The sequence below is a fragment of the Podarcis muralis genome, chromosome 16 (genome assembly GCF_964188315.1).
Source record: "Podarcis muralis chromosome 16, rPodMur119.hap1.1, whole genome shotgun sequence".
NCBI lineage: Eukaryota > Metazoa > Chordata > Lepidosauria > Squamata > Lacertidae > Podarcis > Podarcis muralis.
In genome coordinates, this window is record NC_135670.1 from 28844414 (window position 1) to 28987096 (window position 142683).

General features: G+C 46.1%; 4 protein-coding genes and 1 long non-coding RNA gene across 7 annotated transcripts; 3 read left to right on the forward strand and 2 right to left on the reverse strand.

The window, feature by feature from the left end:
- The first annotated feature begins 5582 nt into the window (after positions 1-5582).
- UBE2L3 (ubiquitin conjugating enzyme E2 L3) lies at positions 5583-30447 on the forward strand. Its single transcript, XM_028709261.2, has 4 exons — positions 5583-5708; positions 21871-21966; positions 25771-25957; positions 26860-30447. The coding sequence occupies exons 1-4, from the start codon at positions 5682-5684 to the stop codon at positions 27012-27014; spliced, it is 465 nt and encodes a 154-aa protein (XP_028565094.1). The 5' UTR covers positions 5583-5681; the 3' UTR covers positions 27015-30447.
- Positions 30448-31841: 1394 nt separating this feature from the next.
- YDJC (YdjC chitooligosaccharide deacetylase homolog) lies at positions 31842-53232 on the reverse strand. Of its 3 annotated transcripts, none has more exons than XM_028709204.2 (6): positions 53115-53232; positions 48713-48891; positions 43470-43629; positions 41563-41662; positions 36075-36252; positions 31842-34487 (listed from the first exon to the last, which is right to left on the reverse strand). In XM_028709204.2, the coding sequence occupies exons 2-6, from the start codon at positions 48874-48876 to the stop codon at positions 34133-34135; spliced, it is 957 nt and encodes a 318-aa protein (XP_028565037.2). In that variant the 5' UTR covers positions 48877-48891; positions 53115-53232; the 3' UTR covers positions 31842-34132. The 3 variants fall into 3 exon arrangements, with proteins under 3 accessions (XP_028565037.2, XP_028565038.2, XP_028565039.2); XM_028709205.2 differs by lacking the exon at positions 53115-53232 and adding an exon at positions 52488-52787; XM_028709206.2 differs by lacking the exon at positions 53115-53232 and adding an exon at positions 50108-50591.
- Positions 53233-62183: 8951 nt separating this feature from the next.
- Positions 62184-71615, forward strand: CCDC116 (coiled-coil domain containing 116). Its single transcript, XM_077920326.1, has 4 exons — positions 62184-62310; positions 64039-64581; positions 67799-68719; positions 70704-71615. The coding sequence occupies exons 1-4, from the start codon at positions 62251-62253 to the stop codon at positions 71577-71579; spliced, it is 2400 nt and encodes a 799-aa protein (XP_077776452.1). The 5' UTR covers positions 62184-62250; the 3' UTR covers positions 71580-71615.
- A 6127-nt stretch (positions 71616-77742) lies between these two features.
- On the forward strand, positions 77743-83741 carry SDF2L1 (stromal cell derived factor 2 like 1). The gene is made up of 3 exons (XM_028709209.2): positions 77743-78053; positions 81293-81489; positions 83153-83741. The coding sequence occupies exons 1-3, from the start codon at positions 77846-77848 to the stop codon at positions 83429-83431; spliced, it is 684 nt and encodes a 227-aa protein (XP_028565042.2). The 5' UTR covers positions 77743-77845; the 3' UTR covers positions 83432-83741.
- Positions 83742-91311: 7570 nt separating this feature from the next.
- On the reverse strand, positions 91312-128797 carry LOC144325777 (uncharacterized). The gene is made up of 2 exons (XR_013390957.1): positions 125507-128797; positions 91312-92833 (listed from the first exon to the last, which is right to left on the reverse strand). It is a non-coding gene; the product is annotated as an uncharacterized LOC144325777 (long non-coding RNA).
- Between the last annotated feature and the right edge of the window lie 13886 nt (positions 128798-142683).

A 142683-nucleotide genomic window follows, 5' to 3' on the forward strand; every position in this document is an offset into this window, starting at 1 on the left:
ACACCAGTGCAAGTAGATAAATAGGTACCCCTGCGACGGGAAGGTAAAACGGCGTTTCCGTGCACTCTGGTTTCCGTTACAGTGTTCTGTTGTACCAGAAGTGGTTTAGTTATGATGGCCACATGACCCAGAAAACTGTCTGCGGCCTGAAAGCAGGATGAGCGCCGCAACCCCATAGTTGCCTTCAGCTGGACTTAGCTGTCTAGGGGTCATTTACTTTTTTTATTTTTTAAGCAAGTAAAGGTCACCTAGTGAACATCATAGCTGGTCAGGAGCCCAAGCCCAATTTGCCAGCTCCCTATTAGTCCACCCTAATGAAGTGGTTCATTATTAAGCTACGTACAGTGGTACCTCGGGTTACAAACACTTCGGGTTACAAACTCTGCTAACCCGGAAGTAGTACCTTGGGCTGAGAACTTTGCCCCAGGATGTGAATGGAAATTGCGCAGCGGCAGCAGGAGGCCCCATTAGCGAAAGCACGCCTCAGGTTAAGAATGGTTTCGGGTTAAGAATGGACCTCTGGAACGAATTAAGTTTGTAACCCGAGGTACCACTGTACTGCTACATCTGAGGTACACCTGTGCTTCTTTCTACTGCAAAGAGAGGGAGCCTGCGGCCCTCCAGGTATGCTGGACTATGTTTCCCATCATCCCTCACCACTGGCCATGATGACTGGCCCTAATGGGATCTGAATTCCATCAATATCTGGAAAGCCAAAGGCTCCACAGCCCTGATTCTATTGAATCATCACAGCTGCCTGCACTTTTGAACTTCCCTTGGTGACATGACTATGGGCGCCGTCACTTCGATATTGATCACTCTACCGTGGGCTTAACTGTTTTCCCCTCAGAGGAGCTTTGAAGCTCACACAAAGAGGAGTCACAAAGGGGTGGGTGGTTGTGATGTTCGTGTGAAGGAGCCAGAATCGCTTTCACCACCTTCCATTCCAAGGGCTGCTGAGGTACACATCGTAAGAACGTTAGGATGCTGTCCTGAGTCAGGCCACTGGTCGACCTGGTTCAGTATTGCCCACACTGACTGGCAGCAGCTCTCCAAGGTCTCGGGCAGTTGCCATTTCCCCAGCTCTACCACGTGATGCTAGGGGTTAACCGTCTGCGTGCAAAGTGGACCGTCTGCCACTGAGCTAGGACCCTTCTACCCAGAAGACTGCAGCCTCAACTCCCCCCTCTTCCTCAGAAAAGCTTTGGAATCCTCAAGAAGTCACAAAGGTTGGTGTTTGCTGGCGTTGTATATTGATGGGGAACCAGAAGCATGTTCCGCAGCTTATGTGTGTGTGTGTTGGTGTGTACCCAGAAGCATATTCACCACTGTATGGGTATTTGCATATGAAGAGGAGTTTGGATTTGATATCCCGCTTTATCACTACCCTAAGGTGTCTCAAAGCGGCCGACATTCTCCTTTCCCTTCCTCCCCCACAACAAACACTCTGTGAGGTGAGTGGGGCTGAGAGACTTCAGAGAAGTGCGACTAGCCCAAGGTCACCCAGCAGCTGCATGTGGAGGAGCGAAGACGCGAACCCGGTTCACCAGATTACGAGTCCACTGCTCTTAACCACTACACCACACTGGCTCTCTATATTGGTTGCTAACTTCACCACTCTCTCTCTCTGTGTGTGCATATCTTTTATATGTACATTCATACCTCATGTTATGTCTGCTTCATGTTATGTTCTTTCAGGTTACGTCCCGCAGCGACCCGGAAGTACCGGAAAGGGTTACTTCCGGGTTTCGCCGCTCGCGCATGAGCAGGAGCGGTGAATCACAACTCGCCCGTGTGCAGATGCGCTGCTGCGGGTTGCGTTCCTTTCATGTTGCGAACGGGCCTCCTTAACAGATCCCGTTCGCAACCAGAGGTACCACTGTATATGGTAAGCCCACAGCTTCTGTGCATTTAACTTATGTGCATACAGCTTTACACATGGCAAAAAAATGGGGGGGAAATAAAAAAGGTGGTAAGCATCCAGGAAAAAAAGACTTTAGCACATGCCATCGGCTCCAATATGTTTTGACTGTACATGATTTTGGCTTTAGGTGCGATTCCAGAACGTAACCCCCACATAAGTTGTGGGCTTACTGTATTTATGTGTGTGTACCCAAGGGGATCTTCACCAGCTTATACACCTGTGTGCATGTATGTGTACATTTATTACGGTGTACCCAGATGTATCTTCATCACTGTAGATGTGTCTGTATATAAATATGTGCATATTAGGGTGTACCCAGACGCATCTTCACCACTTCAGATGTATGTACATGTGCGCTCTGGTGTACCCAAGAGCATCTTCATTATGTGTGTGTACTACAGGGGTGCCAACTTGAATAAAATATGGGGGGGGGGTGTAATCTGAGCCCTGCATAATTGATCAAAAGACGCAGCACACACACACCATGTGAATGGCAACACTGCCAACTTTGGGGGTGCCTGGCCCCCTCACATATTTTATTGGGGTTGGCTCCTTTACAGTCGTACCTCGGTCCTCGAACGCCCCAGAACTCGTACGTTTCCGCTCCCGGACAATCGAAAACCGGAAGTGAGTGTTCCGGTTTTCAAACGTTCTTTTGAAGCCAAACGTCCGATGGGGCTTCTGATTGGCTGCAGGACCTTCCTGCAGCCAATCAGAAGCCGCGCTTTGGAAGTCGAACGTTTCGGAAGTCGAATGGACTTTCAGAACGGATTCCGTTTGACTTCCGAAGTACAACTGTATTTATTTGCTCAATAAAATGTCTACACTGCTTGATTGTTAAAAAAAGGAACTCCTCAAAAGCGGTCTACAAAAACGGCAAAACCGAGAGGGGGGGGAAATAGATAAATATTGCAGCCATGCTTTGAAACATACAGAAAGTTTTGGGAATTATAGGGACAGAACTACCCAAACTGTATAGGAATCTATTCATGTATGATACTACAGCGGCAAGAATGTTACTTGCCCAAAAATGAAAGAAGTCCCAGTGAAAGAAGAACAGATACCAAAACTTATGGAATATGCAGAAATGGCGAAACTTACCGTAAGAAAAAGAAACCGATATAACTTTTTTTATGAATAGAAGAATGGAAACGGTTTACTGAATATTTACAAACTGTAAACAGATAAGAACATTGGCAGGATTATTGCAATAACCTACAGTTTTATAGGTTAAAGAAGAAGAGGTGGCAAGAATACACAGAGGAACTATACCAGAAAGAAATTGATGTCTCGTATACCCCAGGTAGTGTGGTTGCTGACCTTGAGCCAGACATCCTGGAAAGTGAAGTCAAATGGGCCTTAGAAAGCATCGCTAATAACAAGGCCAGTGGAAGTGATGATATTCCATCTGAATTATTTAAAATTTTAAAAGATGATGCTGTTAAGGTGCTACACTCAATATGCCAGCAAATTTGGAAAACTCAGCAGTGGCCAGAAGATTGGAGAAGATCAGTCTACATCCCAATCCCAAAGAAGGGAAGTGCCAAAGAATGCTCCAACTACCGCACAATTGCACTTATTTCACACGCTAGCAAGGTTATGCTTAAAATTCTACAAGGCAGGCTTAAGCAGTATGTGGACCGAAAACTCCCAGAAGTGCAAGCTGGATTTAGAAGAGGCAGAGGAACCAGAGACCAAATTGCAAACATGCGCTGGATTATGGAGAAAGCTAGAGAGTTCCAGAAAGACATCTACTTCTGCTTCATTGACTATGCAAAAGCCTTTGACTGTGTTGACCACAGCAAACTATGGCAAGTTCTTAAAGAAATGGGAGTGCCTGATCACCTCATCTGTCTGCTGAGAAATCTCTATGTGGGACAAGAAGCTACAGTTAGAACTGGATATGGAACAACTGATTGGTTCAAAATTGGGAAAGGAGTACGACAAGGCTGTATATTGTCCCCCTGCTTATTTAACTTATATGCAGAATTCATCATGCGAAAGGCTGGGCTGGATGAATCCCAAGCCGGAATTAAGATCGCCGGAAGAAATATCAACAACCTCAGATATGCAGATGACACAACCTTGATGGCAGAAAGTGAGGAGGAATTAAAGAACCTTTTAATGAGGGTGAAAGAGGAGAGCGCAAAATATGGTCTGAAGCTCAACATCAAAAAAACGAAGATCATGGCCACTGGTCCCATCACCTCCTGGCAAATAGAAGGGGAAGAAATGGAGGCAGTGAGAGATTTTATTTTCTTGGGCTCCATGATCACTGCAGATGGTGACAGCAGTCACGAAATTAAAAGACGCCTGCTCCTTGGGAGAAAGGCGATGGCAAATCTAGACAACATCTTAAAAAGTAGAGACATCACCTTACCAACAAAGGTCTAGTTAAAGCCATGGTTTTCCCAGTAGTGATGTATGGAAGTGAGAGCTGGACCATCAAGAAGGCTGATCGCCGAAGAATTGATGCTTTTGAATTATGGTGCTGGAGGAGACTCTTGAGAGTCCCATGGACTGCAAGAAGATCAAACGCATCCATTCTTAAGGAAATCAGACCTGAGTGCTCACTGGAAGGACAGATCGTGAAGTTGAGGCTCCAATACTTTGGCCACCTCATGAGAAGAGAAGACTCCCTGGAAAAGACCCTGATGTTGGGAAAGATGGAGGGCACAAGGAGAAGGGGACGACAGAGGATGAGATGGTTGGATAGTGTTCTCGAAGCTACAAACATGAGCCTGACCAAACTGCGGGAGGCGGTGGAAGACAGGAGTGCCTGGCGTGCTCTGGTCCATGGGGTCACGAAGAGTCGGACACGACTAAACGACTAAACAACAACAACACAGTTTTATAAGAGCGTATATTTAAAGTAGATGGATCCCTGAGCAAATTAAGTTAATTTGGAATATGCAGGGAAATATATAAAAAATAATAATTAAGGAGCTGCTGGTAGGCGGGGAGGGGGGAGGAGGAGGAGTTCCGAAAGGTTAAAACGACTGTAAAATTTTACTTCCGTGTGTGTGATGTCAAATGATATGTTGTTAGTTAGTGTTTAGTTGTTACGAGGGTATGGTATTGGTTTGTGTTGTTTTTTATGCAGTATGTTTTTTATGTAGTACAGTGGTACCTCAGGTTAAGTACTTAATTCGTTCCGGAGGTCCGTTCTTAACCTGAAACTGTTCTTAACCTGAAGCACCACTTTAGCTAATGGAGCCTCCTGTTGCCGCCGTGCCGCTGGAGCACGATTTCTGTTCTTATCCTGAAGCAAAGTTCTTAACCTGAAGCACTATTCCTGGGTTAGCGGAGTCTGTAACCTGAAGCGTCTGTAACCTGAGGTACCACTGTATGTAAATTGTTCTGCAATAAAGCTTTAATAAATTTTGTTTAAAAAGACTGTAAAATTAGGGAAACGTATAAAATGGGAAATCGCGAATAAGATAATGATGATGAAGAAGAAACAGACATAAAGTTGAAATTCCCCAAACTGGAAATTCCAAAATCATGTCCCTGCGTTATCTATCGGCAGGAGGTGCCTGCCCCATAATAACCCTCTCACGGAGCGCGGGGGGGGGGCGACTCCCCCCACCCCAAACGACGCCTCCCCTCCCCCCCCTCCCGCGCGCCTCCTCCTCCTCCTCCCCCTCCCTCCTTCCCGCCCGGCGCGTGTCAACTCCAGGAAGCGCAGGGTCTATGTAGCCGCCTCGTCCGCAGCCGCCGCCGCCATGCATTGTGGGGCAGCGGCAGCAGATCCAAGATGGCGGCCAGCAGGAGGCTGATGAAGGTAACATCCGAGAGCTCGCCCGCCGGGCAGGGCCGGGGCGGGGTGGGGAGCGGCGGGAGGCTCTTCGCGGGCCGGGCGGCGGAGGAGAGCGGTCCCTTCCCGGCTCCCGAAGCCCCCGCTCCCCCGCTTTCCCCCCCCCCCCCGGCTCGGGCCGCCGGAGCCGCTTCCGCTTCGCTCTCCCCTCTCTCTTTTTTCGCCTCCTCCGCCGGCGCCTGAGGGAAGCGTAGGCCTCGGCTCCCGAGAGCGCCTCGGGAAGGGGCTGGAGGCCGGCGGCGGCGGCGGCGGGAGCGGAGGCTTCTTCTCCTCCGCCTCTTCCCTCCTCACACCGGCGGCCGCGGCCCGAGAAGGGGCTCCCGCGGTGACTAAGCAAAGGGCGGGATGGCGGCGGCGGCGGCGCCCTCCTCCTCGCTCCGGGCAACCCGCGTCCATTGGGGCGTCTCCGGGCTCGGGGGGCCCCTCCGTCCAAGCCAGCCCACCCCACTCGCCGGGCCGGGGAGGAGGGAAGGCGGCGAGCCCAGACCCCGCTTCGGATTCGGGGCGGAGTGTCGCCGGGAGTGGGAGGAGGTGGGTGGTGGCTTCCGACGCTACAAAAGAGGAGACTCTTTCGAAGTCGGTCCTTTGTGGGAACTGTGGAGGGGGAAAAAATAAAGAATAAATCGTTATTTTTGCTCCAGTAGGCCGTGTGGGGTGGATCTCTCTTTTCCTTTTTAAAAGAATAATGGGAATTCTCCCACGTTTCTCGCCATCCCCCTCTCTTGAGTAAGCTGAAAACGGGTTCAAAAGTCACTTCAGGTGGGGATGGCTTTGCTGCCTCCTTCCTTTTTTGTTCCTTTTCCCGCGGCCTTCCTTCAAAAAGCCTTCAGATCTTCCAAAGTTACTTCTTCAGGCACGGGATCAAAGCGGTGGCTTTTTATTCGGTTCTGGGGTTATGTAAGGAAGGAGATCTCTCCCCCCCCCCCCCAACCGGCAAGGATGGGCAACAAAAGAGGATGGGTGGGAGCTTTGGAAAGCATGTGCCACAATAACGGCTTGGCGTATACTTGGGAGTAAGTGTGACTACGTTCAGTGAGTTTGCAGCCCAGATCGGTTAGGCTTTTTAAGATGACACATATCCTGTGAATTAGTTTCGTTTTGCCCCGACAACGGATTAACACTGTACTAGTCCAGACGAGGCTATGTTGTTCCCCTGGAGTGATACAGTCATATCTAGGATGAGAGAGTGACGTTTGATCCACAGCCTTCATAAACACAGATTAAAAACTGTTCTGCATATGCATCATCAGTTTTTGCGTCACTATTAACGCATTCCTTTCACTAACTCGTATCGTTTACACCCAGATACGGCTTTTGCAGCTGTTGTAGCATGACAGGTTGTATTGTAATTGCGCTGCAATATTTGACGAAAAAGGTGCCCCTGATGAATTTATCACAAGTTCGTCAAATTCCCATTAGTGGCAAGCTTCATCATAGAAGAGGCATTTCTCATTTTGTTTTTCACAAGAGGGAATGCCTCTTCTAAGATACCTGTCATGAATAACAGTTGGTTTTGTTTTGCTTAAGAGATTCTTAATCATAAACCTGAAGGAGCGTATCCACCCCCTCACTCAGCGCAGACACTGAGGTCCAGCGCTGAGGGCCTTCTGGCGGTTCCCTCACTGCAAGAAATGAGGTTACAGGGAAACAGGCAGAGGGCCTTCTCAGTAATGGTGCCTACCCTGTGGAAGCCCTCCCACCAGATGTCAAAGAAATAAACAACTATCTGACATTTAGAAGACATCTGAAGGCAGCCCTGTTTAGGGAAGTTTTTAATGACTGATGTTTTAATGTATTTTTAATATATTGTTGGAAGCCGCCCAGAGTGGCTGGGAAAACCCAGCCAGATGGGCAGGGTATAAATAATAAGTTGTTGTTGTTGATCTTGTACTGTGCATATGTAATTAGTTATATGGCATTTAGTCAATGAACTATGTTTATAATTGGGTACAGGCATAGTAAGGTAGCTTTCTAATTTATTTGGTGAGTAAAGTTTACTGTCCAGAACTTGAGAAATGTGTGGACAATTGAATAAATTATGTCATTGAAATTGTTTTAATTTTTCTTAGGTGCTGACTGGGAACAGATTTCACTTGGGAAGCTCTTACAACTGTATATAAATCCTAACAGTTTTACCATTTGTGTAGAGTCAGTTTTTACTGTCAGCATGGCTTTAAGCTTATGTGTAAAGCAAAAGTTGGGGTGGGTTCTTGTTTCAAGAAATAACCTGTTCTTTTAATTTTTTAAAAAATACTTAAATCCACTCTCTCTGTATTGATATGCAGAGATAATAGTCTTGTACTTTTAGAAGAAGAGTGAACCGCCCTGAGGTATACGTGCCTAGGGTAGTATACAAGTTCAACAAATAATTATGATAAGAGCAACTATTTTTCCTTGTCGTCCCACCCGCACCACCCATCTGTCCTTAAACCAGTCATTTGCATGTTTTTGACTAATAGTATGCAGTTCCTAAAAAGTTTAAGAGGCAAATATATGAATAGTGACCAATCTGCACAGGAGAGAGTGCAGGACTTTCAGTGTATTTTCTGAACCCGTACCTATGCTGGTAGGATTTACACACGGAATTATAATATTGGTGTTTTAGACCTGTAGAGATTGTAACTAGAGCTGTAGTTCTCAAGCCGTTTGCTGCATATGGTAAATAAGTAATTTTGGACAAAATATAACATGCAGCTCTCCAGCATATGATGTTGGTCCTGATGCTGTCTACCAGGATGGGCAAATTCTTTCCCTAGGACTGCTTGCAGCCTTCGGCCTAAGTGTAGGTGTGTGATGAATCTGGAAAGAGATGTGGAAACTGGGGTGGGGATATGCTTAAATGGAGCAATGAAAGTAGGGGGGGGTGTCTCTCTTGTCAGTGATTATTTCAGGCCTCTTGCAAAAGAGATCTATCTCCTCTTAACCCCCTACCTGGTAGCACACTAGATGGAGAGGGAAAGGAGGAGGGAGAGAAGGGTGTGGCAGAAAGCTGGAATAACATAGGCCTTGCTCAAAACTGGTTGTGGCCCTTCACACTCCTGACAGGTGGCCCTCAGTGGATTACCCCTAAGGGAACATGGCCTTTGACAGAAAAAAGAAATAGAAGGTTCCCTACCCTTGCTGTAAGCCTGAGCTACTGATGTTAATGATATAGATGTCCAGAATGCTGCCAGCATGTATATACGTTTGTGTGTTAATCTTCGCTCACCGCCCATACATATCTGTTTGCTATAGCAAAGGTGGTGGTGTAATCAGCATTTCCTTCTGAAGAAGGCCAAGAAAGGACATTATTCGTTATTGAAAAGGAAAGTGAAACTTTCATACTTATATCTGAAATGCTCCCCTCCAGGGTCTGTTTTTTGCTTAGTCTACTTCTCAGTTTAATAATATTTGCTGAATGAAGCACAGATTAAAAACGTAGTTTTAACCTAAGTTGCTTTTAATCTATATACTCTATTAGAAGTTATTAGTAAATTGCCAATTATATTCCTCACTGGTTCTAAAGCTTAAACATGGCTCATTTAATGTTGATTTCAGTGAGAGCTTCACAGAATAATAAGTATCAGGTACCGTATTTTGTATCTGAGCCATGAACCACTTTGTCCATAAGGAACCCCTCCTTTATGTTTATTTAATTCTACTTGTATTTACCACTACTAGTCTGATATTAGGTTTTGATCTAAAATAATGTTTCCATAATATGAGATAGCATCATGGCAGCGTAAAGCAGTAGAAATTCTGGGGACTGTGTGTTCTTTTATTGACTGGCTTCTGTAATTTGTCATTCCCTCTATTTTTAACTTGGTGGGCTACAGGTTCCACAACCCTGAATTAGATCTGGGCATATAGATGAGAATTGGGATTTTACAAAAGTAAATGTTGAATCTGAAAGAAAAGACTATTTTAATATTGTAATAAACTTCCTGTCTGTTTAAAGGGGTTATCTTATATACACTCTTTTATATAGTATTTTGAAACAGACAGTTACTGATGAACTACTAAGAACTATCTACAGAAACTGAAATAACTGGAATTTATTGGAAAGCAGAGATTCTCAGGCCTTGTCATAGCAAACCTTTCCCCATGGTAAAATATTTTTAAGATAATTTAAATAGGGTGATTACATATTCAGACAGTTAGGTGGTTGACAGAAGTAAGTAAATGGAATATAAACATTAAGAATTACCTTTTAGAGCATTTCCAGAATATATTTTAGTAGAAGGGGTGGGGAATCTGTGGCACCCCAGATGTTGTTGGACCTCCAGCTTCCATCATTCTTTGCCACTGGCCATTCTGGCTGCAGTTAATGCTGCCTGGGTAATACTCCTGCTTTAAACAGTGAGTGGACATCTGAAACCTGGTTTTACATGGAATCTAGAGCTCTTTACTCAAGTTTGTACTTGTGTTTAGAAGTTAATTCATTTTCTGAACACTAAAGGGAAGTGGAGTCATCATTTCCCACCCTACCCTAGAGTAAGCTCATCCATTGCTATTTCAATGGCTGCATGGCAGGTGATTGTCTTAAGTGCAGCTTGTATCTGTTGGAAGTGGTCTGTAACTGGTGGTAAGCCAGACACACTTCTGAAGTTTTGAATGTTTTTATTGTCTTCCATAAACACGGTTTTAACAATGAGTCCGTAAGTGACTGTGGAGGCCAGTTCTGGATCCACACGTCCTTCCACAGTGGGGACATTGGTTTCCGGGCGGGAGTTGATCACAGTGTGGATTTGCCAAGCGTGCCTTCCTCTTAGCACATTTCTCCCATGTGTCCCGAGTTTGAGTGTCTTCAAAGGCCATGACACCTTTGGTAAAGGCTGTTCTCCAACTGGAGCACTTGCAGGCCATTGTTTTCCAGTTGTCAGTGTTTATACTACATTTTTAAAGATTTGCCTTTGGTCAAAGGTCTGGAAACAATGCCTTATGAGGAACGGCTAAGGGAGCTGGGCATGTTTAGCCTGGAGAAGAGGTTAAGGGGTGATATGATAGCCATGTTCAAATATATAAAAGGATGTCATATAGAGGAGGGAGAAAGGTTGTTTTCTGCTGCTCCAGAGAAGCGGACACGGAGCAATGGATCCAAACTACAAGAAAGAAGATTCCACCTAAACATTAGGAAGAACTTCCTGATAGTAAGAGCTGTTCAACAGTGGAATTTGCTGCCAAGGAGTGTGGTGGAGTCTCCTTCTTTGGAGGTCTTTAAGCAGAGGCTTGACAACCATATGTCAGGAGTGCTCTGATGGTGTTTCCTGCTTGGCAGGGGGTTGGACTCAATGGCCCTTGTGGTCTATTCCGACTCTATGATTCTATGATTGCCAAAGAAGAAAAAGAGTGTTTATTTTTCTTGGAGGTGTTGCTCATGCCAAACTAGGCTGCCACTCAGCAGCAATTCCCGTACCATAGGTTTTTTATGTTTGTTTTTTGCCGATGAGGCTGTTCTGCTCAGTGTTCAAAATTAGCCAGGCACCAGGTGCATTTTGCACCTAGCTATCAGACTCTTCTGACCAAGTAAAGATGCCTGGAGGTGCATGCCTGGGGATGATTGGATCTGGACTATTTTCACATACTAATACCACATCCTGTATAATCATATCAGTTATATTTAAGCTGCACAATTGAAATCAATTTCTGGAACCAAAAGGCATTTTCTGCGCAGCCTGAGTAGGAGCAGTCACCAATAAGAAAAAGAGGAAGGAATAGGCCAAAATATATGTGAACTGTCCCTGGATCAAGGGACTTTTCTTCTTCAAGTTCTCAAAGCTCTTAAGCTAGCTCAAGGTTGTCATCTGAACTAGCCAGATGTTTAACTGAGAATCAATCACACTCAGTCCATCATTTGAAAAATAAGACTTTAGAGCTCTCTTGCCCCCAAATGGCAGCTAGACATCCCATTTTGGCGACTGTAACTTTGGTTTCAGGAGCCATTTGGCGCCTAGCTTATATACCTGAGTTTCCAACACTGGTTCTGTGAGGTAATAGCTACTTTTCACATGCGGATTGGGCAACCATTTTTGCCACAACTTTCTTTAAATGCTTTAATACTCCCCCCCACTCCCACCTTAGCTCTGAAGGCAATGTACTTACGCTCACTCTTGGTGTGCTGTTGCACCCTGATTTAAAATAAACTAAAAATGATAGGATATCTTGACTATTATCTGAGGACTAGATGGCATGTGATTGCTTTTGACTAACAAAAGTGTAGTTGGGTTATGCACTCCCTGATCTGTCTGTATGAACTCTAATTCTCATACAATATATGTAGTGTTTTACAAATAATATTTCCTTTTCTTGTATTATGGATTTAACTAGTAATTTATATCTCCATACCAAGAGAGAGTAATTGAAATCTATACCATAGAATTTTGATGACTTGAATCTAGAGCATGGGTTCAGATAGAGGCTAGCTAAAGCTATGACAAAATACTGGCCTTTCTGTTTTCAAGGCGGCTGCCCCTTTGGTTGATTCTGTTCTAGTACAGAGTATGACCAAATGTGGCCTCCGGTGTCCCAGTCAAACAGCTGCCATAGCAGCCCCAAACTCCTGTTGCTAATACAACACAGTAATCCTTTACATTTGGGGGCAAATGGGCCAGCACGGTTCAGCTTTGTCATATGTCATTTTACCAGGATGTAAATAAAAAAATGGTATCTTCTCCCAGAAATGACAGAGGTAGGATAATGCATATAGAAAATTTATTTGTTAATACTTCAGTGTAAGTAAGCAGGGAAAGCAGCAATATGTCTAATGCTGTTTTACTAAACATTTCTTCAAACTATTTATTTATTTAGTATGCAATCATTTCCCCATAAAAATCGTTTGAAGTGCACCTTAGACTATCTGCACAAGAGTGTGGTGGTGTTGCTACAAGATCCTTGTTCAGTAAACATAAGTTGCCCGTGTAAAAGGGCTGGTAGTGGCCTTGTTCCATTCCTTAAAAAGCTGTACTGTGCTGAAGGTCATGGGCAAGTCCCAGCATAGCAGTGTCGTTTGGCCACTGTTTCGCTATTGGTAGAGTCCTTCTGTCCAATTCTGCGAGCCACTGTCTCAGTGCTGTGTGTACTGATACCATATTGTGTCATTAGCATATTAAAATCTATACATTGTCCTAGTTCGGACATGCAGCAAGCCCCCACATGGCGGTGTGGGGCTGCTGCAGGGCTGCTGCAGAGCTCATAAGAAGGTACTCTTTGCGTTTTCTGTGCATAAACGCCCAAATACCTTTAAAGTGCTGCCACCATCATGGGAGTTGAGATGACCCATCCAGAGCACTTCCATGAGAACCCAGTGGCCTTGCGTGAGGGCTGCCACATGTTAGACCCATGCCACAAAAAGGAATTTTTGTTTCTGTTTCTCATGGAAATGAAATGGACCACTTTCTGTTGGTGGAAGATACAAATTTATAGAAGATTCTTGGCTATATGAAACCATGTATATCACCAGTTAAGGTTGGTGAAATGAAAGGAACTGCCCCATGTTTACAGCAAATCATTTTGTGGCATTAAAATGACACCAGCTCCTTGGGGAAATAAGTTTTTAAAAAAAGTTTTTAAAAAACCCAAATTGTGATTTTCACTTTTTAAATTTGGAGTGTTCAGAAACATTGAAATGTTAACACAGTTGTCTTCAAATTTCTGCCTGAAAGGCAAGGAAATAGCAAGCAGGTTGATTTTAAAAAGTTTTTGCTTGAACAGCTACATAGTCAAACATTTACTCAGCTGAACTCCTGCATAAACTAACAGCAGCAAACACTCCCATGAAACTAACTTGGAGCATTTGTATTCAGATCTTTTGTAAATGAGCTGTTGACTCATCAAGCTATTTATGTTTTAGCTAGTAACTTTTTCCTGTTTTAAAAAAATCTGATATGTGTGTGTTTCGTTCGATACTCTTATGTGGTGGCACTGCACCAAGCAACTGGGCACAAGCTCACTAATATAAATATATAATAGTATGTTTAATTGTTTTTTAACAATTCCCCCCATGTTTTTATCTGTTCTTATTTTTATATGCAAGCAGCCTTGTGTTCCTGTCAGGGAAAAAGGCAGGAGACATATATGTCGTGTAGACCATAACACTGGGACACGTTTGGGTAAAAATAATGAGTTTAAAACTTAGTAGATTAGATTGAGAGTGGTGGTCCGTATATTCTTTTCTAACTTTATTTTCAGCTAAATTCTCACTGCCAGATACTCCACTGAACACATTATTTGAAAGCAAATAATAGAATTGTATGTAATAATAATAATAATAATAATAATTAATAATAATAATTTATTATTTATACCCCGCCCATCTGGCTGGGTTTCCCCAGCCACTCTGGGTGCCTTCCAACAGAAGTTTCAACAGGTCATTGTTTGCTGTGACCCCCCCCCCTAGTTCATTGTTTTAGCCTATCCTTAACGTTAGCTAATGTGCTATTTTTAAATATGCATGCCAGCACGAATTAACATTCAAATTTATGCAAAGTTAGATGGGCGTAGTAATATATGTCTGTCTCATTTGAAAATGCATTTGCATGGCTACTGCCACTGGGGGGCTCTGGAGTTAACAGTGACGTCATTGTTCTGAATACTCTCATCAATATCAGACAGTATCCTGACATATTATAGTTCCAAGATAGCTATATTGGAATTATATGCCTAGTTAGGAAGCTGCCTAATACCAAGTCAGAACCACTGATCCATCTAGCTTAGTGTTGTCTACACTGACTGGCAGTGGCTCTCCAGGGCTTCAGACAGGGAGTCCATACAATATTCAGAACAGGGAATAGAATTCCTCCCCTCCCCACCAATAAAATAGATGAAAGGATCTTTTCTCAAATTTTAATTGCGATAACTTGAGACTTAACTCCTTTTTGTGGAGAGGGAGAGGATATTCTGAATCACTTCTTATTGGGAGTGGCAACATATGGCCTCCAAGCTGCAAGCAGCTTCCAGTCATTTCCTTGTCTCTTCGTGGAATCTCACTTTTTTTCTCTTTCTTTATTTTTTTGTTTGATGAAAGAGTCTCGTTAGAGTGAAGGCTGAGATTATGATTGATTTGTGTATTTAAGGTTTAGAAGCAAGAGTGCAAAGTTAGAGCTTCTAGTGTACCACCTTTCCTCATCTTGCCTGCCAAAATCGAAATGTGCGCTCTCATTTTGAATATTTGAGCATAGTAATACTTGTTGGTGGGTGGAGATTCATTCTTTGAGATATGCTGCAGGATTTGTCTCCTGAAAAGGAAATGATGGGCAAAGTGCAGAGTGAAAGGTACATGAGTGATTTCAGCAAAGGAGGTTGAAGTGCTTTAATGGTAAAGATTACAAGCAATACTATATGCTGGATTCCCGTCATGTTGTCACTCAGCATTGCTGAACTTCTGCTTCTCTTTTAAAATTGCCCAATTTCCTCAAAAGGGACTGCTCTAATGTTAGCATCCATTGCTAGCTAGCTGCTTCCTTCTGATTCGTGACATATTTTCCACATGAAACTTCCAGAAGAGCATGTTGCCAAAGGCGGAATCTTGCCAACATTGCAGGTGGTGTAGTAATGGTTAACAAACAGAAATAAATGTGGTGGTATGTTGTTATTTGTTTTAAAAGCCACCAACTATTGAAAATTCAGTATGGAGCCAGAGAGACAATAATATGTGATCCATGTTGCCATTATTCAGAAGTCGGGGAGCTTTGAAATGAAATGAAATAATGAATTTCAAAATGGAGGTTAAGCAAATAAAAATGGGTTACCGGACGAAACTTAGCAGAGGCCTGGGTTCCACACCACCAATTTATCACATGTGGGTAGGTGGGAATCACTGGTGGTGTGGAGGTGCCAACTTCTAAACAAAACAAAACTTTGCTATGGAATCCCTGTACCACCTTTCCTCATCTTGCCTGCCAAAATCCCTTCACCATTCCCAGATCTTTGGATCTGAGCATCTTCCCCAGACCTTTCTATCCCCATCATGTGAACTCCTCTTTGAACACCCTCTTACGTGCCAAAGTAGCTGTTTGCCCAAATCCTGACTGCTGCCCCAGATTTCACTGCTATATTCCAATCTCATTCTTCATTGTCATTGCCACCGATTCTATGCTCCTTTCTGTTTCACAGAAATGCGAGCAAATGGGACACTTTATACAGTTATTGTGGCTTGTGCTACTAATTTGTATCAGAAAGGGGAAAGGGTGGTGCCCTGGTGGCCATTAGTAGCTCAGCCCCTTTTATGCTACTGAAGGCATTGCTTCCCATCTCAGAAGATGGTTCAGTAAGATGTGGGAAGTCTGCTGTCTGCCTTTGGGATACCATAGGTGAGCTCCCGTTGCACTGTCCCAGCTCCTGCCAACCTAGCAGTTCGAAAGCATGCCAGTGCAAGTAGATAAATAGGTACCACTCCAGCGGGAAGGTAAACGGCGTTTCCGTGCACTCTGGTTTCTGTCATGGTGTTCCGTTGCGCCGGCCATATGACCCGGAAAACTATGCAGACAAACGCCAGCTCCCTCAGCCTGAAAGTGAGATGAGCGCCGCAACCCCATAGTCACCTTTGACTGGACTTAACCGTCCAGGTGTCCTTTACCTTTTTTTACCTTTAATCTTCCCCAATATGACCACCCTGGCTTGGGTTAAATAGGAGTTTTAATCCAAAACACCTGGAGAGCATCAGGTTGTGGAAGGCCAGGCCTACAGATTGCTTTCTGGCAACCAGGAGTCCCCCTTTCCTGTTCATTTTCAGTGTGAGCCTTGCCCATATATGTTTTTAAATATATATGCATGCACAGCCCAAGTGCTGAGTGAGTTTTTAGTAGCCACGTGTGAACAACTGAGCAGATACCATATCTGAAGACCCTCCTGATTTTCTTTACAAACAGCTGGGCTGCCTTTTTCAGTGCTCTTATGTGTCTTATTGAGACCCTCTTATGGTCTGCACTAGTTTGTTTACTGGCAGGCTGGAGGCCTTGCAATGTTACATATCTTGACAGTTCTTCAGACAAAACTCTGTACGTAGTCATAACTGTATTGATAGGCTATCAAAACACATAATTGTTAAATGTGTGCCCTATAATGTTTCGTTCACATTAAATAGTATGGAACCACGTCTCCTTAAATATAATTTTTTGTTAGCTTTTTCTAATTGTTCCAGTTAGGAAGACTTTTAAATACATTTTGATTCAGAATGGCTAATTGGTTTAGGATTAGGGAGGTGGAGACTATTTGTATTTGAGTTTCAGCTGTGAGAAGCTACTCTCTTAAAGTAACCACTTAAAACTGAACCAGTTGCTTTTTCTTACAAAGAACTGTGGGGAAAACATCTTTGTTGATCATTGCATGGCACAATAGATTGTGTGCTTACTTTATAGCTTGTTACTAAGGGCCAGGGGCTGGGCAGACTGCCGCAGGTGTCATCCACTGACAGATCTGGGTGACTCTGACTCATTTTTTGTGCTTAATAGCAGTCTGATCTCTTCAGTTGGTTCTTTCAGTACTGTAAACTAGGACTGGCCAGCCTGTGGTCTCGCAAACGTTGAAGGTTTTCAACTCCCATCAATCCCAGCCTGTGGCCAGGGATAATGAGAGTTGTAGTCAAACATCTGGCAGGCTTTAGGTTCCCTAAGCCTGCTGTAAGCATTTGACCATTTCATGGGCCTTTACCTCCAGTCTCATAGAGAACACTGCTGAGTAACGATTACCAGACCTTTCTTCTGGTTGAGATTTTGTACTTCCTTGTGGGGCAAGAGTCGGGTAGAAAAGGGCAGTTGTATAAGAAAGGAGACAGGCAGACCAAAACAGAAAGGAAACCTGAAAGGGAGCAGATCCTTTGAGTATTCCAGCTAGCATCTGTCTGCAAAAGCCTACCATATTTTTATGATTGCAGCAATCAGTTAGTCTTTATTTAGAAGTATATCATCAGCAAATAGGCTCGTTTGAAGAAATCCGTGATTATAATCTGGCATTTTTTCCTTGGCGATTTGAATTCACCTTGATACTAACAGAGTAGCTAGTTTCTATACTAAGGGAAGTGATTAAAGGAGAGACTCAACAAAAACCTGTTGCCTAAGTTTCACATTCCATTGGCTGTTTCCTGCTTGTTTCATGTTTATTTCCATAGGTGTACAATAAGCTCTTTGCAGAGTGCCATGTCAGATTGGACTGAGCTTTGCACAGCTTTAGCAGTTTACTGAGACATTTTAAAAATAACTATACATTGAGCCTTACAATGAACTTCCATCAGGGTACCTTTTCATTTCATGGGAATGCAGCAAAAGTTGCAGTTATTTTTTTGTTATTGTGTGGGTACATCATGACAGTAGACACCAGTGGTAAATCCAGGTGGATCAGGCTTTTTGGGGTTTTTTAGTCGTGGTCACTCACCTTATATCTGCTAGTGATTGGCTTTGTTATAAACACATCAGGGAGAACCATAGCTCACTAGCAGAGCCTAATGCTTGCATGTAAAGGTTTTTGGTTCAATCCTTGCCATCTTCAAGGATTTCCCTTTGCCTAAAACCTGATAGAGCTGTTGCAAGTTTGAGTAAGCTAGTCCTTCTGAACCTGGTACCTTCCAGCTATTTTGGACTACAATTCCTGTCAGCACCTGCCTGCATAGCCAATAATCGGGGATGATGGGAATTGTAGTCTAACATGCCTGGAGGACATCAGGTTGAGGAGGCTGGAGTAGACAATAATAGGCTAGATGGTATATAGTCTGGGAACTAGAGTTTAAAAATGGGATGATTTCTATCTTTCCCCCCTCATAACCCTTGTCCCTTGTAAAATTACATCACAATGTCCAGTAGTAATTAGTAGCTATCACTGAAAAACATTTTAATTATGTAAAATTAGAAGCCAAAAGTACATAGTATCTATTTTAGGTCTGTGGGTGATAAGGGTAAAGGGACCCCTGACCATTAGGTCCAGTCATGACCGACTCTGGGGTTGCAGCACTCATCTCGCTTTATTGGCCAAGGGAGCCGGCGTACAGCTTCCGGGTCATGTGGCCAGCATGACTAAGCCGCTTCTGGCGAACCAGAGCAGCACACGGAAACGCCGTTTACCTTCCCGCCGGAGCGGTACCTATTTATCTACTTGCACTTCTGACATGCTTTCGAACTGCTAGGTTGGCAGGAGCAGGGACTGAGCAACGGGAGCTCACCCCGTCGCAGGGATTCAAACCGCCAACCTTCTGATCGGCAAGTCCTAGGCTCTGTGGTTTAACCCACAGCGCCACCCGCGTCCCTCTATGGGTGATACCTAAGTACTAAATAATCAGATTAGGCCCCGAATAAAGCAGCTTGGTTATATCATTTACACCAAGCTACAGAGACTGAGAGATCCCCTGTCTTTAGTTCCACCAGGTTACCTGAACTGTTTCCTCGTCATTTCTGTAACAGCAGAAATGTGAAGCATTGGCACCTGAGTATGTGTGTGTTTTCTTCCAATCTCCTCCTCCTTTCTCTTGTGTGTCACGCTCTTCAGTTTGTAAGTCTGAAGGCGAGGACTGTGTTACTACTGATCATTGTAAGCTGCTCCGAGAGCCTTTTCAGTTAAAAGAGTGTGGTAAAATGCATTAAATGAAAACAAAGGGTTCTCACGACTTTCAGGTAGGCTATTGCTAGAGAGGCCTGGCCAGTTTTCAAGGGAAATAAATTCTCCTTGACTACACAAACAGTGTCTCCTTAGGGAAGGGGAAGTCAGTGGACCACATGCTTTTGCTTCTGTAGAATCAGTCTGAATCCTTTCTGCTTGGGATCTCATTTTGTCCTTCCCATTTTATTGATGTGAGGGCTTCTTGCGTGGATGAGTGCTGCCCGGTGAATAGTTTATTTTGGGAAGGCTTGTTGTGATGAAGTTTGAGAATCTTTTTCAGTGCTCTTCGTCCCCTTTGTTCATATAAGTTTGGATAGCATGTCTTTCCATAATGCCAGTTGACACTTCCATTATGCCAATCTATATTTATATACAATTATTGTTTGCTGGCATCTTTGGGTTTTGACAGTATAGCCAGTGTTTGCCTTTTCTTTGCTGTTCCTATGTGTTCTACTTGGGATCAGTGGAGAAACATCATACCAGGTCTGTTTACCTTTAGCTTTCAGCAAGTTTACAAGAAGTAAAGTATTATTGCTATGGCAGTAGCAATAGCTGTGACCTACCATAGTTAAAGGGCGGGTGGCGCTGCGGTCTAAACCACAGAGCCTAGGGCTTGACGATCAGAAGGTTGGCGGTTCGAATCCCTGCGTCAGGGTGAGCTCCTGTTGCTCAGTCCCAGCTCCTGCCAACCTAGCAGTTCGAAAGCACATCAGAGTGCAAGTACATAAATAGGTACCACTCTGGCGGGAAGGTAAACGGCGATTCGGTGTGCTGCTCTGGTTCGCCAGAAGCAGCTTAGTAATGCTGGCCACATGACCCAGAAGCTGTATGTCGGCTCCCTCGGCCAGTAAAGCGAGATGAGTACTGCAACTCCAGAGTCGTCCGCGACTGGACCTAACGGTCAGGGGTCCCTTTACCTTACCATAGCTAAGTTTGCACCTGTCTCTTCGTGATGAAACTTCCCAGTCAGTGTACCTGCTACTAGATTATGGCACGGCACCATAAGTAAGGCACCCTGGGGCAACTTAAGTACGACGGCATTTCAAAATTTCTTCAACCCAGTTCAGAGGACCCGTGCTCTCAAGCTGTGTTAGAAACTGAGATATGAAAGCTAGGAGTTAAATGGCACCTTAAACCTAGGTTATGGGCGCAACAACAGAATGTCTAGGTGCGCTTTTTTATAAAGAATACAAAGCTGAAAATGAATGAACTGCAGCTAAAATCTTATGTTCATTTCCCACATGGTCTAGTCCTCGCCTGAAGACTGCAGAAAACAAAGTCATGCTTCCCTTGCCCCCCTCCCTGATATTCTTAAGAGGGTCTCTTCAGAGAGTGGCTGGAAGTGAGGAGGCAGAAAAAGGCCCTCCTTTCCTTCCACTGTGCAGTTTTAATTGGAAATCTTAAGTGCAGTACTGAGCCCAGAGCTCAGAAACTGCTCGCACTAATGAAATTCCCTGTCGCAAAATGCACCTACAGCAATGGGAGTTTTGGACGCTGTTCTCAAGATCCGAACATGCAGGGAATAACATTGGAGAATGTAATAGCAGTGCTGCTTCATCAGAATGTTGGCATTGCTGAGTAACACTCTTGTGCAATACCTCTCGATTAAACATTTTTTGAAAAACAAATGCAAATGAAAGTTGCCTCCCTCCCCAAACCATAAACTTCCCTGTTGCCCAGCAGGGCTGAATGAGGTGCTCTCTGGGGTATTGTTGGAGGACGCCAGGATGATATTCCTAGGGGACTTCAATATCCACACAGAAGATACTGAGCCAGCTAGAGACTTCATGGTCTCCATGACAATTATGGGTCTCTCTAAAGTGCTCATTGGTCCAACATATCAGGCAGGACATGCCTTTGATGTAGTCTTTTTCCCAAGTGATATGAGGAATGGGCTGCCCTCTGAGACTGATGGAGCCTGATGTGTTCTCTGGGGCTTTTATTTTTCTCTTGGTGTGTTTAAATCATGATTTATTTATTTTTTTACTTTTTGAACAAACACTGTCCCCCTTTTCTTTACAAATAAATAAATAAATCCAAAAGTGGGTTACAATTGCAATAGGTTAAATTAATTATTTAATAACTGCATTGGTTTAAAACAGTCAAACCTGCTCAATAGGTAATCTTCATCTCTTGGTTTTGGCCTTAGGCAATATACTGTATTGCAGTATGCTGATATAATTCTGACATATGCTTCGTTCTTCTATGGGTTACTGCATTTGGGGTATGTGAAGCACTTTCAAGTCTCAGTAATTTTAGTGGGAGTACCTGCTGTAGTCTTTCTGATTGAAAATAGTGGGACTGAAAGTACATTATTTTTATCAGTAGTGGTATTTATTTTATTTTATATCTGACAGAAATTAGAGAAATGTAAACAAAACCTACTCTCAGCATAGCCATGAAATGTAACCTGCCCAAAGTAAGAAGAGTGATGTTCAGCAGTTGATTCATTTTTCAATCCCCATCCACTTAATACAAAAGGAAAAAAGTAATGTGTGTTTTCCTAAACTGTTAACTGTTTTCTGGCTTTTCTCTCTAACATTCTTTTTTTGTTATTCTTGATTTGTAGGAGCTTGAAGAAATCCGCAAATGTGGAATGAAGAACTTCCGTAATATCCAAGTTGATGAAGCTAACTTATTGACTTGGCAAGGGCTTATTGTTCCTGTGAGTGTGAAAGCAGCTTCTCTTGGTTCCAAAAGTGCTACTGAGGTCGTTTGTACCTGGTGATAATAATAAATAATAATAATTTTATTATTTACACCCCGCCCAGCTAGCTGGGTTTCCCCAGCCACTCTAGGCAGCTCTCAGCATATATAAGAACATAGTAAAACATCAAACATTAAAAACTTCCCGATACAGGACTGCCTTCAGGTGTCTTATAATAAAAGTCAGATAGTTGTTTATTTCCTTGACATCTGAAGGGAGGGTGTTCCACAGGGAGGGTGCCACTACCAAGAAGGCCCTCTGCCTGATTCCCTGTAACCTCACTTCTCGCAGTGGGGGAACCAGCAGAGGACCTTTGGAGGAGGGCTGAACGATGTGGGAGGAGACGCTCCTTCAGGTATACTGGACCAAGGCTGTTTGGGCTTTAAAGGTCAGCACCATCACTTTGAATTGTGCTTGGAAACGTTCTGGGAGCCAATGAAGATCCTTTAGGACTTGTGTTATATGGTCCTGGCAGCCACTTCCAGTCACCAGTCTAGCTGCCACGTTCTCGATTAGTTGTAGTTTCCGGGTCGCCTTCAAAGGTAGCCCCACATAGTCAGTAGTCAAAGCAGGAGATAATCAGAGGATGCACCACTCGTGACAGTCTACTGGCAGGTAGGGTCTCAACTGGCATACTAGGTGAAGCTGGTAGACCGCTGCCCTGGAAACAGAATTGACCTGCACCTCCATGGACAGCTGTGAGTCCAAAATGACTCCCAGGCTGTGCACCTGATCCTTCAAGGGCACAGTTACTCCATTCATGACCAGGGAGTCCCCCACACCTTCCCGCCCCCTGTGCCCCTGAAACAGTACTTCTATCTTGTCAGGAGTCAGCCTCAATCTGTTAGCTGCCATCCATCCATCCATCCATCCATCCTCCAACCACCTCCAGACACTCGCACAGGACCTTCACTTGTTCAGATTTGAAGGAGAGGTAGAACTGGGTATCATCCGCATACTGGTGAACGCCCAGTCCAAACCCCCTGATCTCTCCCAGCAGCTTCATATAGATGTTAAAAAGCATGGGAGAGGACCGATCTCTGAGGCACCCCACAAGTGAGAGCCCAGGGGTCTGAACACTCCCCCGCAACACCACTGTCTGGACGCAGCCCAGGAGGAAGGAGAGTGCTCCCAGCTCCCAACTCCTCTAGACAGTCGAGAAGGATGTCGTGATCAATGGTGCCTGAGGCTGCTGAGAGATCCAGCAGAACCCGAAAACAGCTTTTACCTCAGTCCCTGGCCCACCAGAGATCATTGACCAGCGCAACCGCAGTTTCAAGTCCCATGATGAGGCTTGAATCCCGATTGGAAGGGATCCACATGGTCCACATCCTCCAGGTGTGCCTGGAGTTGTTCAGCAACCACCCACTCAGTCACCTTGCCCAAGAATGGATGATTTGAGACTGGGTGATAGTTGGCCATATTGGCCAGGTCCAAATATTTTTTTAAAAGAAGCGGTTTAATAACCTGTCCACATCCTCGAAGGTAACAGATTGGAATTGATCCCACGCAACTTGACCAGACAGGACTCTAGCACTTTCCCGCCCTGGCCTCACTACCACAGCGGAACCTACCTCTTCCCGAATCTGAGTGACTTTATCTGGAAAAAACTTTGCAGAATCATTGCAGGAGATCTTGGGTTCTTCACCAGACCCCAATGATGAAGGTGGTTTTGTTAGATTGCGGACCACCTAAAGAAGTCTCCTGCTGTTTCCTGCAGATGCAAAAGAGGCGGCGAAGAAGGTCCTCTTCGCCATTGCGTTCACCACTTAGTAGGCTCAACGTTGAGCTCTAACCCGTGTTCGGTCCAATTGGATAGTTGCTTAATGAAAGCAACAACAAATGACTGTTCCCACTTAAAATTAGGCTGCCAAAATGAAGAAAGCTAACCAGGAAAGGACATGTGGGGATGGGCGGTGAGCTCAATCTCATCCTGCTGCTAAAAACACCCCTAAGCTTTGTGTATCTTCGGAGGCACCCTGTTCTTCTGCCTGCCCATCTTTTGCATTGATAAACTTGATGTCTAGCCGCTCCTGCCTTAGAGGCAGAATGGCTAGAATTTTAAAGGTTACTGAATCTATGAGCACACAGTTGGTATGGATCCAAAAGAGTGGGGATTTTCCAAGATGTTTTCCTTTGTGCAGTAAGCCTCCCTCCATCCCTTGGTTTCAGTTGTGATTTGCCATGGTGCGTTCTCAGTCAGCAACACAAGCACCTAAGCCTCTTGCGTGGTGCAAGGCTTTCTGAGTTCTGGCCATTGGATTCGCCTCCCTGAAGAGAAGAGATGTTCCTGCGTAATTTTTAATCCCTCCCCTCCCATTTTTAAATGATCTCAAACTGCGTTTGCCTTCTGGTTCCTTGCAGACACTGTTTCCATGGATTCATTAGTTCATTTGTTCTTTTAACTGGTGTTGCTCTTGAATGCAGGTTTCCTTACTGAATTTTAAACTTCAGCTTTAGGGAAAGTTTGGTTTTCAACACAATGTTTCAGACCAGTGAGGTGCAAAAATGGAAGCCGGCTTTTGTGTCTATTGAGTGCCACGCGGCCTAGGCACCCAGCTCTTTCCCTGATGCTTTTATTTCCTGGTAGAGAGAACGCTGTTATTGCAGCAGCGTCAGGGAATGAGGCAGAGAGCATGAGCTAGTAGTGATCAACAGGGAGAGAAGCAGGAGGGGAGAGGAGTAGAAAGAGCCAGGAGGCATATAGTGAGTGAGCCAGAGGGACAGCATGGTGTGGGTGTACTATGAGCAGGGAGAAGGCTTGAAGTGAAGGAGGGTAGGATGCACTAGAGGGATACTCATTACACAAACCACACATCATAGAATGGAAGCATGTGGAATTGTGCCCTTCGTTGTTGTTTTTTAACTGCAAGGGTATTCTATACACAAGTCGGATTTATGGGGTGCTGCTCCAGAATTGGTCCTGTTCCCACTCACCGCAGAACTAGCCTTTGAAGGAAAGGGTATTTGGGCTGTTCTGTAGCGGCACCCCAGAAATCTGATCTATGGAATATCCTTCTTGAAGCCTTGACAGGGAGTGACTACCTTTTAGACACCAAACAAAAGCTGTTCCAATCCCCAGGTCATTCAGTGGATAATTGGCGGCTCCTCGTTGCTGCTGTTGGATTTTTGCTGTTCTTTGTTTATCCCTCCCATCCTTGCTGCTATTATATTTTTATTATGTATTTGTATGTTATTGAAAATGAGGTTTTATCATGGTAAGGCAGTGGGGGAAATAAATGTGTCCTTGGGTGGGGAGAAGAGAGCTTCAGGGATAGCCAGGAAGGCAAGTCTAAAAGTGGGTCAAGCTACACGTGACGGAATAGAGGGGCATGGAAATTCTCCATTCCCACACTTAAACTTTCCTTGGAGGGAGGCAGCGGTGGTGGTGTTTTTCCAGCGACAGCAAGTTGCTTTGAAAAGCCCTTCTCTTGACTCCCCAGGCCTGCAGTTCTGTTGCTGGTTTGTTTTAGCAAGCCACAGCTTTTAGAGTTCAATACAAATCTCCCAAGTTCCAGTTCATTCTGCAAAACACTGTCCTGCATGTTGCTTCTAGTAGCTGACTTCATCACTAGCCTCCTCTTTATCAGCCTGTGGCATCTTTTCTGTGATACATAACACAACTCCTGGTATATTGATTTTGAATCATTCATATATTAATGTTTTTATGAATGAAAACATTATAGCCACCCTTTTTGTGGGTGATTCCTCTGAAATCTATCCATCCCATATTGAACTGTTCTTAATATCTTCTCATTCCAGGACAATCCTCCGTACGACAAGGGTGCGTTCAGAATCGAAATCAACTTTCCAGCAGAGTATCCATTCAAACCTCCCAAGATTACATTTAAAACAAAGATCTATCACCCTAACATCGATGAAAAGGGGCAGGTTTGTTTGCCAGTAATTAGTGCTGAAAACTGGAAGCCAGCCACCAAAACTGATCAAGGTAAGACTTCCAGCAGATGGCCATGGTTTCTCTCAGACTAATTTATATTTTTAGTGGGAATTTAAGTAAAAGGTAACTGTAAAAGGTTTTGTTTAATGAGGGCTTTAGTTCTTATCTTCAGGGGGTGGGATGCAGCCACCACAAGGGATGGCATACAACATCTGACCGTAAACCCTCATAAAACATTGGCTGTACCATGGTTAGACTTTGACAGCAGCCGTTCTGTAATAATAATAATTTATTATTTATACCCCGCCCATCTGGCTGGGTTTCCCCAGCCACTCTGGGCGGCTTCCAACAGAACACTAAAATACAATAACCTATTCAACATTAAAAGCTTCCCTAAACAGGGCTGCCTTCCGATGTCTTCTAAAAGTTTGATAGTTATTTTTCTCTTTGACATCTAATAATAATGTACATTTATTATAATGTACAAACTCTTTATTGAAAGCTGGGAGAAATAAAAAAGGAACTGCAAAGTAAACCTGGGGAAAGGACACTATCGCTGCACAGTCATGAGCTTAATTCCCTATTTTCTCATAAGTTGGTCAGAAATACAAGCAGACGTTGGACCCTTTTGGATGCAATAACACCAGCTTGCCAAACCATTGCTGAGCAAGCCCAGAATGATTGTCGGGTTCACACCCTCCTCCCTTCGTGTCCCAGCTTCAACCCATCAGCGTTTAGGGTTGCAGTTTGAAAGTTCAATTTCTCATGGGTTTTAATAGCTTTCTTTATGTGGTATTGGTAGCACCTTTAGCGGGAGGCCATGGGCGATTGAAAACCTCTGCTTTTTTAAAAGTAAAAAAACCAATAGGCTTGGGTGTACTGAAATACTCTTTCCCCCCCCAACCTGGCTCTCGCACATCAATACTGACATCTTCCGTGCTTTCTTTCGGCAGTAATCCAGTCCCTCATAGCACTGGTGAACGACCCCCAGCCCGAGCACCCACTTCGGGCCGACCTAGCCGAAGAATACTCTAAGGACCGTAAAAAATTCTGTAAGAACGCTGAAGAGTTTACAAAGAAATATGGTGAAAAGCGACCAGTGGACTAAAAAAAAAAAAACCCTGACAGAGTTGATGTCAGCCATGTGTGATAGAAGATCTGGAGCAGTGCATTTCAGACACACCACAAAGCAGGACTCTATGGGAAATTGACAAGTGCCACCTCTCGGTGTTAACTTGTGGCTGTTACTAACTTTCTACAGTTTCTTAATCAAAAGTGGGCTAGGTAACCTGTAAAGAAAGGATTAAAAATTTAAGATGTTCTAGTTCTGCTTTCTTTGTTTAAAATCACTGCTTCAATATACTTTTAAAGGATGCTGTTTCTCTTTTTTTTTTTCCTTGTCAGAATTTATCAAAAATATCGTAGACTTATAATCTGCCCTTAAAAGTTCAAAAGGTTGTGGCTGTTATTTCTTATTTTCCTTACAATTCCTTCCTCCCACATTTAAGTTTTCCCTCTTATCCTTCCCTACCCCCACCCCAAAAAAAACCCCACCCCAAAGAAACAAAACCCCACCATTGCACTGATGTCTTAGCAAAATTATCTCATTGTCCTGGCAAAAGAAAAGAAAAGAAAGAGTCGAATGTTTGGCAGTTTTGCTTCCTTTATCCCTCTTTAAAATGTTGCACTGTGCTTTGTGGAACTTGGTCTCAAGTTTCTCTTAACTCCAGTTTGTAACGTAATAAAATCTACCACATGTACTCCGTAAAATAATCAGAACCGAGCCTAGATCTCGTGTAAATTCGGCTGATGTGACTACAATAATGTTTATTAAATGGGGAACTCCAAGTTTTGTATGCATGAGTGAATTACAGTATGACTTAAGTCCTGTTTCTGAGAAATTTTTGATACAGGATTTTCTGTAGCGAAAAGGAATAGTGGGATGTGATGATTTATTTTTTTTAAAGATTTATTTTACACTTTTATTCTTAGCATCTATGCAGACTATTAGAAGATTTAATTATTCGGAACAGCATTGCAATGGGGAAATTTGCAAATTAGGGACCAAGAGGTATCAAAATGGAGGGGAGGAAAACAAAGTTCCCCCAGCCAACCTCCGCTTTTTCGGGAGGGTTACAGAAGTAAAACGTCATGCAGTGTTAATTTCAGAAAACAAATTGCTAGTCATTGAACACAGTTTCCATCTAATTACCCCTCTCCTGTGGAATTTACCTTCCCGTAATGATGGATTGTCTGATTGTTACTGGAAACACAAGAAATTTCTGTTCCCCAGTAAGTGGCCAGGGCATACTGCCATTCATAAAATTCTTATGCGAAATTCGCCGTTCTAAAATTGAGCTGTAATCATTTTCAGGGGTCAGCCAAACTTAAATGTATTTCTTTCTCTTTTTTTTTAATCCCAGGCATTTCTTCTCAAGTAAGGTGAAGTTCTACCCCTTTATAACTTGAAACAACACCCTTCCGGTTTCATTTTTAGTGTTTTAAAGTTTAGGATACCGTAAGATGCGATCTAGCCATGTGACCAAAAGTGGCTTCTGAGCTGCTGAGCTTTAAACGCCTGGTTCGAGTGAGCATTTGGACCCCGATCCCTGTGGAAACTTAGTAGAGCGCAAGTAGAACATATCATATTCTATTTTGCAGGAACTTGCATTAGTAAACCTTTCCATGCCCAGGTGGGTAATTGTAAGGAGTTTGGAAGTAGGGCTTTGCCTTTGCTACATTTTAGGGCTAATGTACGTCAGGGGAGCAGTAGAGTAACCTTTTGGATTTTTAATGTTTTGTGTATACCCCTCTCTCCCCTCCTTCCCCCCTCCCAACTTTTGATTTCAAACCGTAAAAGATTGACAGCCAAGTACCTCTCTGTTGAAAAGTAAAAAAAACAACAAAAAAAGTTTTTTCTTTTATAAGTTGGGCTATGAAGCATCTCTGTTTTAAGTGTTCTTAGACAAAATTCTTTGGTAGGCGATTAAAGTAAAACAAAAAAACAAAAAAAACTACCTTTTACTTAATGGACACTTGCATTTCCTTAAGTGTGTGTGTTCAGGCTTGGTGACCAGCACTGTCTATTTACCAAAATTTCCACAATTTTTTTGTGTCTTCATTTGCAGAAAGTTGGTACTGACTTTGTTTCATTCACGCTCACGCAGATTCAAAATAAACAAAAAAAAAATATGCCAAATTTCACCTGTCCAGCTGAAGTGTATGTAAATCCTGCATCGCCAGCGCTTCTCACTTGAGCCCCGTTGGGTTTTCACCGCCAGTCGCATCCGTTAGCATGGTTAGCCCCCTAGTTCCGTACACGCACAGCTCTCATGTTATCCGTCACTCTTGTTAACGTTGCTAGTGAGAATATATAGCTTTTCAATTGTAAACTTCTCAGGTCAAAACTGCCTATATGTGAACTGGTGCTCTCTGAAAAGGGCCTGTATTGTTCAAGGAGCCACTGTTGAGAATCCCCACCTTTGTGCTGCTCTGGTGTTGCTTCCTATTACCACCTAGGAATGGAGGCATGCCTGTTTTAAACCTCTCGTCTTGAGATCAGGCAATGTATAACAGTTCTTGGTTTGAGAGGCTAGTTCGCATGCTAGAAATGGATCTGTCCTGAGAGATGCATCGGTGCAGAGAATGTTAACACACGACACAGAACCTCTGCAGGCGCAGACATTGTCTTACGACAGCAGTTTCTGTAGTCACGGCGATGCACATTTTACTTTAGGTCCCCCAGTTACGGAAACTGTTTCTGCAATTGCATTCAGCGCCTTGCTCTCTCAGGCAAGGCTTCCCACTCTCCCCTAGAACAGCTGGGCCGCATCTGATGGAAGAAAATTCAAAACACGCGAGAACCGGAAGGCTTCAGATCCTGCTGCTGCTACTTTAGTTACAAGATTATCCCGCTTGCCTTCAGCTGTGCCTCTCAAAAGATCCCACAGACTCCTGCCAATCAGCAAGGAAGAGTTTTTGTAGGTCCATAAAGCGGGTGGTCAGGTGGGCTTCTTGCAAAGGGGTGTCCCATTTAAACTAGTTTTCCTAAGAGGAGGGCCTCAGTGGCCAAGGCCAATTCTTGCAGCACTGCACCCAATCCAGAGATTCTTCTCTTCCCACTCAACCCCAGTCCCTGAAAGCCGATAAATGGTCTTCTTACTCCTGGATATTAAGAGGTTCACTTCTATGCATAATGACAGGAGTTAGAGGGAAGCGGGAGCCTGCAAATCCAAGGCCCATTTCTTTTACACACAGTTGTGGGGTGGGGGTTGCATTGGCCAACAAGACTGCCCCCCCATACACCGTAGAGCAGTGTAATTTGAGGCATGCATGAAAGAAGAGTACTATGGCGATGCAATGTCAACTCAGGCGTTCACACTTTTTTCTTCTGGTTCTGTCTGGTTCTTCAAACAAAGCTGAATTCTAAACTTGTCGTTTTGAGATCCAAGTCTACACCACCTTTTCTTGTATTGGTCTAGGCTTTCTTGCAATTCCATTCTGCTACCCTGAATAAAAATGCTCTCAAAGGCTTTGTGGCATGGCTTACTTCCCTTGCATTTATTATTATTATTACTATTATTATTATTAACGTAGGCTTTTCGGTCTTGGTGTTAGGTTTGTTAAAACTTTTCCACCAAGCAAGCATTAAGCTAAAGTCCTTCTATTTCCTCCCCTCCCTGTGCAACAATTCAATGTTAATATCCTTTCAAAGGTGTATGAAGAGAGGATGGGGAGAATAATCTGTGTCTGTCTGGGTTAAATTCTAATGCCCTCTATCCTGTTGTCATGCGAGGTTTCGTTTTGTAACATGAATACGTAAATGCCACAAATATTCCTGTAGCACCTTTTAAGACCATTACAGACAAATGTTCATGGGCAAGAAGATAGCAAATCATCAGCTGTAGCTCAGTGACTGAGCACCTTCTTCTAAATAATGATTATTATTTGCATGTAGATAGTTTCAGGAGACTTTCTAAAACCCTGGAGAGGTACTGCCAGCAGGTGTAGGCAATATTGAGCTAGATGGACCAACTGTCTGAATCAATAAAAACAGCTTCACATGCTTCTAGATGTGGGAAGAGTTACCGGTAATCTCAGTTCATCCACAGAGGCATGATTGAAAAAGAAAAGGGAAATATCTTTGTAAACTGGGTTATTCTGGGGCTTTTGATGACTATTGCGCTCACAACAAGCAAAAACTGGCTACCTGTTCCCTAACATGAATTCTATTTATTTTTCTCAGAGGAGCTTGAAACAGTGTAGACGGGTCTCTTCCCCTTCCTTCTCACAGCATCTTTGTGATGCAGGGAGGGATAGAGACCCAGAAAGCTTTCTAATTAGGCCAACAGAAGCAGCTCACCTGAGCTAGCCAAAGGATCTTGGGCTTCCTGCACCTCTGTGATGTCAGGGTAGTTCAGCCAATCACCAGAGGCTTCATCAGCACTAAGGCCCCTAGATTTGCTGCAGTTAGTGAAGATGCATGTAAGGGAAAGCAATAATGAGGAAGACAAGAGCTTGTAAATTCAAGCTGTAATTCAAAAGTATATTACCTCCAGTATCAAAGGCAGTATGTCTGAATAATCCCTGTTCCTGAGGACGCAAGGACAGAGCATGACTGCACCCAGGTACTGCTTGTGGACTTTCTGGAGGCATGTTGGAGGCTTGACAGGACTTTGGCCTGATTCAGCGGGGCTCTTGATGTTCTCACGACAATACTGAGCTAGGTAGACCAGCTGTCTGACTTGGCGTAAGGCAGCTTCCTTTGTCCCAGCAGTGAGATTTACTTCTGAGTGGGCATACGTAGGATTGCAGTGTACAATCCTTAGGGCTCTTATGGAAAACCTGTTATCAACTTAGTAGATTCGGTGAGTCTTGGGTTGTTTCTGTTCTTTGCCCCCACTTCCACCCCAACAATAATCCACAACTGGGAATGTTGAAAAAGAATAAGGAAATACGAATTTATTGCGACCCTGATGGTGGAACTGCAATGGCAACCTCAGCAGAACAACGTGACATGCCTGGTCCGAAGCAATTTTAATGGGTCGAAACTATCATTGTGCCTGTTGCCGGCATCTGTCTGTCTCGAGAGACAATGGAGTGAGCCTCTGGGGGGCGAAGTCAAACACCTATGCTGGCAGTACTGGAGTGACCACTGCAGAGTGCAAGCCTGGTCGGTGTGTATGGAGGTCCTGGGCTGCCCAGATGACAAAACCCGCCCTCTTCTTGGCCTCGTCAATGTGGTCCAAAGGAAAGCAGAGCAATATGCTTGGCTGGGCTGCAAGAGTTGTCAGAAAGAGGCGTTCCAAGACACCATCCAACCCTCTCAGGGGCTCTACACTGAATTTGTGTAGGGTTTACTCCGTAGCCTTTTCTTCCTAGATGGGCTACCTTCCCATCTGTCCCTCACTTCCCTCCACAGCATGAGCAGAAACCACTTTCTTGACCTTTGGACCCATTACTGGTTTAATCCATTCGGTCCGCCAGAGCCAGTCTTCGCATGCAGGGGGAAGTCACCTGGTTTAGCCAGTTGAAGCTGTTCCTGGGGTGTGGCTGCTGTCACATGCTGATAGCTTCCAGGAGCCACGGGTGAGAGCTAGGTGTAGGGTGGGGCCCAAAGGTGGACAAACCATGACGTGTCCCCCACCAGAGGCACTATCCTTCCCCTGGCACACCATAAACCCCGTGATTGTGCTTAAGAGGTGGCTATTGGGATACATAAGTGGGAAGTGAGACGGGAGGAGATCAGGGGTGTTTCACTGGGAGCCAGACATGACTGACCACACCCTTTCTCCCACTTCCTGTACGGCTGGTTGTCAGCTGATACTAGGGGATCCCACCCGTCCGCATACCCAAGGCAGCCTTTTGGTTCTGTCTGGTCCCAAGGATAACTCCAAGGAACAGAACCATATCAAGCCAAGGGTTGATCTGATGGCCACCTCAAAGCCAGAACAGACTGGATGCAGATGTTCAGTGACTATAGCATGGACAGTCCTCTTTAAAAAGAGGGAGTTAATATTTTGTTTCCACATCGCCTGCATGTGCTGAAACCTTCGTTTAATTTGTGGGTAAGCCCAGTTGGCCTCCAAAACGATTGGCACAGGGCCACTTGTTTTAAAATCATATGCAACAATGGACCCCTATGGTCTAGGTCTGTGCAAAGAATGACTTATCTTTATGTCAGCTCCTAACACAACCCTAGATCTGGGGACCCCACCGCTCCCCAAGATGGAACCCTTCGGGAATATTTCTGCCATTGTGCCAGTAAATCGATTTGTACATTTCATATTCTGTCCGCTATTCTCATGGTGCAAGCGGTGTTTTTCATACAAACCGGCTGACAGCATTCTACGCCAACCCAACTGCCCACAACATTCGGCAGCCTGCAAATTTGTTCAAACAGCCAGATTTCCAAACTTGTGACAGCGAAGCTAGCATTTAACATCGGGACTCTATGGTCTCCTTGCCTCTCCAGAAAAAGCGAAATAAATTGTCTGAACTAAGGACACAGATGCCAATTCTCCACAATTTATGTACGTGGTCCAGTTCAGCTTTTATTGGCGAGGCAGGTGGCTGACCTTAGTGAAGAGTGTTTATTTACGCTTTGTGCTGAGTTCACACACTCCCTGCTTCGAATCCCCTGGATAATGGACCAATATCTTTAGACCAGGCACGTCCAACTTCCAGAAGACCGTGATCTACTCCCACTATAAAAAAACTGGCAGTGATCTACCCATTGAATTGACCACAGTTGTTGAGCTTTATGGGGGGAGGGGGGGCATCGATCAGGATACCGTGATCAACAAGGGACACCCTGCGATTGGACATGCCGGCTGTAGACTAATAGCATGTTGAATTGGCAGATCCAAATATGTATTTTTCTATATCAGAGTTCAAACCAGAAACCCAACCCACAACGACAGACCCATATAGTTTCCTATGCAATCTTTCCTGCTCCAAAACCATCTGCTCTATAGATCCTACCCTGCTGGTCCTGTTACTGTCCAAGCTTTCCCTCCCTAGGGATACAACTTCGGCTCCCCAGTGCTATGAAAATGGGGCACCACCTCTGTCCTGAGCTGCAAAGGCTGGAAGCTCTCCTTGCAAAGGGAGCCTCTGTGCCACACCGTGCGGTCTACTGGGGGGGTGGGGTGTTGGTTCTTAACTCTGCACCTCACTCAGCATCACGCTTAGCCTGGCCCAGCCCAGCCAGCAACAACCGCAGCATCACATCCCAAGGTCTTTAAATGCGCAGAGCTGGATGTTCCTTGTCCTGTAGTGGCTCTGCAACTCTGCTTTCCTGAGCGTCTCAAGTTCGTGCAAGCGTTCCCAGGACTGCGAGAAATCGTCGGGTCCCTCGCCGCAGCCCCCAACTGGCGGGACGCTGGGGTATCCTGGATGCGTCATCAGCTCAATGGTTACACTTCTGGTTTCTTGATCTGAGCGTGACGGCGAGTCAGGAGGAATGGAGGAATCTTCTTCCGGCAGGTAAGCCGCTGTAGCGTTATCAATGGCCCCCAGGATGTTGGCGATGGACATGTTTTTGCCCATGGTGCTGAGGCCTATATATATATCTGGCCACCTGCGAAAGGAGGAAGATGAGCGTTTAATCGCACAAGCAGTGCTGAAGGAGCAAGCATTTTCCACCCCCTGGTTTTTTTGCCCAATCACGAAATGCAATCTATTTGGAGCGAAATATTGTAATTTTGAGATTGCCGTGGTGCCAGACCCTTCCTGCTCTGTAACGTGCTGTGAGGCATAAAGATCACAGTTGGTAGGAGAAGGGAAGGGGAATTCATCTTTGAGCTGTCAGTTGATTAATGGAATCTTGGTTAATTAATCACATCAGTTTTACTTGGCTGATTAGTAGCTCACTGATCATGGCTGCCAGACTCCAGTCTCCTGGGATGGCATTGCTGAGGCTGCAGTATACATGGGAGACGGAAAGGTGGAGAACCTGGTGCCTTCCAGATGTTCTGGCCTACAATTCCCATACTAAGGTAAAGGTAAAGGTACCCCTGCCCGTACGGGCCAGTCTTGACAGACTCTAGGGTTGTGCGCCCATCTCACTCTAGAGGCCGGGGGCCAGCGCTGTCCAGAGACACTTCCGGTTCACGTGGCCAGCGTGATATCGCTGCTCTGGCGAGCCAGAGCCGCACACGGAAACGCCGTTTACCTTCCCGCTAGTAAGCAGTCCCTATTTATCTACTTGCACCCGGGGGTGCTTTCGAACTGCTAGGTTGGCAGGCGCTGGGACCGAGCAACGGGAGCGCACCCCGCCGCGGGGATTCGAACTGCCGACCTTTCGATCGGCAAGCCCTAGGCGCTGAGGCTTTTACCCACAGCGCCACCCGCGTCCCTGGCAATTCCCATACTATATACATCATCATTATTATTGTTGTTGTTATTTTATACAATTAATTGCACATTTATTCAGAATCCAATTAAAACAATTTCATTTAATTAATTCAACAAAACAGATAGACATGATCTAGTGATACCAGCTTTTTTCTTTTCTTTTTAACACCTCCAGGGCCCACCCCAGCCCGCTCTGCCCCCTTGCCTATTAGCGCCACCCATTGGTAATCTCACCCACCTCAAGGGTGTGGGCACTGCCCAATGTTTTAGAGGAAGAACGCTTTTGTTGTTGCAGAATCTTAGAGAAAGGGAATACCTCTTTGGGGATGATGTTTGCCATTTGCAATATTTGCAAGAATTTATATTTTGGGGGGTGGGGTGGGGGGAAATCAGTTGTGCAATTAGTCTCTGAACCCTTTCACCCAAACAGAAGGCTTTCTCTATAAGACACACCAAGCCTTCTAGAGGCACTAGGACTATTCTGCTTAAGAAATCTTGGGTTTCAGACACATGACTCTTCTTCCCCAGTCTTCCACTGGATCGCTTTAGTAATAGTTATCATTCGAGTTGTTTTAACTTGCTGGCCAGTGACTCTCTTGTCTCCCTACTCTTATTCTGGCTTGTTTTGAAAAATGATTGTATCTTGCTTTTATAATAATTGTATTTTAGCCATTTTTTAAAATGCTGGACTATGGCCGTAATAAATGGAAACTCTCTTTAAGGCACTTGGTGAGCTGGAAACTACGGGAACCGAGAAGAAAGCCAAGCACTGGTGAAAACCAGAGTTGTTTCCAAAGTGCAGGTTGCTCACCTTATTCTGTGTTTCCTAAACACACCCACTGTGTTTAGGGAGTCCTTTTCCACGCCCAGGTAAAAGGCCATTAAGTGTGGGTCTATCCAATCGCAGCGGGGAAGGTCTGGCTCGATGGGGACTCGAGTATAGGTGATCCCGTAATCCTCCAGCACCTGTGCAAATACGTTTCTGATCTCTGGAAGAGAAAAGGTTACTAGAAAGTCCCTCTCCAAGGAAGTAAAGGTAAAGGGACCCCTGACCATTAGGTCCAGTCGTGGCCGACTCTGGGGTTGCGGCGCTCATCTCGCTTTATTGGCCGAGGGAGCTGGCGTACAACTTCCGGGTCATGTGGCCAGCATGACTAAGCCGCTTAACTTCCCACCATTTAACAAAAATGCCATTTAACTTCCCGCCGGAGCAGTACCTACTTATCTACTTGCACTGCCGTGCTTTCAAACTGCTAGGTTGGCAGGAGCAGGGACCGAGCAATGGGAGCTCACCCCGTTGCGGGGATTCAAACCGCCGACCTTCTGATCGGCAAACATTTGAATACATAAATCTGGCAAGACTCACAGCATTCATAAGGGGACAATCGAAATTATTAAAAGAATGGGGTTGTGCTAAAGAGTATATGAAAAAACATTGTTCTGGAGTAAGTATATTGGTATGTAATGAATGATGCTTTACAGAGTTAAAGGGGGGGGGGGAATGGTGTTTTAAAAAAAAAAAGTACAAAGATGGATGTAATCTAACCAGACACGACAATATAGTAAGAGTAAAATTTCTGAGGTCTTAGAACAAAGGAAGGAAGTCAATATGTGTATATGTACGTAATGATATGGTTTTTTTCTGTAGATGTGTGCTTTTTCATTTTTGTTTAGTGTTGTTTTGTTTCCTTTGCTTTTTTCTGTTTTGTTTTGTTTTTGTATATTGCGTTCTTTTTTGTTTGTATAGTATTATTTTGGATTCAATGTTTGTAATTTTTGTTATGATTATGCATTGGGGGGAAAAAAGACTTGGAAACATTTGATGCCTGCCCACCCCCCGGCAGACCCCTTCTCAAAGCATCAGGGTCCGAGAGTCCTTCCTCCTCCTTCCCAAAGCCTAGTTAGCACTTCCCCAGTTTAGGGAAGGAAGTGGGTGCTTCCTTCCCAAAGCCCTGCTAGCACCCCACAAGAACTGCGGGGTGTGTGAAATTTTGGCCTCACTCCCCTCCCTGTATGAAGGCAGTGTGTGGTATGAGAAGTTGGGCCATCTCAAAGGACCACGGCTGCGCGGATTCTGTTAGCTCAGAAATGGAAAGACTGTACACTCCGACCAAAGAAGAGCATCAGACAAAACTGATGAACTATATGCTGAGATGGCAAAACTTACAGGAAGAATCAGAAACCAGGAAGAGGAGGTCTTTAATGAAGAATGGAGAAAGTTTATACAGTGGTACCTCGGGTTAAGAACTTAATTTGTTCCGGAGGTCCTTTCTTAACCTGAAACTGTTCTTAACCTGAGGTACCACTTTAGCTAGTGGGGCCTCCTGCTGCTGCTGCCACACAATTTCTGTTCTCATCCTGAAGCAAAGTTCTTAACCCGAGGTACTATTTCTGGGTTAGCGGAGTCTGTAACCTGAAGCATCTGTAACCTGAAGCGTATGTAACCCGAGGTACCACTGTAATTGATTTGAAAAACTATTGTAAACAATCACATACACTGGTAGGACTGACAGAAAACTTGTAGTGAAAATCTGAACTATGGACTGGCAAAGGATTTATAAGAATAGAGTTATGAAATGGATGCAGAGGGGGAAATCATTAAGATCCACAATGGGAAGGGAGGGAAGTCAAAGGGGGTTATATGCCTATGTTTTTCATTCGTTTGGTTATGTAAAATAGAAAATGAAAAAATAAAATTTATATTAAAAAAGAAAAGTTGGGCCACCCTCAGTTAGAGTGTCGGTCTAAGACCTGGGAGACCAGAATTCAAATCCCCACTCAGCCATGAAGCTCACTGGGCGACCCTGGGCCACAATCTCTGCCTCTCAGCCTAACCTACCTCGCCAGGTTGTTGTGGCAGATTAAATGAGGATGGGGAGAACCACGTATACCACTGTGAGCTCCCTGGAGAAGAAGCGGGGGGGCTATAAATGCAATAAGATAAAGGTAAAGGTACCCCTGCCCGTATGGGCCAGTCGTGTCCGACTCTAGGGTTGTGCGCCCATCTCACTTAAGAGGTCGGGGGCCAGCGCTGTCCGGGGACACTTCCGGGTCACGTGGCCAGCGTGACAAAGCTGCTCTGGCGAGCCAGCACCAGCGCAGCACACGGAACGCCGTTTACCTTCCCGCTATAAAGCGGTACCTATTTATCTACTTGCACTTAAGAGTGCTTTCGAACTGCTAGGTGGGCAGGAGCAGGGACCGAAAGACGGGAGCTCACCCCGACGCGGCGATTCGAACCGCCGACCATACAATCAGCAAGTCCTAGGCACTGAGGTTTTACCCACAGCGTAAATATATAAAATGGCACTTTAACTCTGGGGACTGAATTACTCTCTTTCTCTTAGTTTAAGCCTTTACAAGCTGCAAGGTCTCAGTGTTTGGGATTGAAGCATCATTTTGTTTTGTTTTATATAAGTTTTATTAATTTTTCTGTTTTCCAATTTAAAATACAGTGGTACCTCGGGTTGCATATGCTTCAGGTTACATACGCTTCAGGTTACAGACTCCGCTAACCCAGAAATATTACCTCGGGTTAACAACTTTGCTTCAGGATGAGAACAGAAATCGTGCTCTGGCGGCGTGGCAGCAGCAGGAGGCCCCATTAGCTAAAGTGGTGCTTCAGGTTAAGAACAGTTTCAGGTTAAGAACGGACCTCTGGAACGAGTTAAGTACTTAACCCGAGGTACCACTGTACTAATTTTTACATCCTTAAGATATCAAAGGCTTCCCCTTCTTCTCTTACCATGGTTCGTTTTACATTCCATAAATCCCTGCATATTTTACAAAAACTATACCATTCAGTATTCCATTATCGCATCCATCACAACTTATTTACACTGCTGAATTCATCTTAATGCTGCCAGCGCTTTCAGCTGTGCACAATTATTTCCCATATATCCAATAAACATTTCCCAGTCTTCAATGTTATGTTCTTCTTGTACTCTTATTCTATATCATTTTGTACCATGGCAGAACAGCTTGTAATATCCTGAAGGCAGCACCCTGGGTGTGGAGGTGGATAGGACAGGAATACAGAGAACCACTGCGGGTGAACTGCGGACTGAATGGGAACAGAAAGAGCTCCTTTGGGGATGGGTGTGAGTGAGATGGAACTGGAACCAGATCCATTCTTAAACCTGCGGCACTGCAGGGTACTGCGAGAGACAAGGCTGAGACCTCCCTGCTCTCCAATTGTGACTGGAGCACTTGCTCTTTGAGCTGGCGAAGCAACAAAATAGACTCCCAATAGATTCTCGCAACAACAGCAGCGAGAATGTTGGTGGCCAGTTACTGGAAAGGACATAATATCCCAACCAAAAGGGAATGGTTAAGTACCGTATTTTCCGCTCTATAAGACGCACCAGACCACAAGACGCACTTAGTTTTTGGAGGAGGAAAACAGTAAAAAAAATATTCTGAATCTCAGAAGCCAGAACAGCAAGAGGGATCGCTGCGCAGTGAAAGCAGCAATCCCTCTTGCTGTTCTAGCTTCTGGGATAGCTGCGCAGCCTGCATTCGCTCCATAAGATGCACACACATTTCCCCTTACTTTTTAGGAGGGAAAAAGTGAGTCTTATAGAGCAAAAAATACGGTAAATTATGCGAGTATCTGGAGTTAGCCAAATTGACGGACGTAATAAGGCATAAATCTAAAACTATGGTACAGAAACAATGGGAATGCTTAAATGAATATTTACACAAACAGGGCTCAAAAATACGAAAGTTTGGTTGTGCTCAGACTAACCTTGTGAAGAATATAGAGAATACAAAGAATTGATGGATTGCACTTGAAGAACAGATGTTAAGGTGAACTAGATAACCAAGAGACGTGTGGCGAATGTGGTGGAAGTCTGTTATAATATTTTAACTAGGATTTATATACTGAAAATGTTTCAAATATGAATTTGGTATTTTGGTTATGGAAAGTATTTTTTCTCTTCTTTCTTTTCATCTTATCTTTCATCTCTTTTCTAATCTGCATTTTGAAAAATGCGTAGATAAATGTTTTTATGTATTGTTTCTATTTCTTTTTTTCTTTTATTTTCTTGTAATATTCAATAAAATTTAATAAAGACGTATTTAAAAAAGGGGGGGAGAAATAGACTCCCACCAGGCTTAAGGCAACCTTAGCAGGGCAGGTAACCTGACCCGAGGCAGCTGCCTGCAAACTGTGAGCTCAAGCCCCGGGGAGGTGTGGGAGAAAGGGGTGGCTTCCAGTCCTTCAGTGTCAGAGAGCCCCCATCATCTAAGCCATGGGGGGGGGGGGAGGCTATGTCCTTAGGGCTAGAGAGGGAACCAGCCTTGAGTCCAGAAGCCTGTCTGTGTGGTCCTTGGCACTCTCTCCCCAGGGCTTGTCTCCTTTCCAATCCCAAGCGCCCTCTCCCCAGACCACAGCCTTTCTTCCCTGTTTCTGCCTGACTAGGGATGTAGTTGGCGCTGTGGTCTAAACCACAGAGCCTCTTGGGCTTGCTGATGAGAAGGTTGGCGGTTCGAATCCGCACAACAGGGTGAGCTCCCGTTGCTCTGTCCCAGCTCCTGCCAACCTGGTAGTTCGAAAGCACACCAGTGCAAGTAGATAAATAGGTACCGCTGCGGCGGGAAGGTAAACGGCCTTTCTGTGCGCTCTGGTTTCCGTCGCGGTGCTCCATTGCACCACAAGCGGTTTAGTCCTGCTGGCCACATGACCCAGAAAGCTGTCTGCGGACAACCGCCGGCTCCCTCGGACTGAAAGGGAGATGAGCGCCGCAACGCCATACAGTGGTACCTCGGGTTAAGAACTTAATTCGCTCTGGAAGTCCGCTCTTAACCTGAAAATGTTCTTAACCCGAGGTACCACTTTAGCTAATGGGGCCTCCCGCTGCCACTGCACGATTTCTGTTCTCATCCTGAAGCAAAGTTCTTAACCCGAGGTACTATTTCTGGGTTAGCGGAGTGTGTAACCTGAAGAGTCTGTAACCTTAAGCGTCTGTAACCCGAGGTATCACTGTGGTCACCTTTGACTGCACCATAGCTGTCAACGTTTCCCATTTTTTTCAGGGAAATTCCCTTATTCCGAATAGGATTCCTCACAAGAAAAGGGAAAAGTTTTACAGCTATGGACTGCACTTAACTTTCCAGGAGTCTTTTACCTTTTTTTACCTCTGCCTGACTGGAATGTGTCCTGGAACTCGGACTAGGCCTCTTGCTCCCCTCAATGGAGAGGAGAGGGTGCGTGTGGCAAGATAAAAATCTGGACATGCGGCCCTGCAGAGTGGAAAAGGTGTTTCATCCTTGCCTAAGGTGTGGATTTGCCTTACCTGGGAGGACGTGAACATGCTGGTGTCCATCCATGTGTTGAGGCAGGTGACCTGTGAGCTCACGGAACAAGTCAACCTGCGCAGTTAGTTCGTGTTTCACCTGGGAATGTAAAAGGAAAGGAAGGCAGGTGAGGAGAGTTGCCGTCTATATGAAAAAGACGCCCTTCATTTAGAAAAAATAGAAAAAAAAATGTGAAGAAGCAGGGCCAGATGGAGATGTTCAGAGGCTCTAAGCACTGGAAATTTACATAAATTAATAACTTATTTTTCTTATACGCCACGCATCTGAGTGGGTTGCCGCAGCCACTCCGGGCAACTTCCTGCAAAAGTACAGGAACAACGACAGCAAACGTTAAAACTTTCACCAAACAGAAAAACACCTACAGAAAAATTATATAATTATTCTTTCAGATTTTCCAGGAAGGCATTCCACAGGTAGGGCGCCAGTACCAAGAAGGCCCTCTGCCTGGTTCCCTGTAACTTCACTTCTCGCAAGGAGGGAACTGCCTACGAAATACTACATAATTATTTAACTCTTTCAGATCTGCCCGGAAAGCATTCCACAGAGTGGGTGCCACTACCAAGAAGGCCCTCTGTCTGGTTCCCTGTAACTTCACTTCTCGCAAGGAGGGAACTGCCTACGAAATACTACATAATTATTTAACTCTTTCAGATCTGCCCGGAAAGCATTCCACAGAGTGGGTGCCACTACCAAGAAGGCCCTCTGCCTGGTTCCCTGTAACTTCACTTCTCGCAAGGAGGGAACTGCCTACGAAATACTACATAATTATTTAACTCTTTCAGATCTGCCCGGAAAGCATTCCACAGAGTGGGTGCCACTACCAAGAAGGCCCTCTGTCTGGTTCCCTGTAATTTCATTTTCACGGTGAGAGAACCACCAGAAGGCCCTCAGTGGTGGACCTGAGGGTCTGGGCTGAACGATGGGGGTGGAGACGCTACTTCAGGTATAGAGGGCCCCCACCCCGTAAGTAATTCAAAATAAGAACAATACTAAATAAATCTTATTTGAGATGACACAAAACTTCCATGTACGCTGAAATGTGCATGCATGCGCATGGTCCACCTATCTCACCATGGTTCGACACCAAGGATCTCCCAAACCTGGCCCAACAGACCTCCCCACTGTCCTGTGAAGGTGTTTTGGGGTAGCCTTGCCCACCTGCCCCTACACCTGATGTCAGACATAATGTCAGGTGTGGGCAGGTAAGGTCAAAGAAAGCTTAAAGTGGGCTTTAGTTATTAACTTTCTGCCTAAGTTTATTGGTGGTCTTCGAAGGTAATAAAAGCATTTTGGGAAATTATATATAATGAGATAAAAAAAAGTTTAAATTAACTTTTGCAACAACAAAAACCCAACAGAGGATTTTTTATCAGGAATTATAGGTGCAGATACTCCAAGGGAGCAGAAAAGACTTTTTATGTATGCCATGACAGCCGCCCGGATGTTATTAGCCCAGAGATGGAAAGAAGATAAAGTCCCTACCAGGGAAGAATGGCAAATCAAATTGTTGGACTATGCCGAAAGGGCAAAACTGAGCAGGAAGCTCAAGAAGACCAGAACTTTAACAAAGAATTGGCGGGGGGGATATAATTTATCTTGGAGACCACTGTAAGCAGATGAAAACACTAGCAGGATTACAATAACACTTGTAATGTAGCAATGGAGACAATGGGATGATATAAAATATGGATTATTGGAAAAGACGCAGTAGAAAAGAATAGAATCTGCAAATGTGGAAACGTATGGTGGTATTGTTATAATTTTATACTTGCAAAATCGAATAAAAACTATTTCAAATAATAATAATCATAAGCACCACATGGTTTCTCCCACAGTCGATACCACCAGGGCTAGCAAGCAAAGCCCTGTGTGCGTGTCTTCCTACCTCAGACATGTTCAGGAGACCATCGGCTAACGCTCTCCGGATCCCCATCTTTCCGTGGAAAAACCCTTCTTCGTTGAGCAATGTGGACTTCGCTTTCAACGCCGGACAAACAGGAGAGCCCTCAGAAAGGTTGGCATGGAGCCCTATTGGAATGTGATACCTAGGGAGGATATATTTCAAAACTGCCAGTTAATTTCCAGCTCTCACTAACACACCACGTTCCTGTGACTGATGGGTTTGCAGGGAGAGACTGTATTGTATCTTTCAGCGCAGAAGCTTGTTGGTTCCTAAACATCCTTGCGAGATGGGTAAGAAATACCTCTGTTTTCTTCAGAGCTACACTTAACACTACAGACAGTGCTTTCCTACACTTAAAAATGAGGTTGATCCAGCAAAAAAACAAAAAAAAACCCCAGTGTTTTGGGTATTTTGGACTTCTCAACATTTTCACAGGAAGGCATTGTTTAGTACAGTGGCACCTCGGGTTAAGTATTTAATTCGTTCTGGAGGTCCGTTCTTAACCTGAAACTGTTCTTAACTGAAGCACCACTTTAGCTAATGGGGCCTCCTGCTGCCGCTGTGCCGCCGGAGCCCAATTTCTGTTCTTATCCTGAAGCAAAGTTCTTAACCTGAAGCATTATTTCTGGGTTAGCGGAGTGTGTAACCTGAAGCATATGTAACCTGAAGCGTATGTAACCCGAGGTACCACTGTACTAGAGGTGTGATGTTGGAAAAACTTCGATATGAACTTCTTGACCCTGGAGAAATCTCTGATACCTGTGGCTGTTTGTGTACTTTTGAACTACAGTGGTACCTCAGGTTAAGTACTTAATTCGTTCCGGAGGTCCGTACTTAACCTGAAACTATTCTTAACCTAAAGCACCACTTTAGCTAATGGGGCCTCCTGCTGCCGCCGGCGCATGATTTCTGTTCTCATCCTGAAGCAAAGTTCTTAACCTGAAGCACTATTTCTGGGTGAAGCGTATGTAACCTGAGGTACCACTGTATAAACCTGTAGTGTTGGGGATTAAAAGCAGGACAACAACAAAAATTCGATTACGTGAGGCTTTGTGGTGCAGAATGTGCCCTTGGAATCCAGTTGTGCTTTCTCGATTGCCTGGATGGAGAACAGAGAGGGTCCTGTGAGTGTGAAGAAATCAGCCCACTGCACAAAGGTAAAAAGGTATTGCTCCACCCACTTTTGCCTTTGGCTCCACCCAGCACCGGCCCTGGGAAGGTCGTCTAGGATGGAATGCGGATCTCAGACTGCAAAAAAAAAAGCCCTTCACGGCCTAGGACCCTCGTACCTACGGGACTGCCTCTCCTGGTATGCCCCACGGAGAGCCTCAAGGTCCATAAATAGCAACACCCTAGTGGTCCCGGCCCTAAGGAAGTTGGATTAGCTTCAACCAGAGCCAGGGCCTTTTCAACACTGGCTCCGGTCTGATGGAACTCTCTGCCTCATCAGGATCTGATTTCTTTCCGCAGGGCCTATAAGACAGAGTTGTTCCACCTGGCCTTTGGCTTGGAGCCAATTTGATTCCCTCCCCCTCTTTCTTTTTCCCTTTCTCCTCCTGTGATGAGGCTGCATTTTAACGTTTCAATATTTTAATGTTGTATTTTAATCTTGTTTTTAAGTTGTATTCATTCAATTTGTTTTTATTATTGCTTGTTAGCCGCCCTGAGCCCAGCCTTGGCTGGGGAGGGCGGGGTATAAATAATAATAATAATATATATAACACCGGTCTTGAAGGACCTACATTGGCTCCCAGTACGTTTCCGAGCACAATTCAAAGTGTTGGTGCTGACCTTTAAAGCCCTAAACGGCCTCGGTCCAGTATACCTGAAGGAGCATCTCCACCCCCATCATTCTGCCCAGACGCTGAGGTCCAGCGCTGAGGGCCTTCTGGCGGTTCCCTCATTGCAAGAAGCAAAGCTACAGGGAACCAGGCAGAGGGCCTTCTTGGTAGTGGCGCCCGCCCTGTGGAACGCCCTTCCAGCAGATGTCAAAGCGATAAACAACTACCTGACATTCAGAAGGCATCTTAAGGCAGCCCTGTTCAGGGAAGTTTTTAACGTGTGATATTTTACTGTATTTGTGGTTTTTATGGTGGCCGCCCAGAGTGGCTGGGGAGGCCCAGCCAGATGGGCGGGGTATAAATAATATATTATTATTATTATTATTATTATTATTATTATTATTATTATTATTATTATTAGCTTCCCAACCTTGGCAACCACCTGGCCCAGTTCATTTTTTTTATTTTGCAGGATCTGCTTAGGGGCCAAATCGGGCGCTTAGCCGCCCCTGGTTTAAAGGACAGCTCAAGATAAAGGCAGGTTATCAGAAGAGGCCTTGCCCTTGGAGAAAAAACAACAGAGTATTTATTTCAAACCAGCCCAGGCTTCTAATTTATGTAATAGGCCCGGGGATGAAGGAAACCCTCCGTAGGTGGCCGATAACCCAGGAATATTTATAGCAGCAAACGCCCACGCAGGGACAATCCTTTTAGTCAGCAGAGACTGTTAAAAGGATTAAGGTGCTGGCTTTCAACGACTATATTTATCAGAGGAGTAAGCAAAAAAAGTGTGACCCAGATCTGAGCTGCTCTCCTAAACCGAGGCTACGGGACCTATAGGTGCCGACGTAACAAGGTTAAGCTCGCATCCGCGGTGCGATATCTCGCATGCGTAAGTGCTGGCAGGAATTGTTAATTACTCACGCATAACCTAATTAAGTGTCCAAGGCAGGATCTGCATATGTTCTCTGGCTCCCTGCATTAGAGTCTCAAGGTAGAAAAAGCCAAGAGAGGGGGCCGGCGTGCTAGGAAGGAAAACCAGCTTCTTAGAGTGGCTGAGATAGTGCACAAAAGCTGCCGCCACTCCGAAGGCTCTGACCTGGATTCGAAGAAGCCGTTTCAGACTGGAGTCACGCGGCCTCGTGGGCCGGACTCAGCAGGGCTTGTAATCAGAAACGGGGCCAGGTGTTTTCTATATTTACAAAAAGTGTGCCGGTAAAGGCCGTCGGCTCCGCAGGCTGCTTTCAAAAAGAGGAGAGCATCGAAAAGGCCGTGGGTGGCACTTAAGGTTTCCCCTGCCATGATCTCCAGCCCTAAAATAGCAGAGCTTTATTAGCTGTTGTTACAGTGGTACCTCGGGTTACATACGCTTCAGGTTACATACGCTTCAGGTTACAGACTCCGCTAACCCAGAAATATTGCTTCAGGTTAAGAACTTTGCTTCAAGATGAGAACAGAAATTGTGCTCCGGCGTCATGGCAGCAGCAGGAGGCCCCATTAGCTAAAGTGGTGCTTCAGGTTAAGAACAGTTTCAGGTTAAGTACGGACCTCCGGAACAAATTAAGTACTTAACCCGAGGTACCACTGTATTTGTCATTATTACCCTTGTTATTCTTACTATTATTTTGGCCTTGCACATTTGCGTCTCAAGGCGGTGTACAATAAAAGCAGCTTAAAAATCAGTTTAAAAACAATACAAAAAAACCAACACGCGCGCGCACACACATACACACAAAGGTACCCATGGCAGAGACCTATTCCTTCAACTGGAAAAGCATGTCAGAACATAGCTTCAAGGTGTAGACTGTGAGCGCCTGTCGTATCTCAAAAGGGATGTTATTTCACAGATCAGGAGTAGCCGCACTAAAAGCACTGCACTTAGTTGTGCAGAACAGGCTCCTGAGACCTTTGAAACTTGCATGTGAAGCTCTCTCTGTAGACTGCAGAGTCGTACTGTGCATATAAGCGACAAGGCAGGGATAGGAATCTGCCTTATCCCGAGCCAGACCAATGATCCATCTAGCCCAGTGTTGTCTGCACTGGCTGGCAGCTGAACTCTAGGTGTTGCCTTTAAGGTGGATCTACCTTATTATTTTCTGTGCACATACACCGGCAACTGATTTGGACTACTCCAATATCACCTTTCGAGGTGACTTAAGTTGTGTTTTCCCTGAAGCTCCATTGCAAGTGGCAGATCTTGCACAACATTCTCTCGAAACGGAAGCCCCTTGTGTTCTCGGTGTTCCTAAACGCTTCGCTTTGGAGCATACGGAACAACTCCTCAATGCTCTTCTTCACTCTGATAGGCGCCAGTCAGCACAAAGGGGGAGAAGGCTTCTTTCTCAGTGGTTAAAAAGCTCCTTCCCATGTTCCCATGTTCACGTGGCACAACTCTGAAGCCTTTTCACTCACCTTGGATCTACGGAAGCTGTCCAATCATAGTTCTTAAGGCAAATTTTCTCTGTACCACCCTGTGTCCCAAATGCATCATTGCACCTTAGAGGCTAATCTTCCCTCGGTAGAATTACGGATCTGGCGTAGGACACTTAACTATTGGCTTCGCCTAAACTCAAATCCCCCTGGTCTAATGTCCCCAGTGCTGTAAGATTGTCACAAGAGCGCCTGGACTAAAACTGTCTGTCAAAAACTTCACTCTTGTGATTTATCACCGCAACAGCTACTCCCTTTGGGTTTTAGTAAAGCAAACGGTCTAATTTGTCAGCGCCTAAATGATATCGAGCGTCAGAACAACTTGGCCACAATAAGGAAATTTTGCCCATGATATGACTATTTTGCACCTTCCCATTTCGACTCTCTGGCACCCTCTCTGCATCACCTAGCAATTCCAAAATATAGGCGCACTTTTACTCTCTCGAGATTGAATGTATTGCCCTCGGCTGTACTTGAGGGACGATTCCTACAGATTCCACACAAAAAACGCTTATGTCCCTGTGGAGATGGCAGTACCAGATTGATGGCTTGCACTCTTTATAATGACTTGAGGAATGACATTATCACCCCTCTTATATTGTCCATTCTGGGTCGCCCAGCCACTGCCACAGTGTCCTTTCTCTTGGCAGATCAAGATGAGCAGGTGACAGCAAAGGTTGCAAGGTTTTTAGCTGGGGCAATCAGAATAAGGTCCACTACTTGACTATCGATTCAAAACCCTAAAACGTATTTTATATAATTGGCTTTTTATTTCTATTCTTTGTATATCGTATTGCTGTTTTACTGCTGTGACTGATGGCTGATGCAAATAAAGATTCATTCATTCTGAAGCCTTTTAACTGGGGATGCCAGGATTTGAGCCCAGGACCTGCTCTGCACAAAGCATGGTCTCCACCACCGAGCCAGCGGTCATGCTCGATTTCATGGGTGGCAGGGCTTTGTGAAACAGGCACCTGCGTGAGAGCAAGAGACAGAAAGCAAGGGTGCTCTCACCTCCTCGCCAGTTGTGCCGCATCAGACGCAGCGCTGCCGTTCACCAGGAGGGACACGTTGGACACGCCGCCGGAGAGAAAAGACTCCACGATGCCTTGGTTTCTTCTTGGGCAGTAGCCAAAGTCATCTCCGGTGACTATGAGCTTCACTGCGGCTCTGGGCATCCTTAGGAGTCAGCCCTGGAAGTGGGGGCAGGGGGAGAGAGTGCAAGAGGAAGTCTTGAATAAATCGCACAAGAATCAAGCCCGCCAGAGCGCCCTCAGGAAATGTAAGGACAGGTCTGGAGCGGATCAAAGCATGAGTCAGCATTGGCTACAGCTGTTGCCACAGCACAGAAGTGAACAGTCTAGGTGCCGGTTCCATAATTGCTAGTCTCACCTACGTTGCAGAAAGCACGTTTATTTTGCTATTCGAGGAAGGAAGAAAGGAAGGGCGCGTCTGTATGCAAAGTTACTCAACAGGATTAGCCTGGCCTCGCTTTCTCACACACAGCCCTCCCTCCAGATTAAAAGGTCAACAGGTTTAAAAATTCCTGCAACGGGGTGAAAGCGATGCGGCAGGAGCAAAGAGTTAGGTGCTTCCTGCTAAAAACTGACACCTTCACTGGGTGTGGGTGATCATTGCGGAGGGGCAGAGTTACGCCAAATCCCACTTACACCTGGGATAAAGCAGAGGCATTCCTCTGCCCAGCTCCAACAGACAGTGTGCTGTAGTGATTGCAGTGTCAGACTAGGACCTGGGAGACCAGAGTTCGAATCCTCACACGGCCACGAAGCTCACTGGGTAATCTCGGACCAGTCTCTCTCTCTCTCTCCCCCTAGCTTACCTTACGGGATTGTCAGAAGCATAAAACCCCAGCATGCATTCTGCAGCATTCGAACCATAATACAGTAAGGCGCAATATAAGAAAGGAAAGAAGCAATAGAAAAAGACAACTAAAAGCCAATAGCTGCCTGGAGAGCTCAGGACAACAGCATACGATCATCGGGGTCCCTTCCAACTCTTTAAATTCTATGATTCTGTCAAGGTTAAATTTGGACACTCTGCGTACAAGGGCTTCGCAGGAGTGGGCGAATGGGTCCTGCCAAACGAAACCAACGTGAAGCTGGATGGTTGGGGCTTGAGAAGGAGGTCACGTCCCACGATAAAAAAAAATGCACTGGGACTGAAGCTGCCTTAAAACTTCAGCAGTGGAGCAAAGGTTTCCCTTTTGCAGTATTGACTTCTCTTTCCCCTCTCCGGCTTTCAGAATGGCTTAGAGCCCCTGTGCCGCTCCTTCTTTCCCAAAGTAGGAAAGTCCGGCATTGCGGTGTGTTTGCCCAGCGTCTAGGGCGAATACAAAGAAGGCACTGAGACTCCTCCGTTCCATTTGCGGAAGGAATGAGCTGTACTTACGGGCATCCTGTTGAATCTGCTGAGCAGCAGAGATGAAGGAGACTGGTTTGTCAGGACCGGCGTGGTTTAACCGCTCAAGAGTGTGTTGCCTAAGATAGAAGGAGACTGTCGGAAGCATAGTCTCGACTTCTGGAGGCGGGGATAGGCGTGGCCTGAGCAAATCTAGGCGCTTCTTTGCACAGTCATCTGGGCTCTATAAGGAAGTAGCTAGAGAAGACTTTGCCTTAGCCTTCATGGCCAGCTGGGGCTGATGGGAGATGTAGTCCAAAACATCTGGCTTCTAAGCAAGGTTTTCAAAAGGGCTCACAAATAAAAAGGAAATGGGTTAATTGACTGCTGGGGCAGTTCAGTTGGTAAAGCAGGGGACTCTTAATCTCAGGGTCAGGAGTTCGAGTCCTATGCTGGGTAGAAGATTACTGCATTGCAGTGGGTTGGACTAGATGACCCTCATGGTACCTTCCAACTCTACAATTGTACCATAGTAAGAGCTTTGTAAGAGTAAGTAGGGACGCGGGTGGCGCTGTGGGTTAAATCACAGAGCCTAGGACTTGCCGATCAGAAGGTCGGCGGTACAAATCCCTGCGACAGGGTGAGCTCCCATTGCTCAGTCCCTGCTCCTGCCAACCTAGCAGTTCGAAAGCACGTCAAAGTGCAAGTAGATCAATAGGTACCGCTCCAGCGGGAAGGTACACGGCGTTTCCGTGCGCTGCTCTGGTTCACCAGAAGTGGCTTAGTCATGCTGGCCACATGACCCGGAAGCTGTACGCTGGCTCCCTCGGCCAATAAAGCGAGATGAGCGCTGCAACCCCAGAGTCGGCCACGACTGGACCTAGTGGTCAGGGGTCCCCTTTACCTTTACCTAATAGGAGCACATCCCCCCCAACAGAGGTCATCATACAGGGCAACCCAAGCAGTTTCTGTGCCAAAACTGGGCCTAAACCCTGACTGATGCATGCAAAAGGTTCAAGGTGCAACCTCTAACGGCATCTTCAGGTTGAGAAAGGACCCTGCCTGAAGTCCTGGAGAGCTGCTGCCAGTCCGTGTAAGCAGTGCTAAGCTAGATGTACCCAACAAGTCTGAGTCAGTGTAAGGCAGTTTCCTATTTTTCTTACAGCAGGCAAAAAAAATTTTTAAAAAAATTGTTTCCAGGCACAATTCAAGGTTTAAAGCCCTAAATCAGGGGGCTGGAAGCGAAGACAGCCCCCGCACTTTTTGAAACACACCGTTTCAGAAAATGAATTCGTAGCATAACGAACACACTGAGACAAACTGAGTGACTGGAATGAATAGGATGCCATTCAAACCTAGAATGAAAGTGATCACTAATGTGGTTTTTTAAGGTGACTTTTCCCTAAGAAGCTCATGCGCTTACGTCAAGAGCTCTTTGGCCATGCTAAAATTAGTATGCTAACTGTTTTCAGCGCTGTCACTTCCCCACCCCCAACAAACACCATGCCTTAAAATATGTCCTATCTCAATAAAAAAAAAAACTTTCCAAGTAAAAGCTTTGAATTTGCTTGACTAATAACACTTGAAGCTCCTTAAATGGGCTTTGTTGATTTGAAATATTCAGCTCCAATTCTTTTCGCTACTGGAAAAGATTCTGAGATTTACACAGCACATAAAATTCACATGGTGTTAATTTAATTGAACTTTTTGTAAGTTTTATTTACTACATGCAAGTCTAACATCCTAAATCAGGTCTTAATTGATTTAGTTGCAGGGGGGAGGGGGCGATTCTGGAAAATGAACCACCATCAATTTTCTCTCTCTTTCTCTGTCTGCAAATTGAGGATAATGCTTTTTTTACCTCTGAGAAACTGGGCTTGGATCCACAAATGTTTTGCTGTAATATAATCATTTAGTCTTTAAGGTATTAACAAAAAACTTATTTTACTGTACCAGAAATCGAAAACAGCTAACACCGTCTGCGATTTATTCGCTGGGGTGATTCCAGGCCAGCACACCCAATTTCCTTATCATCATTATCAAAAGACGTTTCATATATTTGTATAGAGCTTTAATTCTATCAAGGTTTAATTGTTTTTTAACCGTTGATAGTGGTTCTTATTGCCTCCTGTGAGCTGCCTTGAGTCCCGTGGGAGGCCGAAAGGCATTGTATAAATGAACATATGATTAAAAATAACAGCCACCAGAAGGTCCGAGGGCAGTTCCCAGCAATACAAAATAAACCAATTGCAATCTCACAACTGATGTGCAATGCCTATGTATACACATAGATCTATAGATCTACAGCGCTGAAGTGTCAGAGCATGATCATTACCTCTCCCAAGTGATAGTAAACAAGGAAAAAGATCGACCTCCCTATTTCACTTCCACTGCTGGCCCCGATTCTCTCAGGCACTCCTCCTAAGCTCACCGGCCTCTCCACCCGCAAGTCTTTCCGCAGCATTCCTCTGCCCCCCAACGCAGGGCGCCATCGCAGATCGAGGAGATCCCAGCCTCTTCCTTTGCCCCCAAGGCGACCCGCTTCTCCTTCACGCCTCCAGGCGCCTGATCCATATTTTGCAACGCTCAGCCAGGGAACCCTTTTATGTCCCCGGCGCGAATTGCTCCCATCCCAGCCTAATGCAACGGTGCGATCCTGCGCGCTCCAGAGAGAGGGAAGCCCCAATGTTTGCAGCGGGTATTTTTTTGCAGCACCTCAGAAGGGATCCTGCAAGAAAGCGCAGCTATTTGGCTAGCCCGCCCCCCCCCCCCCCGCAGCGACCCCCCGCAAGAAGGGAAGGATCTGCAAGCGTGTATGTGTGTGCCCCCTAGATATATCTATATATCTATTTTTGCAAAGGTCCAAGGAAGGGCAAGGGAGATGGGCCCGCTGGTCTCCCGTCCCCCCCCCGGCCTGGAGATCCGAATCTCCCACGCAGCGGACCCCACAGGGGACTGCAAAGCTAGGGCGAGGACCCCCCCCCCCAACGCCCCACCACACTCCTAGTCGCCGCCCACGTGTCCCAGGCTAGCAGGAAGGGAGATCTCTTGCACTCACCCATGGTGGAACAATTGCAGCAACAGCAGCATCCATGATCCGCTTCCAGCAGCAGGAAGCTATTTGCAACCTGGGAGGGGGAAAGAATCGGCTTGGTCGGAGCGGGGCGGCAGCGCCCCCTGACGGCACAAAGGGCGAACGCGTTGGGATTTAAGGTGGATTTTTTTCCCCTCTGGGGGGAGAGGCAGGCAGCTGGAATTAGTTTAAGGACCCCATCTCCAGCGCCCGTTCGGAGCACATGGCTCCCTCCCCATCTCCACCCCCCCCCAAATAAATCCTGGGAACTGTAGTTCGCCCCTGCCAACGTGCTACAGCTCCCAGCACCCTTAGCTAACTAACCCAAATATTTGCTTCCAGTGTGGCGTAAGAGCCAACTCCTAGGGGCTGAGGTCCTTTCGCCCCCCCCCTAAAATATTTGAGGGTGCTACCCCCCCCCCTAAGTTGATGGGAATTGCCATTCAAATTGTATAGTTAAAGCTATGGTTTTCCCAGTAGTGATGTGCGGAAGTGAGAGCTGGACCATAAAGAAGGCTGATCGCCGAAGAATTGATGCTTTTGAATTATGGTGCTGGAGGAGACTCTGGAGAGTCCCATGGACTGCAAGAAGATCAAACCTCTCCATTCTGAAGGAAATCAGCCCTGAGTGCTCCCTGGAAGGACAGATCGTGAAGCTGAGGCTCCAATACTTTGGCCACCTCATGAGAAGAGAAGACTCCCTGGAAAAGACCCCGATGTTGGGAAAGATGGAGGGCACAAGGAGAAGGGGACGACAGAGGACGAGATGGTTGGACAGTGTTCTCGAAGCTACAAACATGAGTCTGACCAAACTGCGGGAGGCAGTGGAAGACAGGAGTGCCTGGCGTGCTCTGGTCCATGGGGTCATGAAGAGTCGGACGCGACTAAACGACTAAACAACAACAACAACCATTCAAATGGTGTGTGTTCCACATCATGTGATTGGTTATGCGGTGATTACCTGCCCCCCCATATTTTATTCAAGTCGGCACCCCTGCAGTGTGGTGTAGTGGTTAGAGTGTTGGAGGCCAAGGTTCTAGTCCCCATGAAGCTGGCTGGGTGACCTTGGGCCAGGAGGAGGTGAGATATAAATGTACAAGATACAATACAAGTTTCCAGGAGTTCTAGAGCTGCTCCTTTCTTCGCTGTTATCAGAGCCAAAGAATTCCCAAGGTTCTTTGTTAGAAGTCATGTACACTAGGTAAAGGTAAAGGGACCCCTGACCATTAGGACCAGTCGCTGACGACTCTGGGGTTGTGGCGCTCATCTCGCTTTATTGGCCGAGGGAGCTGGCGTACAGCTTCCGGGTCATGTGGCCAGCATGACTAAGCCGCTTCTGGCGAGCCAGAGCAGCGCACGGAAACGCCGTTTACCTTCCCGCCGGAGCGGTACCTATTTATCTACTTGCACTTTGACGTGCTTTTGAACTGCTAGGTTGGCAGGAGCAGGGACTGAGCAACGGGCGCTCACCCCGTCACGGGGATTCGAACCACCGACCTTCTAATCTGCAAGTCCTAGGCTCTGTGGTTTAACTCACTGCGCCACCTGCGTCCCCATAACATCACTGTTATCAGAGCCAAAGAATTCCCAAGGTTCTTCTTCAGAAGTCATGTGCTCTGCCTGTACTTTAAATGTGTGGTGTGGATTTGCCTATTAGTTTATATTTTTATCTTCCTGGTGTAGCTGAGGAAGGGAGCATAGCTCAGCGGTTGACAGACAATAGTGAGCTGGGTGCAGCTGTGGTTTGACTCCATATAAGGCAGCTTCTTATGTTGAATTAACCCCATCTTTAGTCTTCATAACAACCTTGCAAGGCAGGCGAAAGGCAGAGACCAGCCCAGGACCACCTCCATCCCAAATTGCCTGACCTCCTCTGCCCTCTCCATCCAGAGACACAGAACGCGTCTGCACTACACATTTAAAGCGGTATCGTACCACTTTAAAACAGTCAAGGCTTCCCCTAAAGAACCTGGGAAACACAGTTTGTTTAGGGCACTGACACTTTCTTGGAGAACCTTATTCCTGCACTGAGCTACAGTTATCAGAGGGGTTTAACAATCAGTCCTTCTTCCCAGGGAAAAAGTGCCATCTGTCTCCCTAGAACAGGTGTGCCCTACAGACACATGTGGCCCTCAGCTTACTTTTATGTGGCCCCCACCCCAAATTTTTGTTGTCATTTATTTATTGATTTGTTTCATGTTGGGACCACCTGACAAGGTGCTCTGCCCAGCTGCATAGAAGAAAAACTTTCCACACATGATAATATGAAATGGCACAAGTTCAGAACAATTAAGATTCCATACCAACTTGGGAGAATGTTTATGGTCCGATCCAACAAGCTTCTGCCTAGAGATACTGGGTATTCAATCTGCAGAAGAGTATTCTACAAAGGTGAGTTGTTGAAGAGGGTGTATGAGGAATATTTGTTAGATAAAATGTCAGTTTGGCCACTTGGTGGGCTAGGACAGATGTTGCGCTTGCATGTTCACCTGAGAGGGTACCAGCGCGATGGCTCAGGTTTACACTCTGAGAATTGGTGCCCAGGAGGTGAGGAAATTAATAGGCAAGATGTTAAATTGTTTTTATATGCAACAACAGTGGCAAGAGTATTGTTAGCCCAGAAATGGAAGCAAGAAGAAATTCCGACAGAAGAAGAATGGCAGACAAAATTAATAGACTACGCAGAATTAGATAAAATGACAGGAAGGATTCGAAATCTGCGGAACCAGAGATTCACAGAAGATTGGAAGAAATATACAAACTATTTGAAGAGCAATTGTAATCAACAAATTACACTAGTAGGACTACAGGAAGTTTTGTAAGGAGAAATATATGAAATATTGCAAAGTAGAGAAAGAATAGAGATATTAGTTATGAGATTTAAATGTACTAGTGAAAGTAAGAAATGTATATTAAGTGATTAGATTGGAAAATTTTCAGATGTGATTGATGGAAGTAAAAAAAACTGGTATAAGATATGAAAGTATGTTTAATTATTGTTGAAAATAATATGTTGAAAACTAATAAAAATTTATATATAAAAAAAGAGAATCGGTGCCCAGGACTCATGCAATGGAGGGCTTCTTTGTAGTGTCTTCTCAAGGATTCTCCATCTTGCTGAACACAGCAATCGCTCCCTTTTCCCCAATTTTTAAAAGTCATCCGCTGAAAGTAAATAGTTAAGGCTTTCTGGGAAGAGCAATCTAGTCTTCCTTTGTCTGCCAGCTGGGTGGGGACATGGGCAAAAAAAAGGGTAAAGGCAAAGGATTCAGAGCTATGGGGTTCAGAGCTCATCTCACTTCAGACTGAGAGAGCCGGCGTTTGTCCACAGACAGCTTTCCGGGTCATGTAGCCAGCAGGATTAAACCGCTTCTGGCACAATGGGACACTGTGATGGAAACCAGAGCACACGGAAACACCGTTTACCTTCCCGTCACTGTGGTACCTATTTATCTACTTGCACTGGCATGCTTTTGAATTGCTAAGTTGGCAGGAGCTGGGAAAGAGCAATGAGAGCTCAGCCTGTCACAGGGATTCGAACCGCCGAACTTCCGATCGGCAAACCCAAGAGGCCACAGCGCCACCAGAGCCACGTGAAAGGGAGCATCAGAGAGAAAATGGGACAGAAGAAGGTTGGGCTGAGAGGCAGTGGCTAACTGCCCCAAGGTGTCCCCTATGAATTTCATGGCTGAGTGGGGATTTGAACACCGTACTGCTCAGCTCAACACCTAGATTTGCATTGTTCTCATATCGTCCTGTAGATGGCAGCAGCCACACATCAGGCTACCTGTGGTTCTGAGGACAGGAGTGGAGACCTGAACTGCTCTCTCTGGTCCTCTCCCTCCACCAAAGGGCCTCTGGAGGGTTTCATCCTGCACGCACACCTCAGGAAGAATGCCACGGCAAAGGGAGCTTCAACTATCAGCCAGAAAAGGAGCAATGGTCTGGATGTTGCCTTCTCCCCTCCCTATCAGAATTGCCTTTTTTGCCAATGGTGAGGACAACCTGTGACCATCAAGTCTCATCACCCTTGAGATGAGAGTTGAGAGTCCAGTGACACCTGTGAGGGCTGTGCTTCTCTCTTGCCAATAAATATAATAAAATTAGAACAGAGCCTACCTCTATAAATACATCTGGCAGAAAACTCCTATCTACCTGTAAACAGACATCTCTTGCAGAAAAATGGCAAGGGCGTTGGGGAGGGGCATGGCCAGTGGTCAGGAATGATGGGGACTGGACTCCAGCAACATTTGCTTATTTATTTATTTATGTTTATTTTATATAAAAGGTAAAGGACTCCAGGACGATTAAGTCCAGTCAAAGGTGACTATGGGGTTGCAGCGCTCATCTCACTTTCAGGCTGAGGGAGCAGGCGTTTGTCCACAGACAGCTTTCCGGGTCATGTGGCCAGCAGGACTAAACCGCTTCTGGCACAACGGAACATCGTGACGGAAACCAGAGCGCACGGAAACACCGTTTACCTTCCCACTGCAGTGGTACCTATTTATCTACTTGTACTGACGTGCTTTCGAACTGCTAGGTTAGCAGAAGTTGGGACAGAGCAACAGGAGCTCACCCTGTCACAGGGATTCAAACTGCAGATCTTCCGATCGGCAAGCTCAAGAGGCCCAGTGGTTCAGACCACAGCACCACCTGCGTCCCTTGGTTATTTTATATACCACTTTTCAATCAAAGTGGTCACCAATCTCCCCGCTATTCTCTCCCACGACCAAACACATTATCAGCTTCCTAGAGTTTCCCCTTCCTACTCCATGTGCTCTGAATACATCCAAATCCAGGATTGTGATGTGGCAGGACAACTCCTCCAATGGGGGCTGTGTGATGACAGCCTTGCATTTGTATGTATATAGGAAGATAAGCACCGTTGCAATAAAAGGAAAAGACAAGTTGTTCGTTTTACAAGAATCTTTTGCCACTTCATCTCCCCACTGGGCAAGGTGGGGAGCATTCAGACGCTGGGGGAGGGACCACTATGGGAGCTGGAAGGGGGCAATTCCACAAACTTCTCCTCCCCACTTCCAACTCTGCTATTGTCTCTGAATGGTCGCTGTGAGACACAGGGGCTGCATTAGACTGGCCTTTGACTAGATCCAGAGGGGCTCCTCCAACATTCTTATGTAATTAGGGCTGCAAGAACATAGCAGGCTGCTTTATGCCACTGGTTCAGTATTGTCTGCACGCACTGGCAGCAGTTATCCAGGGTTTCAGCCAGGGGCCTTTTCCAGTCCTATCCATAGCTGTCAACCGTCCCTTATTTGGCGAGAAAGTCCCTTATCCAGCGCTGTGTCCTGCTGCTGTCCCTTATTGATGATGTCCCTTAAATTTCAAAGGAAGCAGCTCCTCTCCCTCCCTCCCTGCTGGCCAGGGGGGAGGGAGGCTCCAACTGTGTTGCTTGGCTGTGTTGCTCACCCAATAAGGAGTCTAAGAATGACTGGGGGGGTGGAACTTGCATGCCTTGTGCCGATCAAATCGGCCGCGTTGCCTGGGGAGTCGCCTTTGCTCAGCGCTTCCCAGCGGAGAGGTGACGGTGGTTTTCCTTGCTGCATCCCCTTTGCTGGGTTGCTGTGCTGTGGGAACCATCACTTGAGGCTTCGTTTGGCTGCTGGCTGGGCTTTCTGCCTTTGGCTCGCAGGGGCTCAGAAGTTGCTGGGAAAATCCCTTATTTTGGCTGCTGATCCCTTATTTTGGCTGCTGGTCCCTTATTTTCAAATCTGTAAGTTGACAGCTATGGTCCTATCAGAAGTTGCTGGAGACCTTCGACATGCAAACAGATGCTCTACTGCTGAGCTACCACCTCTTCTCTCCGTGGCAGCATTGGTCCATTTAGTTCAGCATTGTCTCCACTGACTGGCAGCTATGGCCCTTCCCCACAACCGAGTCACTAAGTGATGCTGGGAAGACAACCGTCTTCCCCCAAGCCAGCCATGCTTTCTGCTTGCGCAGCTCCTCTCCCTCCCAGCCCTGTTCAAAATCTGCCATTCTTATCAGCTGGAATGTTGTCTTTGACGTGCCAAGACGCAGCAGACAAGGAATCTTTTGTAAAACACACACACACACATACCAGAACTCTTTTTCTTTTTATGAAGGGGAATAAATCCAGGCCATACACAAAGGAATATGCAGCCAAGCGACATTCTTCCTGCAGTTTTTGCCTTACAGATAGTTGTGTGGTGTGTTGGGACGGGCACGAAATTCAGGTTTCTCTAGTCGAGGTAGGGTCCCAAGCCTGCAGAAAACGTATTTGTGCATCGGCGTGCGAGAGAAAAGCAAACTGTAGCCGATGAATGCTTGCATTTTTCATCCCTCGGGGGCTGCAAACTCCTCAGGGCAAACCACTGGAGGCTGCATGCCAGTGGGCAAAAGTGGGTGGAGCAATGGATATTCAGTGACACCTGGGAGCCTCTTCCACCAAGCACACAGCCCCAGCTTCCAGTCTGGTAAGGTAAGAAAGTGCCTCCTACCAGGTCTCCACTGATTTCTCCCTCCAGCCCAGGCTGACAGTGGCTGCCTAGGATCTTGGGATGAAAGTTCCCCATTGCCTCCTACCTGATCAATTTTTAAAAAACTGGAGATGCTGAGGATTGATCCTGCGACCTCCTGCCTGCGAAGCAGGCTCTCTGCCACAGAGCTATGGCTTTTCAAATGGAAAAGTGGAAGCTGGTTTGGATTTTAGATATGCCTGCTCCAAGCAAGATGCCTAAATCCTGCCCTGTCTTTTAGGAGAACATCTGATCCAGGCTCGTAATTCCTTCTCTCCTGACCATTTAATAATAGCTGCAGCTGGGTCATACACAGTTCTATTTTTCTAGAAAAAGAGGTGCCGGAACTCACCACGAGAACCTCCCTTGTTCTCTTAAATTGGCCATGGTGCCCACCTGAGAGGTGCCAGAACTGAGTTCCAGCTGAAAAAAGCCCATGTCTGGAGGATACGAAGAGTGTCTTTCAGAAACATGCAACATATAGCTCTGGCTGTGATTTCCCTCAGATTGTGCTTTCAGAGAAAGCCTTCCAAGTCTGGATTTCTTACACCAACAAACTAGCTCAGGGTTGGAGAACCTCAAGTCCAGGGCATAAATGCATCACTCTAAGCCTCTCCCTATCAGGTACCTGATGTTCTCATCAGACCACACCTCCTCTCCAGGCCACACCCCCTCTTCCCAGACCACACCCCTCACCAGATCTATTTTGGATCCTCCTTTGGCTGGTTGGAGTGGGTCCTTGATCTCTGCTCATTAGTCTCACTTATCTGGATGGAGGGCTGAGAGGGGCGTGTCTGTGTGTTTGTAGAAACCAGCCCACTGTGGAAAGATAAGATTGGTGTTCATTGCTCCGCCCCCACCTTTTGCCTCCGGCCACGCCCACCCTTCACACCTGGCCCTCTGGGCATTGCTTAGAAGGGAATGTGGCCCCTGATCTGGAAAGGGCTCCCCACCTTTGCGCTAGTTGAACTCGCGCTTTGAGAGCTGGGCTATGCGATAGGAATGTTCTATGCAAATGAATGGAATCGCACGGGCAAACAGACAGGATCCGTTACCTAACAATGACAGAGAAAGGTTCTCTGAGAGGCATAAGCAGTTCTTTGGCTTCCGTGTGAACATTTGAGGCAAGAGAATTCCTCACGTTGGCAAAACCCCTCGATGCTAGGTAGCCCGCTGGGCAGGATCCTCAACGAGGAATTTGGAGAGGTAAAGAAACCTCGGCCTCACCTCTCATAATCTGGGATTTTTCACCCTTAATGAACACAATTGTGAGTAGCAGTTTTTGTTTTTTTAAAAAAAGGCTGGCACATCGCATATGGGACATACTTGGATATGGAAGGGTTTGGTTGTCATACGTGCATTAGAACTGGGATTTATCTACCGTATTTTTTGCTGTGTAAGACTCACTTTTTCCCTCCTAAAAAGTAAGGGGAAATGTGTGTGCGTCTTATGGAGCGAATGCAGGCTGCGCAGCTATCCCAGAAGCCAGAACAGCAAGAGGGATCGCTGCTTTCGCTGCGCAGCAATCCCTCTTGCTGTTCTGGCTTCTGGGATTCAGAATATTTTTTCCCTTGTTTTCCTCCTCCAAAAATTAGGTGCGTCTTATGGTCTGGTGCATCTTATAGAGCGAAAAATACGGTATATTAATTGCCTCTGCTTTCAGAGTTTCTAGCCCTCATGAAACCAAGTGCAGTGGCACCAATCTGGAATACTGCTGCTACTGAAATCTAACAGGCGACTACAATTTCGATATTTCACCTCCTGCTTAAAACTATTTGGTTCCACTGAGTGTTTTTATAGAATTGATTGAGCATAGCTCAATTCGTTCTGTTTTTATGGCTATGTAATTTTACAACGTTTTAACAGTTTTACTGTATGGCGTCATGATGTTTTGAAAGTGCGGGCAGTTTATAAGTATGTATATATTTATATCGATATGAAACCCTCGGTCCCTTGCCAGGTCCACATCTTTCCTCTTTCACTACCAAACTCCGATATCATTCACACACAAAATATTCTCCCTCTATGAAAATGTTGATGAGCGCTTTCCTTCCTAGACCTTTCATCAGGAATTCACTTTTGAAGGAAGCATCCAAATCGATGGATGCGATTCATTCTGTAGCTCCCCCACTTTGACACCCCTCTTTGTAAAATAATAGTAACGGTAAAGGTAAAGGGACCCCTGACCATTAGGTCCAGTCATGGCCGACTCTGGGGTTGCGGCGCTCATCTCACTTTATTGGCCGAGGGAGCTGGTGTACAGCTTCCGGGTCATGTGGCCAGCAGGACTAAGCCGCTTCTGGCGAACCAGAGCAGTGCACGGAAACGCCGTTTACCTTCCCGCTGGAGTGGTACCTATTTATCTACTTGCACTTTGAGGTGCTTTCGAACTGCTAGGTTGGCAGGAGCAGGGACTGAGCAAGGGGAGCTCACCCCGTCGAGGGATTCGAACCGCCGACCTTCTGATCAGCAAGTCCTAGGCTCTGTGGTTTAACCCACAGCGCCACCCGCGTCTCGTAAAATAATAACAACACTCCTATTTTTGTGTGTTTGTTTGTGCAGGAAGAGGAGACAGAAGGTGTGAAAAGAGAGGCGGGGACAGCCGCTGTCCTTTCAGCACCATGGTGAGTCGTAGATATTCCGGCTATCTGGCAGATGATGAGAGCCTCAGGGGACCTCAGGTAAGGCCCAAAGGGAGACAGAAATGGGCCATCCCATTCGAGGAAGGGGAGTCACGCAAGCTGAGCCAGTGTAGTGTAGTGGTTAGAGTGTTGGACTGTGACCTGGGAGCCCAGGGTTCGAATCCCTACTCAGCCATAAAGCTCACTGGCTGACCTTGGGCCAGTCACTGACTCTCAGCCTAACCTACCTCACAGGGTTGTTGTAGGGGTTAAATGAGGAAGGGGAGAACCGAATATGGCAGTCACCTTGAGCTTCATGGAGTAAAAAGTGGCGTAATAAACGCACCAAGTGCCCTCTGGTGCTGCCCTACTTTGACATTGGACTTGTCAATCTTAGGTGGCAGGAGGGGGTGGCAGGACTGAAAATGGTGGGCAGTAGCAGAGCCAGCTGCCGTCCAGGATACCTCAAGGACTGCCTGATCCCTTATATTCCTGCCGAATCATAGAGGTCTTCAGGGGAGTCACTGTTAGTTGTTCCCCATGCCTCAGATGTACAGCTCATTACCACTAGAAGGCACAAGTTGAGAATTGTGGGTCTGGTTTTAAGGAAACCAGTTTTATCTGAACCTACCTGAATTTTGGGGACATGGGTGGCGCTGTGGGTTAAACCACAGAGCCTAGGACTTGCCGATCAGAAGGTCGGCGGTTCGAATCCCCGCAACGGGGTGAGCTCCCATTGCTCAGTCCCTGCTCCTGCCAACCTAGCAGTTCGAAAGCACATCAAAGTGCAAGCAGATAAATAAGTACCGCTCCGGCGGGAAGGTAAACGGCGTTTCCGTGTGCTGCTCTGGTTCGCCAGAAGCGGCTTAGTCACGCTGGCCACATGACCCGGAAGCTGTATGCCGGCTCCCTCAGCCAATAAAGCGAGATTAGCGCCGCAACCCCAGTGTCGGTCACGACTGGACCTAATGGTCAGGGGTCCCTTTACCTTTACCTTTACCTGAATTTTGCAATGCGGTTCTTTAAAGAATATTCATCTATGAACGAGAAAACATGCACAGAATGCATACATTTGTGAAAATAGCACACACAGATGCATTAGCTTTTAAGGAAATTGCTTGCAAAAATGTGTATATTAGTCAAAACTGCATGCAAACCTGTGTTCATCAGGAGAAATTTGCACTCTGCTGATATATTTTCATGGGTTTTTTAAAAAGGCAAATTGCTGCAGAAATGCGGAGAGCTGAAATTAAGACTGAAAAATGAGAAAACTAGAGAACCAAAATCGACAGCTTTGTTGACCTCTTACTGGGGCTAAGCACCACTCAGCTGTCAGTAATGTTTGCTTCTGATGGCATTGGTTCAACTTGTAAAACCCATTGAACTTCAACAAAAGCCAACTGAAATGTAAACATTGGCTTTCAATGAAAAATTCAAATAATTGCAAAAGGAAGTGTTACCATTTAAATTGCTAGCATGAAGTAGGGACCACCAACAAAGGAAAGGAAAGCAGTGACTAGCCTCTACCTGCTTGTTTCCTCTGACTAATCTGCCACAAAATAACTTGAAAGCCTTATTATCACCTCCTCCACTCACCAGAGCTGCCAATTACCCAGGCCAAAGCTGTCATAATTCCTGCTCTGAAAAAAGTCCCAGAACTACACACCCCTGTGTTTTCCCCTCCACTATATCACTGCCTACATTGCTGGCGTTACATGCATTTTTGATACAGTCCCAGTAACTTCAGACCCGATTCCCCTTTTCACCCTGGTTTTTCCTTGTCTACAGCTGAGACAAGGAGATCCCTCTGACTGGAGGAACATCCTGAGGCCACCTTCCCGCTGCCAATTCCGGGACCAGTTCGCCGCCACCACAGCTTCTGAGTTCAGAGCTTTCAGCCCAGGCAAAGGGAAACGAAAGCAGCGCTCCAGCAGTCACGGCGAAAGCAGCCACCTCGCCAACGAATTCTCGGAGTTTGTGGATTTCTTAGCTGACGAGGAGGTCCTGGAAAGCCTTCAGAACATCGTCGAGGATGCCGTGCGGAAGCTGCGGCGAGTGACGACCGAGGATGGAGACCCGATATTTGATATCGAAGAAGAATCTGGCTCCAGCATGGACAGCAGGTCGTGGTCCTTCTCCTGCAGCTCGCAGTCTAGGTACCACACCACCTCGGCCACTTCCAGCTCTGAAGACGACTGGGAAGCATGTCTCACGAGCAGAAGGGAGCCTAGGCTCGAAGGGGAAATGTCCCTCCTGGATAAATATGCCGCCAGGCTCCCGAGGCTAAATGAGAGGCCCAGGGAGGGAGTTTCCGGAGGATTCCACGCAGAGGTATTTGGAGGACTTTCTTGACGGATCGGACCTCCCGCGCCGCGCTGAGAGTTCCCCGCTCTGATCCAGCCAATGTAATCCATGCACGGAAATAAACTTCTGCACAAAATGTCTGGATCCGCTACAGAAAAGCCTGCTGTGTGTGTGTGGGGAGGTGTTTATGGGTGTGGAAGAGGTGTACTATATCCAGCAATTCTATAATGCATGTGCAAGGACATAGGATAGTTGTGCATTGTTCCACAGCAGGACCCAGCAGTAGAAAGGGAGCCTTCTCTTTGCAGTTTTTCCAGCCACATGCCTGGTGGCCAACTCCATCCTCCTCCTCCTGAAGCCATGACTTTGAGCCTTTTTCAGATCACTGAATGCTCATTTCATTTACTGAGTCAGGTTGCAGACAATATCCTGCACAGAAGCTTCTGTTTTCCCCTTTGCAATCTCCTACTGTTCTCATAGTGGTGCAGGTTCTTAGCCCTCAAGGCGCTGTGTGTTTTTCCTGGGGTGTGTGTGTGATGTGATTCTTTCAAAGCTAGTGGCGGCGTGGCAATTGGAAAGGCTCTCTATAAAACTTGAGTGTCGCAGGGACCTACTGGACAATGCCTGTGACGCAGCTAATGGCAGATGAAAATCGCAGTTGCACTCCAGGCTTGAATTATGTTGTGACCCTAATGCAGGGGTGGGGAACCTCCGGCCTGTGGGCCATATCTGGCCCATCAAATTGCCCAATTTTGCCTGTCAAGTTTTCTCCAAATCATGCTCACCTACCCAGCAGCTGACATCACCGGTGTTGTCAGCTGATGGGCAGGAGGACAGCGTTTAATCTTACATTGGCTGCAGAACCAGGAACGAACAGGATCATGCAGCCTAGCCAGCAGGATTTAATCCCCATTCATCAACTGATGAATGAAGATTAAAGCCCTTGAGTGGGTGGTGGGGTTGCAGTGGGGAGAAGCCACTTAAAAGAGAAGCTGCTTTAAGGCATTCCCCGCACTCCCAACAGCAGCGCAGAGACTGCCTTAAAGCAGTTACCTTTGCAAGTGTCCCCATGTTCCCCATTTAAAGCGCCAACAATAAGGGGTTAAAAGGAGAAGCATGGGCAAAGCCACACAGGGGAGTTTAACTGGTGGGTATGCCTCCTCCAATAGGGACACGGGTGGCGCTGTGGGTTAAACCACAGACCCTAGGACTTGCCGATCAGAAGGTCGGCGGTTCGAATCCCTCGACGGGGTGAGCTCCTGTTGCTCAGTCCCTGCTCCTGCCAACCTAGCAGTTCGAAAACACGTCAAAGTGCAAGTAGATAAATAGGTACCGCTCCAGCGGGAAGGTAAACGGCATTTCCGTGCGCTGCTCTGGTTTGCCAGAAGCGGCTTAGTCATGCTGGCCACATGACCCGGAAGCTGTACGCCAGCTCCCTCGGCCAATAAAGCGAGATGAGCGTTGCAACCCCAGAGTCGGCCACGACTGGACCTAATGGTCAGGGGTCCCTTTACCTTTATCCCTCCTCCAAAAAAAATAACTGTCAAATCTGGCCCATGAGGCCAATCCTGATAATGATCTGTCCTGTGGACCCTAAAATGTTCCTCCCCGCTGCTCTAATGCTATAGAGCTCATCCATCAGCAATGAATGAACAATGCCCACATCTATATTAAGGAACCCTTCCACCTGCGGAAAGGCTCCTCGATTCTAATTCCATTGTGCAGGGACAGCATAGCAGGCATCCACAACTGGATGCACAGACTGAAAGAGGGGTACAGGCTCCTCCAGACGGGTGTTTTATTGTGAGTGTATTCTGCAACATACAACAATAACAGTGAATTAGTGCCATATTGATTCTGCTTCAGTTTGTTCCGCGATGTTTCCCAGTGCCACTATATTGTTGCTGTCCGGGCTATAGCACAAGAAAAGTGGGACAAAAATAAACCAGGACATTTGTGCTATAAAACTTTCCGGGATTTCAGCAGGGAGTTATGGGATGTGCACTGATTGAAAAGGAAGCAGTGTGGCTCTCCCACAACTTTTTGCAGGGGTGAATATGACTGAAAGCGGGAACACATGTGACCTCCCTGATAATTCCGTGTGCACAAATCCTCGTGAATGCACAATAAAAAAATGACATCTGGAGGGGCCCGTGGAAGGGGAGGGTGAAGAATAGTCATTCCAAGATGAGAATCACACTTTTCACGAATGGTATCTATTGTGTGATCACTTATTAATGTGCAGCGATTATCACAGGTCTCCTATAACAACCTTTCTTTACTTTCTTTCTTTTTACTATTCTGCTGTTTGCCCCTTTCTGGAGGGCAAACCAGCAGGAATGGTTTGATGTGATAAAAAAAGGAAAATGAAAAAGTCGGGAAATAGCTCAGAGTACCCAAAGACACAGGAGAATGTGGAAATTGTCCAGAGAGTCATTCCGATTGATTGATTGATTGATCTGGGTTGCTAAATCTTTGTAGGGGTAGACCAGGAGTAGACAACCTGAGACCCTCCAGATGTTGCTGGACTCCCATCAGTCCCAGCCAGCATGATCCATGGTCACGGATGATGGGACTTGTAGTCCATCAGCATTTGGAGGGCAAGAGGTTGCCTTCCCTTGATTCAGGGACAAAAGTCTCTACTTAGGATGCAAATCCTAAACAAGATGGGAACATTGGCCTGTGCCTTTGGTAGCTCTGTGAAAGAGCACCAGCTTTCTATGCAGAAAGGTTCAACCCCTGCTGGGGAAGAACCCTGTCTGTAACCTAGAGAGCTGCTGCCAGCCAGTGATTACAATAATGAGTTAGATAGGTGTGACTTTGCATGAAGCAGCTAAGAGAGAGGAAGAGCAAGTGTGCATTTGGACAGTGGTTGTCCAAAACCCCAGGGAGCTGCTTCCATTCACTATACACCAGTGCCTTTCCATCTTGGGCCTTGAGATATTGTTGGACTAAAACACCCACCATCCCCAGCCAGCTTAGGCAATGGGTAAGGATTTAGTACAACAACATCTGGGAGCCTAAGGCTGAAGAGCATTGGTGTGGCCAGTATTGAGCTAGGTGCACCAGTCGTTTGGTTCAGCGTAAGGTGGTTTTTTACGTTCCTCCGTTGTCTTATCTGGGAGTTATGAAATGATCTGTTCCCAGCTTCCACCTAGAATATCCAGACCGAACACATCCCCTTGTTACTTGTTTTGATGCTGTTATAATATACTTTCTTTTCTCTTCCTTTACTCGCTTGCAGACATTTTCAGAACGATCAGGGGACAGTTATTATTTCCGGCAAGAACACTTCCACATTTGGGCCAAACTGGCAGAGTCTTTCACTAAGCTACACCCCCCACACAGAGATTATTTTGCAAAGTTCAGGAAACAGATCCCAAAGCAGACGATGTCCGTAGAGTCCCTGCACAAGGAGATCACCAGTGTTCTGAAACGGCCCACGCCCAGCAGCATCCCCTTGTACTATCCAGGAAACGAACCTTTCTCGGCCCTAGATTTCTTGGAAGAAAACAAAATCCTCGCGGCTCTTCAATGCATAATAAACCAAGCGGTCCTCAAAGTCCTGGAGTTGACAATGGCGGATGGAATGTCCTTTGTGGGCGCTTATGACGAGCAAGGCCACCCTCTGCTGCCGTGGGCCTCTTCAATGGGGGAGAGCGAGGAAGGCGAGGAAGAAGGCGAGGAAGGCGAGGAAGGAGAGGAGCTGAGGAGCGGCTCAGCCGACTCCGAGAGCGGAGAGGACACGTCAGAAGAGGGTGACTCCAAATCCGAAGAGGGGAAGGAGGGAGGAGGGGGAAAGAAGAAGAAGAAAAAGAAGAAGGGGAAGAAGAAGAAAGACAAGGGGAAGGAGAAGGAGAAGGACAAGGAGAAGGACAAGGAGAGAGAGAAGAGGAAGAAAGCAAAGGGGGAATCCATAACCCCATCCCCGGAAGAGAAAGGCAAGCCAAAATATACACCACCAGTCCTTCCGAAATCTAAGCGGAAATCTATGGGGCCTGAGGAAGCTCAGCGCAAACCCAAATACGTGCCGCCTCCGCTGCCGAAAACGAAGCCAAGGCCGCCGCCAGAGGAGCCCCCACCCAAACCGAAATACGTTCCGCCCCCTCTTCCGAAACCAAGACAGAAAAAAGACTCTACCCAAGGAGTTGCTGAGTCCAAACAGGTACGTAAATTTCTAAAGAAAGGGAGGCTGCGGCCTACCTGGGGAGTATGACAAGGGTCTGGCAGGCCTTACCCACTAATAGAGATTGGGGGGGGGGGGGAGAGAAGGTTTGAATCCGTCCACACTTAAACTTGCTTAATTTGCACTTTCCAAAACAATAGGTGAACACAGCCATCCTTTGAAATTTGCACTTCTTCTGAATTTTGCAATGCTGTTTTCCAGCCGAGCGATGTATTGAAAAATAAAGTGTGAATGAAAATGCAGGTGTTAGCAACAAGAATAATGAAAATGCATTGGCAAAAATAAGAGTACAGTACCTGTTTTTGCTAATAAATAGTTAACTCCAACATGTTGAGGTGATTTGCTGGTGGCTTGCAAATGTCAGTAGAGTAACTAATGTTAATTGACTCAACCATCCCTCTCTAGCATCTGCCCAGATGAGCAAGAAGCATTATCAGAGTTCAAGGATAATAACAATAACAATAACAGTAATAACAATAATAACAACAATAAATGCAAATGTATACTGCTCATCTGACTGGGTTGCTTCCAACAATTAAAACATCAAACACAGTAAAGTATCAGGTATTATAAACTTTCCTATACAGGGCTGATTTCCAGTATCTTCTAAAAGTTGTATAGTTATTTATCTCCTTGACTTCTGATGGGACGGTGTTCCACAGGGCGGGCGCCACTACCGAGAAGGCCCTCTGCCTGGTTCCCTGTAACCTCACTTCTCTCAGGGAGGGAACCACCAGAAGGCCCTTGGAGCTGGACCTCAGTGTCCTGGTAGAACGATGGGGGTGGAGACGCTTCTTCAGGTATACTGGGCCAAGGTCGTTTAGGGCTTTAAAGGTCGGCACCAACACATTGCATTGTGCTCAGAAATGTACTGGAATACATACTAGCCAGGAAAAAATGACCAAGGAGGGTGTAAAGCAGGGGTGGCCTAGGGCGACAGCCTTAGGGCCCCATCCAGTCCCTGGGCCCCATCCCTACAGTAAACTATGAGCCAAGCCTTACTTTATCCTTTAAAAAATTCTAAGCCTTATATCATATGGCAGAGGTTTTCTACCTTTTTTGGTCCATGGCTCCCTTAACAAACTACATTCTTTCTGGGGCACCCCTGTGGGGCTCAGGAGCCCAGTTATGCCACCCCTCGACCTCAGAGCTGATAGCCTCTCACCCTTTTTTGAACACCCTCCATTGTGGAGTGTTCCCTCAGTCTCCTCTCTTCTCCCCTCACCTTGGGAATCCTCTGGGCTGCTGCCCCTGGTCTCGGAGCTGCCCCCCTGCCCCAGAGAGAGATGCCCTCTCACACTGCCCCACAGGGGCCTGGGAAGCACCCCCTGGCCAGACCCAGAGGCACCATTTGCCTGGGGAGTTTGTAGCCAGGGCTGCTGCAACAAACAGCTGTGCAAGCCTTTGGGCGGCAGAGATGTGAGAGGGCATCAGAGGTGGGAGAGGAAAAAGGGACAGAGGCTATTGTTGCCAGTGGCACCCCTGACCATCATTCAAGGCACCCCAGGGTGCCACGGCGCACTGGTTGAAAACCACTGTCCTATGGCATTGTTAGGGACACGGGTGGCGCTCTGGGTTAAACCACATAGCCTAGGACTTGCCGATCGGAAGGTCGGCGGTTCGAATCCCCGCGACGGGGTGAGCTCCTGTTGCTCGGTCCCTGCTCCTGCCAACCTAGCAGTTCGAAAGCACGTCAAAGTGCAAGTAGATAAATAGGTACCGCTCTGGTGGGAAGGTAAACGGCGTTTCCGTGCGCTGCTCTGGTTTGCCAGAAATGACTTAGTCATGCTGGCCACATGACCCAGAAGCTGTACACTGGCTCCCTCGGCCAATAAAGCGAGATGAGCGCCGCAACCCCAGAGTCGGCCACTACTGGACCTAATGGTCAGGGGTCCCTTTACCCTTATGGCATTGTTAAGTAGCTCTTTCAACACTTTCTGTCTTCCCTTTCCACTCTTCCAAGCCTGCTGTCTCAAGGCGTATCATCAGCCCCAGCGACATCAAGCGTGCCCGCCTGCAAGGCAAGCCCCTCCCAAAGCAAGCCATCATTGATTTCCTGATTGAAAACGCAGCCAAGCTCATCTTGTACAAGTACAACTACGAAACCCTTCTTTCCGAGAAACTGGGCTTCATCTCGGTTCCTGTAACCAAGGTCCTGCTGGAGATCATGTTCGGCTACAAGAGAGTTAAGGGCAGTGGCATACGGCTGTCGTCTCAAATCGACTGGTCAAAAGTCCACGACGAGATCTACGCGCCGCGCAAACCGAGGCCCAAGACCCCGAAGCAGAAAGACAAGAAGAAAGGCAAGAAAAAGAGAGTCCTTTGGGACCTGCAGAAAAAATCAGGGGAGAAGAAGAGCGTCCTGTTCAAATCCGATATGCCTACTGGCAAAGTTGTGGTGATGAAAAGCGCCGTGGAGAAGGAAGTGAAATCAGGCATACTGCAAAAAATAGAGTCCACTAGCCAGCAAGAGGGCAGCCAAGAAACAGATATTTTTGATATAGTTGATTTTGGTGAGGGCGAATCTGAGGAGTTATCTGTAGAGGGCGAAGGACTTCCAGACCAATTCGTATCACGGAGATCTATCACTTCTGAAGACAGCAAAACCTTGCTTGAAGCTCCAGATTCTGAAGACCAGTCGCCACTCGATGTGACGCCAAAGGCATCGTCTTCTCAAAAATTAAACGTAGACCCTGACGGGGCCAGAGGGTCAGGGACTGTTTTGCCCGAAGTAGGAGCTCCGAGTCAGAACTCTGGAGAACTTTTGAAGAAACACTCGTCGTCTCGAAGGTCTAGCCTCAGCGAGGAAGGTAGCAAAACTCATCTGCCTAAAATCTAAAACTGGTATAATAGCAATAAAGCATATAGGTTTGTATACCCTCGTGGTTTTGTAATTTATATGTACTGTATATGCCCACCTACGGAATCTGTGGAACGTCTCCGACAAGAAGTCCATTAGCTGACGAGAGAGAATAATACCGTATTTTTTGCTCTATAAGATGCAGCAGACCACAAGACACACCTAGTTTTTGGAGGAGGAAAACAAGAAAAAAAATATTCTGAATCTCAGAAGCCAGAACAGCAAGAGGGATTGCTGCGCAGTGAAAGCAGCAACCCCTCTTGCTGTTCTGGCTTCTGTGATAGCTGCACAGCCTGCATTCGCTCCATAAGACGCACACACAGTTCCCCTTACTTTTTAGGAGGGAAGAAGGGAGTCTTATCCAGCAAAAAATACGGTATTTGCAGATTGTTATTTTACAACCTCTTTTAGCTTCCATTGTGGTGCATGACATTTCAGAACAGTTCAAAACCTAAAGCAAGGGAGGTTGACCCAGTAAGGCAACTGGGACACTGCCCCATTAACCTCTGCCCTCATCCAACCCCTAGCTGCCTGCCTTCTTACTTACAAGTAGTCCACTGACTATGAGCCTCCTCCTCAGTCTCAGTTTTGACCTTGTAGAACTTGGTAGGGAAGAAGATGGGGGTAAAACTAGAATGAGTTGTCCGTGCTCCACCTGCTGCTGGTCTGCCTGCTTTCTGTGCTTTCTGCTCTCTGCCAGTCCACCACTGAAGATCAACAGTTGCCAAATATTTTATATTGCTTTAGGTAGAAATTCCATAGATGTCCGTAATTTATGTGCCTAAGGTTGAATCCAGCTCAGTGAGGCCTTGCTGAAAAAAAATAGACTCAAGTTGGTACTCAGCATGGGTTTCTTCCATATGTTGTTGGGCTATAACTCCCATAATTCCTAACCATTCATCATGCTGGTTGGGGCTGATGGGATTTGTAGTCCAACAACATCTAGAGGGGACCACACTGGCTTCTCTGCTCTAGAATCACCAAATGCAAAACCAAACCAGACCTTTGAAGATAAAGCTGGCTTGGTTTTCAATTGCTTCGCTATGTTTTATGGGATAAAGTTGCCATTTAGGACATGGCTGAGATAGCACAATACCTCGCTAGGGGACAGATTTAGTCCCATTTCATGGGTGTCCCTAAGCACACCCATTTACTTTCTCCCTTATAATCAGGCATAGGCAAACTCGGCCCTCCAGATGTTTTGGGACTACAACTCCCATCATCCCTAACTAACAGGACCAGTGGTCAGGGATGGTGGGAGTTGTAGTCCCAAAACATCTGGAGGGCCGGGTTTGCCTATGCCTGCTTATGATGAACTAGCAGTTCCGTACTTGCTATTGCTTGGGAATTCTAATAAACCAAAAGAGTGGTGCAGTTGTGAAAGCTTAAGTCCAGTATCTTGATTCAAAATGGTATCCAACTGTATCCAAACATAGACAGAAACCCACTCCTTGATCTCAGGAACAATCAATCAAAATTTGGTTACCACATCCTAAGAGCTGTCCAAGTGTACGGTGACAGAATTTTCCAAAATGTATAGCTGATACAGAGGGCCCCGGGTTCAATGCTTGACTTCTCGGATACGAAGGCTTAGGTCATGGGTAGGCAAAATAAGGCCTGGGGGCTGGATCCGGCCCAATCGCCTTCTAAATCCGGCCCATGGATGGTCCGGGAATCAGCGTGTTTTTACATGAGTAGAATGTGTTATTTTATTTAAAATGCATCTCTGGGTTATTTGTGGGGCATAGGAATTCATTCATTATTTTTTTTCAAAATATAGTCCGCCCCCCCCCCACAAGGTCTGAGGGACAGTGGACCGGCCCCCTGCTGAAAATTTTTGCTGACCCCTGGCTTAGGTTGACCAAGAGATGTGAAAGACCAGTACTCGAGAGCCACCGCCCAGTCACATGTTCTTTATCTTTGGGCCCACAGATTTTGCTGGACTACAACTCCCATCATCACCAGTTGTCTCATCCAGTGGTCAGGGATGATGGGAGCTGTGGTCCCACACAGAGAGGACTGGGGAGAGGGGCATATTTGGCATCTCTGTCACTGCACTGGAGATTAGTTGACTTTTTGCAAAAGTCAAAATTGTAGCAGCAGAAAGGAACCCGGCAGCAAGGGATGCAATGTTTGATCTTTGAGCTGTTATCTGAATGTCTTTATTTATCACTAAGCTCTGGCCTGCTGTGGTTCCACGAAACCATCTTTTGCTTCAAGTTCGCAAGAAAAAGAAAAAGGAAATAATAATAAAAAGCTTCCTTCAAGCCAGCTATGCGTCTCTGCTCCTTCTCCCATCCAGCAGCGTAGTCTGGAATGGAGCTCTCCATCTCAGTCCCAGTACACCCGCCACTGTGGGAAAGTGGCGATGAATTATCAGGGCAGTAAAGAAAAGACAGGCCGGATAATATTTCAACGCCAACCAAGTTCTTTGACAGCAGCTATTCTAAAGGCAATTACAACTTGTCGTTTTAGCTTTGCGTGTGTGTGCGTGTTGTTGTTGTTTTAAAAAATACGGCTGAAATGCATTGTGAAGGAGCACAACACAAACTGTACTAAAAGCCTTGGGGGGTTGGTGACCTCCCAGAAAGATAAACAGGTGCCAGCTAAAGCCCCATAGGATTGATTTTCTATGGCTAAGCTGGCATCCCGAGACATCTGTTTTGCCCTGTTTCAGAAAAACAGCATGAGCCATTGTCGGCCTTAACAGGAAGGAGCTGCCGTTTCTCATGAAATACAAATGCATTATGCGAAGTGTCAGGCTGCAGCAGATTGCTTCCTTTCTTTCTTCCTCTCCTCGCTTCCCTCCCCCCCCCCCCAATTCGGTTTTTTGCTTGGTCTTTCCAGGCAGTAAGGAAATCTACACGGTTAGTGCAAAAAGGGTGCGCAAACTGACGCTCCCTCCTAGCATCCCAACCACCGATTTAAGTACGTAATTCTTCTTCGGAAAAGTGTGTCGTCCCCGGGAGAAAAGACATGCTCCGACAAATTAATTTCAATGCGCCAGAATACTCGGAAAGGAGTAATCCCTCACTTGAGAGGTGGCTCCTTCACTCTCAGTTTGGGGCTGGGGGCTAGGAGAGGGCCTTCTCTGTGGCAGCCCCTAAGCTGTCAAACGCCTTCCCCACAGAGCTGTATTGTACAGTTATCTGCGGACGCTGAAGAAGCACCACTTTCCCTTAGCTTTCGTATATATTTTGACAACCACTTATTTCTGTGATGTAAGCTTTTTAAAAGCTGTTTTTGACATTGTGCTTTAATGGTGTAACCCACACTGGGAACTTAGGGTGAGAATAATTTAATAATAATAATTTATTATTTATACCCCGCCCATCTGGCTGAGTTTCCCCAGCCACTCTGGGCGGCTCCCAATCAAGTGTTAAAAACAGTACAGCATTAAATATTAAAAACTTCCCTAAACAGGGCTGCCTTCAGATGTCATAATTAGTGGCGTAGCGTGGGGGGTGCAGGGGGGGCTGCCCGCACCGGGCGCAACATCTGGGGTTAGGGCAAATCCACAGGTTAGGGAGCGCAAATCCACGGGTTAGGGGGTGCAAATTACTTGCCTTGCCCCGGGTGCTGACAACCCACGCTACGCCACTGGTCATAATAATAATGATGATAATAATAATAATAATAATAATAATAATAATAATAATACTGCAAGGGTTGGCTGGACCTCAGGCCTGGGGACCAAAGGGCTTAACTGGCCACAGTCTCCTCACGTGTGTTTGCCTGGTTGGTATGTGTCCCTGAACTAATTTTAGTCTTCAGGTGCTCGGCTGGGACCTATAAAAAGTAGCTTTTAATGTGCCTGCCCCTTTTCAAAGGGCTGGTTTTGACTTATATAAAGCCTTAAACGGCATATGACCACCATACCTCAAGGACCACCAGTCTCCATATGAACCTACCCAGACCCTGAGACCATCCTCTGATGCCCTCCCTTGTGAGCCTCCTCCACAAGAAGTCCAGAGGGTGGCAACACGATAACGGGCCTTTTCTGTAGTGGCTCCCTATCTGTGGAATGCTCCCCCCAGGGAGGCTCCCCTGGCGCCTTCATTGTATACCTTTAGGCGCCAGGAAAAAACGTTCCTCTTCAACCAGGCCTTTGGCTGATGGACATCCAACACCCTTTTAAAATGTGTTGGGGAGGAGGGGATTACAGTGGTACCTCGGGTTACATACGCTTCAGGTTACATACACTTCAGGTTACAGACTCCGCTAACCCAGAAATAGTGCTTCAGGTTAAGAACTTTGCTTCAGGATGAGAACAGAAATCATGCTCCAGCGGCACAGCAGCAGCAGGAGGCCCCATTAGCTAAAGTGGTGCTTCAGGTTAAGAACAGTTTCAGCTTAAGTACCGACCTCCGGAACGAATTAAGTACTTAACCCGAGGTACCACTGTATTGGGTTGTTCTTGTTCTTATTTTTATTTTTGTATTTATTTTTATTATGTATTTTGTTTTTTATATTGTGATTTTATTATGTATTTTTATTTTTATTATATATTTTGTTTTTTATATTGTGATTTTATGGTGGGAACTGCCCTGAGACCCACGGGTATAGGACGGTATACAAATTTAAGAAAGAATAATATTTTATTCCCCCATGGAACAGTATTGCTGTCGAGATAAAGCACGTGTGCATTGTCTGCACTTTCTGGAAGGAGCTGGAGATGCTTTTGTTCTGACAGGCTTTCCCAGGATGGATAAATGAGTTGTTATAGAAAAAATAGAGGGTCTGGCTTTTGCTGCCCAACTCCCCAAAGGACTCAGTCCCCTAAGTCCATGATCGGTGAGAGATGAATAGATGGAGGCAAGTTGCATAGAAAGCAAGGAATATCTTTATTTTTCTCTTGCAACAGAGTGCCCTCCCCTCCTAGCAAGGAGTTAAGAGAGACCCCGAACAATAGAGCGTGAGCCCCTATAAAGACTTTGGAAATTGCGCACCCTGTAACCCAAGACCACCCCCCAAAACATCATACCTACATCACAGAAGGAGGTGATCTCCAGCAGAAATTTGAGAGTGTTGCTTCTCTCCTGTCTGCCTGGATACCTGATAATGCCTTACTTAATTGCATTTTCTGGGTAGATTTAGTTCCTGAATCTCTTACAGATATTGATAGTGTGCTCAGCTTAACAGATACTTGCCAGACTGTATTTGTAGGGAGGTGCAGAGGCCCCTACAGTCCAAAGACAATTGGAAAGCTTTTCCCATTTCCTTCCTCCTTGCAGAGAAATATTTGAGGTCAATTTGGGAGAGTCAAAATGGCTTGCTCTCCCGTACTATTTCAGACACATGGTTTATATACTTATGTGTATGTGCTTGCCTTGTACATTTATGAATATTTATTCTATATTTGAGACCTTAGAATTCTTATAACAGGGTCTTCGCCACATGGACCCACTTGTTAGGGTTTTAAGTCCTGCTTTAAATATATTTGTTGTTTGCGTGTGTTTAACTGTTGCTATTTATATGTAAATCGCCTTGAGGTGGTGGTTTAGAAGGCGATTAAATACATCAATGATAATAATGCCACCATACAAATATATAGCTAATAATATGTAACATATGGGTCCCCAAAGGCAATGTTTGGAGGTCCCAGCTCTTAAAAGATTGACGATTACTGCTCCACAGTAATATTTTATTTTATTTTTTGAAAAATATAACCCTGACAAGGCAGTTAAATAATTGCATGTAGGCTGGCCAATTTTTCAAAAATGCCTAAGTTTATAATGTAAAGCGTCTTTCCTCCCAGCGGAACACTTTTCTGAAGGAAAGGACATAAAATCTGAAACGGGCAAAGCGCTTTCTCTCAGAAGAAGCGGGAAATGACTCCTCGACCTGCAGTTTGGGGGCTGAATTGTTTGGGGAGAGGACGGGGCTCGAACCCGTGTCTCAGCGGAGTCAGCCCCTGAGTTGGCCTCCTCAGCATCTCGCCTTTCGAATTTCACTTCGGTCCCGCCCCTTTCTTGGGAAGGAGGGGTGGAGTTGGGGGAAAAGGCGAGGAGGGGGAGGCGCGTTCCTCCGCCACGCCGCAACACCCGATTGGCCGCTCCGCCGCCGCGCGCCAATGAGCATCTCCTTCGTCGCCTTCGCGAGCCGGCGGCAGGACGGGGGAGCGCGTGGGCGGCGTTGGCAGCCGCTGATTGGTCCGCGCCGGTCGCCGGTGGCGGAAACGGTTCCTGAGGCGACAGTTCGCCGTTTACCTCAGCCGCCGTCGCGGTGCTGAGGGACTCGGCGGGATGCGGCGACCGGGTGGCCGCGGCGGTTTCCCGCCCCTGGCTTCCCGCTCCTGGCCGTTGTCGCCGCTCTCTCTGCTCCTCCTCGTGTGCGGCTCGGGCCTGGCGACGGGAGCCGAGGAGGGCGCTGTCACTTGCGGCTCGGTGCTGAAGCTGCTCAACACCCGGCACAACGTGCGGCTGCACTCGCACGAGGTCAAGTACGGATCCGGTGAGGAGACGACAAGACGCGCGGGGCGGGAGGCGAGCCGAGGCAGAGGAAGGGAGGGCGGCGGCCGGAATCTGTGCAGAGCCGGGGAAAGAGGAAAGAGCCGCGCGGCTGCCGGGAGGAAATGAAACCCCTCTCGGCCCCAGGGGGAGGCTGTGGGGCGGGTTAGACACCCAAGGGCCCGTCAGAGCCCGGCATCGTTTTCCCAGCTAGTGGCCTTCAGAGGAAGGATGCCATTGGAAGGATGTACAGTGGTATCTCGGGTTACATACGCTTCAGGTTACAGACTCCACTAACCCAGAAATAATACCTCGGGTTAAGAACTTTGCTTCAGGATGAGAACAGAAATCGCACAGCGGCAGCAGGAGGCCCCATTAGCTAAAGTGGTGCTTCAGGTTAAGAACAGTTTCAGGTTAAGAACGGATCTCCAGAACAAATTAAGTACTTAACCTAAGGTACCACTGTACCTCGGGTTAAAGACTTAATTCGTTCCAGCGGTCCGTTCTTAACCTGAGGTACCACTTTAGCTAATGGGGCCTCCCGTTGCCACCACGCTATTTCTGTTCTCATCCTGAAGCAAAATTCTTAACCCGAGGTGCTATTTCTGGGTTAGCGGAGTCTGTAACCTGAAGCGTCTGTAACCCGAGGTACCACTGTAGTGGCATTGGTGCTGGGGGGCCTGAGCACCAGTGCCAGATTTACGTATAAGCTAAACAAGCTATAGCTTAGGGCCCCGTTCTCTTCGGGGGCCCCAAAAAAATTAAAAGGAAAAGAAAAACTGGATGTACATTTCCAAAATATAGGATAAAAAAATATTTAAAAACCTACATACAGCAATAGTGTTTTGTGTTGTGTAGGCTCCTATGGTGTAAGTAATGGGCCCCGCCTGCTAGCCTGCTCCCTAAAATATCACTGGTTTGCTCATTTCTATATATAAGGTGCCTACATTCTGCATATTTTGTTATGTGCAAATGGCTTTAGATATCTATTAGGTCCATAATTACCATATAGCATATATTCAACACAAAAAACAGCGACAATTTGTTGTTGACAAAGGACAGCTGGACATATAAAGGGTCCCATTACCTTCAATAGCTTAGGGTCTCATCAAACCTAAATCCAGTCCTGCTGAGCGCCCACAAAATTCCCCATGAAGGGGCTGGGCAGCCACAAATTTGAGTGCCAGGGCCATGCACGCTGCATGGCGCCCATAGCCCAGGGCACCCACAGCCAAGCTGGCACTCCTGAGTATTGATGTTGATAATGTTTAGTCCTCCTCATCAGCCTAAACAGGTTCCCAGAGCATGGGCGTAGGAGGTGCACCCCCCCCCCCCCCGCATCAAGTAAGTAATTAAAAATACCAATTTTTAGTAGAAATGCAATTTTGACTAAAAGTAGAAATTGTAGAAAGATTTTTATGGGTTTTTCTGAGCCCTTGGGGTCAAAAGAAAGCAGTTTAAAGCAGCTGACATTTCATTCTGAATCTTCTTGGCAGAGGATAATTAATGACAGGTGGGTGTTCTGCACCCCCCAACATAAATCATGGTCATGTCCCAGAGCAACTTGGGAGATGCCCGTGATAAAACAGCCCTCTCCCCTCAGGCTTTTACAGTCAGAAAATGAGTAAACCATAAGAGAAAAAGGCATCAGGAGGGAGGAGGAAAAAACATACCCGGGTGCGACAGGCCCTGAAAAGGCTCCCAGAGTGGTTTAGGAGGTGTTGGTGATAAAACAGGCAGTGCCCACAGACTTCTCAGTGGCAAAAGGCAGAACCCCAAAAGGAAAAAGGGATCAAGAGGGAGGAGGAGGAGGAGGAAGTGAACGTGGCCATGGTGTTTTACGAAAGAACAGGTATGGCAGGTATGCCCTGTCCCAAGGGTGTCTGAAGTGTACAACAGACACAGGGAAACAAGTTAGGGAAAGGAGAAATGGAGGTGTGGGGAGAAAATGTGGCCATTTCAATAATGCACACTTTGATTTGGTTACCACGATACAGGGGTAGCTAGTGTGGTGCCCTCCAGTTGCTGCTGGACTACAACTCCCATCAGCCCCAGCCAGGGTCACAGTTGTAGTCCAGCAGCACCTGGAGGGCACCATGTTGGCTACCCCTGTAGTAAGATATAGGGACATGGTGAATGAGGGAATGTTCATTACAGAGGGAACAAGGTATGGGAAGAAGGGACGAGGTGAGGTAGTGGATAGAGATGAGAATGGGAAAGTGGGTCCTATTGTGTTCAAAATAGGTGTCTTAGGCAAAACAGAACAGGATGCCTAAAGGTCTTAATAATCTGACATCCTGTTTCCTACGCTGCTCCCAGCCAGATACCTTTGCATGAAGCTTAGCAACATGCGGGGCAATAAAGTAATGGATATCTTCACTGAGAAACTGCTTCTGAACAGGGAGCTTCAATTTTTGCCTATTATGGCTAATAGCTAGTTACTGACCTGCCTACAGGAGATATCTATCTATCTATCTATCTATCTATCTATCTATCTATCTATCTATCTCAAGGACATATGATATGAAGAGTCCCCCTGGATCAGGTGAGGAGATGTATCTTGTTCAGCTTTCTGTTTTCAACAGTAGCCATACAGATGTTGCTAGGGGGAACTCACCAGCATTAGTAGGTCCTTTGTTTGTGTACACATGCATGTTTGTATCCAGCACCCTGGTATAGACGTTTCTGTATTCTTTTCTAAATTTACATCCTGTATTATTACCAAAGCCTCAAGGCAGCTAGTTCCAGTACATACAAAGTAAATAATAAAATATCTGTACATGGAAATGGAATTTAGCTGTCATGGTTAATTGCTCCCATTGGACATAGAAAGTTTAGAAACATTAATTAAATTTATTATTTTTATCCTGCTTTTCTGTCTGAGGACACAAGCTGCACAAAAACATAACTGAAGCATACACAACAATCATAAAAAGAAATAAATTGCAGCATATAAAAGCCAAATTCAAAATAGTAAGTTAAAATCCAAATAAAACTTAATAATGGCAGGGGGGAAGGAACCTTGCAAACCAAAGGCATGCTGAAGCAAAAAGAGAAGGGGCCTCTCTGTAAAAGAGGGGGGATGTTCTGCTTTTTTGTTTGTTTTTTGAAGAGAGCAGTGTTCTCAGGAAAGAAAGAACAAGCAGGTGGAGCAACCTCACTTGGCCCAGTTTTATGACAAAGTCTTATTACCTGCCTCTGTATCTGCACACAATGACTATATAGCAATTGTTTTGTTTATAGGAAGTGGTCAACAGTCAGTAACTGGAGTTGAAGTTTCTGATGATGCTAACAGCTATTGGCGGATCAGAGGCAAAACTGATGGGTCCTGCCAGCGAGGAATGCCTGTAAAGTGTGGGCAAACAGTACGCCTTACCCATGTCAATACAGGGAAAAACTTGCACACCCACCACTTCCCATCACCACTCTCCAATAATCAGGTAAAACCAGAGCTTGTCCTTCATACTTGTTTACTTATTTTAAGTGTCTCAAAAAATATAAGCAAATCAAAATGGAGTTTACTCTTAAATTGAATTGGAAAGTTATGAAGGCATGAAATATCTATATATTTAGGAACAGTTTAAAATATCAGTTGTGCTTTTCCATATGTAGTATACAATTTTATTATAAAGATATGCCGTTCAATTCTATGCAAGTTTACTCAGAAATAAGTCCCAATGCAGAATTGCTTAGGTCTCTTGCTATGTGTTATATCCTCCTCTACTTAATTTCTCTCTTGATGCAGAAGAGAATGTGATTTGCAGAGGGGTGGCCCAGATAACACTTCTTAAGTATGCAGAAAGTGGTTGTTGCTGTGGCTTAGGTTGTATTCATAGTGGTGGACTATTCGTAACATGCCCCTATTTCACACTGGTATATGTTAAAGGTTAGTTCTTAGATGTATAACAGAAGATAACCTTGTCCCAGTCTGTAGTCTGTAGTTCTTCCATTGTAGTTGCTATTTACTTGCTGTGGAACATGAATACATAGAGCAGAGAGAAAATCTGAGTGGCTTCTCTGCAGCACTGTACAAAAAAATCTCCCATGACTCTAGAATCTGTGATGTGTTTAATGAAATGTCATTTAGTATTCATATAGTAATTTAAAATGTTCAAAATGCTTCAAATAAGTTAAGATCTCTTATCTGACCTTTACTATAATGTTTTGCAGCTGGTTAAAACCAAAACAAGTAAAATAGTTTATAGAGGAATTAGAACCAGTAAAATAGTTCAAGAAAGAAACAGAATACTATAGATTATAGTGGGTCCTACAAAACAAATACCTTAAATATCAAAAGGCAGGGCAAATACTAATACCCCTTACCCAGTATTATTATCTCTGTGTTACAGTAGATACTGAAGGATTGTGGCTGGGTTAAAGATACCTACCAGGTCCAAGTCAAATGCAAGATGTTAACTGTGGGCTTTGCACTTCTATCCTTCATAGTTGTTTTGTTCTTATTTGATCATAAGCAACTCACTGATAATGTACTTCATTTCCCACTTCCAATTTCTGACTGTTTCAGTAACACTTGGTTTTGGCATTTAGATTCTAAAAAACAGAGTACATTTCAGGTGTCAGGAAGCTTTAGCCCTCCAGATGTTGCTGAACTACAACTCCAATCAACCCCAGCAAGCATGGTCAGTGACCAGGGATGATGGGAGTTGTAGTTCAGCAATATCTGGAGCAGGCATAGGCAAACTCGACCCACCATATGTTTTGGGACTACAACTCCCATCATCGCTGACCACTGGTCCTGTTAGCTAGGGATGATGGGAGTTGTAGTTCCAAAACATGGACGGCCAAGTTTGCTTATGCCTGACCTGGAGGGTCAAGTGTCCCCTATACTCTTATATTTGTTTGAAGCCAATTCTAATCCTACTCAGAGCAGACCCGTGGAAATTAATAAAAATGACCAATTTAATCCCATGAATTTTAGTGGGTCAACCTTGAGTAGAATACAATACGTTGCATTATTATTTTGAAGTGGGTACCGGATCATTTTATCATTTCCATATACTGTTGTCATTCTGCTTGTGTGATGTCACACACACAACACACACACACAAACAATATCTACCCCCACCCTTTTTGTTCTTATAGGAAGTTAGCGCCTTTGGTGATGATGGAGAAGGAGATGACTTAGATGTGTGGACAGTGCAATGCAGTGGGACATACTGGGAGCGAGACGACGCAGTACGTTTCAAGCACATAGGAACGGATGTGTTCCTTACAGTAACAGGCGAACAGTATGGCCATCCAATCAGGGGACAGCGGGAAGTCCATGGCATACATTCTCCTAATCATCACAACTACTGGAAGGCTATGGAAGGTGTTTTCATTAAGCCCAGCTTGGACTCTACAAAGCACGATGAGCTCTGAATGTGTGGTCGACATTTTATGTTAGAGTCCACCAAAGTATATGAGCTGGTTCCTTTCTTTAAACACCACCCTCATTTTCCAATATTGTTAAGACACTGGAATATATTTGCAGGTCAATGTTTTCATGAGTAACTGCAATTTTGGTGAATTCAGACTGAAAAGAAGCTAGATTTGCTGTTTGGGCCCCAATCTATTTTCAAAAGTCATTTCCTTTTTCTTATCTCATTCCTTCTTTCCCTTAACTAAGAAAATAGTCACTTGCTGTGTAAACAATCTAATCCAAAGTGCAATAAAACTTAAATTTTTGTAATTCTCAAGTTTTACGTAAACTCATTAAAAATATATGTATGGAAACCTTGCTTTTAGCAATAACCAGAAGGTGTGGGGGGTGTATGTGTGCTATAATGTAAGTCTAGGAAGAGATAAAAAGTTTTGTAGATAAAATACTTTATAATCCTGCCAAATATCTGTAGTTCAGTTCTATTCTTTTTAGCTCCCATTATGCATCATTTGCTGCTAGCGTTCATTTGTATCTTTTGGGAAATATGTAGATGAGTATTTTGGAGTAAAGGAATTTTTTAAAAGTAGTTACATTTCACTAGTGAAGGGAAGGGGAAATTTGCTATGTGGGAGACCATCCTAAGATGGTTTCATACTGTTGACTAAATACACTTCTTTGTACAGTTTGGGTCAGTTTCATTTAATACCTAGTACCTTTCCCCTCTCCATTTTGTATACTTAACATTAAACAGGAGCCTAGCTAAAGGAAAGCCAAATATACTTTATGAGCACATACACAATCTGGAACCCAGTGACTTCTCCTTCACAAAGTCGCAGTTGCAACCTATTACACAAAGTGATTGATATTTATATATATTGAAAAGGCAGGTCCTTGCACAACTAGTCTTTATTCTGACTAGGGGTGGGTCATTAGGTTACTCTGCTACCCCAACATTGCCCCCATTTATATGTGAGCTGAGTCATGTGGCTGCACTGCACTCATACCCATTTTTTCCCCAGGAGGCACAAGTATCACTGGGTAGAATTGATGTTCTTAGGTTGTGCTCTTGACAAGGACAACAGAAGCTGTGATGGACAGCACCTGCATGAGCCTGGATGGATTCTGAGATGAGCATTCCTTTTGGATAGGGTGGCCAGAGGCTGGAGGCCTTATTGAGAGCCAGTGCCTCACTTTCTGAAGGGCAGTGGATGACCACACTTATAGAGTGCAGTGCATATGTGTTCCATCAGAAGTTACTAAGTAAAATAGAAGCAGCTTTTGACCACTTGTGAGGCTGGGAGTGCTGATGGCGTGGAACTCTAGGTTTATTATGCAATGTGAAAAAGTCCAAATGGGAACTCTGTGTTCCTATGTCAGAAGGCAGTGTTTTCCTTGCCCTGGATTTTCCCTAACTCTTGGTAGAGAGCAAGGTTGATGAAATGTTCTTGGCATTGCCAACATTTTTTCTTTTTTGTCCAGCACCATCCCAAAAATTTCTGAAAAGTCCCTCAATTCCCTTTTCACTACCATGCATGTCACTGAAAGAAACAGAAGCATTTTTACTTCCAGGATTGCCTTGCTAGTAGGCACCATCAAGCAAGTTATACAAGCCTGCCATGTGGGAGTGTTTTCTAGCCCCCCCCCCCCATATGCTTCAACTAGCTAGGCCAATGGGCCCATACCCCAGGAGGGCTTTCAACTGGAAGGTCTGATTTCTGAGCTGGTTGACCTTCAGTAAAGGACCACTGGGGTAACTGATCTGTCAAAGGGGAAGGTCCAACGATGGGCACCAAGAGACAACAGAAAGGTAAGTCTCACCAACAGGTAGAGATCACAATCACCATCACTAGACTCCACAGGGAGGGGGACCGTAGATTGCTGTTACAGTGTTGGCTTTGTATATAGAAGATCCCAGGTTCATATCCCTAGCATCACCAGTTAAAGAAGATCAGGTAGCAGATAATGGGAAAGACCTCCCTGTGGGATCCCACAGAGCCACTGCCAGTCAGAGTAGACAATACTAGGCTTGGTGGATAATTAAACCTGGTATAAAGTACTTTACTGTAGGATTAGCAGTGGGCATTGCTAAAATCAGCCTTTTTCCTTAGCAGAGGATGGGATTATCTTAAGGCTAGGTCTAGTTTTCCGTCCAAAGATACATACTCTCCCTATAGTTTATTTTTCTACCTTAACACAGACTTCTTAATACAACACTAATTGCATACAGCACCAGGGGATTTCACTCTGTTTTATTAGTGACATCATTTATCCCATTTCAATGTGCTGTAGTATGGCCAGCAACAGCTAGGGATTTTCTGAGTTTCTGTTGCCCCTTCATGAACCTATAAAGAAATTTCTCTTGTAATAGCCTGTTGTAATCATTTTGCTTTTTTATTATTCTGAGATGGATATGAACTGTTCTCTGTGTTCCCACTTAAGAAGGATCCAACTGGACTAAGGGGGTCATTTGAGGCACAGCCTTTCACTCTGCTGCTTCCTGGCTCTCCAGACAACATTAGCTGCATCGGAGTGTTTCATGGACTCATAACTTCCAGGTCAGTAGCCAGTATGCTGAATCAAGTCACTTGGAATTGAAGTTATGGCCGTAATACGGATTTATATAAATTTTAAGCCATTCATTGATGACTTAAAAGTAAAGTGCTGGTCAATTGATGAAAACGTCTTTAATCAATTGACAGCCACACCAGATACCAATTGCTACAATTTTAAACCACATTGTACTGAAATGTGTTGCTTTGCTTCATCTACTATAGATTTGGAAGGTCTTGTTTGCTTTGCAATTTGGACTCGTCTTAGGGTATTATAACTGAATTTGACCTGATGGTTCTTGTGATAGAGGAGCAGTTTTCATCTCCGGAGGCTGTTTTGAATCAAGATGGTAGACTGAACCTTTCAAAATTGCATTGAATTTTTTGGTTTCGTAGAATTCTCCAATGACACTGGGCAAAAGGCTGTTGTCCTCTATATGAATTCCCAATAATTTATCTGTATACCTGTTTCAGTTGCTTCCTTGAAAGAAGACTGTACTGCCCTTCTACCTTGATATGAATGGACTTGCATCACTGCCTCTAAGTGGTTCTGCAATGGTAGTATATAATACGTTCTGCATATTGATACTTCAGTTAACTCCTTTTTCTGCCAGGATTCCCTGCATTTGCCTTTCTGATCTTGTAGAAATTGCCAAAGGCTTTGTTGCTAGAGGAAGTAGATATTGGTTTACAAAGGCACTCCAAAAAATACCAACTGATTGATCTCTTAATACACACCATTGTTTTAATGAACACTCTAATCAGTAATAATCACATTTAAAAATAATCATCTCAATCTAACATGAGGGAGAAGTGTGTGTGTGTGAGAGGGGGGGGGGGACCTTATTTCCAGCTAGGGCCAGTGGTTGTTATACATTGCCAGTTGCCTGCAACTAGTTGGATATCCATTTCACCCTGATCCAACTGAAAATACATGAAAAGCAGCTGGGACTGCATATGCAGAAGCAACTGAACAGTTAGTCAGCATTAGGGATGGGGAAGAAGTTTCTCCTACTCCAGTCATCTATTCAAAATGAGTTTTGGAAAAATATATCTATATAATGTTCCCTTGCCTGCAATGATGCTGCTGGCTTGGCCTCATTGCTGGCTGTGTTACCTCAGCGGAAACTGCTCCTGTCCTTCAGCAATGAAATCAACAGCTGCAGCCGCAGGCGGGAGCACGTTTAACAGCTGGACTGCAGAGCTCTTTACAGCGGCAGCAGCGTCTTGCTTGGTGTCTGGTTTACTGGGCTGGCACGCTTGCTGAAGATTTTTGGTCGGGTTCCTTGCTAGCAGCTGCAGAATTAGCCAGCAAATGCTGTCAGGTGTAAAGGCTTCCAAGGTTTCCCGATTGATGCTCTTATAAAAGTCTTGTCTAGTTCTTACCATTCACCCTCTCCAATACCGTGAGGTATGAGCGTCATGTGTCCCCCACCCCCCACCCCAGTATTTTTATTACATAACCCTCAAGTGTCCTGATTTTCCTGGGACAGTCCCGGAATTACAGAAGCCACCTCGGTTTCTGATGTGATGCTGGAATGTCTCGGTTTTCCTTTTTCCTTCCCTCCACATCTCGGAGAACAATTAAAAGTGGTGTGTGTGTGTGTAGGTGCAAAAAGAGAGTTGTATTTATACTGAAAATAAAATACCTGCACCAAATGAAGGTAATGATGAAGCTGGCATATGAAGGCATTCCTATAATGTTGAAGGAAAAGGTCACCGATCCACTTTAAATTCTTTAATTGCAATGCTTTAGTGGCCAGCCATGTCTTAGGAAACACACAGAGTGTGTATTCCTTTATTGTAGATGTTATTTTTTTATTCCTTTATTGTAGATGTCTACAGTGGTACCTCGGGTTAAGTACAGAATTCATTCCGGAGGTCTGTTCTTAACCTGAAACTGTTCTTAACCTGAAGCACCATTTTAGCTTTTGGGGCCTTCTGCTGCCGCTGTGCCACCGCTACGCGATTTCTGTCCTCATCCTGAAGCAAAGTTCTTAACCCGAGGTACTATTTCTGGGTTAGGGGAGTCTGTAACCTGAAGCGTCTGTAACCCGAGGTACCACTGTGCTCATAAGTAAGTCTCACTATATTCAATTGAGCTTGGTCTCAGGTAACTGGATATAAACTTACACTGCAATCTTAAGCATTTTTACTCAGAAATAAGTCTCACTGAGTTCAATAGGATTTACTCTCTGGTATGTTCCTGGTAAATCTCTGTTTCCAACATTATCATTATATTCCACCTTTCTCTTTGACGTAACGCAGCTTAGAGCCAAAAATTTACTTCATTCCATTCATCTTCTGAAGGTGTTGTACACGATCCCATCCCTCACACATTATTTCTTTACAACAGTCTTGCAAGGTAGGTTAGGGGAAGAGGTTGTAATTGGCTCAAGGTGACAGATATAGGTGTGTACATGAAGTCCGTGTGTTCGGTGAGATCAAACACAGGAGAAGCTTCCTGATGGAGAATAGGATATCCCTATTTTCATTTGAAAAATGTTGGCGGGTATGTTATAATATCACTTTATAATCCAGTCATAAGAATCATAAGATGAGCCTGCTGAATCAGGCTAATGATGGTGGTGAAGGAGAATATAATAGGGGATTTCTTTCACCAATGCCAGCATTGGTTGTGTCACACACATAATGTAGTTTCAGCCTTATAGGGTTACACCAAAGCTCAGTAACTACTAGATTTCATATTTCAAAAAACGGTGAAACGTCTAACCATGTTGTTGTTGTTGTGATCGCAACAGCACCGGTTCCATCTCACAATCCGCCTTGCATCTTGAGTGACTAATATGATTTTGTCGGCAAAACTCCTGCATTCCATCTCTAGATGGTTACAAACAGCAGGTTTAAGGAGCAGCTACACCACTCTGTGCCCTATGAAGAGCTTTGGAGATTTTGGAAGCTTGCTGGCAATTTATTACCTGCCCTTCATCCTAAAGTCTCAGGGCAGGTTGCAACAATTAAAACACAACAATGTTAATGAGCCAAAACTAACTGCAGAATTAATTTATTTTGTAAACTGTGACAGCCTTTAAGCAATTAATCAGGGATGCCTTTTTAAATAAAAAGGCATCTAAATTGATTAATTGGTCAACACGCTTTAAATTTTTTAAAATTATTTTAAATATATGTACTTACTAAGCCTGAAGGTTACACGCACTATCTTAGAAAAGGCTTTCAGGAGGTCCTATTCTATTACACCATCTAAAAAGAAAGTTTGTTTTTTTCATCCTTTTAAACTAGGGGTGGGGAGCCTGAAGTCTGCTCACCACAGAACGCCGGGCAGCAACTCTCCAAAACCTCAAGCCAAGGTTTTTCCTAGCTTTGCCCAGATTCAAAGCTCCCAGCCCTTCTGCTGTATGGGAAGCCAGTCTTCAGAACAGATGTCTGCATATCCCTGCCCACCCTCTGTAATTTCAGTGTTGAAAATTGACGTTTGGTGCCATTTTGGTTCGGTTCTCCTACCTATCTCACCTTTGTAACATACATGCAAGAGACAGAGGTGGCCACAACATGACAGTGTTGGGAACACAACTGCCCTAACAGTGGATCAAAGATTTGCTTAGGGGTGGGTGTTATTTTCATTAATATTTGTAGTTTTATGCAAACTACACAAGCATATGCATTTTTGAACGCATTGCTTGGCTGGAGAACTTCATTGCACAATTCGGAGAAGTGCAAACGTCAGAGGATGGCTATGTTTCAGTCCATGTACTATTTCAACAAGTACAAATTAGGCAGGTATGCCTTTAAATGTGAACTGGATAAAATTTCTCCCGCACCCCTAGGCTTGCTTAGCATCAGTTGTGAAAAAGGACTCTCAGAATTTTCATTCATAAGCCTCAAGCAAACAGCATTTTTTGTTGTTGTTTCTTAAATTGGCATGCAATGTGGATACCAATTAATTGGTCGTGATGCACATCTGAATAACAAATTATTTTCTGCTTTGACTTTCTGATGCTCACATCAATACCTGGAAACCAAGTGTTTGATTCAGTGTTAGAAACTGAGATGTGAAAGCCAGGAGCTAAATGGCACTTTAAACATGGGTTATGGGCACAACAACGGAATTTTCAGGCGTGCTTATTTTTTCTAACGAGAATACAAGGCTGAAAATGAATGAACTGCAGCTAAAATATTATGTTCATTTTTCACATGGTCTAGTCCAGGGGTAGGCAACCTAAGGTCCGTGGGCCGGATGCGGCCCAATCACCTTCTCAGTCCAGCCCACAGGTGGTCTGGGAATCACTGTGTTTTTACATGAGTAGAATGTGTCCTTTTATTTAAAATGCATCTCTGGGTTATTTGTGGGGCATAGGAAATCGCTCATCCCCCCCCCCCCATATAGTCCGGTCTAAGGGACGGTGGACCGGCCCACGGCTGAAAAAGGTTGCTGACCCCTGGCCTAGTCCTTCCCCTGCCCACTCCCCTAATATTCTTAAGAGGGTCTCTTCTCCAGTCTTCAAAGAGTAGCTGGAAGTGGGGAGGCAGAAAAAGGTCCTCCTTTCCTTCCACTCTAGTTTTAATTTGAAATCTTAGGCGCAGTACTGCGCCCAGAGCTCAGAAACTGCTTGTGCTAATGAAATTCCCCGTCGCAAAATGTGCCTAGAACAATGGGAGTTTCGAACACTGGTTTGATTACAGATTCTACTTCAGGCAAAAATATAGCTTGTGACGGAAGCTCCATGCAGTTTCCACCGTGGCCGCTAGTTGGCGCTGCTCTATTTCCTTTATGCCTCGCCTGGCGTGTGAGTGATCTGACATAATTGCCTGCCTCCGTGAACCATGAAAAGCTCGCTTGTGTTGTTATGTGCGGGACATTCATGAGAATGTTGCAGGTCTGGCAACCCCCGCCTGCACTTCAGCCATGCTCACTTGGACCGCTCGCAAATTTATACATGGGCAGGGTGGGAATGGCCTCGTCGCGGCATCCACTTCCTTTTCTCGGCTTTTGCCAAAGGCACCAAGGCTCTCAAAATGCATTTGGCTGCCTCTCTCTCGTCACCTCGCAACTGCCAGAAGTCGTAGCCAAACGCAGCTGTTTAAAAGCGGAGTTCAAAATGTTGGGAGCCCGCCATTCAAATCATGCATCAGGCCTTTTCCTAGAACTAGTCCCAACCAAAACAAGAAGCCTGCAGCCAAAACCTAGAGTAGTCTGGTTTGCTGAAAAGTCATTTCATTTGAATCCTCTGCCAGTGCTTGTACATTAGACGGACGAGGCTGTAATCGAATATATGCTGCCTTGGAAGCTAGCCCCATGGAAGTCAACGTGGCTTCTGAGTTAAATACACACAGGAACAGACCACAAAAGATTTGGAGTTTTAATTGAGTCTAGTTTATTTATATATCCTTGCAATTACTGCACTCACAGTGGGCTCACGACTGATAAAAGCCTACAGCAGTTCTTTAAGTTCCTCACCAAAATTTTTACAAATCAATGAGTCGTCAAAACTAACAGGCACGGAACAGACCGCCCGAGGAATTAATGCAACACTCGGTTCCTAATAATGCATTGTGCAAACACAAACCAAACAGCAACCCCACAGCATTCAAAATCGAAAACCGCAACTCATTTCTGCAACCTGGGGTGTGGCGGGGGGGGGGGGGAGAGAATCAGTGGTGGAAGTGTAGATATGTTGTGCGTGTTAACAGGTGCAACAAAGACATTTTAACACACAGTTTAAAAGCTAGAAACTCCTAAAGAAATGCAATTCTTAGAAGCAAGAACCAACAGTCACCAAATGCACAAGGCAGAACAAGAGCATAAGTTTTATTTTAAAAAAACAAACTTGCCAGAGCTGTCAGATATTTATTTATTTGAAATAGTAATAATAATTCTAGCAGAAGGGAAACATTTATTTTTGTGTGCGTGTGTATGTGTGTGTATCACATGAAGTTTTATAAGGTATGGTAAAAAGGTAAAGGTAAGTACGGCTAAGTCTAGTCAAAGGCGACTATGGGGTGCTCATCTCGCTTCAGGCCGAGGGAGCTGGCGTTTGTCCACAGACAGCTTTTCTGGGTCATGTGGCCAGCAGAACTAAACAGCTTCTGGTGCAACGGGACACTGACAGAAACCAGAGTGCACGGAAACGCCATTTACCTTCCCACCTATTTATCTACTTGCACTGGTGTGCTTTCGAACTGCCAGGTTGGCAGGAGCTGGGACAGAGCAACAGGAGCTCACTCCGTCGTGGGGACTCGAACCACCGACCTTCCGATCGGCAAGCCCAAGAGGCTCTGTGGTTTAGACCACAGCGCCACCTGCGTCCCTGTTATAGGTATGGTACAATTTTTCAAAAACATTGCCATGCCTGCCACAGGTGCACGACCTTTTAATAGACATAATGCAGGAGAAGGGGAAAGGGATGGCATGGGAACAAATGGGCAAACAAACTCAAAGTGGTTTATAATGTTGCTGCTCCTATGACAAACAGCTAGAATGAAAGCAAAAGGTGCAGAGGCCATGTTCAGTGCATGGGTTTAAGATTTACTAGGGTCTCCAGTTTTGTCCCCATACCATGGAATACTCTTTAACAGGATGTTCCCCTGCCTTTAGGCCTTGATGTGTAAGATAATAGCCTTGTAGGATTGAGTCAAAAGTCCAATAGCCCAGCAGCGAGCAACCCACAGCAGCTAGTCAAATGCCCTCAGAAAGTTAACAGTCATGGCTCCATACAGCTCTTGCTGTTTAGATCAGTTGCTCAACAGCTGATATCCAGTGGCATGCTGACCCTCTGATCTTGGGATTCGATCTGGTCATCATTAAGGAGGGAAGGATCTGTCTTTTTGGAGTCTCCTCGGTTTCCAGTCTTCAGTCCTGTTCTCCATCGTTCCCTAGCATTACCGGTATTTTTTTAATTCCCTTGAAAATCCTTCAGTATTTCACTGCAAATTTCTCCAAACAGGCACATTTTTTTTGTATGCAGTTTTAACTAACACACATTGTTGCAAGAAACACACACTCCAACAAATGCATTTTTGTATGTTATTTTCATTAATATATTTGTTTTTATGCACACTTCCTCAAGCATACACAGTTTTGTAAAGATCAGCTAGAGAACTGCATACCAAAGTATGGCTGTTTCGGTTCTCATATAGTTTCAGAAAGTGCAAACTTGAAAAATTCAGCTTCAAATGTGAACTAAATTGAATTTCTACCCCATCTCTTGTCATCACAACTAATACCTATTGATTGATCCACCTGCCTCCATGAATGTGCCTGATCCCCCTTTGAAGCCATCTAAGAGGCCCATTACTGCATGGTAAGGTGTCCTTGTGCTTTCCCGAGGGTATAACCCTCTTTGAAGTGCTGTTCTAGTGTGGTTTAAAGAGACCCCTAAGAAGAGAGACCCTTGAAACTGCTCATCAGTGGCACCTGGGCACCTGCCTGAGCCGACAAAATGGTCGCCAGGGGACAACCTTCCCAATATGGTGAGAGGTGTTATTTTTCTACGTGAATTGTAGTAATTACCGTATTTTCTGTGTATAAGACAGTATTTTTTCCTTAGAAAGAATAGTGAAAAATTGCGGGTCATCTTATACACAGATAGCATAGTGGGGACGGGCGACTGGTGGCAGCAGCCAGCAGGAGATTGGCATCGGTGATTGGGCATGTGAGTGGTTGCTGTGTCAAGGCCTGCGGCAGCGGCAAAGCGTGCAAACATCTGTGTTGTCGAGTGTGCAGGCAGGCTTTTGGTGGTGTGCGTGCAAAGCGTGTGATTTTCAGTGCAGGCTGGAGAGCGATTGATGGCAGTGACCCCCCCCCCAAAGAAGCTCAACAACTCTGGGCATTCCCCCCTAATAATAATAATAATGATAATAATAATAATAATATATTATTTATACCCCACCCATCTGGCTGAGTTTCCCCAGCCACTCTGGGTGGCTTTCAATCAAGTGTTAAAAAACAATACAGCATTAAATATTAAAAACTTCCCTAAACAGGGCTGCCTTCAGATGTCTTTTAAAGAGAAGATAGCTGCTTATTTCCTTCACATCTGATGGGAGGACGTTCCACAGGGCGGGCGCCACTACCGAGAAGGCCCTCTGCCTGGTTCCCTGTAACCTCACTTCTCGCAATGAGGGAACCGCCAGAAGGCCCTCGGCGCTGGATCTCAGTGTCCGGGCTAAACAATGGGGTTGGAGATGCTCCTTCAGGTATACAGGACCAAGGCCGTTTAGGGCTTTAAAGGTCAGCACCAACACTTTGAATTATGCTCAGAAATGTACTGGGAGCCAATGCAGATCTCTCAGGACCGGTGTTATGTGGTCCCGGCGGCCACTCCCAGTCACCAGTTTAGCTGCCGCATTCTGGATTAAGTGCAGTTTCAGGGTCACCTTCAAAGGTAGCCCCACGTAGAGTGCATTGCAGTAGTCCAAGCGGGAGATAACCAGAGCATTCACCACTCTGGCAAGGCAGTCTGAGGGCAGGTAGGGTCTCAGCCTGCGTACCAGGTGGAGCTGGTAGACATCCGCCCTGGACACAGAATTGACCTGCGCCTCCAAGGACAGCTGTGAGTCCAAAATGACTCCCAGGCTGCACACCTGGTCCTTCAAGGGCACAGTTACCCCATTCAGGACCAGGGAGTCCCCCACCCCCGCCCACCCCCTGTCCCTCCAAAACAGTACTTCTGTCTTGTCAGGATTCAATCTCAATCTGTTTTTGTTGTGGTCCCCCAAAATAGGTGTCATCTTATACGTGTTATACACGTGTATTAGATGGAAAAATACAGTATTTCTAGAGCTGCAGCTGTACATTGGCATGTGTACCTTTTATTTGTTCACTTTATTTTAAAAAAATTTATACAGCGGCACCTCAGTTTTCAAACGCACCTCAGAACTCGAACAGGAAACGCGGCTTCCGTTTTGAGTTTTCCGTACTGGAGCTAGAGTTTTGAGGCTTCCACTTTCGGTTTATGAACGTTTCGGAACTCGAGCATACTTCCAGAACGGATTACATTCGAAAACCGAGGTACCACTATATATACCGCTTAGTTGCAGGGGGAAAGCCTAAACAGTTTGCAAGAAATATAAAAATGATCAATAAAATAAAAGTTAAAAACAACTGGAAGCGTTTCCAAATAATTAAAACGAACATCAAAAAGAGATTAGAACACATCAGCATCTACATGTCTCAAAACAATATTTTAAGCAGAGGCTGAAGAGTACATTGAAGTACATTGATTCCAATTTAGCCTCTTTTTATTTATTTTTTTGCAGGGAGGGTTGCATACATATCTTGTGGCCATGGATTTCTTAAATTCATACCTACTGCGTGAGGTTAAAGTGTCTAAATTTTTCTTGGTTCTGCAGCTGGGCGTTGGGAATTGGAAGCCTCCGTTTCCTGAGCAGACGAAGATCGAACCTGCCGCCGCTCAGCCGTTGATTGCATTAGATAACATTGGTTTTGCTGTTTTCCATGGATTGTGCCTTGCTTCTTGGCTAATTAGATACTTGGGAAACAGCGTAAAAATGTGGTAAATAAGTGAAATCTATTGGGTGAGGGATACTGTACACAGACACTACGTTTCTGCTTCATTAGAGATTTCATGGCAATGTGATCCAGATAAATGGTCTGTGTGCATAGCTATATCTAAAGTAGTGCTGCAGGCTATATTTATCCCTCGAAGTGCTAAATATAGTGGCAATTAGCCAAGCTCTCAAGACCCTGCAACAGAGCCCTCCCAAGCCAACCATCCACACTCGCTTTCCCCCAAGGAGCCACAACCAAAAGGCCCATCTGCTATGCAGAAGCCACGGGTGCCCAGAGGCACACGCAACCCCCAACTGAACTCAAGTTATGGGGCTTTGAGCTCATCCTGGGAGCCGCCAGCTTGGCTCATGTCCCAAGTTTGTCGGCCAGCTGCAGTTGCTCAGCAGGAAAAGGAAGCTTGTGCTTCACCTCCCCCGATACATCCCCCCCCCCTATTTAGTTGTTTTATTCCGTAAAAAAAAAATATGCCACTTGATTGCGACAACCAGCTCTCAGACCAGTTTACCAAAACAATGACATTATCAGTAATGCCAGTTGAAAACAAATCTTTCTAAACGTTCCAGAATAATACTTAAAATCAACAATAAGCTTAAAAACCAGATTAAAACGCCTCTCAGCGTTCCACATGTCTGGATAGGCTTGCCCCCCCAAAAATGATTTTAGCAGGTGCTGGAAAGAGTAGAGTGAAGGCACCTGCCTGGTGTCAACAGGTAGGGAGTTCCAAAGTGTAGGTGCTGCCCCACTGAAAGATCGGTCTCTTGCAAATGCCAAATGGGTATTAATGTGACACCTGTAATACCACCAGTTCTGAATATTGAAGCAATCAAGTGGGCATATTTGGGGCAAGGTGGTCTTATAGGTAAAGGGACCCCTAACCATTAGGTCCATTCGTGGCTGACTCTGGGGTTGCGGCGCTCATCTCGCTTTACTGGCCGAGGGAGCCGGCGTACAGCTTCCAGGTCATGTGGCCAGCATGACTAAGCCGCTTCTGGCAAACCAGAGCAGCGCACGGAAACACCATTTACCTTCCAGCCAGAGCGGTACCTATTTATCTACTTGCACTGGTGTGCTTTCGAACTGCTAGGTTGGCAGGAGCAGGGACCAAGCAATGGGAGCTCACCCCGTAGCAGGGATTCGAACCGCCAACCTTCTGATGGGCAAGTCCTAGGGTCTGTGGGTTAACCCACAGTTTGCTCTCTCTGTATCTAGAGCTTCTGGGGCTGAGTGTCCTCCCTCACATAAGAGCAGCAGTGGTAGCTCATTTGTCAGATTCTTAATCTCAGAGTCACGGGTTCAAGTCCCGCGTTGGGCAAAGTATTCCAGAATTTGGGGGGCTGGCAGAGTTGGACTAAATGACACTCATGGTCCTTTCCAGCTCTGTGATTCAATGATCCTGTGAAACCTGCCTCAGACCCACCTGGTTGGACCATCAGAAGCTGCATTATGTGAAGTCAAGGGCCTTGGTCTAGCAGGCTCAGCGGCGGCTGGTGTCCATTGGGGCTGGCGTTGCAGAAAGGAAGGGAGACCAACAGTAGGTGGCGCTAGAGCCCACTAGAGGAGGAGACAACTCATTCTAGCTTTGGCCCTCTCCATCCTGTTCCTCAATGAGCTCTATAAGGGCAACACTGAGACGGAGGTTGAGGAAGCTGAGAGGCGGTGCCCGCCCCCTGCCAGACTGGTTTCAGGTAGGCTGGGGGGGGGGGGGTTGGCTGAGAACAGACAGGTTGGTGTGGCAGTGCCCCAGAAGCGCTAATGGGCTAGCCTCCACTGCAACCAACATTGTATACACCAGGGATCAGTGCACCCTGGACATTCAATCTATCCTGTACGTTTCCAAGCACAATTCAAAGTGTTGGTGCTGAGCTTTAAAGCCCTAAACGGCCTCAGTCCAGTATATCTGAAGGAGCGTCTCCACTCCCATCGTTCTACCCAGACACTGAGGTCCAGCGCCGAGGGCCTTCTGGCGGTTCCCTCACTGCAAGAAATGAGGTTACAGGGAACCAGGCAGAGGGCCTTCTCGGTAGTGGCGCCCGCCCTGTGGAACGCCCTCCCACCAGATGTCAAAGAGAACAACAACTACCAGACTTTTAGAAGACATCTGAAGGCAGCCCTGTTTAGGGAAGCTTTTAATGTTTGGTGCATTACTGTATTTTAATATTTTGTTGGAAGCCGCCCAGAGTGGCTGGGGCAGCCCAGCCAGATGGGCAGGGTATGTATGTATTTATGAATAAATAATAATAATAATCACCATCATCACCACCTGGGCACACCCCCTTCCCAGGCCACACCCCTTCCCCCAGCCCTGCTTCCCATCCACCCTGCGTGCTTCTGCCTGGAATGTGGGAATGTGCCCTTCAGCTGTGATAATGCGTCTTGCTTCTCTGGACAGAAAAGTGGCTGCAGAAACCCTCCACTTTGATTGTAGGTGTACAGCAGCTTCATGTACAAATGGAAGAATTTCACCTGCTGATCCACCACTTTTGCCTCTGATCCCACCCACCTGGAAGGTTGCCCTGTTACAGGAATGCGGCTGAAAAAGGTTCCCCATCCCACTCTACACTGGGTGGCAGGTTTCTGGCAGGACCAGGAGTCTTGCCCAGCCCTAGCCAGAGAGATGCCTGGATCAAACCAAAGACCATCTAAATGCAAAGCAAATGATGTACCACTGAGCCATGGCCCCTTCCCTTGTAAGAAGCCGCCTTAGACTAAGACAGGCATCCCTTACACACTAAGGCCATATCCACACCATACATTTAAAGCAACGTGATAACCAGTGGTCCTCAAACTTTTTTCTACGGGCAGCACTTTTAGAATAAAAATGTGCTCGCATGCCGTTTTTTTTTATTGATAAGAAATACATTGGAAAGCAAAAACGAAACAAGGAGCAGAGCTTGGTTTATAACATAGAACGCAACTGCTCTATATCCAGAAAGTATAAAGCAATGCTGCAAAAACACGAACGTGAATCGTTCCCAAAATATAAACAAATCTTCTTCAGCTCCGTGTTTGAATAGCGACTCTGGATCACAGCTAGAATTGTCCTCAGTGTCACTTGATGCTTTTGCTTTCATTTCGAAGAGATATCTATCCATAGTCTGCAAATAAAATTATTTTTATCCTATCCTATCCTACACTGAAACGTTTAAATGTTTCTTTGGTTATCCACCACACTTGTCATCCTCACCCTTTCGAGAACCAATGCTTTCAACCGTCATGGCTTCCCCCCAAAGAATTCTGGGAGCTGTAGTTTGTTAAGGGTACTGAAAGTTGCTGGGAGACCCCATTCCCCTCGCAGAGCTACAAGTCACAGAGTTCCCGGTGAAGGGGAATCGACTGTTAATCCAACGTGAGAGTTGTAACTTTGTGAGGGGGAAAGGGACCTCCTGGAAACTCTCAAACTACAGCTCCCAAGATTCTCTGGAGGAAGCCAAGTGGTGTGATACTGATTTAAACCTATGGTGTGAACATGACCTAAGTAGCATTAACTGCCAGGGCCGGATTTAGGTTTGATGAGGCCCTAAGCTACTGAAGGTAATGGGGCCCTTTATATGTCCAGCTGTCCTTTGTCAACAACAAATTGTCACTGTTTTTTGTGATGAATATATGCTATATGGTAATTTATGGACCTAATAGGTATCTAAAGCCATTTGCACATAACAAAATATGTATTTTAGCTACTGAAGGTAATGGGGTCCTTTATATGTCCAGCTCTCCTTTGTCAACAAATTGTTGCTGTTTATTGTGTTGAGTATCTGCTATATTGTAATTTATGGACCTAATAGGTATCTAAAGCCATTTGCACATAACAAAATATGTATTTTATCAAAGTAATTGTTGAATTGAAATACTGAATTAAGAAGTATATTAACAGTGAAATAATTATTAAGCCCTAACTGTATGTATGTAGGTTTTATTTTATATGTTTTTGATCTTATAGTTTGGAAATGTACATCCAGTTTTTTTGGCCTTTAATTTTTTTGGGGGGCCCCAAGAGATTGGGGCCCTAAACTACAGCTTGTTTAGCTTACACATAAATCCGGCACTGGTAACTACTGTCCAGGGTTTCAGTCTTTTCCTGCCCTAGCTGGGGAAGCTGGGGATTGAACCCAGGACCTTTTTGCATGCAAAGCAGATGTTCAGCCACTGAACTGCAGCCCAGGCTCTAACCCAGGGGTCAGCAAACTTTTTCAGCAGGGGGCCAGTCCACTGTCCCTCAGACCTTGTGTGGGGCCGGACTATATTTTGAAAAAAAAATAATGAAGCTATTCTTATGCCGCACAAATAACCCAGAGATGCATTTTAAATAAAAGGACACATTCTACTCATGTAAAAAACATGCTGATTCCCGGACCGCCTGTGGGCCGGATTGAGAAGGCGATTGGGCCTGATCCGGCCCCCCGGCCTTAGTTTGCCTATCCCTGCTCTAACCGGTCGAAGGAGATTGAAGCTTCCAGGTAGAAATGATCTCTCTCCCTCTCCCACCTCTCTCGCAGATAAAATCGCCGCACAAACTGGTTGCCGCAGAGGTCCTGCAGCCGCCTCCCTCCTTCTCCTATGCCTGATTAGCACTTCCTTTGTCAGGGCCTGCCAGGCTATATCCTGTCTTCCTCCTCCCATGCTGAGCTAACTCCATGGGAGTTCTGCGCTAGGGGATCAATGGCAGGATGTAAAAAACCTGGAAGTTAGCAAAGTGGGCTTCCTGCTGGGAGACAGCCAATAAAAAATGGCTGCCTGCCTGCGTCTGTAGGTGCTCTGTGCGTGCGAGGCAAAGTGCGTAAGAGACACGCAGGCACAGAGAGGAACTTAGACCTGGTGTCTCAGTGTTCATTCCTGACACAGCTTGTGGGCCAAACTTGCCCACGAAATCCACCTTTCATGGAATCAATTTGTCCCAGTGGCCCACAACAGTGCTGCGTATATTTGGATGTGATTTCCCACATTTCTCTCACAAAGAAAAATCTGAGAGACAGTCCTGTTTTTTAAAAGGGGGGAACCCAAACATCCCGTCCATTCAAACAGGCCTCAGATAATTAAGAGTCAAAGACCCGGTGAAAAAGAAATAGGTTTTGCCTGGGGCTTAAAGCTATGTTATGATGGAACCAGGAAAGCCTTCCCAGAGAGGGCATTCCACAAGTGAGGAGCCACCACTGAAAAGCCCTGTTCTCATGTTGCCATTACGATCGCAAGGTCCAGGCCCGATCGTATGCGCAGAGACGCATTCATTGGTGTATTGGGATCCTGACCTGCATAAGCCTTTATATGTAGTTCATATTACTTCAGCAGTCATGGTTTGCCCCTGAGTCCTGGCACCTGCAGTTTACTTCTTAACAGTGCTACAGTTCCCAGCACCCTTGAACTACAGTTCCCAGGATAATTGGGGAAGTTGTGTGCTTTAAAAGTGCTTCAAACGTATGGCTGAACAAAAGCACTCCTGGTCCGTGGGAATACTTTGAAACATTCTGTTGTGGATCCCACTAGTAAACATGTTTTCCTGTAATTAGAAGGGATCCTTTTAATCAGTGCAGAATGCAGCTACTAAACCCTAAATGGTGTTATGTAACCGATTGCAATGCTTAAATGGCTTCTGTCCAAGCAAAAAAGTTTTCCAGTTCAGTTTCCTTGTCTTTGTGCTCTCTTAAGCCAGACGCTTGTGGCTGAGACTTTTTTTTCGTCTGCCGTTCTGATGGTTGAGTTTCGAAGGTCACATCCAGCACACCCACCCATACCCACACCGATGTAATCCTAGAAGCTGGATCTACAGGGGTATTATCATAATTTTCTATGCTTCCCCAAGTGGTAGCAGATGCATTAATGACATTCAGAAGTGACCCGTTGAAGACTAAATGGGGCTCAGAGCATCACTTGTAAAAACATCCAGAGACTCGCCTGCCGACAGAGTTCACCCCAGGCATGAGGCCAGATCAATCGATGCAAACGGGAAGGAGTTTGGCAGCCTCCTTGATTTCTAGGAATGAGAAACCAACACCACCGGCCTGAAGTGAAAGCTAGGCTGTAACTACACCAGCTCCCAGGGAGATTGCTCGACAAAAGTGATCCGGGAAGCAGGTCTGCTTCTGCATTCACAAGAGAATCGTAGGATTGAATGAAAGCAAACTTTAAAATTACGTTATTATCTGGGTGATATGCAAGATGCTTTTCCTATGATCATTCCTGCTGCGGCTGAGCTTGCAGGAATAAATTCTCCATTGATTGCCACCATGTGGCCGTCACGCCAGTGTGCTGCAGTGGTTAGAGGGTCAGATTCGGATCTGGGAAGCCAGGGTTTAAATTGCCATGAAGTTAACTAGGTGACCCTGGGCCAGTCACTGCCTCTCAGCCTAATCTACCTTGCAAGGTTGTTGTGGGCATTAAACAAGGAGGAGAACTATATGTTGGTGTTAACTTTTAGAGCCCTAAACGGCCTTGGCCTAGTATACCTGAAGGAGCGTCTCCACCCCCATCGTTCAGCCCAGACACTGAGATCCAGCGCTGAGGGGCCTTCTGGCGGTTCCCTCACTGCGAGAAGTGAGGTTACGGGGAACCAGGCAAAGGGCCTTCTTGGTGGTGGCGCCCGCCCTGTGGAATGCCTTCCCACCAGATGTCAAGGAGATAAGCAACTATCTGACTTCTAGAAGACATCTGAAGGCATCCCTGCAGGAAGCGGGGGAGCAAATTCAGAAGGGGGCACTGATACAATCTATGTGACCTTCTCAAAAGCATTATCTTCAAAACAACGATTCTTGCATGGAATATCTGAAGTGCTTGTGAGAAGGACAGCCTAGGGAGGAGAAACAATTGGGCCTTCTGAGTCTGGTGAGGCAGATGTTAAAGGAAAATAAGGGCAGAACAACAGGATCCTGACCTTCAAGGGAGCCCCTGAGTGCAGTCTGAATGACGCAAGGGCAGGAGGTCTGGAGGGCCTAGTGGCTGCAGACTATGAGGCAATGTGGGAAGTGCCTTCAGGTTCAAGAGTGTGGTGTAGTGGTTAGAACATTAGACCTCTCACAGCACCATTAACAAGTGACACTTCCAGGAATCTTTGGGGGAAGCCATGACTGTTTAAAGCCGTATGCTCATCACCTCACCATGGTGAGTGGGCTTGCACGTTCCTTTGCCCCTTGTGAGCGAAGCCATTGGGAGAATCGTGCTCCCAGCAGGGTCACCCAAGGCGGTAAGGTCAAAGGGGAGGAGCCTGACCAAGAATGATCCAAGAAGTCCTCAACGGCAGAACAGGTGGAAGATAATAAGTGGCGTGTCACAACGGCTGTGAAGGCAGGTGTTGTTGTTGTTGTTGTTGTTTAGTCATTTATTTGTGCACGACTCTTCGTGACCCCATGGACCAGAACACACCAGCCACTCCTGTTTTCCACTGCCTCCCGCAGTTTTTCAAACTCATGCTGGTAGCTTCGAGAACACTGTCCAACCATCTCGTCCTCTGTTGTCCCCTTCTCCTTGTGCCCTCCATCTTTCCCAACATCAGGGTCTTTTCCAGGGAGTCTTCTCTTCTCATGAGGTGGCCAAAGTATTGGAGCCTCAGCTTCAGGATCTGTCCTTCCAGTGAGCACTCAGGGCTGATTTCCTTCAGAATGGAGAGGTTTGATCTTCTTGCAGTCCATGGGACTCTCCAGAGTCTCCTCCAGCACCATAATTCAAAAGCATCAATTCTTCGGTGATCATGGACAAAGACAACAGGCATTCCCTGTACTAGCCTTCCTCTATTGATGGAATGCTCTCCCCAGAGAGGCTCACCTGGCTCCAACCTTGCTAGAAGACAATCCATGGAATTTAACCCTATCAAGGGGTACTAGCTATACTGGCTATGTTCTACCCCCAATTTTGGAGGCAGTTGGTTCTGAATGCCCATTGCTGGAAACAGCAAGAGGGATGAGTGCTGTTGCACTCAGATCCTGCTAGTCAGCATCACAAAGTCATCTAGGTAGCAACTGCGAGAACAGGACACTGGTCTAGATAGGACATGGGCTTGATCCACCTTGTGTTAGCATAGTTTCTGCGGCAATTCAGCCACCCTCTCCAGTGGCCTGCATTCCTCAATGGTCCAGGTATCTGTCTCCACTTCTCACTGGAGATGTTGTGAATTGAGCAAAATATTCTCTGAGCGCTGTCTGTGCAGAGTGTTAAAAAATGCCCTCCGTATTTGCAAATGCTAGAGCGATGTTAGGTATGCTATCCCAACCCTTTTATGGTGTCTCTTTCTTAAGTGAGGATGAGTGACTCTTATCAATCTCAGTTTCCTCCCAATTTTTCATTGTTTTCCAGTCTGAAGTTCGGCTAGATGCATTTCAATTTTTTTAAAAAAGGGGTCCTCGCTGAAAATTAAACAGCATTTTCCTGCAAATTGCTCCTAATATAGATGTTTCTGCAAAGCAGTTTCCCCAATTTTTAATGTTATTTTCACAAATATCTGCATTTCTGTGCACCTTTTACCCTAGAGCACACATTACTGGGCTGGATAACTGAATTCAGTGTGGAATTTCAAAGGAGGGACTGTGTTTCAGTCTGCGCACTGTTCCAGAAAGTGCTAGTTCAGGGGCGGGTTCGCCTTTAAAGGCAAACTGAATCGAATTTATCCTCCGTCCTTATTGTCAAAGACAACACAGCAAGCAGATTGTTCTGAATCACCTCCAAGGCTGGCTCTCTAAAAAATCTGGACCACTGAATCCTCATCAGCTTTGTGGGGGTTTGGGTTAATTTGCACAAAAGCCACCAACAACCCGTCCTAAAAAAAAGTTCTTGGGTTCCCCAGCGTTGCAGATCCTTGAGCTTGCTCTTCTATCCAAGAAAGCAACTGCGATTGAACTGTGTCCGACGTAACAGATATGTCCACACATGCCCATTCCACTTTCCCTTTCTTCCCTGATTTCCTCACCCCAACCCCCCCCCCCCGGCACGCATGAAACACCCAGCATTGATCGCAAAGCACTTTTTGACTTCTCAACTATTTATGAAGATCGCTTTGCAACATGCGTCCCAAAAATGAAATAAAAACCATGCCGTCCTTTTAACGCCATAAGGGCTGGTCTGGGTGGGGTCAGGGGGAGTGGAGCTTTTAATTGTGGGTTTAGGAGTGTGGGGGGGGGACCCCTCCTCCTCTTTCTCCCCAGAGTGTGAGAGGGGCTCAGCGACCCACCAAAGTGGAAGTAATCGCTCTTTCTCTCTTCCTCCTCCCCTCCTTACATTTGTCCTTTCCTGTTTCATTCAGGGATTGACAAACGGTTAAAGAGCATCAGCCCCCCCTCTCTTTGCCCCCCACCCTTTTCACCTCCCCTTCCCCCTTGATTGACTGGGGACCTCCTGGGACACCGGGAGGAAAGAGGCCTCGGGGTCGTGACCCCCAGCTTCTTCAAAGGCCCTGCCGCTGCCAGCAGCTGTCGCGGCTCCCACTGCCCAGAGCCACAGAAGGTTAGCAAAGGAAAATAAAAGCGGCGAGGCCTAGGCGGCTCTCGATCTCGCTCCCTCGCACACACCAGACCCAGCCGGAGCTGACACATGGGGAAGCCCAGGTCTCTCCGGCGAGGAAAATGGAAAGGGGGAGGGGGGAATGTGCGGAGAAAGGAGCTTCCTGGGAAGGGGGAGAAAGCAAAACGGGCGCCCACCCAGCCACACGTTGCTCCAGCGGCCATTTTGTCAATGGCCACCTCTTCCCGCAGCATCTCTCTTCGCTTCTCCTTCTGCCACATGCGGATATCATTAACAGGAGGGACACGCAGAGAGGGAAAAGTGCTGCTTTCACGTTTTTCGTAGGGATGAGCGAACGGGACAATCTGAGTTTCGCTTTCTCTCAGTTTCTCCCATAATTTCATGTGCTGGGGGGGGGGGGGTTACTTTGGACATGTGGATCTAAATGATGCGAATCATTTCTTTTCGATTATAAGAGATAGAAAACGAAGGCTGTAAACGGAAAAATCAGTTCTACGCATTAAAAGAGATCGAATATTTACGTTCAATTGAAGGTTCTAAATCCTGTGCGTAAGATGCACTGTGTTTTGAACAAACGCAATATGAATCCCAAAATACTGTTTGTAGGAAGAGGGTGGGGAGTAATCTATGTTCCCATTTATCTTTACTTTTCTAATACAGCTTGGTATGAAAATTATATATATATATTTCAGTTCTCCACATTTTGTTCTCCGTTTGCAGGGTTTTTCCCTTTAAAAAATGTCCTCATGAAAACTCACCAGCATTTGAGCAAGGATTTCTCTTGATAAGACATATTTTTATATGACAACTTGCCTAATATACACTTTATTTTTGCAAAACAATTTCCCTTAATATATTTTTGCCCTTTTCACCAATATATGCATTTTTATGCACACTTTACCCTACCATGTGCGTGTGTGTTTTTCACATTATGTGGCTGGAAAAATGCACTACAAAATTCAGAGAAGTGGAAATTTGAAAGGATGGCTGCGTTTCGGTTCACACATTGTTTGGGAAGTGTGAACTGACACCATTTGGAATTTGGATGCATTGGCAGAAGTTGGACTCAGTCCCTGCTTGGAGGAGCACGATTAACACCCCAGATGTAATCACAGTGAGACACTGTGTTTCGGAAAAGAAGGAAGTTAAGTTTATTAAGGGAAATACATTCTTGATAGGAAAGTTCCTAGTTCCAGGTGACAAAGGTGGAGACCCAAAGAGCCATGCTTGGTCTTCATTCTTAGTGGGAGAGTGAGAGACAAAAGGGAATATGTTTCCTCCCTCAAGGAGGGACAAAGAAGAAGGGAGGAACAGGAAGTGAGGTCAGCAACCATACTCTTATCAGTCTAGCCTCTGGTCAGCATATGTTAGGTCAGAAAGACAGCCTAGGGAGTTTGAAGGCTCATTTCTCAACACAGTTGTACTTTGGAAGTCGAACTGAATCCATTCTGGAAGTCTGTTCGACTTCCAAAACGTTCGGAAACCAAAGCTCAGCTTCTGATTGGCTGCAGGAAGCTCCTGCAGCCAATCAGAAGCCATGGAAGCCCCATTGGACAGTCGCGTCCCAAAGAACATTCACAAACTGAATGTTTGGGGTCCAAGGTATGACTATATATACTTTATCCCCATGCAAACCCGCCAGCTGTCAATACAAGCTGAGTTTCACCCCAACATTTCCAACACCCCTTCTTAATCAAGCTTGCTTCCGTTCACGAGATCCATCTTGTCTCACAATTTCTGGTGTTGGACCTTGCCCAAAGCTTTGGTCAACGAGTCAGCAGCCATCTCTTTCACTTCTAGAAGCTCCTTGTCCTGTGTATCTCTTTAGGACGTGGAACTTCATGCTGTTGCGCATCATGCTTGAATTCATTCCCTCTGTTTTTGCGAATTGTACGCAAGCTTGATTGCCCTCAAGCATCCCGATAGGCTCCAACTCAGGTATGCCTAAGTCTTGTAGACATCTGTATGGCCATCTCATCTAACAACATGCCTCAGCAAAAGAAACACACTCCACTTCTGTGGAAGACAGTGCCTGTTGCTTGCTTGTGGCCTGCCCAGCAGAGAACTGACCCTCCGTAACGAAAACAGGTTTCCACTGGTTGACTTGTGATCTGACCCAATCAGCACCTGCGTATTCCAGAAGCGTGAGATCTGCAGTAGCCGATACTTGAAAGGCACTGTGAGCCCAAAGCTATCCTGCCACTCTTTTTCCTGCTTCTCATTCTTTCTTGGTTGATGGGCTGGTTTTCCTGCAATGGTATTACATTTCTCCTGCTGTCGTCTTCTTCATACTTTTGAGACTATCCTTTAGCAACTAGTCTTGCCTTGTACCTCTGAATCTTTCCTTCAGTGTCAAGCTTCTTCTTGAAGATCCACAAGGCATCTTAATCTTCTCCCTTGCGGTAACTCAGGTCAGTACCCAGGTCTTGTACCTCTGAAGCACATTCAACTTTCCTTTGGGTGCTTTCTTCCACTTGTCAGCCTCTACTCTGCGTAGGGTTTCAACTTCTTCCCCTAGTGTTGGCTCAGGAATAATCTCTTACAAGGTTGGGCAGTCTGACTTCTGTTTGCACCAGCATTAGAAACAGATATGAAAGCTAGGAGCTGAATGGCACCTTAAACCTAAGTTATGGGTACAGTGGTACCTCGGGTTACAGACGCTTCAGGTTACAGGCACTTCAGGGTTACAGACTCCACTAACCCAGAAAATAGTACCTCGGGTTAAGAACTTTGCTTCAGGATGAGAACAGAAATTGTGCGGCGGCGGCACGGCAACAGCGGGAGGCCCCATTAGCTAAAGTGGTACCTCAGGTTAGGAACCGTTTCAGGTTAAGAACAGACCTCCAGAACGAATTAAGTTCTTAACCCGAGGTACCACTGTACAACAAAATGTCTAGGCACACTTTTTTTTATAACGAGAATACGAAGCTGAAAATGAATGAACTGCAGCTAAAATATTATGTTTATCTTTTCACATGGTCTAGTCCTTCTCTTGCCCACCCCCTAATATTCCGGTCCACTGTCCCTAAGACCTTGTGGCGGGCTGCAGAAGCGGCACCGGGGGGGGGGAGCTGGAAGAAGAGGCGAGGGGGGCAAGTAGTCCTCCTCCCCACCCCCCACCTCCAGCCGCTGTGCTTACCTTCCCTGGGGCTGCCACCACCATCACCGCTGCTTCTTCTCGTGGGTAGGCAGAGTGAGCTCGCCCGCTCCACTCTCTGGCCCACAGGAGCAACAGGGTGGTGGTGGTGGAGGGAAGATGAGCAGCACAGAAGGACTGGCTCCAGAGAGGGGCTGCTTAAAATGGCGCTCAGCCAGCTCAGCCCCCTTCCTCCTCTAGGCAGGGCAGGGAGAAGCCAGGAGGCGGGAGGGAGGAGGCACCGCCACAGTGTGTGTGTGGGCAGGGGAATGGAATGGAATGGCGCAGGGGGGGGAATGGTGCAGCCCAAACGAACAGAATCCCCACGCCGATCCACAGATAGTCTGCAGGCTGGATCCTGAAGGCAATTCGGCCTGATCCGGCCCACGGACCTTAGTTTGCCGCCCCCTCCTCAAGAGGGTCTCTTCTGCAGTCTTCAGAGACTAGCTGGAAGTGGGGAGGCAGAAAAAGGTCCTCCTTTGCTTCCATTCCGCAGTTTTAATCTGGGATCTTAGGCGCAATACTGCGCCCAGAGCTTAGGAACTGCTCAAGCTAATGAAATTCCCTGTTGGAACAATGGGAGTTTCAAACACTGGTTTTCACAGTCTGAGCATATGGGTGTGGGCTCCATTGCCCCTTCTGGCTGTGTGGCTTCATCTGTTTCTGCACTCCCCTCTTGCTCAAATTCCTCACTCTCTGGGGAGTATCCCACCAACGTTTCTAATTGTGTTGCATTGTCCAGTTTGGACCTCTTCTGGTCTGGCAGGTGGATGTTGTAGACCATTGACCCAAAGACTCTAAGATGAGCTATACTGATTATGTGCTCACACAATAAAGTTCATACGGCGTCTTGTCTGTCATTCCCATCAGTAGACGGTTCTATAGGTAGGTGTTACTCCGCTCATCCCTAACATCTTGTGGGTCCTCCAGTGCATCCCCACAGCAGACAACTCATCATTTCCAGCAATGTGCAGTTCCTGTGTTCTGCAACACCATTCTGCTGTCGGTTTGCAAGGCGCTGTGATCTGGCTCCTTGTTTAGGCAGGAACTGCTGTGTTACTCCAGACACCTCCTATTGTCTGTTCGTAGCATCCGTGGCTTTCTTTGGAATTTGTTGCTCCCTATAGCCACATACTGCTTCAGCTTCTCAAGCCCTTGGCTTTCCCCTCTCAGTAGATACATCACAGGGTGTACCTTGAGTAATAATCGATAAAGATGAAACAGGGTGTGCTGCCTTGGCCTTAAGTCTTATTCTGAGCTTTCCTATCTATCATCTGTTGCTGCCATTTAAAAACTGCTCTCTCTCAAGGAGGAAATGATTTGATTCCAAACTTTTATCCTGTTGCTCATTAAATACAAACGAAAGTTTTGAAATGATCGTGGCACTGAGCTCAGAAAACCAGCAAGCTTTCCGTCTTCGTTTAACTAGTTATACCTCTTGTTACGTTTGCTTCAGGTTAAATCTTTTCAGTTTGCATCCCGCGGCGATCCGGAAGTACCGGAAAGGGTTACTTCTGGGTTTCGCCACTCGCGCATGCGCAGACGCTCAAAATGACATCATGCGCTGAAGCGGCAAATTGCGACCTGCAGACGCGGGTTGCATTCTGCTCATGTTGCGAATGAGGCTCCGGAACGGATCCTGTTCACAACCAGAAGTACCACTGTAACTGGTCTTCCTTGTTTAGAACTTTGGAGCAGTTCTAGAGAGTCTCCTTTTGATTTAAGGTTCAAGGAGACTATGCTACAGAAGCATTACAGTGGTACCTCAGGTTAAGAACTTAATTCGTTCTGGAGGTCCGTACTTAACCTGAAACTGTTCTTAACCTGAAGCACCACTTTAGCTAATGGGGCCTCCCGCTGCCGCCGCACCGCTGGAACATGATTTCTGTTCTCATCCTGAAGCAAAGTTCTTAACCTGAAGCACTATTTCTGGGTTAGCGGAGTCTGTAACCTGAAGCATATGTAACTTGAGGTACCACTGTACTTGACTTCTGTCTGTTTCCTTGTACGCTATTTTTAGATTCCCCTCCCCCACCTGTTTAGCTGACTCAGAAAGTTACAAGAACCTAAGAAGAACATGGTGGACCAGGCCAATGGCCTCTCTAGCCCAGCATCCTGATCACACAGTGGCCCAACAGATGACACAAGCAGGACATGAGCACCAGAGAACTTTCCCCGCCTGTTCCCAGCAATCTCCCCCAATTGTGGAGGCAGAGCGTAGCCAACACGGCTGGTGGTTATTGATCGTCTCCTCTACAAATTTGTCCAAACTCTCACAAAAGGAACTTGTGAATCACTCACCGAAGACACAATCAGGTCTCTCGCTTTCTGATCAGCTTCCCTCCAGACATTCCAGCCTGCCAGATCCTCGTCTCCCATAGGACAGTCCTCTGTAATTACTTCAAAGGGCAGCTCTTGTCCCATCCGAGTTTCCATCTGAACGTACCGTATCGAGTAATTTCCTTTTGTTAACTGGGTTATCAGCTGCTTCAACTCAGCCATTTCCCCGCTCTTCCTTATCTCTCTCTCTCTCTCTCTCTCAAAAGCCTAGTCTCTGGCTTCTTTTGAGAAGGTGTTCCACACTCCGGATTCAGCCTGTCAGTTTTGTGTTTTGGCCTAACGTAACCTGGATGGCGTTTGGAGTTTAAATGTACCAACAGGATTTGAACTTAACTTTGAATCACTGCTCTCGGAGGGGCATACTTTACTCTTGGATGTAATCACACCGACACGCGAAGTTTGGGAAGATAAGAAAGCTAGGTTTATTAAAGGAAGTGCATTGTTCGTAGGAACGTTCCTAGTTGGAGGGCTGAGTCTTTGTTTTCAGAATGAGAGGCAAAGAGAAGATGACTTCTCTCCTAAGGTGGGATGAAGGAAAGAGGAGCAGGAAATATGGAAGACACAAGATCTACCCACTCTGGAAGAATGGCAGATGAAGGTGATGGATTACATGGAATTAGCGGAAATGACCGGCAGGATCCGAGACCAGGGGGAGGAGTCGGTGGAAGAAGACTGGAAGAAATTTAAAGATTATTTACAGAGACACTGCAAAATTAATGAACTTTAGAATAATGTTGGATTGAAATTAAGTGGTTTCTAGCTGTAATGGGTTAAAAGAATATGAAAAAATGGGTTTATAAAAGTAAAATTTCAAGATCACAACAATTTAAGAATAAAGATTTGGGTAGAATAAAGAGGGAAACAAATTGCTGAGCTAATAAATTGAATTGGAATACAAAAAAAGAGAGGTATGAGGAGGTCCGAGAAACAAGTAAATGAAAAATAATGTGATGAAAAGATTGATTGTTTTTAACAATTTTTATTCTGTATTTCTTCTTTTTTTCTTTTTGTTTTATTTTTTGTAATGTAAAAATCTTAATAAAAATCTTATAAAAAAAGAAAAGAAATAAAGATAGCAACCCTTAAGAGTTATCAGTCCAGCATTGGAAGGAAGGTCAGCATGGTTTAGGTCAGAATGAGTTTCTAGGAAGCTTGGAGGTTCTTCTCTCTATATTTACTTTCTCCCCGTACAAACCCACAAGCCTGATGGGTCAATGGTCTTGACTCACTGTAAGGCACAGCCTACTATGAAGAAGAGAGTTTGCCGTTCAGTGGTAGGACATCTGCTTTGCATGAAGAAGGTCCCAGGCTCAAACCTTGGCATCTCCAGGTAGGCTTGGAAGAAAGCCCAGAGAGCCACTGCCATTCAGTGCAGACAATACTGAACTAGATGGAACAGTGCTCTGACTTGGTGTAAGGCAGCATCCTATGTTCCTAACTTCAGTTCCAAGAGACCTGCTGGATCAAGTCAAGGTAAAAGGTAAAGGTACCCCTGCCCGTACGGGCCAGTCGTGTCCGAGTCTAGGGTTGTGCGCCCATCTCACTTAAGAGGCCGGGGGCCAGCGCTGTCTGGAGACATTTCCGGGTCACGTGGCCAGCGTGACAAAGCTACATCTGACGAGCCAGCACAGCACACGGAAACGCCGTTTACCTTCCCGCCAGTAAGCGGTCCCTATTTATCTACTTGCACCCGGGGGTGCTTTCGAACTGCTAGGTTGGCAGGCGCTGGGACCGAGCAACGGGAGCGCACCCCGCCGCGGGGATTCGAACCGCCGACCTTGCGATCGGCAAGTCCTAGGCACTGAGGCTTTTACCCACAGCGCCACCTGCGTCCCTTGGATCAAGTCAAAGGCCCATCTAATTCAGCACCCTGTGTCCCACAGTAGCCTATCAAATAAGAGTAATGGAAATCTGAAAATAAATAATAATAATAATAATAATAATAATAATAATAATAATAATTAGTATTTATACCCCACCCATCTGGCCGGGTTTCCTCAGCCACTCTGGGCAGTCCCCAACAGAATATCAGAAACACAGTAAAACATCAAACATTGAAAACTTGCCTAAACAGGGCTGCCTTCAGATTTCTTCTAACAGTCAGATAGTGGTTCATTTCCTTGACATCTGATGGGAGGGCGTTCCACAGGGAGGGTGCCACTACTGAGAAGGCCCTCTGCTTGGTTCCTTGTAACCTCATTTCTTGCAGGGAGGAAACCGCCAGAAGGCCCTCGGCACTGGGCTGAACAATGGGGGTGGAGACGCTCCTTCAGGTATACTGGGCCAAGGCTGTTTAGGGCTTTAAAGGTCAGCACCAACACTTTGAATTGTGCTCAGAAACGTACTAGGAGCCAATGTAGGTCTTTCAGGACCGGTGTTATGTGGTCTCAGTGGCCACTCCCAGTTACTAGTCTAGCTGCCGCATTCTGGATTAATTGTAGTTTCCAAGTCACCTTCAAAGGTACCCCATGTAGAGTGCATTGCAGTAGTCCAAGCGGGAGATAACTAGAGCATGCACCACTCTGGCGAGACAGTGCGGGCAGGTAGGGTCTCAGGCTGTGTACCAGATGGAGCTGTTGGACAGCTGCCCTGGACACAGAATTGGCCTGCACCTCCAGTTCGCCAGAAGCGGCTTAGTCATGATGGCCACATGACCCGGAAGTTGTACGCTGGCTCCCTTGGCCAATAAAGCGAGATGAGCGCCACAACCCCAGAGTCGGCCATGACTGGACCTAATGGTCAGGGGTCCCTTTACCTTTACCTATATATATGGGCAGCAGTCTTGAACACTTATTAGGGAATGAACAACGCAGCGGACAGTGGGATGTTCTCAAAGCATCTTGTCTCAGTGACGTCTATGCTGGCTTCATCATGTACACAGAATGGAAAATGGCTGGATCCCCAAGGTCGTGCTCTACGGGGAGCTGGCTCCAGGCACCAGGCCCGTTACAAAGTTGTCTGCAAAGCGACACGAACCCCGTGACATGCAAATCCCTTGCATATGATCACAGCACCTGGGAACAGGTAGCAAGGTCATTTATCCACAGCAGTGACAAGAGGAGGAATGACCTCTGGGAGGAGTGCCGAGAGAGAAATGCCATGGTGCACCTATGGCAGCAAAAGTGGACGCCTTCATCTGCCCCACCTGCAACGAAACATGTCTCTCCCATATCAGACTCTTACAGCCACAGCAGGCGCTGTAACTCCAATGGTTTGACTTTACTGACCTCGGCACACTCCTTCATCATCGCCAGAGACAGACGGATGCCAACAACAACAGTTCTTCAAGCAAAAAAGCCCGAATTCTGCCATCAGGCTTCCAAAAAGTCGGCAAAGTCCCTCATGGGAGAGACTAGGCCCTCTTTTCCCTCTTTTTTAAAATGCATTTTTATTAAAGATTTTTAGTTTACAAAAGTATGTGCAATGTCTCTCTCTCTCTCCAAGTAACATTTTTTACAGATCAGTTTCATTTGTTGAGACATTCAGAAGAAAGGGAAAGGGGTGGGGAGATGGGGGTCGGGGTTGGGTGTTGATGTTTCTATTATACTTAATATATGTGGGGTTTTGTGTCAGCGTCTCTTGTGCAGGTTCTGTGCTATTCACTTGTGTTCCTTTGGTGGCGAGAGAGGTTGGGGTTGGCCTAGGGTGTGGTTGTTTGTTTGTGATTGGCTGTGGTGATCTTTGTTTTCATGTGTGAGTGGGGTGGGTGGGTGTTTTGGATCAACTAGACCCTCTTAAAGATCAGTAAGCAAATCCTTGGAAGTAGCAGTGGGGGCTCAAACAATGGGTGAAGCTGGAGTCAATGACAGGTAAAGCCAACTCAGTCTGGATTTGTCCCCCATGGTCCTCCCTGTTAAGTTCTGCAAGGGCAACACTGAAATTTGAGGACGATGATGACTGCCAGTGTTGGTTAGGGTTAGGGTTGGGCTGGTTTTAAGTAAGAAGCCTGACATGGGGAGGCGGGGTGCTGGTTAAAGGCAGGCTGAGGCTGGTGGGGCACTGCCCCACTTGTTCTCATGGACCAGCCCTCCTGGGAACCAGAGAGTAAGACTAGAGGGGCTGTTTTCCCAGCAGAAGATCTGCACTGAAGCCAGCTTGACTCGTATATAAATGGTCTGAAGCGAGGGGTGAGCAGGGAGGTGTGCAAGCTAGCAAATGACTCAGGACTGACTCAGTGGAAGTCAGCTTCCTATGTTCCTAAATCAGCGAAGGAAAGCAGGTTCAAAAAGCACAAATGTAAAAACAAAACAAAACAAGGCCCCTGACTCAACAAGAAACAATCCACTTCACTCTTCTTATAAATACCCACCTCATGGCAGACCATTCTCTCGTGAATGTTTTGTGTCCACTAACAGCTAACTTGTTGAGTGACGGTCGCGACGTAGCCAAAATGGCATTATCCACACAAAAGAGAGAGCTATCGGCGGGCATGGTGAAGCCCAGAGGTTTACACATGTTCCACAAACCTCTAATAATTCCAAGGCGAATAAAAGTGACCCCACAAAACCCAGCGAGGACTGAATTAATACAGTGGTACCTCGGGTTACATACACTTCAGGTTACAGACTCCGCTAACCCAGAAATAATACTTCGGGTTAAGAACTTTGCTTCAGGATGAGAACAGAAATCATGCTCTGGCGGTGCGGCGGCAGCAGGAGGCCCCATTAGCTAAAGTGGTGCTTCAGGTTAAGAACAGTTTCAGGTTAAGCACGGACCTCCGGAATGAATGAAGTACTTAACCCGAGGTACCACTGTAATGGGGTGCTAACTGTTGGGGGAGGGCAGAGAACCCAGAAAAACTCTGTGTATGTGTGTGTGTGCACGCATGTGCATGCGGAATGGAGTACCTTGAAAAAGGACGTGGCACTGACTGGCATCGTGAACAACCGCACCCCATGCTGCAAAATTTTGCTGCAGGTCCCACGTGTCGCTCCTAATTCATCCTTCCAAACACTTCCCCCAGTGCTCTCTCTTACCTCCATGCCAGTCATTCATCCATATTGTGCTACATAACCACAAATCGTTTCCTCTTCTGTTAATAATTACTAAACCCAACACTAGTGAGTATGTTGGGGAGGGGTAGAATCCACAGCACCATTCGGTCCTTTTCTATTGCCATATTAATAATCACAGAGCAGATTTGCATAAAAGGGGACCACCGCCACATTTTAACCCCCTTCAGGCAAAACTCAGCCAATGTTGGTCACTTTGAAGCCCACCTTATTTTGATGGCATTTAAAGCCGTATCACACACCACTTTAAACCATAGCTGTCAAGCATCCCTTATTTGGCGGGACAGTCCCTTATCCCAGCGCCATGTCCCGCTGCTGTCCCTTATGGATGATGTCCCTTAAATAAGCTACTGAAGGTAATGGGGCCCTTTCTATGTCCCGCTGTCCTTTGTCAACAACAAATTGTTGCTTTTTTGTGTGTTGAATATATGCTAAATGGTAATTTATGGACCTAATGGGTATCTTTCTTGGGCTCCATGATCACTGCAGATGGTGACAGCAGTCATGGAATTAAAAGACGCCTGCTCCTTGGGAGAAAAGCGAAGGCAAACCTAGACAGCATCTTAAAAAGCAGAGACATCACCTTGCCAACAAAGGTCCGTATTGTTAAAGCCATGGTTTTCCCAGTAGTGATGTATAGAAGTGAGAGCTGGACCATAAAGAAGGCTGATCGCCGAAGAATTGATGCTTTTGAATTATGGTGCTGGAGGAGACACATGAGAGGCCCATGGACTGCAAGAACATCATACCTCTCCATTCTTAAGGAAATCAGCCCTGAGTGCTCACTGGAAGGACAGATCCTGAAGCTGAGGCTCCAATACTCTGGCCACCTCATGAGAAGAGAAGACTCCCTGGAAAAGACCCAGATGTTGGGAAAGATGGAGGGCACAAGAAGAAGGGGACGACAGAGGACAAGATGGTTGGACAGTGTTCTCGAAGCTACAAACATGAGTCTGACCAAATTGCGGGAGTCAGTGGAAGACAGGAGTGCCTGGCGTGTTCTGGTCCATTGGGTCACGAAGAGTCGTGCACGACTAAACGACTAAACAACAACAATAGGTATCTAAAGCCATTTGCACACAACAAAATATGTATTTTATCAAAGTAATTGTTGATCCCTTATTTTGGCTGATGATCCCTTATTTTCGAGGCTGCTGGCCCCTTATTTTCAAATCCGTAAGTTGACAGCTATGCTTTAAACAGTCATGGCGTTCCACCCCCCAAAATCCTGGGAACTGGAATTTCGTCATAGTTGCTGAAAGTTGTGAGGAATCCCCTATTCCTCTCAGAGAGCGACAATTGTCAGAGTTCCCTGGAAAGAGGGGTTGACAGTTATAAACTGCATATTTATTTGGGAAAGTGGGAGGGGGGTCTCTACGATGATATGATACGATAGCACAGATGGAGCCAAAGTCTCTTGCACTGAAATCAATGGAATTTACAAGTGCTCATCTAGACCGGACCATGCCCTACAAATTTATTGCAGTACAGTGGTACCTCGGGTTACAAACGCTTCAGGTTACTGACTCCGCAAACCCAGAAATAATACTTCGGGTTAAGAACTTTGCTTCAGGATGAGAACAGAAATCGTGCTCCGGCGGCGCAGTGGCAGGAGGACGCCCCATTAGCTAAAGTGGTGCTTCAGGTTAAGAACAGTTTCAGGTTAAGTACGGACCTCCGGAACGAATCAAGTACTTAACCAGAGGTACCACTGTACAGGCAAACCCCCCACTTGCACGTGACTGCTGACGAGTGTGCCGTTTTTGGCACCGCAAATAGGCAGGGTGGGGTGGGGAGATCGGGGTTTGGGGCAGGCTAATATGTGTTCTTCTGAACACAACCCCTGCATAAATCGGGAGTTCCCTGTATCCCTGTTTCTCATCCAAATGACTCTTTGACACAATGGCCTCCTAAAAAAAAGAGAGAATTCAGAAAGGGGAAAAAAGGGAACCTCCGCATTAAATAAGCCCATATAAAATCCAAATCTCAACTTTAAAAAACAGAACACAGGGCAACGTGCCTTTATTGAGAAATCATTTCATACAGTCTCATAAATGCTTCTGGTTCAAGTACTGCAAGCTCTCTTCTCCACACACCCCGACCTACAGAAATAGATTTTCCTTTCTCCGTCGAATGAGAATTGATGACTCCAGTAATGTGTCCTAGAGATGGACATGTGTCTCCCCAAATATTCACATCAAGCCCCCCCCCCCCCACCTCGGACATTCCTTGTGCCCACCTGTACAGTGGTACCTTGGTTCTCAACGCCTTGGTACTCAAACAACTTGGAACCCAGACACTGCAAACCCGGAAGTAAGTGTTCTGGTTTGCAAACTTTATTCGGAAACCAAACATGCTCCATTTTGAGTGCCACACTTCCGTTTTGAGTTCCACACTTCCGTTTTGAGTGTTACACTGAGGTTTGTCTGGTTTTGCTATTTATTTTGCGTTTTTGTGGCTTTTTTTGTTTTGTTTTTCAGTGGGGTTTGCCCCCAGGTTAAGCAGGATTTGAACTCCAGCCTTAACATTGTTGTCATTAAGCCAGTCTGCAAGGAAAGAGCAAGCAACTGGGGTTCCATAGAGAAGGGCTTGGGACCCTTCGTTGCTCTAGGGCTCCAAACACCCATCAGACCCCAGGGATGATGGGACTTGGAGTATAGCAGCATCTGAAGGGCAGCGGGCTCACCATCATTTCTTTCCAGGGAAGGCGTTATCAAAGACTGTGTACATGCCATACATTTAAAGCACACACAGCCCCCAAGCATACTGGGAATTGTAGTTTGTTAAGGGCGCTGGGAACTGTAGCTCAGCGAGGGGTAAAGCTTCATTTTCCAGGAATTTTGGGTGTTGGGTTTTTTTTGTTTTGGAGGGGGGAATATTCATTTCATTTCATTTATTTATTTCTATTTTACTTATCAAATTTCTATACCACTCTTAATCTGTAGATCTTAGGGAGGTTCGCAACATAATGTATGGAGTGTACACAGGCAAAAGCTTTGTTCCATTCTATTAATTCCTTGCTGAAACATGTACAGTGGGTGCTGTTGAGTCTATTACCTGCACCTGTGAAATAAAAGCCTCTCTCGGATTTGCGTGGAAGTCAGCAGATGAAGAAAACAAAACTCTGGTCCCTTCAGCCTCGTCGGTTGCCAACCACTGGGGCAGCGGAATAATAATAATAATAATAATAATAATAATAATAATTATTTATACCCCGCCCATCTGGGGTCAAACTACTTTCTCCATAGGACCAGCCAACCTCCCAGCCGCAACTCACCTGGTCCCAAGAAACCGCCGAAGGTTACCAAATGCTGAGATGACGTTTTCGGGGAGGGGGGAGGGAGAGAGGGTGGGCTTGGCCAGAAAAAACGATCCTAAATGGTCCAACCCAAGTTGACCCCCCCTGCCCAATGCAGCTCTTCAGGGGTGGCTGACGCCCTTTCATTATTGCACTGCTAGCTGTAACTTTGGACAGTAGTGCAACAGGGAAAGAGTAGCAGACTGCCCCATTGGAAACTTTTGGGGTCCCCCCGTACCTCCTAAGCGCCCCCATGCTCTGACACACCCACCCACAAAATTAATGTGTCAGAGAGTTTTTTCAAAGCAGCCCTCGAATCTTCCCACCACGTTTGCGGAAAAGCGAAACCTCGGTTATGTGCGTTGGGCCAACAGTTAATTCCGCCTCCCTCCTCCTCCCCGAATGTATAAAAACATCCCAGGAATCCAACACGACCTGCTGTGTTTACAATATATTATCGTAGCCTTTGGGGGGCTGCCAGCAGAGAAACGGGGGGGGGGGGTAAGGGGGTCCGCCCACGTCCAATTGCCCAGGGACCATCACCTTTCCTCATCACAGAGCTCAGGAGCTATTTAACGGCTCGAAGGCCCTTGCTGTCGGCAACAGACCACGCTGGGCCAGAGATACAGATGGTCCCGGCTTCGTTGCGGGGGGGGGCGAGGCTCCAAAAGGGCTGCTATTGTCCCTGGGCCCGCCTCACAGCGCTGGTTGCTGCAGTGAATTGATGAGCGCGCTCTCTCTCCCCACCAATTCCCACCCCCCTTCACCACCTTTCTCCCTTTCCGGGCCTGGTGTTTTACTCTGTTGTTCTAATCCGGTCTGAAGTCCGCTCCCGCCCCACTTTGCCCTTTCCCCCCTTCTGCTCCGGGCCTCAAAAGGTCCCTGGAAGAGAGAGAGAGAGAGCAGAGAGACCACCTGAAAAACAGGGAGGCCACCCACCCAGACCCTTTCAGGCCCTCTGTCAATCCCCCCCCCCAATCCCCGCTTCTCCTGTGACTGATAATTTACAAAGGAGTGGGGGGGGGGAATAAGGGATTTAACACCCTTCCACCGTTTCCCCACATACCTTCGTATTGAGCTGGGGTGGAGTGGGGTGGAAGAGAGAAAGAGACTTTTATTGATCAGATAGAGCCCTTGTCCCCTTGGCTTAGGAAATCCATTCAGCCAGGCTTCCCCAAACCGAATCCGGCTGCCTTTCAACAGGCGTTTGTGATCACTTTGCAGGGTATTGTTATTTTTAAATACTTTTCAGTAAAGCAGGATTGCAGAGCTATATAACGCCTCTGGGTCTATTACTGGGCGAAATGTCATTTGCCGATCAGGTGAAATTAGCCGTGGGAACAGAGTAATACGCTATCAATCTTTGGATCGATGTTTCTACCCTGGTTTTCCTGGCCCTAATAGTGAATCAGACATCCTGGCTTGTCGCGGTTTACTGTGTACAAGCAGTAGGCCGGTGCAAGTTGCCCGACTCGTTTTTTAATAGGTGCAAGTGCAACCAGTTTAAAAGCACCAAACAAAGGACTGCGTCGACACACTGCTTGTTCACAGTAAACTGCGACAAGCCAGAAAGTCTTCGGCGAATGCAGCCGGTGTAAAAGTACCAAAGGATAAACCCGACTTTCTGGCTTGTTGCAGTTTACTGTAAAGAAGCTACATGCCGATGCAGGTTGCCTGATCAAACCCAACTTCGTTCTGCCTCTGACCAGGGCCGGAGGAAGGGGTTGAGGTGGGGGCGGGCTGCCCCGGGAGTCACCACTGGGGGGTGACAGAATGCCAGGTGGCACTCACCGTGCGGCCTGCAGCACGCCCAAGCCACGCGACTCTCCTGCGAGTGACACGGTGGCTTGGGCGCCCGCAGGCTCTGCCCCAAACGGACTGCCTGCCGCCTCCCCCTCAGCTGTAGGGCAGCTAAGTGGGAGGAGTCAGGCAGACTTCTTGGAGACCCCGCGGAGTGTCCTGCCCCAGCTGGCCCTGCCCTGCGGGCAGCTGGCCCCACCCCTGGGCACAGGGCATGTACGTCGCCCCAGGCCCCAATCAGTTTGCTCCGCTGCTGCCTCTGACCACAGCAGGATAAAACAGCAGGAAGAAACTTTAGCTTCCCGTTATGTTTGAATCAGGGATCATCCCACAGCCAGCAAACCAGCAACAAACCATGGTTTAAGGTTGGTTAGTGCCTGTGACTTGTTAGGTAAAGGTAAAGGGACCCCTGACCATTAGGTGCAGTCGTGACCGACTCTGGGGTTGCAGCGCTCATCTCGCTTTATTGGCCGAGGGAGCCAGCATGACATGTGGCCAGCATGACTAAGCTGCTTCTGGGAAACCAGAGCAGCACATGGAAACGCCATTTACCTTCCTGCCGGAGTGGTACCTATTTATCTACTTGCACTTTTGACATGCTTTCAAATTGCTAGGTTGGCAGGAGCAGGGACCGAGCAATGGGAGCTCACCCCGTTGCGGGGATTCAAACCGCCGACCTTCTGATCGGCAAGTCCTAGGCTCTGTGGTTTAACCCACAGCGCCACCCGCGTCCCACAAGACTTATTAGGGGGCAACAATTCAAGATCCCTGTTTCTGACGTGACAGGAAGCTCAGGGTGGGCAGGGTGAGGCATTTGGTTCAGTTTGCACCTACCGCATTCACACTTCCTGAAGCAATATACAAACCAGAAGAAAAGTTTCAAATTTCCACTTCTCTGAATTTTGCTGTGGACTTCTCCAACCAAATATTGTGTTCAAAAATGTTTGTGTGTGTTTGTGTGTGTGCGCGCACATAAAGCCTATTATTATTGACATTATGCATGCTAAATAAAAAAATATGATGCATAACTAGGCATACTATAATAATAATAAGCTTTATATTAGGGGAAATTGCTTGCAGAAGTGTCTATTTTAGTCAAAAGTACATTAAAAATGTTGCTTTAGGAGAAATTTGCACTGAAACACCAATGGATTTTCACAAGGACTTTTAAAAATGGTTAATTATAACCACAGACTGCTGAGGAAATGTGGAGAAAGGAATTTAATATTGAAGATATGAAAAACTGAAATCGACAGATTTGTCAAAAGCTTTTTGGTCTGGAAAGGACCAAAGGGAGAGGGATCAGGCAGAATTCGTCAGCAAGATGCTAGTCCACAGTAAACCACAATGAGCCAGAAATTTTGGGTTATTGATACATGCAAACAATGGTCTTCTTATTCCTAGCCCTCTTTCAATATCTCAAGTTCAATGCACTTGTAACTTGTGAAGTCTTAGTGGACTCAGTAGCAAGTCTTTCTGAGTAATGACGCTTAATATCTGGTTGCACAGGATCTAGCCTATTTAAAAAAACGAAGATGAGGCAATTTCTTCTCTTAAGACTGCCACAAACCCCGGAACAAAAATCCGTCTAGGAGAAGAACACAATGTCATCCAACGCCAAATAATATATTACCGCCCCCTTCTAGATCGCAAGAACTGTTTGTCTTCGTTTAACCAACCTGCCCCTTTTCTGCTTTCGCTTTTGGTTCAGTTTCTACTTATTTATTTATTCCTTCCCTCGAAGAGTGCCCCCCCAAGGAAAAGACCCTATAAGCAATATTGCACTACTAGGACCCAACACAGAAGCAGAGGCAATATTGATAGGGTCTTACCCTCAAGGTTCTCAAATGGGATGTTACTTCCTGCATCGGGTGACTTGAGTAGTTTCGTAACGTATCTGTAAGCGTTGCAATTGCACAGGGGGGAAAACGTTAGAAGACCAACCATCAGAAGTACAAGGCAATCTCTTCATTGCTTTTAGCAATCTATTCAATAACATTCTCTCATTAGCGGGGCTTTTTGCCTCTTACTCCCTTCTCGCAACCACCCTGCAAAGAAGGCTACAAACTTTCCCAGCTTAAGGGGGGGGGGGGGGGAACCAAGGCAGTTAGGCCAAAATGACCCAAAATGTATGTTTGAGATTCAGCATAAATTGCATCCCAGCAATCCTAAACCAGAGGTTAAAACTGCAAATTTGCACTCGCTTACATGAGAGCAAGCCTCTTTCAATCCAGTGACAATCATTTCTAAGCAAGCAAGCATGGATCAGGCTACTGGGCCATTTTCAGACACGACACCAAAAGGGCTTTTTGAAAGGTTTCTGCATCCAGATGGCAAATGCAAAACTTGCTATACAGGTGATCACTTTGAAACAGCCCACTTTATCCCAGACTCACAACATTCATGCATGTATACAAATAGCGTGAGATGCCCCAAAGGTCCAAATATCCTGAAATGTGAGCTCAAACAGAATGTTTCTAGGAGTGCTTCAGTCTGTCATCATTCCGTCTAACAGCAAATTTGGGTGGCAGAGCGCTGATCGTTTTGGAAGTGAGGTGGGCCCACCCCAAGAGCAGGAAATGGTTTTTACATACCCAGAGGACACCCTAGGTACGGAGAAGTTTGTAAATGAAAACTTTTTTTAAGGCCTGTGAGTTCCCTAACTTACAGAATGGAGAGGGCACAGGGATGAGAAAATAATAGAATAATTCATCTTGTCTACAAAATGAAGCTTCCTGGTATTTATATACAGTCGTACCTTGGTTTTTGAACAGCTTAGTTCCCGAACGTTTTGGCTCCTGAACGTTGCAAACCCAGAAGTGACTGTTCCGGTTTGCGAACTATTTTTGGAAGCCGAGCGTCTGCCGGGGCTTCCGATTGGCTGCAGGATCCTCCAGCAGCCAATCAGAAGCAGCAATTTGGTTTTCGAATGTTTTGGAAGTCGAACGGAATTCCGGAACGGATTCCGTTCGACTTCTGAGGTACGACTGTATTAGCAAAGAGCAGCTGTACTGGGAGCTCAGATTGAATCAATGGGTTCAGTTCCAGGGATGGGGAACCTGTCTTTTCCTAGATGTGGCCAGACTCCATCTCCCTCAGCTAGCATGGCCATTGGTCAGGAATGAAAAGACTCCATTAGTAAAGGAAGGACTCATCTGAGAGACCACCTCCTTCTCTCCAGACCCTTCTGGGTGTTGAGAGCAGTAGGAGTCCCTCTTGGCTGTTCCACCTCCCTCAGAAGTTCAGGGGTGGCTCAGGAGACAGCATTCTGTGTGGCAGCCCTTAAATTGTGCAATTCCCCCCCCCCCCAGCTTTTTGGCAAATGCAGTCACCCCTCTTTACCTCGGCCTTTGACACTTGAGACACATGTTTTCAGGTCCCACCCTATTGCTGTACCCGGGATCTGTTTCAACTGTTTTTCATTCCCAATTTTAAATTGCTGTAACTCGACCTTGGACCAGCTAGTGAAGGGCAAGTAATAAATTTAATTCACAATAGTCATCATCATAATACTGTTGAGAGTTGCAAGCCAGTAATATACTAGGAGGTGGAACATGTTTCCTATCCCTGGGGTATAAAACTGCCGGTGGTGAGGGAAATCTTATAAATGGAAGGGCCCTCTGTGCAATATACCTAAAAACTAGAAAAAAAGTATGCTACCCTACGACAGAATTATTTGCCACCCCTCTTCTGCAGCTTGATGCTGACCATCAATTCATTGATTTACCGTATTTTTTGCACCATAACACTCACTTTTTTCCTCCTAAAAAGTAAGGGGAAATGTCTGTGCGTGTTATGGAGGGAATGCCTACGGGTGGCATGCCTATGGATTTTCCTCCTCTAAAAACTACGTGCGTGTTATGGTCGGGTGCGTGTTATAGAGCGTAAAATACGGTAATTTATTGACCAACTGGAAATCCTATATGCAGGAGGTCTTGTTTCCTAGCAGAGATGTGCAGCCAAACTCACACGAGGTAAACTGGTCTTGGGAGCAGACTAGATGCGATGTGAGGGCTAGTGTCCCAGATTTAAAAACCAAGCAAATGAACATAAGAAGGCTGTGTTGTTGTTGTTGTTATTTTAAACATAAATAGCCAGCAAAAGGGTGGGGGCTGAGCCATATTGCGGCAATCATTCGAGGGAGACGGGGGGAAGGTTTCTCAAGACGAGGGCTGCGTTATCCCAAACTAAATTGACTTTGCTGCGTTCTATAATTGGTTCAGGTCGTGCCAAAAGTGGGTGGAGCCAAGCAGAAACACAAGTCGCACACCTAGGCTCCATCTGCACTATGCATTTAAAGAGCCAGTGTGGTGTAGTGGTTAAGAGCGGAAGACTCGTAATCTGGTGAACCGGGTTCGATTCCCCGCTCCTCCACATGCAGCTGCTGAGTGACCTTGGGCTAGTCACACTTCTCTGAAGTCTCTCAGCCCCACTCACCTCACAGAGTGTTTGTTGTGGGGGAGGAAGGGAAAGGAGATTGTTAGCCGCTTTGAGACTCCTGAAGGGGAGTGAAAGGCGGGATATCAAATCCAAACTCTTCTTCTCTTCTTAAAGAGCTATCATGCCTCTTTTAATCTGTAACGGCTTCTCCCAAAGAATGCTGGGAAGTGTAGTTTGCTAACGTTGCCAAGAACTGTATGGGGCCTCGCGCAAACACACCCCACCATTGCACGCCCAATTGGATTTATGATCCCAATGAGAAATGCCATTCCTATTTGCAAGTAAGATTTCCGATCAGGGGTCAAAAGACTGGTGCTCCCCTTCCCCCTGTCATGCAATGGTCGGATCCTGCCAAACACCCTAGCTGCAGCTGCCCCAGGTGGCTATTTATGTTCTTTAAAAATCCTGCCCGCGTGGCGTAACCACATGACTCAACACCATGATCTAGTGTGGCCCCAAGTGACCATTTTTGGGGTGATTACCCCAAGATAGTACTTATCCTGCAACAAGCCTGCATGCCCATTGGCCCACCAAGTTGACCAAAACTCACCCGTATAGTGACCCACCAAGACCTCAATAAACTTCCTGTTCTTCCTGCCTGTAAAAAAAAAAAATCAGAACATAGGAAGCAGCCATATATACCAGGTCAGACTCTTTCTCCACATAGCCCATGGATGGGAGAACATCTGTGGCCCTCCAGATGTCACGGGACTACAACTCCCATCAGCCCCAGGCAGCATGGCCAGTGGTCATGATGGGAGTTGTAGTCCCTCAGCAGCTGGAGGCTCACAGCTCCCCCACTGCTGGTCTATTCTTACGGCATATCAGTTCTCCAGGGTCTTGAACTGAGGTCCTTTCCATCTTCTGTCGTCTGATAATTTTCATAAAAGCTGGAAATGCCACAGGGCCTTCTATACGCAGGGCCCTGGCCTCTGTTTGGCTGGCTGGATTGTGAGTTGCCCTGGGGTGCCCCTAGGACACACCCTCCTTTAGGGAAAGTCCGTGGCTTAGTGGTAGAGCACCTGTTTTGCAGGTGAAAGCTTCTCAGCATCTGCAGGTAGATCTGGGGGAAAGAGTCCTGCATGATACCTTGGAGAAGCCATTGCTAGTCAGTGAAGGCAGTAATGGGGGAGATGGACTGTTGTTCCGAATTCATCAGCTTCCTAGGTCCCTCACACAGCTGCTTCTTAATTAGCTAGATCTTCTCAGGCATCCCAATAACATTTTAAGCATTAAAGCGTTATTGGAGGGTTCAAAGATTCAAACAATGAGAGAGAAATTTAATATATTACTTTAAGAACAGAAGAAGAGCCTGCTGGATCAATCTAGTAGTAGTAATAATAATAATAATAATAATAATAATAATAATAATAATAATAATTTATTATTTATACCCCGCCCATCTGGCTGGGTTTCCCCAGCCACTCTGGGCAGCTTCCAACAAAACACTAAAATACAATAACCTATTAAACATTAAAAGCTTCCCTACACAGGGCTGCCTTCAGATGTCTTCTAAAAGTTTGGTAGTTATTTTTCTCTTTGACATCTGGTGGGAGGGTGGTCCACAGGGCGGGTGCCACTACCAAGAAGGCCCTCTGCCTGGTTCCCTGTAACTTGGCTTCTCGCAGCGAGGTAACCGCCAGAAGGCCCTCAGCGCTGGACCTCAGTTTCCGGGCTGAATTATGGGAGTGGAGACACTCCTTCAGGTATACTGGACCGAGGCCGTTTAGGGCTTTAAAGGTCAGCACCAACATGCTGAATTGTGCTCGGAAACGTACTGGGAGCCAGTGTAGGTCTTTCAAGACCGGTGTTATATGGTCTCGGCGGCCGCTCCCAGTCACCAGTCTCTGGTCTAGCATCTTGTTCTCACAATGGCCAACCAGATGCCTTTAGGGTACCTGCCAGCAGGATTCGCACACAAGAGCACCCTCCTCTCCTGTGCTTTCCAGAAACTAGTATTCGGAAGCATTTACTGCCTCCCACTGCGGAGGCAGAGAATAGCCATCCTGGCCTAGTAGCCACCGATAGCCCTCTCCCTTCATGAAATTATCTAATCCCCTTTTTAAAGCCATCTAGGTTGGTGGCCGCCGATGTCTCCTTTCCTGTGGCAGTGAGTTCCATAGTTTAGCTTTGTGCCATACAGAACCTTCAGGGGTGTTTAAAGTGGGCAGTGTCTCGGTCCAATGATATTTTGATATGCAAATAGTGTGTCTTCCTTTTGTGAAACACTGGAGTGGAATGCCAGTGCTATGTCGATATTGGTCAGTCTTCCCCAAACTGGCAATCTTCAGATGTTTCGGACTACAGTTCCCATCAGCCCCATATAACATCCGTTTGAGGAAGGCTGTTTTTGGTTAAATGAGCATGCACGCTTGCGAATGAAACGTACACATCAGGAAATTGGAAATTTGGTTTGAGAACAAGTCATTAAAGGCTGGCTTTTTTTTCTTGGCAATTTACATCAGTCCAGCCCTTTATATTACATAAACTTCATGGTATACTCAGCCAAATAGTATCAGGATTGAGGGTGCTGGTTGTCTGTCTTTTCTCCCTCTCTTTAATTACTCTGACTTCCTACATGTGATTTGCTCAATGAGCTTTTTAAGTTGCGATCTTTCCCAGTCTGCATCTGTATTGGAAGTTGTTTTCATGATGTTGTTATTGTTCTATCACTTATATGCTGTCCTGGGCTCCTTTGAGAGGATGTGCAGAATATAAAATTTAATTAAGCATTCTCATCATCTATAGGAACTGGTGTTCAGTTTTTTTATTTTAGTTTTCAACAGAAGCACTAGCATGTTCAGAAGGTAAAAGGTAAAAAGTAAAGACCCCTGAGTGGTTAAGTCCAGTCAAAGGCGACTATGGGGTTGTGGCACTCATCTCGCTTTCAGGCCAAGGGAGCTGGCATTTGTCCACAGACAGCTTTCCGGGTCATGTGGCCAGCAGGACTAAACCGCTTCTGGTGCAACTGAACACCGTGACAGAAGCCAGATCACACGGAAACGCCGTTCACCTTCCCGCCGGAGTGGTACCTATTTATCTAGTTGCACTGGTGTGCTTTCAAACTGCTAGGTTGGCAGAAGCTGGGACAGAGCAACCGGAGCTTACCCTGTTGTGCGGATTCGAACCGCCGACCTTCCAATCAGCAAGCCCAAGAGGCTCAGTGGTTTAGACCACAGTGCCACGCACATCCCTACAGCATGTTCAGAGGAGTAGGCAGCTTGGTGTTTTACATGTGAAGGGCCCAGCTTTCAATCCCTGGCATCTCCAGGAGGGCATAGGAAAAGACTCCAGTCCAAATCCATGGAGAGCCACTCTGGGTCAGTGTAAACTAGCCCTAGCCAAGCTGGTATCCTCCGACTGCAGAATTCTCCCTCCCTCAACTGTTCTTCTCTGATCACTTTTAAAGGGTTAAAAGGACCCCTGATCATTAAGTCCAGTCGCGGATGACTCTGGGGTTGCGGCACTCATCTTGCTTTACTGGCCAAGGGAGCCGGCGTTCAGCTTCCGGGTCATGTGGCCAGCAGGACTAAGCCGCTTCTGGCGAACCAGAGCAGCACACGGAAACGCCGTTTACCTTCCCGCTGGAGCGGTATCTATTTATCTACTTGCACTTTGACGTGCTTATCGTTGCCTCTCATTTTTATTATTTTGTTATGAGCAGCGTTGATTTATTCTATGTTGCGTTTGGCATGAATATATATATATTTAATTTATGCCTGCTGTATGTCCCTGGTGCCTGCCTGGATGAAGGGTGGGTTTAGAATTAACAAATAAAGGAAATGCATTTGGGGGGGGGGTTGTTTCTCCTAGAATGCTGTAACCTTTGCTTAACATAAGATAAAAAATACTTGTCAAGAAATGTATTCTCATTTACCTGGCTTCTGAGTTGACACGTATGGGCTCTGCTGATATATACCACTTTTGTACAAATCAATAGGAATAAAATGAAACATGGGTGCAAAACATTCATATAATAGTTCCAGTAATTCTTCCAACATGCCTGTACCGCAGGCCAGTGAGATTTCGACTAGAAAACTGGCAGATCACACACACAGCCTCATCTTATCGTTACATGTTTTAAGTTTATTTCTAGAGTCCTGGCAAGGTGGGTATGCCTGGAGCTAGGATAAAGGGACTTTCCTCAAGGCTACCCTGAGGGAAGTTAGTTCAGTTGGCATCTGAAATAGCTCCGCTGGTAGAGCATGAGACTCTTAATCTCAGGGTCCTAGGTTTGAGCCCCGTGTTGGGCAAAAGATTCCTGCATTGCAGGGGTTGGACTAGATGACCCTTGTGGTCCCTTCCAGTTCGACAATTCTATAATTCTCAACCCAAGCCCAGTAGTGTACTCGGCTGCAAGACAACAGAGAAGCACGAGTTCAGAGCTGGCCTGGGGAAGATGGGAGTTGTGATCCAAAACATTTAGAGAACAGGGAAGGATGGCAGAGACAGCTGCTCTTGTTTTAGAAACAAGTGTGCTTTAAAAGGTAAAGGGACCCCTGACCATTAGGTCCAGTCGTGACCGACTCTGGGGTTGCGGTGCTCATCTCACTTTATTGGCCGAGGGAACCGGCGTACAGCTTCCGGGTCATGTGGCCAGCATGACTAAGCCGCTTCTGGCGAACTAGAGCAGCGCACGGAAATGCCGTTTACCTTCCCGTTGGAGCGGTACCTATTTATCTACTTGCACTTTGACGTGCTTTCGAACTGCTAGGTTGGCAGGAGCAGGGACCGAGCAATGGGAGCTCACCCCGTCACGGGGATTCGAACCGCCGACCTTCTGATCGGCAAACCCTAGGCTCTGTGGTTTAACCCACAGCACCACCCGCATCCCTTTGTGTGCTTTAGGGAGAGGAAATAATGGAATATCACGCACCCAGAGAGCTTTAGATCTATTTAAGTTGGTGTCAAGTTGGACTGTCACCTGAATGAATGAGTTTTAGGTCCCATTTGCACTATGCACTTAAAGCGGTATCGTACCACTTTAAACAACCGCGGCGGCTTCCCTCAAATAAATCTGGGAACTGTAGTTAGCTGTTGGGAGACCCTTATTCCCCTCACAGAGCTGAAATTCCCATAATAGTTTAATGATTGATCCTTCCTCCCAGGGAGTTCTGGGGACTGTAGCTCTGGGAGGAACCTGCTAGCGACTCTCAGCAAACTACACATTCCAGAATCCTTTGGGAGAAGCCATTACTGTTTACAGAGTGGTATAATAGTAGTGCTCTCAGTGTATGGTGCAGAAGGGTGTCCTAACTGATTAACAGTGAAATCCAATAAATCAGAGGTGAGCAAAAAGGAGATTGGGATGTACTGGTAGATCTCTGGGCGATTCATAGTAGATCAGCAATAACTTATGTCTCCCCATTGTGGAACAGACTCCCGCAAGAGATGGTGGACTCTCCTTCCTTGGAGGTTTTTAAGCAGAGGTTGGATGGTCAACTGTCCTGGATGTTTTAGCTGAGATTCCTGCATTGCAAGGGGGTTGGACTAGATGACCCCACAAGGTCCCTTCCAACTCTAAGATTCTATGAACAACAACAAAATGGATTCTCCACCTTCCCAGATTATACTGCTGAAATGGACAAAAAAGGTGGGGATGGGGTGCAACTGAACTCTTGAGTTCAGTTCAGTTCAAGGCCTCCAACCAAATCCCAGTCTAGGATCTTCTGCTGTCGGGTTTTGGAGGTTTAATCAAACACAAACACACACACGCACAGGAGACCCCACAACACTGGAAGCTGCCCAGTCCATGCTATGCCTGTCTATTGAGAAATAAGCCCCACTGTGTTCAATGGGATTTGCTTCCAGGTAAGTAAAGTACCTGGAAACGGGTGGCCCTGTGGGTTAAACCACAGAGCCTAGGGCTTGCCGATCAGAAGGTCGGTGGTTCGAATCCCCGCGACAGGGTGAGCTTCCGTTGCTCGGTCCCTGCTCCTGCCAACCTAGCCGTTCGAAAGCATGTCAAAGTGCAAGTAGATAAATAGGTACCACTCCAGCGGGAAGGTAAACGGTGTTTCCATGCGCTGGTCTGGTTCGCCAGAAGCGGCTTAGTCATGCTGGCCGCATGACCCAGAAGCTGTACGCCGGCTCCCTCGGCCAATAAAGCGAGATGAGCGCCGCAACCCCAGAGTCGGCCACGACTGGACCTAATGGTCAGGGGTCCCTTTACCTTTAAGTAAAGTGCAGCTTTTATGGCAGCAAGCTCCACTGAAAGCAAAAGGACTTGCTGCAAAAGAAATGTGCACGTCACTAAAACAATGACGTTGCAGGAAACTGAATAGCTCAGTTGGTTAGAATGTGGTGCTGATGATGCCAAGGTTGCAGGTTTGATCCCCATATGGGGCAGCTGAATATTCCTGCATTCTGGGGGGGGGTTGGACTAGATGATCCCTGGGACCCCTTCCAATGCTACAGTCCTATTATTGCAAGCATACTTTCTTCACTTTTAAATTGCAGCAAATGTTGTAAGGTTGATTCCCTCCTGTGAGAGAATAATGGCAGAAAAGGGCCTCCTCTAAGATTGTCCCCATCATCTGCCATTTTACAAGTGCTTTATAAAAATATATACAAAACAGAAAAGAAATAAAGACACATAGAAATCATAATCATACAATAAACCAGTGCTTGGAATGAACTAATTTGGACCAACTAGCTTATGAAAACAATTCCAAAATCTCTGAATTTCACCTGAAAGTAGTTTCTATGATTTCCAGGTCAACTGAATTTGGACAAAGTTCCTTTCACAGTGGAATTTTGGGTGACTTTTAATTCAATTCACACACACACCGTGTTCGACTGCGGCGACTGCATTTATCATGTTTATCTATCTGAAAAGTGATGCAGCTGTTTAAGCTTAAAGATCATAATTGTTGGGGAAGGTAAATAAAAACATTTTTTCACATTGCATCGTCTGTTTTTTGATGTTTTCTTGGTCTTACTCAAGCTGAGCAGCTTGTAAAATTTTGAAGGCTGGGGAAGTATAGCAGAGGACTACATGAACAAAATGTGAACTGAACTGGAACGGAATTAAGTTTCTTTTTTGGAGGTGGCAACTTGGAACTGGAACTAATTCCTATTTCGAAGGGGTGAACTCGAACTATTGGAACTAAATGAACTTCCCAAGCACTGCAATAAACAAATAAACCAGCACAACATACAAAAGCACCACATTTTTTAAAAATGAAAACCATAATAAATCACATCAGTGCACAACTGGTTACTAGACACAACTACAAATTAACTAACCAGGGGCAGCAAGAATATTATTGGCACAAAAATGGAAGCAAGAAGAATTACCGACGAAAGAAGAATGGAGGGTGAAATTAATGGACTATGCAGAACTAGATAAACTAACAGGAAGGATTCGAAATCTGCGGGACCAGAAATTCACAGAAGACTGGTGTAAATTTACAGATTATTTGAAAAGTAATTGTGATGATCAGACTACATTTGTAGGTTTGCAAGAAGTTTTGTGAGGTGAATTATTGGAACTATGGATAAAGGGGAGGATGGTTAGTTAAGATAATTAAAGGCAATATGAATTTAAGAAATGCATAAGAAGTGGTTAAAACGGTGGATCATCAGAGGTGCTGATGGAAGTCCAAAAAAAATTGTATAAGTGGTGAAGTTTTGTGGTATGTATTATAATTTATATGTTAAAATTACTGGTAATTTAAAAAATTATTTAAAAAAAATTAACTAACCAGGAATGGAAACTTGTTACCCTCCAGATGCTGTCAGACTCCCATCAGCCCTAGTCAGCATAGCGCAATGGTCAGGGATGATGGGAATTGTAGTCTAACCATATCTGGAAGGCCATGAGATCCCCATCCTTGCATTAAACCACTGGCAAAGGATAGTTTCAAGAACTTTTTATCAGTTCTGAAAACTTGTGTGCAAAGATTTTTCCTGGGGAAGTTTGTTCTGAAAGGTAAGACCATTTCCCCGTTCGTTAGTAAATTTAAGAAACAGCCTCAAAGTTTTCCTTTGTATGTTTGCAAGTGCATTTTTCATCCACAATCTTTCCTTCCCCACTGCCATGTGGAAGAAACTTTATCGTAGCTCCAATATTTTGCTGACAACGTAGTTGATCTTTGTACTTTTTTTTTTTAATGAACTTTCCCACCAGTGTTATCTGATTAATTGGGATGCAAAATGTTCGTTTGTTTTTTATTCATTCTTCTAATTCAGTGGTTTCCAGAGCGGGGGTAACTCACTCTGGAAGGCAGTGAGATTAAGCGGGGGGGGGGGGGTTGCTAAGGAGGTGGGGGGGCACTGGAGGTGTCAATAACCATCAGACTTTGAAAGCTGGTATCGCTGAATCCAATTCTTCAATTTGTTTTATTAATTAAGCTGAATAGTTTTCACACTGGGTTTCGAATAAATATGCAAACTTTATGGTGCTATATGTAATCTTCCTTCGTGGACCACGCAAACCACAATTTTGAATAATGCTTTTTATAGGGAAGGGTGGGGGGAAGTGGGGACCACTTTATGGAACCCAGGGGGCAGTAGCCCCAAAGTTTGGGAACTACAGATCTAACTGATTACTTAATCAAAGCTTGCAGCCCGTAGCAGACAATGGATTTCAAATACAGTGGTACCTCGAGTTACAGACGCTTCAGGTTACAGATGTTTCAGGTTACAGATTCCGCTAACCCAGAAATAGTACCTCGGGTTAAGAACTTTGCTTCAGGATGAGAACAGAAATTGTGCGGCGGCGGCGGGGGGAGGCCCCATTATCTAAAGTGGTACCTCAGGTTAAGAACGGACCTCCAGAACGAATTAAGTTCTTAACCCGAGGTACCACTGTACTGCTGGCACAAATCTGCACTCCTCTTTAAAAAAAGATTGACAGGAGAACTCCCACTTGACTCTTTTGTAGTTGGGTACTACATCTACATTCACCTAGAGGGTCAGGGTGCTTTCTTGGCAAAGGGCTACAGTTGCTGTTTTGGAACAGGCAGGCAAAAAACAACCATCGCTATGTTGAAATCGAGGTGAGCAGGGCTTCGCCTCCTCTTTCCACTGTTTTTTCCACCCCAGCAACTTTTCATTCTCTTTCTAATTCTTCGAAAAGGAAAGAAAGAGCATTCGCTGCATTTTTCGCATTCCAGCCTCGGCTTCTTAAGGTATCTAGCAAGCTGGTACAAATCCTGCCAGAAAACGGGGATTCTTTCAGCCTTGCAAGAGCCAACCTGTTCCGATGCGTTCAGGGAGGATTCCTAAATCTCTCAAACTGCACTACCTCTCTTGAGCAGATGGCACCGTACTTTGCGGGCCGGGAAGGGGGGGGGAAGTCGCGCAGCGGTGAAGACAGATCACTGCATCAACAAACAGACACCCTCCACACTTTTTAAAGCACCTTCCTCATGTCCCTTTTCCACAGCGAGGAATTCCCGCCCCCCCCATGCCTTAACCCATTCCGTCACCAGTTAACAACGCACGCTACAACTGCACACCAGATCACACCCCTTTCTCAGCAGAGGAGCCAGAATCTGCATCTTCAGATGCTTCTGTTGTGGTTTTCGAAAACGAACAACACAGGTTCTTAAACCGAACAGGATGTGAAATCATAGAATCCTAGAGTTATAAGGGACCCTGGTGATCATCTAGTCCAACCCTCTGCAATGCAGGAATATGCAGTTGTCCCATACGGGGATTGAACCTGCAACCTTGTCATTATCAGCACCGCACTCTAACCAACTGAGCTATCAAGGCATAAAATGCAGGACCCCCACCCACCCACACAAGAAGGTGCCTTATACCATTGGTCCATCTAAGCTCAATATAGTGGTACCTTGGAAGTCAAACGGAATCCGTTCCAGAAGTCTGTTCGACTTCCAGAACGTTCAGAAACCAAGGTGCAGCTTCCGATTGACTGCAGGAAGCCCCTGCGGCCAATCGGAAGCCGTGGAAGTCGTGTCGGACGTTCGGGTTCCAAAGAACGTTTGCAAACCAGAACACTCACTTCCAGGTTTGCGGCGTTCGGGAGCCAAAACGTTTGACTCGCAAGGCGTTCGGGATCCAAGGTATGACTGTATGGTGGACGCTCGGATTGCGAACATGATCCATGCGGCATGCACGTTCGCAGCCTGCAGCGTCCGCAATCCACAGTGGCACGTCTGCGCGTGCATGGGTTGCGATTCAGCGCTTCTGCACATGCGTAAAGCACAATTTAGTGCTTCCGCGCATGCGTGACTGCCGAAACACGGAAGTAACCTGTTCCAGTACTTCCGGGTTTTGGCGGTCCGTAACCCGAAAAAACGCAACCTGAAGCATCTGTAACCCGAGGTACGACTGTATTGCCTCCTGCCAGCAGCTGTTGAGGTTTTCAGACATGAGCCTCTCCCAGCTCTATCTGAAGATGCTAACGAACGGACCTGGGACCTTCTGTATGCAAATCAGAAGCTACCCCCAAGCTACAGCCCTCTCCTGCAAAATATGCCTTTCCCACATAGAAGTGGCCAGCTTTTCTTTATCCCACGACATGCAGGGGAATAGCGGGTTGGACTAGATGACCCCTGCGGTCCCATCCAACTCTGCAATTCAATGAAAAGTAAAAGGAACAAAACACACACCCCAATTCTTCTTGCCTCTATTAGAGCAATGAGTTTGCTCCATTTCTTGCGGGCTGTTCACCAGATTGCACTCTGTTTCTTAAGATTTCAACAGTACCGGCTTCCAAGTTTTGCATCCACACAGGATTAATTCTGTTGCAAATCACCACGCCACGTGTACAAGGAAATTAAGAGCTGGAGCCAATGTTAGTCCTACTCAGAGTAGAGCCATTAAAATCAACAGGCATGGTTAATTTAGGTCTACTAAATTTCAACAGGTCCGCTCTGAGTAAAACTTACGCTGGTTTCAACCCTGAACATCCTTTATGAATGGTTTGATTTTCAAATACCGTTGTGGGTTTTGACAAGTGTTCTTTTCAAAAAGAGTAGACTCAAATCTTTCCCCCCATGGACTACTTGGAAATTAATGATGCTCTTGGCGGGCTGCTTAATGACTTTTCTGCCTGTTGTAGCTCTGCTCTGCTAAGAAAGCTGAAGAAACAACTTATAGGTGGTCACTGGTGAAAAGCTTGTAGGCATTTGCTCAGAGTTCACCACCCGCAGTATGCCTTTCTCAGCGTGGCCAAATCCACACCATATATTTAAAGCAGTGTTATAGGGATGCAGGTGGTGCTGTGGGTTAAAGCCTCAGCGCCTAGGACTTGCCGATCGCATGGTCGGCGGTTCGAATCCCCGCGGCGGGGTGCGCTCCCGTTGCTCGGTCCCAGCGCCTGCCAACCTAGCAGTTCGAAAGCACCCCCGGGTGCAAGTAGATAAATAGGGACCGCTTACCAGCGGGAAGGTAAACGGCGTTCCGTGTGCTGCGCTGGCTCGCCAGATGCAGCTTGTCACGCTGGCCACGTGACCCGGAAGTGTCTGCGGACAGCGCTGGCTCCCGGCCTATAGAGTGAGATGGGCGCACAACCCTAGAGTCTGGCAAGACTGGCCCGTATGGGCAGGGGTACCTTTACCTTTATAGCACTTTCAACAGTCACTGCTCCCTCCAATGAATGCTGGGAAGTGTAGTTTGAATTGCTAGGAGACCCCCCTGTTCCTCTCGCAGAACTAGAGCTCCCAGAAGCCCCTGGGAAGAGGGAGTTGTGAAACCACTCTGGGGATTTTAGCTCTGTTAAAGGAATGGGGGGGGTGTCTCCAAACAACTCTCTGTACCTAACAAATTACAGCTCCCAAGATTCTTTGGGGGGGGGGGAGTTGTGTCTGTTTAAAGTGCTATAGTAATGCTTCACATTACTTTTTAGATTTCAGGTTTGTTTGTTTTTTCATCTTCCGAACCACTGTTTATGTGCAAGTTATATTTTCTTAGGACAGATCCACACTGTGCATTTAAAGCACACGCAGCGCATCACGCAAGGAATCCTGGGAACAATAGTTTCCCCTGTTACAGAGATACAGTTCTCAGGAGCAGAGTTTGGGTTTGCAAATTTCAGCGGTGCCCTTGTGCAAGCCCAAAATTTGGCAGGGCCGCATCCGTCACCTTCCAATCTACGCATTTATTACATCATAGTGGCAATGGCACTCTGGGCTCGGCGCCCAGTGCGGCAGTACCAGCAACGCCTCCCTAAATCTGCCTCTGCAATTTTCAGGCCCTTTAACAAACTAGAGTTCCCAGGATTCCTTGGGGGGAAGCCATGAGCTTTGAAGGTGCATTGGGTGTGCTTTAAATCTAAGGTGTGGACCTGCCCTTACCTACTACTTACCCGCTTTTATTCTTTGCTACAACTGTTTTAAAAGCTGTAAACCACTGAATAGCTCAGTTGGTTAGAGCGTGGTGCTGGTAATGCCAAGGCTGCAGGTTTGATCCCCGTATTGGAAGGGGTTGGACTAGATGATCACTAGGGTCCCTTCCAGTTCTATGAAATTGTTCCTTTTCTCTCTTTTTTCATCTCCTACTATATCTAAATGAACTGAGAAAATTTGGTCCCTAGTCACTATAGCTGAGCTAACTTATTACAAAAGAATACATATGAACCAGCCTAAAAGGTTTATGGGGAAATTGGTATTTATTTATTTTTTGCAATGTTTTGGAACAAGTTCAGTTATAATGCCCAACCTTATCCTGTTTTCAGCCTGCTGTAACAGTATTTCTAGCATTTGTTTATTTTATTTATTAATAATAAACTTTGAAAAGGAGAAAGTTTTAAAGTGCTTTTATTTGTTTTATAACTTGTGTGTTTGCCACCTTGGGCTCCTCTGAGAGGATGGGTGGGATATAAATTTAATTCAAAAGGGGAGGGAAACAGCCCACCCAAATGATCACTAAATGTGCATCACTTGTTTTAAATTATGGAATACTCTGCCAGGTAGAGATTAAGCCTGTCTTCTGTTTCAACATTTAAATGCCCGCTGAAAATGTTTCTATTCTGCCAGGCTTAGGCAGCCAATTAAGAATAGATCTTTCCATAATTTTTAGCTGATTTGTGGTTTTTAACATTTTTACATGGTTTTAGGCATAACCGTTGCAAAGTGATTTGATACTTGTTGGTGGATAGCAGGATATAAATGTATATTTTTAAATAAATAAATAAACAAAATAATCAATGCACTGTTTTTAATTTGGGGTTTTTTAATTGCTGGGACCTTACACTCAAGGGCAGGAAAGAAATGGAAATAAAAGTAATAATGCAATTAACCAGCATCAAGTGACCTTAATTAGGATACCCAAAGTGACCTTAATTACGACACACGTCTTCCACATGTTAGGGGCACATCTTGGAGATTTCTAGTAGTAGCCTTTCAAAAGCTTTTAAGCACCACTTACAGCTCACAAACTTTGGTTAAAGCGTGGCTAAGAAAAGGAGGGGGTGTCTTTATTTATTGCATGAGCATCCTGCCATTCCTCCAAGGAATGGTCTACTCAGGCAGAAGGTGGATTCTAGAATGGCTGGTAAAAAAGGTAAAGGTACCCCTGCCCGTACGGGCCAGTCTTGACAGACTCTGGGGTTGTGCGCCCATCTCACTCAAGAGGCCGGGGGCCAGCGCTGTCCAGAGACACTTCCGGGTCACGTGGCCAGTGTGACAAGCTGCATCTGGCGAGCCAACGCAGCACACGGAAATGCCGTTTACCTTCCCGCCAGTAAGCGGTCCCTATTTATCTACTTGCACCCGGGGGTGCTTTCGAACTGCTAGGTTGGCAGGTGCTGGGACCGAGCGACGGGAGCGCACCCCGCCGCGGGGATTCGAACCGCCGACCTTTTGATCGGCAAGCCCTAGGCGCTGAGGCTTTTACCCACAGCGCCACCCGCGTCCCATAGAATGGCTGGTAGATCTATGAATTAGTGGTCTGCAGTAGAGCGGCCAAGGTTTCCATCCCCCTAATATTTTTAACAATGGCAGCAACAAAATGACTCCATGCACACACCCTAAATTATACTGGTTGAAGGAACAATACTGGTGAAAACCAGAAGCAGAATTCTGCGTGAAAGGATTGGGCGTTCTGTTCAGTTTGGATGCTCAGAACTAGTTCCGAGGCTGATTTTTTAAAAAATTCTAAATATATGACATTTGAACCAAATCCCTGGCTAGTGAAAACAAAAAGACCACAACAAGCTTAACATCCGTACATCCTTGGGGCATGTTGTCCTCCCACTTCCATTTTATCCTCATGACCACCCTGCAAAGCTAGTAATAAGTTGACCAAGCTCACCTAAGCGTGCTTCATGGCTGAGGGAAGATTTGAACTCAGATCTTCCCATTCCAACTCCCAACATTCTAATCAATCCCCACCACAAACAAAAACTATGCCAGCATTCCCCAACCTGGTGCCCTCTAGAGGGTTTTGTGCTACAACTCCCATCATTCCCAGACAGCACAACCAGACGGGGGAAATTCTGAACGCGCTTTCAACCTGTGTTTATGGCAGAGTTCTTATCATAGCTGTCAACTTTTCCATTTTCTTGCGAGGAATCCTATTCGGAATAAGGGAATCTCCCTTAAAAAAAAGGGAAACGTTGACAGCTATGGTTCTTATTGCCCGTACATTTTGCTTGGGATCTGTGAGAGCATTTTGCAGTTAACAAGCGTGACGCATGAATTGTCTATTAAGATTCCATCCCTGCCTAGGAAAATGTTTTGCATTTCAATAGGTGCCAGCTTCCAGACTTTGGGAGAGAACCCCGGGATTCCTAGTATAAAGTTTCTAGGAAACCCCACACTTGGTCCTTTTCCCAGCACTGATTTCTGTCACTGAAAAAACAACAACAACTCAGGGCTGGAAGATTGAGAGCACTGCACAGATCAGGGAGAGGCAACATGGTCCACCCCTCCAGATGTTGGGCTCCAACTCTCATCAGCCCCAGCTAACATGGCCTCTGGTCAGAGATGATGGGTCCAACAACATCTGCAATACACTACGTTGCTGATCCCTGACATATCCCCCATCAGGTAAGGTAAAGGTAAAGGTACCCCTGACCATTAGGTCCAGTCGTGACTGACTCTGGGGTTGCGGCGCTCATCTCGCTTTATTGGCTGAGGGAGCCGGCGTACAGCTTCCAGGTCATGTGGCCAGCATGGCTAAGCCGCTTCTGGCAAACCAGAGCAGTGCACGGAAATGCCGTTTACCTTCCCGCCGGAGCGGTACCTATTTATCTACTTGCACTTCGACGCGCTTTTGAACTGCTAGGTTGGCAGGAGCAGGGACCGAGCAACAGGAGCTTACCCTGTCACAGGGATTTGAACCACCGACCTTCTGATCGGCAAGTCCTAGGCTCTGTGGTTTAACCCACAGCACCACCCGTGTCCCCTATCCCCCATCAGACAAACAGCCAAAATCCTGAAAGACTTTGGAAAGGACCGTATAGCAGCACAGCACATGTGAGCCAGTGCTGTGCAGCCGTTAGAGCGCTAGACTAGCAACTAGGAGACCTGGGTTCAAATCTCCACTCAGCAAGGAAGCTCACAGAGTGATCTTGCACCAGGGACTCGCTTTCAGACTAACCTACCTGCCAGGGATGTTGTGAGGATAAAACAGGGAGGACATATATGCCTTGAAGAAAAGATGGGTTCTAAGTGCGATCCACAAAATAGATGAATAAATATAAAAGGTTCCAGGATCGATTCCTGGCAGGTAGGTGTGGGCAAGAACAGAGTCTATAATCTGGCAGGAGATGCTACCGCTCAGTTTTGACAATACTAGGTGGACCCAATGGTCCAACTCAGCATGAAGCAGCTTTCTATACATAAGAGGTATTTAAACGCATCACCCATTGCTAAAGACAGCAGAGTTGCGATGCCCCAAGTAAGGATAGATCAAATCTCCCTGATCCCAGTATGCTTGGAAGCCTACCCAGAATCCTCAGAACACAGTGAGCATCGCCTCCCATGGAACGTGTTTCTGCGTTACTTACCCCCAGATGTTATTTATCTATCTACCTACTATCTATTTATCTATCTACTATCTATTTTTTGGGACGCGGGTGGTGCTGTGGGTTAAACCACAGAACCTAGGACTTGCCGATCAGAAGGTCGGCGGTTCGAATCCCCGTGACGGGTTGAGCTCCCGTTGCTCGGTCCCAGCTCCTGCCCACTTAGCAGTTCGAAAGCACGTCAAAGTGCAAGTAGATAAATAGGTACTGCACCAGCGGGAAGGTAAACGGCGTTTCCGTGCGCTGCTCTGGTTCGCCAGAAGCAGCTTAGTCATGCTGGCCACATGACCCGGAAGCTGTACGCCAGCTCCCTTGGCCAACAAAGCGAGATGAGCGCTGCAACCCCAGAGTCGTCTGTGACTGGACCTAATGGTCAGGGGTCCCTTTACCTTACTATCTATTTTGGAAAGTGGTCTCTGTCTGTTTGCTCATCTGTTCTCTATTGGTTCAGACGCCTCTCGAGCAATGTTAGAAATTAGCCAGGCATGAGGCACGTTTTTGCAACTGGCGCGGGTACAATTGTGACCACGTGGAGATCTCTGGGTGCCAGGTTAACGACTGACATCTCCACCTGGCTGGCCCCTCTAGCTTTCATAAGCAAGTAAGCTTATTTATGCCATGGTTCACTCCACCTTCCTCAATTAATCCCTACAACGACACTGTGAGATAGGTTAGGAGGCAGCAACTGACTCCAAGGTTACACAGTGAGCTTCATGACTGAGTGAGGATTTGAACCCTGATCACCCAGGTCCTAGTCCCACACTCTAACCTAGAGCTTTTCCAGCTTTTCATGTCAGTGACACACTTTTTAGATTTGCATCATTTCGTGACACAGTAATTCATGTTTACTAGCAAACTGGAGGTTGAACTAACCCAGTTCCAGTCTGGGAGGAACGCAGGGAGCATTCGTGTGACACACTAACGTGTCGTGACACAGAGTTTGGAAAGCTCTGCTCTAACCACTATACCACCCTGCCTTCCTAGAGTACTTCTGCTATGGGGCAGCTCTATAAATTAAGTAGGTAAACAAACATGGGCAAAGCAAAATGTCACTTAGAGCAGGATCTGAAATATTTTCCTTAAAGCTTGAATTTGTTTTAGTCTGGATTGTTTGATTTGATGTTTTAATGTGTTGTAAACCACTCTGATATTATTTATTTAAAATATAAAGTGGTATAAAAATGAAATTATTATCATTATTATTAATGTCTCATAAAAAAATATATGGCACCCAGACATTCCGTAGTGGCAACCACAACCTAGGTTTAAGGTGGCTTTTTGCGATTAGTTTGTATATCTGAGTTTCTAACACTGCTCTCAAGATATAGGCACCAAACTTGGCACAAGGATTCTCAAGGTGCGGCCGGCAGTCTTTGTCAACGTTTGGATGCCGGACGCCATTTTGAATCAAGATGGCGGACCAAATTAACCCTTATTAAGCATTAGCCTCCACACACAGAGACAAAAACAAATTGATTCAGATCCTGGAAAGGTTGGAGCCTTGGGTTAGCGTGTGTTTGCATGAGCCCTAAAACTCGCAAATTACACTATCCCGTTCTTTAAAACTACAAAATTTGGGGGGTTTCGACCAATTCCCATGCAGCGCTGGGCACTCCTAGCGCTAGTTAACAATATTGCTACTACGCAGCCGTTCTGTTTCACACCCCACCTTCCCCCCCCCCCCCCGACAATGGAAACTCAGTCTAAAGAAAGGAACAGGTCTCCTCCCTCCCTCATGCCGAAACCTCCCCTCTCTCCACAAACCACCCATGTGCGTGATTTTT

Bases quoted from the DNA above. Each gene is read 5' to 3' on its own strand.
- UBE2L3 (XM_028709261.2), top strand. From the start codon at position 5,682: ATGGCGGCCAGCAGGAGGCTGATGAAG. The intron at 5,709-21,870 runs GTAACATCCGAG...CTTGATTTGTAG, and splicing joins CCAGCAGGAGGCTGATGAAG to GAGCTTGAAGAAATCCGCAA. The intron at 25,958-26,859 runs GTAAGACTTCCA...TTCTTTCGGCAG, and splicing joins AGCCACCAAAACTGATCAAG to TAATCCAGTCCCTCATAGCA.
- YDJC (XM_028709204.2), bottom strand. From the start codon at position 48,876: ATGCCCAGAGCCGCAGTGAAGCTCATAGTCACCGGAGATGACTTTGGC. The intron at 41,663-43,469 runs GTAGGAAGACAC...TTACATTCCCAG, and splicing joins GTCTCCTGAACATGTCTGAG to GTGAAACACGAACTAACTGC. The intron at 34,488-36,074 runs GTGAGCAACCTG...CTCCTTTCGCAG, and splicing joins TTTAGGAAACACAGAATAAG to GTGGCCAGATATATATATAG.
- CCDC116 (XM_077920326.1), top strand. From the start codon at position 62,251: ATGGTGAGTCGTAGATATTCCGGCTATCTGGCAGATGATGAGAGCCTC. The intron at 62,311-64,038 runs GTAAGGCCCAAA...CCTTGTCTACAG, and splicing joins AGAGCCTCAGGGGACCTCAG to CTGAGACAAGGAGATCCCTC. The intron at 64,582-67,798 runs GTATTTGGAGGA...ACTCGCTTGCAG, and splicing joins CCGGAGGATTCCACGCAGAG to ACATTTTCAGAACGATCAGG.
- SDF2L1 (XM_028709209.2), top strand. From the start codon at position 77,846: ATGCGGCGACCGGGTGGCCGCGGCGGTTTCCCGCCCCTGGCTTCCCGC. The intron at 78,054-81,292 runs GTGAGGAGACGA...TTTTGTTTATAG, and splicing joins CGAGGTCAAGTACGGATCCG to GAAGTGGTCAACAGTCAGTA. The intron at 81,490-83,152 runs GTAAAACCAGAG...TTGTTCTTATAG, and splicing joins CACCACTCTCCAATAATCAG to GAAGTTAGCGCCTTTGGTGA.